We start from the raw sequence: 144,179 nt of genomic DNA, 5'->3' as shown, positions 1-144,179 counted from the left end.
ATGTCGATTCTCCTGCTCCAGGGAAGGATCTATTTCCATGCTGTACATCTCTATGACTCTAAAGGTTTTCACATATTCAAAAGATATTTAAATAGGTTAACACAACACAATCACTGATTCTTTCTCCTGTCTGAAATACATGTTATTTAGATTAGATTAGATTACTTACAGTGTGGAAACAGGCCCTTTGGCTCAACAAGTCCACACCGACCCGCTGAAGCGCAACCCACCCATGCATTTACCCCTTCACTTAACACTATGGGCAACTTAGCTTGGCCAATTCACCTGACCTGCACATCTTTGGACTGTGGGAGGAAACCGGAGCACCCGGAGGAAACCCACGCAGTCATGTGGAGAATGTGCAAACTCCACACAGTCAGTCGCCTGAGGTGGGAATTGAACCCGGGTCTCTGGCGCTGTGAGGCAGCAGTGCTAACCACTGTGCCACCGTTAACATCATCGAGAGTAAGTTTGATTTGATAATGTCCAATCAACCTTGCTTTTAATGGTTCCCCAGGAACAGGTAACAATACTATAACCTTGGCTCCAGTGACAAAATTGCCATCTTTTAAGGTTTTTAATGTACTCTAGCTGTGAATACCCTTCAAATTTTTATTTGCAAACTCACAAGCTTTGATCAGTTTCCAAGTGAAACTCAAAATTTAGGTTGGACGCATAGTCGTTGAGCTTTAGTTTATCAATTTTTTTTAATTGAAGTGGTCCCCTCTCCTATGTCAATATATTAATTCAAGAGAATTAAATCCTGTGGACTCTTTAGGAGCGTCCCTATTGACAAATAGGTAGCAAAGGTATTTGTTTAGCTCATTCATTAGGATATTCTTGACAATAAACACAAATTATGGCCTCCAAAGGTTGATGCCATCTTAATCACCTGACATGTTTGGCAAAACTTGACTGTACCAATAAAAATATTTTTATTTTCAATATGGGTTTTCCTAATATCTAAGTAACCTGCCTTTGGAATTTCATGAGTCACTTATAAAGTTTTGTTGTGATACATAAGTAAGAATACCTCCTGATGGACCACTGACAATTCCTCGTTGGTTGGTATTTGAGCTGGTCCCCATTTTCTCATCAATACTTTGTTTCTCTTTCCAAGTAATTTCAGTAAGTATAACTCATTCAATTCAGAGTCTATTATTGCTTTACTTCAGGCTCAGTGGCTAGCACTGCTGCCTGACAACACCAAGGACTAGGGTTTCATCCCAACCTTAGGTGACTGCCTGTGTGGACTTTGAAAGTCCTACCCATGAGTTTCCTGCAGGTGCTCTGGTTTCCTCCCACAGTCCAAAGATGTGCAGATTAGGTAATTTGGCCATGCCAAATTGTCCTTAGTGTCCAAGGTTGTGCACGCTAGATGGGTTAGCCATGATAAATTCAGGATTATGGGGATACGGTATGGATCTGGGTGGGATGCTCTTCAGCGAGTTGGTGCAGACTCAATGGGCCGAATGGCCTGTTTCCGCACTATCAGGATTCTATGAAGGTATTGTTTCTGATTCAATTTCTAAGTAGTCTGTTAGATATAACTCTTCCAATTCAGAATCCATCATTGCATTTCTCTTAATGAAGAGGAGCTAAACTTATCATCATCATTTTCTTCATCTTCTATATTATCTTACATTTTTCAAATTTGTACCCAAAAATGAATTTCAAGTTATCTCCCTCTTTAATAGATTTCTTTTTTTTCCTGTTTAATTCCATGAGCCTAAGATGGATACATAATACAGTCAGGAAACAATTCAGGATATTCCTCCTGTAAAATTTAAGTCTCATTTACTTCCACTAGCAGTTCCACCACTTTTGATGAAGACAATATTCCTGAACATAATGGGTAATTTTCCAAAAGAAGGAAATTCCTTCTCCAGGGATTTGTTTCACTGCACCCAACTTGTCAATTTACAAAGTCACTATTTAATCATTCTGTATGATGGGACTTTTCATGTGTATCTCGAATTGTTTTCTTCTTCATTAACTCCTCTGGAAGACAAACATTATCATCAAACTAGCATCAGTGACTGACTTGCTCTAGTATCTCCCAATATTTTTATTAGTTTACCCCCTTGATTTATAGCATAAGAAAATACCTCAAGACCTCCAGTGCTCTGATTCAGTATTCAGAAAATAACTTTAATGACTGTCCTGAACTATCTCTTTCTTCTTGGTACATTCTAAGGAAACATGCTCTTTTGTACTACCTATACCGTTATGATATTTTTTCCTTTTCTGATGTCTCCTTTTCTGAAAATTTCTTATATATTTCTATTATTGCAATTGCTTTCCCATTTGACATCTGGAAGTTGGCTTTGGTATGTCCAGTCTTATCAGAGTGAAAGCATATTAGTCACTTTGTATCACTTTTTTATTCTAGGTTTTCTGCTGTATTATTTTGGTGTCTTTCTATCTTACTGTTTCTTAGAAAATTCCACCAGTAACACTGCAATTTCAGATTTCCTTCATTATAGTTCTAAACATTGGATAACCTCTTGAAGCATCTCATCTTTCCAAAATCTTGCTTCTACCTCTGCCTTTAATTTATGACTAAGTCTCAGTTTAGCTTTCGTCAAAAATTTCAAATAACCACTTTTAATAGCTTCTGGTTTCAGAAACCCTTTAGCAACATTCAAAACACATCTCTAAATTCCATGCAATAAACTTTACCGTTACATAATCATTTATGTGCAGAACTATCACATACCCACTACTTTAAGAAGACCGAAACAGATCCTCCTTAAAATCTAGTTAATTCAAAATCCACAAGAGCTCCACTTGTTATTATCTCATTTACTGGACAAGTCAAATCCCAGACTGAAACTTGGCTTGATAGATATTACTTTGCTTTGTTATTTAATTAACAGATGATGTTACACAGACACAGTATCATACAATGCTGAAACTTTGGTAGATTAGACAGAACTATTTGTTTACAACCAATCAATTCATCAATCAATCCATCAAGGGAGGACTGCTGTTGGCCAACCAATCACCAAGAATGTTGAAAAAGCAAGAAAAAAATTAAAAATGGCCTGACTCTGACTGTTCTTTTCTGGCAGGATGGTTTTGCTTTCAAAGCTGATGACCTGGGAAGCTGTATTTTGGTTTTGCTCTCTCTAGTTATTCTCCAGTCAATGTTTTGTTGAAAGTTCTGAGAAAATAACCACAGACTGTAATAAATAAGGAAAAGTCTTTACCTGTTTGCACTGACTACTGACTTTGGAATTCAAGCCTGATACACTGACCTGTGAGTTTATAATACAACCCATCATCCAAGGATTCCACAAAAGCCAAGTATTCATTGTTAAAATAGTGGTCAAACGGGCAAATTACGATTCTTATATTTTCTTTTAAATTTATCATTTAACTTTGTGTCTGTGAGTGCAGTTTATATTTAAAGAACATTGGCTTAGAGCATAGATATTAATTAGATTGCCTTGTTGTTCATCTGTGTTCTGTTGAAGTAACATGCTTGTTTTTTTTAGTTTAAGTTATGAGCTTGGTGTCCAAGATCTGTTATTTGTAAAGTCTGTTCAGGAGCAATTTTGAGGGTTATTGAATGTTTTGTGAATCCAGTGAACGTGAGGCTAATTTAATTGGGCTTGCTACCCTTGTATTGTTTCACTTTGGTATTTTAATTTCATTCCCTACAACTTTCACCACCGTAACACACTCTTCTTACTGCACATGGTGCACTAGCATGACATATAACTGATTTTTCGTCCTTTCTAAAATTATCCTACCTATTTTACATTATGGAGCATCTTTTGATTTGATAATTCTGCTTTTAATGGCTTTCAAAGAGCTAGGTAACAATACTAACAAATATCTCAAAGAAAAAAATTTAAACTTTGGTATTTTATCTCCTGTAGTTTTTATTGCTTGTTAGGGTATTTTCAAGATTTAAAATCAGGAGGGCAAAAAAGGGACATGAGATAGCTTTGGCAAATAGAATTAAGGGGAATCCAAAGGGTTTTTACAAATATATTAAGGACAAAAGGGTAACTAGGGAGAGAACAGGGCCCCTCAAAGATCAGCAAGGCAGCCTTTGTGTGGAGCCACAGAAAATGGGGGATACTAAATGAATATTTTGCATCAGTATTTACTGTGGAAAAGGATATGGAAGATATAGACAGTAGGGAAATAGATGGTGACATCTTGCAAAATGTCCAGATTACAGAGGAGGAAGTATTGGATGTCTTGAAATGGTTAAAGGTGGATAAATCCCCAGGACCTGTTCAGGTGTACCCAAGAACTCTGTGGGAAGCTAGAGAAGTGATTGCTGGGCCTCTTGCTGAGATATTTGTATTGTCGATAGTCATAGGTGAGGTGCCGGAAGACTGGAGGTTGGCAAACGTGGTGCCACTGTTTAAGAAGGGTGGTAAAGACAAGCCAGAGAACTATAGACAGGTGAGCCTGACCTCAGTGGTGGGCAAGTTGTTGGAGAGAATCCTGAGGGACATGATGTACCTGTATTTGGAAAGGCAAGGCCTGATTAGGGATACTCAACATGGCTTTGTGCGTGGGAAATCATGTCTCACAAAGTTGATTGAGTTTTTTGAAAAAGTAACAAAGACGATTGATGAGGGCAGAGCGGTAGATGTGATCCATGTGGACTTCAGTAAGACATTCGACAAGGTTGCCCATGGGAGACTGATTAGCAAGGTTAGATCTCATGGAATACCAGGAGAACTAGCCATTTGGATACAGAACTGGCTCAAAGGTAGAAGGCAGAGGGTGGTGATGGAGGGTTGTTTTTTAGACTGGAGGCCTGTGACCAGTGGAGTGCTACAAGGATCGGTGCTGGGTCCACTACTTTTTGTCATTTATATAAATGATTTGGATGTGAGTATAAGAGGTATAGTTAGTAAGTTTGTAGATGACACCAAAATTGGAGGTGCAGTGGACAGCAAAGAAGTTATCTCAGATTACAACGGGATCTTGATCAGATGGGCCAATGGGCTGAGAAGTGGCAGATGGAGTTTAATTTAGATAAATGTGAGATATTGCATTTTGGGAAAGCAAATCAGAGCAGGACCTGTACACTTAATGGCAAGGTCCAGGGAGTGTTGCTGAACAAAGAGACCTTGGAGCGCAGGTTCATATCTCCTTCAAAGTAGAGTTGCAGGTAGATAGGATAGTGAAGAAGGTGTTTGATATGCTTTCCTTTATTGGTCAGAGCATTGAGTACAGGAGTTAGGAGGTCATGTTGCAGTTGTACAGGACATTGGTTAGGCCAGTTTTGGAATATTGCATGCAATTCTGGTCTCCTTCTTATTGGAAGGATGTTGTGAGACTTGAAAGGGTTCAGAAAGGATTTACAAGGATGTTGCCAGGGTTGGAGAATTTGAGCTATAGGGAAAGGTTGAGTAGGCTTGGGCTGTTTTCCCTAAAGCGTCGGAGGCTGAGGGGTGACCTTGCAGAGATTTATAAAATCATGAGGGGCATGGATAGGGTAAATAGACAAGGTCTTTTCCCTGGGCTGGCGGAGTCAAGAACTAGAGGGCTTAGGTTTAGGGTGAGAGGGAAAGGATATAGAAGAGACCTAAGGGGCAACCTTTTCACACAGAGGGTGGTGCATGTATGGAATGAGCTGCCGGGGAAGTGGTGGAGGCTAGGACAGTTGCAACATTTAAAAGGCATCTGGATGAGTATATAAATAGGGGGCGGGTTTGGAGGGATGTGGAGCAGGTGCAGGCAGGTGGGACTAGCCTGGATTGGACCAAAGGGTGTGTTTCTGTGCTGTACACCTCTATGACTCTATTTTAGGCATACAATGTAGACCTTAATCTGATTTTACTTTCTAGGAAACTCAAATCCCATTAAAAGTTTGACTAATTTTCCCAACACCACCATTGCCACCAAGGGCATTGCCTCAGAAAATCTTTTGAAACATTCTTAATTGTTTAAAGATACCAATTCCCTTTGCTGTTTTAGATAGGAGACTTACACAATATATTAAGACCATGTTAAACTGTTCTTCAAAAGCTGATAGCAGAATTGAAGTGGAAAGGTTAACTAATGATTGGGGTTTCTACACTATTCAAACTTTAGCCATGTCTTTAAACAATCCTGTGCAATAAAAATATTTTTGTACTTTACCACTAATGTTTTCTTAATGTCTTAGTGACCTGTCATTTGAATGTAATGTGCCACTCATAAAATTTTGTGACGATACACAGACCACCTGATGGACTACTGCTATTGATTGACTAGTATTTGACCTGATCTCCTCTGTCCTCTAAATATTACTACTGAATGTCATGATGATGGTATCCTGATTCAGGATCCACCTCATTTTGTCCGATGTGTCAATACCAAACCAAAGCCTCCTCAATAGTGTCACTTGATTTGGATACTCACTCTTTCGATCCTATTTTACATAATGTCTCTCACCCTCACATTACTTTAGCTTATGACTCATCCGGGAATGATCTCAAGCTTGAACAATCTTATAATCCCTTACTGGGCACTACTCAGCACACCTGGGTAATTGGTGAAATCAGGTCACCAGCTGGTGGCGCTCTTCTCGTGTCAGTTCCCTTTCATATCTGGAACGCTAACCCTCTCATTTTCCCCCATATCACCACTCATGTGAACCCAGAACACAAAGCCAAACAACTAGGCTTTGATGCTAAGACTCTTTTTGACCATGCTGATCAAACTTCCCATGAAATTCAGCTGCTTGCTCAAGGGTCGATCCTATTTTACGCACAGCCTTACTCGATTCAGGACAGCCTTCATCATCATCACGCCCACCCTCACCTGCAGGACGCATTATGTCCTGGGGTCTGGGCAGCCTCTAAAACAGAAGTGGGCCTTGCTAAGGTCCCACCCATCTCCATTCTGATCAGAACTAATTCTCTCCTCCCCTCTATACCTCAATACCACATGAAACCAGAAGCTGAAGGTGGCATTCAACCTGTCATTGGTTCATTTCTACAGCAAGGCATCCTAGTCCACATTCCATTCTTACATCAATACACCTATCTTCCCAGTCCCTAAACTGGGACATCCTGAATGGTGACTCGTTCAAGACCTTCATGAAGTAATTAAAATCATTGAGCCTCGTCATCCTCTTGTTGCCAATCCTGCTACTATCCTCAGCCAAGTTCCAGTTGATGCCAAGATCTTTACTATTGTTGACCTCCAATGTGCATTCTTTTGTCTTCTGTTGCTTCCAGATGGCCAATACCTTTTTGCATTCACTTTTAAGGGACACTCGTCTACCTCAAGGTTTTATTCACTCGTTCACACTCGTTTCAGAGACTCTTCACATCCAGCTTGAATCATTTGAATTTCCTGGAGGGTCTACCCAAATTCAATACGTTGATGACCTCCTCCTTGCTAGCTCTGACGAAGTGTCCAATCACACTGACTCCACTACCTTACTAAACCATCTACATCAATGTGGTTATGTTGTACCCTCAGTAAGGTTAAGACAAATCAGAAAGAAGTTAAATTCCTAGGTACTCTCATTTCTGAATGCGACCGGCGCTGAACATATTGATCCTATTCTTTCTATTGCCCCTCCAGCCACTCCTAAACAGATGCGGTCATTTCTAGGTCTCATCAATTATTGCCGACAATGGATTCCTAATTGTGCCCTTCTGAACCAAAAATTATCTCCCCTGTCCTTGTCTAACGCGTCTCAATGGTATGAACTCACCCCTGAACAACTACAAGCCTTTACAGAACCCGCGCTAGGCCAACCTTTGTATGACTGCCACTTCCGTCTTTATGTTGCCATCCTTGACACCTGTGCTACAGCTGTTCTTGCCCAGCAACATGACTCCTCTTGGTGCCCTGCTGTGTATTATTCTACTAAGCTTGACCCCATTGCTCAAGGTATGCCTTTCTGCACCCAGATTCTCCCTGCTATCCATACTATGGTATTGGCTGCCTGTAATATAACTTTACATCAAAGTGTAGAAGTCTGTACCTTGCATTCTGTAGTATCCTTGCTTACCTCTAAACATACTCAACACCTCACTATGGCTTGTCTCAGTCACTATGAGATTTCATTACTTCAGAATCCACTTCTCTCCTTTAAATACTGCTCCAACATTAACCCCGCTACATTCTTGCAAGTAGAACCTCTTGAACTACCTGATCCTCCTCATAATTGTCTTCTCATAAATGGCCTTGTTACTAAACCACATCCTGATCTTATGGATCAGGCTCTTGTTAACCCTGAACTTACACTTTCTGTCGATGGTTCTTCTTCTATCTCTCCAGAGAGCAAATGCATGTCAGAATATGCAATTGTCACTTTGTCCCATACAATAGAAGCTTATTCTGTTGACCCACCCTGCTCCACCCAGCAAGCTTAACTCCTTGCTCTCACCCGTGCCTGTATACTTGCTAAAGGAAAGTCAGCTAATATCTATACTGATTCCCGCTATGCTTTTGGATGTGCCCATGATTTTGGTCAACTCTGGCAGCAGCGCAGCTTCCTTGCCTCATCAGGAACCCCCATCCTCAATGCTACCTACGTTGCTAATCTCCTTAGTGCTATTCAACCTCCCTCTCAATTGGCAATTATCAAATATTGTGTTCACTCCTCTAGTGCTTTTGCTGTTACTAAAGGCAGCAACACCACTGATGTGGCTGCTTTGAAAGCAGCTTTTGAGCAAAAAGACATGGTTATTCGAATGACAAATAGGAAACCAAAGGGAGACTCTCCTATTTCCTCTTCTGACATTCCGACCATGCCTGACCTAGAACAAATACGGACCCATCATGGGGACACCTCTGATGAGGAAAAACAAAGATGGATGGACCGTGCTTGTTATGAAAATAGTTACAATGAGCTTTGGGTTATGCCAGTAGGACAGATTTGTCTGCCCGACTCACTTTTGCCTATTCTAGTTCATTATGTTCATACACATCCACATGTAGGTAAGGAGGGAATGGTGAACAGAATTCTCCAAACTTGGTGGAATCCCCACCTGCAAGAAAAAGCAAAACAAGCAGCTTCAAATTGCCTAATTTGTCAAAAGCATAATCATGGGAAAGGAATAAAGTGTCCACTACGTGAAACTCCCTTAACAAGTGCACCTTTTGATACTATCTTGTTCAACTTTATAGAATTCCCTAGATGTCATTGTTATACATATTGCTTGGTGATGACAGATGTATTTAGTCAATGGATTGAAGCTTATCCCTGTACTGACTGTACAGCAACAACTATTTGTAAAATTCTACTAAGAGAAATCATATCCAGATTTGTAATATCAGTAATGGTCTCTTCCGATAACAGCCCCCCACTTCTGTGCGGAGCTAAACAAGGCATGATGTACAAGTTTGAATATGAATCAAAAATTCCATTGTGCCAACCATCCCCAAGCAGCTGGAATTGTAGAAAGAGCCAACTGTACTTTAAAAAGGTTAGCTAAGCAAATTGGTAGAATGTATAGGCCTTAATTGGCTGCAAGTACTCCCAACTGCCCTTTTTAATATGAGAACCATGACACAGAAAAAGAACAGGATTCTTGGCGGCTGAACTGATATATGGAAAGACCCTGAGGACTCCCTAGTCTGCACCATTAACTGCCCGATACACTGTTGTGCATGTCATGGCAGAAGTGTTGCACAGGTACCTGATTAAGCTAACCAATGCTGGCGACGACATAATATTGGAAGACTTTAATCTTGAAAAATTGGCCCCCAATGTTAAGGTCCTTATCAAGTTCTTTTGACAACTGAAACTGCAGTAAAAGTAGAAGGATGTTCAACATGGGTCTCAAAGGACATTGCAAGCTTGTATCCCCCTCACAGTCCTAGTGTTAGTACTGATACAGGCATCCGATGTAAATCCAACCCAAGTACATGCGCCCAAATGTAACCAACCCATCTGCGATATCTCAGACTAGCTAAGACTCCAATGTGACTGTATAAATGAAATCTGTACTAATACCATTAGAAGTTATGAATGCAGCTGCCTGGCTGAAACTCATTTAAACTACTCACATTGTGTATCTAAACATCACTCTCGACCTTATTGTCATCCTCGCAACACTTCTATGCCAGTCATCATGAGATGGCACAATTCCATAACCTCATCCGCTCCATCAACCGAAAACAGTTACTTTGAAATGTTTGTCTGTCCCCCTCTCAAAATGAACCGTGCAGATTGCAGTATTGAGCACATAATACCGAAATCACCAAACCCTAAGGTACCTATTGCTTTGAGATTGGCCACTTATACTTTCTCAACAGAATTCTCTCCTATCCAACCTACTGCCACTGATAGAAATACTTTTACATGTTTCCTGTATTCAGTAGCTACTATAATCAACAAGACAAGCTGGAAAAATGAAAAAAGACCAAAAATACTATGCACTCCCAATCCTCCATCTGTTACTAATGGTTTCTTTATTCAAGCTAAACACCTGATCCATGTGTTATCTGCTCACTCTTCCATCATTCTGATGTACAGTGTATAAATAGGACTCACTCACTTATGCAATCCTTCATTTGTGATGGAAAAACCCATTCAGTAGAAGTAGCATGTCACTGTGAAGTGCACTAACAATCCTAAAGGATTCAACATTAATGTTGTTCCATTGTTAGAATGGTGCATTGAAAGACATTCCGGTACCCCGACATGGGGTAGATGAAACAAAAATTATGTAAAAATATTATCAAAGACACTGGTCGTACTCCTACTCTCCATCCGTTAATATACTTGGACAGCTGAATGCTTGGTAGCACCCACAAGATTCAGCTCTCACTCTGAGTGGACTAGTCATTCACTCACAGGAGTGCACCCTTTGAACTCCTTTTAGCCTTCATTGGCTATGCGAAAACAAAGACGACCCGTATTTACCCAGTGACTGGTACAGATGTTGTGCCCTAGTATGCACCTTACCACTTTTTACCCTCCACCATGAAGTACCTGAAATAGATGATGAATGGAACGTCCACCAACATGTGAATCAGCTCGGAACAAAAAACAGAGGAAAAACAAAACAGGACTTACACATCTTCTTCCATCAACAAACCTGGAGATCCAGGTTGCTGGGATGTCTTATTCCTGGCTGGGGTGTTGAGATGGCCCTAGATCAGATAAGTGACCTTGCGTATGACATTAAACATCTTGCCAACTCAACTGCCATCTGAGGCTGGTGAACAAAGAGTTACAAGAGACCCGGTTGATGACGCTTCAAAATCGGCTAGTGCTAGATTTCTTCCTTCAGAAAGAAGGAGGCATTTGTTCAGTCATTGGCCCCCAATGTTGAAGCTACATCAGTGATTTCTCAAAGGACATTATGGACAACATAGATATTATCAACAAAACGGGTCAAGACACAGGGACACCCCATCGTCGTCCGATCCATTTGGATGGAGTATGACTTGCTGACTATGGTCACTGTACGGATGGATTGTGTGGGACATACTGATAGTCCTTGGTCTCATACTAGGAATACACATTGTTGTCCACTTATGCATGAAACGGACCGTATATTGCTTTTCGCCTAAGCCAAAGAGGAATCTAGTTAATCAACCCTTGTCTACTCCTTACCACCATGTCCAAACTCCCATTCTGAAATGCAGTATCTTTCAGGCTCTGCTCCTCCGGATGATGACTTGTCAGAGGAGAGACTTGACTTACTAAGAATATAAATTGACTAATTTGACTAATTATACTTGTATAAGCTATGTAGTTGTCATGAAATGACAAAAGGAAGGAATGAGAAAGTTTATAGCCTTAAATGCTTTCCTTAAACATTTAGACTAAAATGTAATTTTGAATTATAGAACACATTTGTTGCACACTAGAAAATGGTATGGCAAGGAGGATAAGATAATTAAGAACATTTGCCTTAACATCAGCGAATCTGCATAAACAAGACACCGAGTGAATACATCCACGGCTGTTCCTTTGTGAAATTAATAAACAATGTTTAATTTTGACCTCAGAACGAAACTCAGTATCAATTAACTTCTCTCCCGAATTATTGCCCTTCGCTATTATCTGTCTAGTTCAGAACATGCAGTGCTTTCGTTAACTTTTGTGTTTGTGACAGTAACGCCTTTGTAAACCTGTATATAAAAATAGTCTGTTTTTGATAGTATGACAGAGTAGCTGGTCAGGACTCTTGAAAGAAGAGCAATTCCTACCCACCTTGGTTAACATAATCCAGTTAGCTTGACTTAAGTATCAGTGTTATGTTGTAACAATGATGCTATTAATTAAGGGGGTTACTCCAGACCACCAAAGAGTACAATCTCCAGGACAAACCATGAGAGAGGCTTACAGGTCTGAGTCCACAAGGGATTCCCTGAACCATCTCATATCTGTACTTTAAACACTTTCTTAAGACAAAAATCACACAACACCAGGTTATAGTCCAACAGGTTTAATTGGAAGCACACTAGATTTCGGAGCGACGCTCCTTCATCAGGTGGTAGTGGAGGGCTCAATCCTAACACAGAATTTATAGCAAAAATTTACAGTGTGATGTAACTGAAATTATACATTGAAAAATTGATTGCCTGTTAAGCCTTTCATCTGTTAGAATACAGTGATAATTTCACTTCTTTCATGTGTAAATCACAAAACCCTTTTTTTTAACAAGTTGCATGGTACATTGGGGAAACCGAGCAAAGGCTACGACAACGGATGAATGGGCACTGCACAACAATCAACAGACAGGAGGGTTCCCTCCCAGTTGGGGAACACTTCAGTGGTCCAGGACATTCAGCCTCGGACCTTCGGTGACTATTCTCCAAGGTGGACTTCGGGACAGGCAGTGGAGAAAGGTGGCCGAGCAGAGGCTGATAGCTAAGTTCAGTACCCATAGGGAGGGCCTCAACCGGAACCTTGGGTTCATGTCACATTACAGGTGATCACCATTGCATTATATACACACACACAGATACTCCTACACACACACACACACTCTCTCACACACACAGGCACTCCTATACCCACATACACACGGACACACGTACACACAGACGTGCACACAGACACCCCCACACACCCTTACAGACACGCACACCCCCCCTCACAGACTTAAGACACTCTGCACTCACTACACAAACACACATACACTTTCTCACACTCATAACCCCCAGACAGACACACACAGACAGACAGACAAAGACCCACATACACACATATATTTTGTGGGGTGAATTTGTACTTTCAGGGTTACATTGTACTTTGCTCAAAAACTGCATGCATTCATGTAGAACTCTGAGCTCAAAAACTGCATGAATTTATGTAAAACTCCATTATCTCACTTTTTAGATTAGAATCAATCTAAACATCATGGCATAGACAGAGAACACAGGGGGCCTTCACCTTGATCATATTGTCTAGCTATCACCACTGTTAACAGCTAACCCGAGAATGCAACTTTTTTTAAAAAAGGTTTTGTGATTTACACATGAAAGAAGTGAAATTATCACTGTATTCTAACAGATGAAAGGCTTAACAGACAATCAATTTTTCAATGTATAATTTCAGTTACATTATACTGTAAATTTTTACTATAAATTCTATGTTAGGATTGAGCCCTCCACTACCACCTGATGAAGGAGCGTCGCTCCGAAAGCTAGTGTGCTTCCAATTAAACCTGTTGGACTATAATCTGGTGTTGTGTGACTTTTAACTTTGTACACCCCAGTCCAACACCGGCATCTCCAAATCATTTCTTAAGACACTTTGACTTTATATAAAAACACACAGGATAATGATTCTGATTTAATGTTTGAGTTGGCTGTTTGTTACAACTTGCTCCATTCAGAAGTTGACTGTTGTAGTTCTATTAAATGAGATAAGCTAAACATGTCACGCTCATTCTTTTTACCTTTCTCTTTTTATTTAAGTTTTTTGTAAATAGTGCCATCTTTCTTTTGTAAAAATTTGTTCTCTTCCCATCTAATTTCATAGGCCTGGGTTCTAATCACACCAGAGTCAGAAAACAATTCAAGATATTCCTCCTGTAGCATCTCAATTTCTTTTACTTTCACCAATGTTGCAACAACCTCAGAAAGGCTAATATTTGGAACCAACCAGGTCAAACCTCAAGACAAAACCAATTCCTTCCACAGGGATTCCACCTATAAATACTCTCCTTGACAAGTCACTCTTTAATCCAAGTCCTTTAAATGAGTCCAGTTTATAACCTTCAAACATCCTTTAGAGGACAAATTGTGTCATCATCAAACATCAGTTACTAACTTCCTCAAATATGTTTTTATGGTTTCCCTCCTAGATTGGAAGATTAAGGGAATACCTCTCCTCGCTCAACAAAACCTTTAAGCCTTTTTATTTTGTTTTATTTTGTTGCCAGTGAAGGGATCATTTCTCCTTTGAAATAAAATATCCAAAACCTCAAGTGGTCTGATTCTCTTTAGCAAAAATCAGGGAAGTATTCTCTTGACAATCCTGAGCTAAATCCCTTTCCTAAACATTTCTGGGAGACATGCTTTATCTGGACCACTGTTATGGTTTAAACAGCAATTTCCTCTCCTGAAATAACCTTTTCTAAGGATTCCTTAGGCATTCATTCCTACTACTGCAATAAGTCACCCATAACATTTCCAGCAATCAGCTTTCATATTTCAGGTCTTAATACAATGGAAGCATTTTATTTTCTTTACATCACTTTTAGGTTCTAGCCTTCCTCCTTTACTCTGTTGGGATTGTCTGTTAGCTCCCTAAGTCTAATGCCCTTTACAAAAATGGATTTTCTATTCTTCCAATTTTCTTATTAATTTACACATAGCCACTTTCCATATGTAACTGTCTGTGCGAGATATCAATGTTATTCATCAGAACTATCACTTCTCAGAACTTTTATACTTGACTTTTGTCTAAATAAACCTTAGGTGATCACATTACTGTTTCAGAACTCTTTCATAATAATGATTTTCCTCATGTTATCAAAAGCTTACTGTAACTTCACAGATCAAAAGCACTAGTCCAGCAGCATTTGTCTCTCAAAGATCCTATGAATGTCTACTAGATTTTTTTCCGATAATCCTAAATTCTAATTGATAAGCTTCAGAGACAACTTGATAAGCATCGACTATTGCCCTGGTAACAGCTTCATAGTCTTTAGACTGCTCTTTCACCAGATTGGTTTGCACGTTCATAAATGCACTTATCAATTTACTCTGTAACATGAAGGTCCTAGTATCTTTTGACCACTTCAACTCCACAGCTATCTTTACAAATTGAAATATCTTTCAACTCCATCCTCTGTAAATTCAGACATTAAATGAAGATTTTTAGTTAAGTCGTTCAGTAGAATCAGAATCATTCCTTGAATTACTATCTCATACTTCTTTACTCTCATTTTTTTCTCTAGCTAAGTCATTTTATTTGAATTTTCTCAACTCTCTTCTGAATTCAAACTTTTAATTGCATTTCCCATTCCATTGCACTTTTTTTCTTGCCAATTTAAGCTTTCTTATTCCCAATTCTCTTTCTCATTCTTCTCTCTTTTTATATCACTTTTCTTCCTTCATTTAAGTTTTATTTTCTTCATTTCTCTCTCCTCCAATTTTCTTTTTTTTTCAGTTGTCATTGAATCTTAACTAATTTTAGCTGTTCAACATCACAATCAGTTTTCTTTTCTGTAAATTCTAAACTGATGATGGATTATCACTTTAATGATATCATCCTTACAAATTCCTCATTTAATTACCACCTTCATTTTGTCCACTACCTCACTCACATTAACCTTTGACAAAAATTTCAAATAATCCACTGTTCATGTTGTACTTACAGTAAGATCTTAGAAACCATTAAAAGTATTTTAAAAGTCCAACCTGTGTAATATACTTCATGGCAACCTATGCCCAGTACCTCCATGTTTCTTTAAAGATACACAGAAATCTCGAAAATTCAAGGAATTTCAATGTCAGATGAGTACCCATTTTGTCACAGTCACTGCTGATGTTAATACTGGACAAATCAGAACCCAGAGCAAAACTTGTTGAATGAGATTCTAACTATGTTATTTTTAACAATGGGGGACATTTACTGAACACATTGACATGAGTCTGCCAGTGTACTTTTAAGTTAAGATTACAAGAATTCTCGAGACATAAAACACTCTTCAGATAGTTGTTTCCTCTGCATCCTCAGATCTACACTCAGTACCACATGCATAACCTCAACCTTTCTGTCCATGAGCACTGTCTCACGCTACATCAAAGCTGCTGCAATCCCAAATTCCATTTTATTCTTTCATTCGGGGCTTTAACAAGAAACATTTTTTTTCTTCATTTCAGGTATTAAGGAATAATTCTGAAGAAGTCAATCCAGATATGAAATATTAACTCTTGCTCTTTCCACAGATTCTGCCAGACATGCTGAGTCTCTTCAGCATTCTATCTGTTTGTTTCAGATTTCCAGCATCCACCAATTTTTTTTTTATGTTAGTTGTGATTTGATTGTAGGACTGAATCAAAGGTTGAATGTTCCAAGTGTAATATTAACACAAAAATCAAGATTGACACTCCAGTGCAATAAGGAGAATTGCACAATTAGAGGTGCCAGAGTTTGGTTTGGCATTAAATTGAGGCCTAAATTGCTCTTTCAAATATTTCATGGTATTATTTTGAAGAGACATTATCCATGGTGACCTGGCCAATATTCATTTTTTAATCAATAACGCCAAAACAGAATAACAGGTAATTATCACATTTCTGTTGGTGAAACCTTGCTGAACACTTTTTGTCTGTCATGGTTCCAAATTTAAAACAGTGACTATACAAAGTACTGCACAGTCGAAAAAATACTTTGAGACACTGCTGGTCGTGAAAGGCATCATTGTCATGTCCAAGCATATTGTGAGCTTCAAACTAATTGGTATATCCTTAAAACTGTTCACAAAGGCTGTAAGAAGAGATCATCTGACTTCTTTTGTGCATTAAACGCTTCCGAGTCCCCAGAGAAAATTAAAGGAACCATCCAGTTTGATGCTAACTCAATGTCTTTTACTCAAAGGCATTCAAAAGGGTAATTTCAAACTGAAAGGCTCATTCAGATATGCAGATCCTGGTTGTCTCAAACTCCAAAGGTACAAATGCCCAAGCACTGGATGTCTAATCAACCTAACAATCGTCCTTACTTGGAAAAGGACTTTGAACTAGTGGATTACAGATGGTGATATGGTTATGCCCTTTGATAAAACAAAGAACCGAAGTTGATTGAAATTTGAAAGCAGAAATTGTTAGAGAAATTCAGCAGGTTTGGCAGCATCTGTAAGAGAAAGCAAAGTTAACATTTCAAGTCCAGAGAATGGTCTGGCTCTTTTTTTGCTTTTAAAAATAATAGCAGGAAGCTGCTTAGAGACAGAGTTCCATCAGAAAGTCATCAAATCAGCAGTAAGTCACAAAGCTAGTTCAAGTGTACTGCAACTATATAAACTGCTGGTGAGACCACATCTGGTGTACTGACAGCAGTTTTGTTTCCCTTATTTAAGCAAAGCTATTTCTTTGCAGGCAGTTCAGAGAAGGTCACGAGGATGATCCATGGTATGGAGGGATTGTTTTATTTGTAAAGGTCAAAAAGATTGGGATTTTACTCACTGAGAAATTCACCTATACTTCCACAAATGTTATCTACTGTATCCGTTGCACCCGATGTGGTCTCTTCTACATCGGGAAGACAAGACACCAACTTGTGGTTCATTTCAGAGAATATCTCTGGGACACCCGCACCAACGAACCTCACTGCCCTGTGGCTGAACATCTCAATTCCCCCTTCCACTCAACCAAGGACATGCAGGTCCTGGGCCTTCTCCATCGCCAAACCCTAATCACCTGACGCCTGGAGGAAGAACGCCTCATCTTCTGCCTTGGGACCCTGCAACCAGACAGGATCAATGTGGATTTCACCAGTTTCCTTGTTTTCCCCACCCCCCACTTTATCCCAGTCCCAAACCTCCAACTCAGCAACACTCTCTTGACCTGTCCATTGTCTTTCCCATCTATCCACTCCACCCTCCTCCCCGGCCTATCACCTTCTCCCCCATCTTCATCTACCTATTCCATTCTCAGCTACCTTGCCCCAGCTTCCCCACCTCTCATTAATCTCTCAACTCCCCCCACTCCTCCCCCCCCCCCCCCCCCCCCACCCGATGCACAAGCCTCATTCCTGAAGAAGTGTTTATACCCGAAATGTCAATTCTCCTGCTCCTCGGATACTGCCTGACCTGCTATGCTTTTCCAGCATCACACTCTCATCTCTGATCTCCAGCACCTGCAATCCTCACTTTCGCTCCCTGTCTATATGTGATGCAAATTTCAAAGAATCATGTACCTGCACCTCTAGAACAGAGGCACCTACAACACTACCCAAGGTCCTACCATTAATTATATAAGCCCTACCCTTGTTTGTTGCACCAAAATGCAATATCTCACGTTTATCCAGATTGAATACTACCTGCCATTTTTCAGCCTATTGACCCATTTGATCAAGATTCCTTTATAATCTTAGAAAACCTTCTTCACTGCCTACAATGCCACCAAATTTAGAGTCATCCACAAACTTACTAACTATGCCTTTTATAGTCTGAAAAGCAATGATCCTACTGAATAGCAGAGCAGGCTCAATGCACTAAATGGTCTACTCCTATTTCTTATGTCTTTAAAGTAGACAATGTAATAAACATCAATTATGAATGGAAGGACCCTCCCCAAACTGTCCCAATGTTGAATTTATGAGTTTCTAGGAAATTTGGCTGCAAGTAACATTTCAGATTAATGAGAATACAGTACTTTTCCAGATTGTAAATTCATCTGAAACATTGATTCATTTAAGGAATTACAGGTCTGTCACAAAAAAGCATGGACAATTATAAAAATATATTTTATTTTGTCTGTATTGAATCTTTGCTTGTATGAATCAAATGATTTAGATGTTGCATTTTCTAAACATCTGAGGGTACCCACTTTTGACTTAAAACATACAAGAAAGCTTGCTGTTGCAGTTACTTATATTGCGGCAACCACACTGAGGGTAAAAAAACACATACCTCACATATAAACACACTGACCATAGCAGTAAGAAAGTCTAAAATCTGACCCTGACATTAGAGAAGTGACCTTCTTTCCTTTATGACTGTAAATTCTGACATAATCATTAGTTTTGCTTTACATTTTATTTTGTCCTCATGATAGATTTAGACAGTGAAACACTCCAAAGATACAGGAATTGGTGTAGGCCATTTCACCCTTCAAGCCTATTCTACTACTCATTTAGATCAATGTTGATGAACCTCATCTCTATTGTTCCAAAGCTCATAAGGTTACCTAACAAAAAACTATCAATTCTGGATCAGTGGTGCTGGAAGAGCACAGCAATTCAGGCAGCATCCGAGGAGCTTCGAAATCGACGTTTCGGGCAAAAGCCCTTCATCAGGAATAAAGGCAGAGAGCCTGAAGCGTGGAGAGATAAGCTAGAGGAGGGTGGGGGTGGGGATAGAGTAGCATAGAGTACAATAGGTCAGTGGGGGAGGAGATGAAGGTGATAGGTCAGGGAGGAGAGGGTGGAATGGATAGGTGGAAAAGGAGCTGGGCAGGTCGGACAAGTCCGGACAAGTCAAGGGGACAGTTTTGCTGGAGGTTAGAAACTAGGATGAGATGGGGGAAGGGGAAATGAGGAAGCTGTTGAAATCCACATTGATGCCCTAGGGTTGAAGTGTTCAGAGGCGGAAGATGAGGCGTTCTTCTTCCATGCGTCTGGTGGTGAGGGAGCGGCGGTGGAGGAGGCCCAGCACCTCCATATCCTCGGTAGAGTGGGAGGGGGAGTTGAAATGTTGGGCCACGGGGCGGTTTGGTTGATTGGTGCAGGAGTCTCGGAGATGTTCCCTAAAGCACTCTGCTAGGAGGCGCCCAGTCTCCCCAATGTAGAGGAGACCGCATCGGGAGCAACGGATACAATAAATGATATTAGTGGATGTGCAGGTAAAACTTTGATGGATGTGGAAGGCTCCTTTAGGGCCTTGGATGGAGGTGAGGGAGGAGGTGTGGGCACAGGTTTTACAGTTCCTGCGGTGGCAGGGGAAAGTGCCAGGATGGGAGGGTGGGTCGTAGGGGGGGCGTGGACCTGACCAGGTAGTCACGGAGGGAACGGTGTTTGCGGAAGGCGGAGAGGGGTGGGGAGGGAAATATATCCCTGGTGGTGGGGTCTGTTTGGAGGTGGCAGAAATGTCGGCGGATGATTTGGTTTATGCGAAGGTTGGTAGGGTGGAAGGTGAGCGCCAGGGGCGTTCTGTCCTTGTTGCGGTTGGAGGGGTTGGGTCTGAGGGCGGAGGTGCGGGATGTGGACGAGATGCGTTGGAGGGCACCTTTAACCACGTGGGAAGGGAAATTGCGGTCTCTAAAGAAGGAGGCCATCTGGTGTGTTCTATGGTGGAACTGGTCCTCCTGGGAGCAGATACGGCGGAGGCGGAAGAATTGGGAATACGGGATGGCATTTTTGCAAGAGGTAGGGTGGGAAGAGGTGTAATCCATGTAGCTGTGGGAGTCGGTGGGTTTGTAAAAAATATCAGTGTCAAGTCGGTCGTCACTGATGGAGATGGAGAGGTCCAGGAAGGGGAGGGAGGTGTCAGAGATGGTCCAGGTAAATTTAAGGTCAGGGTGGAATGTGTTGGTGAAGTTGATGAATTGCTCAACCTCCTCACGGGAGCACGAGGTGGCGCCAATGCAGTCATCAATATAGCGGAGGAAGAGGTGGGGAGTGGTGCCGGTGTAATTACGGAAGATCAACTGCTCTACGTAGCCAACAAAGAGACAGGCATAGCTGGGGCCCATACGTGTGCCCATGGCTACCCCTTTGGTCTGGAGGAAGTGGGAGGATTCAAAGGAGAAATTGTTGAGGGTGAGGACCAGTTCAGCCAAACGAATGAGAGTGTCGGTGGAGGGGTACTGTTGGGAACGTCTGGAGAGGAAAAAACGGAGGGCTTGGAGGCCCTGGTCATGGCGGATGGAGGTGTAGAGGGATTGGATATCCATGGTGAAGATGAGGCGTTGGGGGCCAGGGAAACGGAAGTCTTGGAGGAGGTGGAGGGAGTGGGTGGTGTCTCGAACGTATGTGGGGAGTTCCTGGACTAGGGGGGATAGGACAGTGTCGAGGTAGGTAGAGATGAGTTCAGTGGGGCAGGAGCATGCTGAGACAATGGATCGGCCAGGGTGGTCAGGCTTGTGGATCTTGGGAAGGAGGTAGAACCAGGCAGTGCGGGGTTCCCGGACTATGAGGTTGGAAGCTGTGGGTGGGAGATCTCCTGAGGTGATGAGGTTCTGTATGGTCTGGGAGATGATGGTTTGGTGATGGGGGGTGGGGTCATGGTCAAGGGGGCGGTAGGAAGAGGTCTAAAAAACTATCAATCTCCATTTAAATTTCAAATAACCTCACCTTAACAGCCTTTTAGAAAAAAAACGTTCCAAATATCCACAATCTTTTGAGTAAAGAAACATTTCCTGACTTCAATCTTTGATGGCCCAGTTTGAATTATAAAATATGCCCCTTCTTGCTAACTTTCCCCAGTCTCTCTATTCCACCCTATCCGTGTCCTTTAAATTTATAACAAAACACCCCAATCAAATTTTTCCTTAATCTTCAATACTCAAGAAAATTCAAGCTTCATTTACATAACTTGTACTCATAATTTAATACCTTCAGCCCCAGTATTAAACTGGTAAACTGAGCTGGACAATACAATGTCAGTCAGTAATCCAAGTGCATCCTAATCAGAACTTTTAAGAAATGTAACATAACTTCCATCCCTTTGAACTCTGATACCCTTGAAATAAAAGTTAACATTCCGCTGATCCGTTTAAGCATATTTTTGTATTTGTCCACTCCTTTTTAGTATTATCAGTACACTAATACTAAAATTCCACTACTTGTGCACAATGTCTTGCTTCTCAGCATTTAGAAACTATTTTGATAATACTTCAGTCCATGAACTTCTCAAAACTGATCTCCATTTCTCAAATTTACCCACTCAGTTCATCTATCAATGTGCCTCTGCAATTTTCTGCTGCAACCTGTAGTGCAACTTTAATGACAACCTTTTGTTTTCATTAAGACAAAATTTATCAGTAGGAATGACAGCACTTGTCTTTCTCCAGCTGCTTACTGAATGCAGTGCTAGTTTCAATAACTGATTACAATATTTCATATTTCATTTGCAGAGAGACAACTTATCTTCAGCAGCTAGAAATCACATGGTCCAAGTCAAGTTGCTAGTTTCAGCATTAAGCATTTGAAAATCTCAAATAGCATTAACAACTTTACCCCAACAATTGACTAATAATACCTATCAATTTTAATATTGTGAATCCTCTTGCAAGGATGCCTGCCTTAAGTTTTCCTCCTCTCTCTCTCCAAGAACCTACCTGCCTATCTTCCTTTCCTCCTATCCACTCCACCCCCCTCTCTGACCTATCACCTCCATCCCCATCCCCATTCACCTATTGTACTCTATGCTACTTTCTCCCCACCCCCACCCCCCCTCTCATTTATCTCTCCACTGCAGGCACACTGCCTCTAATCCTGATGAAGGGCTTTTGCCCGAAACGTCGATTTTCCTGCTCCTCGGATGCTGCCACTCTAATCTACACTCTGGTATCCAGCATCTTCAGTCCTTGTTTTTACCTAATAATACCTATCCACAGCCGGAGAACAGCACCCACTAGTGCTCCAGTTTGTTTTTTTCCATTTCTTACACTTCCCAGCTTGATTACAGTGATCTAATTGAAGTGTTTAGACAATCAGAATGATAACACAGATGGGGTAATCGAAAATAAATGGACAAAAACTTAAAAATAAGGCTAATCGTGAGTCAAATCAAGAGGTATTTCTCTGTCAATGACCTCAGGACGTCCTATTTCATCTTGATAGGGAGAGGCTGAATAGACTGGAGCTGGTTTCTTTGGAATGTCAGAAGCTTATAAAGTCATTAAGGACGTGGATAGGGCAAATAAACAACATCTTTTCCCTGGGGTGGGGAGTCCAGAGCTAGAAGACATAGGTTGAGGGTGAGGGGGGAAAAATTTAAAAGGGATCTAAGGAGCAACATTTTCATGCAGAGGGTGGTGCACATATGCAATGGACTGCCAGAGGAAGTGGTGGAGGCTGGTACAATTACTACAGTTAAAAGGCATCTGGATGGGTATGTGAATAGGAAGGATTTAGAGGGATGTGGGCCAAGTACTGGCAAAGATTAGTTTTGAATACCTGGTCAGCATGGACAAGTTGGACCAAAGGGTCTGTTTCCATGCTGTACATCTCTAAGACTCTTAAGTGCTTTGCAAGTGTTGAAATACATGAAAGATGCCTATCAGCCTGTAACAAAAATCCTATCAACAACAAAGATAATGACAAATCATCAGCAATGTTTAGGGATACATAATAGTCAGGGCACCAGCAGAATACATGCTTTCTGGGAATGCATGGAATCTTTCACAGATACCCAGGGAAGTGAGTTTAATGCTTGATCTCAAAGATGAATTTTTATCACATCTTCAAGTTCATAAGATTTTTAAAAAATAAACAAGTGAGGATATCAAAGAAAAAAGGATCAACCACAACAAATGAAACTCAGGTACAGATCAGCCATTTTCTAACTGAATGGTCGGCTGATGAACTAATATTCCTATATCTTGATTCGCATTATCAATTGGAGACAATGTTATGTTGCAGTTAATAAAATGTGGAGCTGGAAAAGCACAGCAAGTCAGACTGATGCTGTCTGACCAGTTGTGCATTTCTAGCTCCACGTTTTATCGTCTGACTTCCAGCATTTGCAGTCCTTACTGTTTCCAATGTAATATTGCATGCTTGTGTCTATTAGATACTAGATTAGGAGTGCTCAAATTGGTTCTACAAATAACTTTTTAAAATGAGAATAAGAGCACCTCATCCTACCAATGATGGATTAAGAGGCCAGTGTACCATCCAATTCTCAAACGTGATTTTTTTTGTCACTTTTTGGTTGATTTTAAAACACCTCCTTTTGTAGCCCAGCTTATGAATAACTTTAATGCATTTGGTCAATGTCCATTTTATATCATGCAACATGATAATTTCAGCTACATGTTCTCTTATAAACATTCAACACTAAGGTGCAATAGATATGAGACAAAACTCAAAATATGTATACAGATAGATGAGTATGATTAATACTCTCTTTTTTTTTAGATTACTTACAGTGTGGAAACAGGCCCTTCGGCCCAACAAGTCCACACCGACCCGCCGAAGCGCAACCGACCCATACCCCTACATTTACCCCTTTAACCTAACACTACAGGCAATTTAGCATGGCCAATTCACCTGACCCGCACATTTTTTGGATTGTGGGAGGAAACCGGAGCACCCGGAGGAAACCCACGCAGACACGGGGAGAACGTGCAAACTCCACACAGTCAGTCGCCTGAGTCGGGAATTGAACCCGGGTCTCTGGCGCTGTGAGGCAGCAGTGCTAACCACTGTGCCACCGTGCCGCCCACTAATCTTTTGCTGATCTTTCCTGTTAAATAAATACAAATCATTTTAAAATAAGTTTACTTTTCACTGCATTAAGTAAACGACAACAAGCAGTTCCTGGAACTTGCCACCTTGGTGCTCAAATTGAGAGAACTTTTTCTCTTGTACGCAATACTCTTTATTGTTCTTTCAAACCCAACTGTACACATCTGTAATTAAAATGATTGTATAAACAATGCAATTCACTCTTTAACAAAGAAATAGTCAGGGGAGCATGATTACAGCATTTTTTATTCAATGAAACACTTCATAACACTCATTCATTAGGCAAAACACACATTTTAAGAAGTGTATACAAGTAGAATATACATATTCCAGATAAATTTGAAAGGACAGCACACAACCTTCAGCAGCTTTTCACTTGACATTTTTTCACCTGTGACATACTAGAAAATCCAGAAGATATAGAAATTTTGTGATTTTACAGAACTATGTTCTGATGCATTGCAAAACTTTACTCTGTAACATATTTTCTTATTTAAAACGAATATCCACAAAATTTACTTCAGGCTATTTTAGTTATTTAGATTAGATTCCCTACAGTGTGGAAACAGGCCCTTTGGCCCAACAAGTCCACACCGACCCTCCGAAGAGTAACCCACCCAGATCCATTCCCCATATTCACTCCTGACTATGGGCAATTTAGCATCACCTAACCTGAACATCTTTGGATTGTGGGAGGAAACCGCAGCACCCGGAGGAAACCCATGCAGACACAGGGAGAATGTACAAACTCCACACAGGCAGTTACCCGAGGCTGGAATCAAACCTGGGATCCTGGTGCTGTGAGGCAGCAGTGCTAAACACTGTACCACCATGCTGCCCAACAGGTTTTTAAAGCAAGTCTATATAATTATGAAACTTTATGGATTGCTGTTTCTCCAAGTTTTTGAGATGAGAATTTGACAACTGATTGACACATTTTTGGTGACTTTCATTGGAATATCTGAAGCTACAGGTTGAACATTTTATTAATTCTTACAGCTTCGTTATGTTAAAGTTATAGTGTTATTTGGGATATGAGCTGACAACGTTGTTTTCCTTGTAGATTTAAAATTTTGCTTTATAAACATGTTGACCATATAGCTTGAATTTCAATAGAATCACAAAATTGCAGTTTGAGAAAAATATCCATTTTAATTGTGGCAACATTATACCGGAAAATGTTGACAATTTGGGAATTTAAATGCAAAAACGTATTTCAAACAGTGTAAATGTTATCGTTAATAAATTAAATGAAGTGACGAACCAGAGCGTATTAGAATTCTTTCTCCACATCACGGTGACATAATTGAATAAAATAGTCAATCTCTGAAGGGTTCTTCCTTAAAACGGGTCAATCATGAGGTTACTTCCTATTGAAGGGATCAGACCAGACTTTCATTCCTTAAAATAAAATATTCATAATGTCAATATCTCTGTATTTTGAATTTTTTGTGATGAGATTATACATTCAATGTATTCACATTCAAGAAGGCAGGCACAATTAAAAAAAATAAATTAGTTGAAAAAATTAGAATTAAACATTTGCTGTCAAGTGAAATTTTAACTGAACAGGGCCAAGTTATATATTGTCATGAATGAGCCATGGATATGGTAGTATTCTGGTAATGTTACTGAACTAGTATCCCAGAGACAAACTAATATTCTACAGAACATACGTTCAAACCCCAACTCAGCTCAGAAATTCAAGGTGAGCTTATGAAATAAATCTAAAACAAAAGAAACTGTCAATATAAAACTACTGGATTGATGTGAAAACTCAACTAGTTCACTAATGTTTCAAAGAAAAGGAAACCTGACATCTTTATCTGATCTAGCCTATATATCTTGCCAAAGTTACAGCAATGTGCTTGACACCTAGCTTTACTCAAGATTTGGAGATGCCAGTGGTGGACTGGGGTATACAAAGTTAAAAATCGTACAACACCAGGTTATAGTCCAACGGGTTTATTTGGAAGCACTAGCTTTTGGAGTGTTGCTCCTTCATCAGGTGGTTGTGGAGTATAAGATCATAAGACACAATTTATAGCAAAAGTTTACATGTGATGTAACTAAAATCACATGTTGAAAAAGACCTAGATTGTGTGTTAAGTCTCTCATCTTTTAGAATGACCATGTTGGTTTCAGTTCTTTCATATGTAAATCGCAGAACTTTTTTAAAGTTACATTCTCAAGTGAACTTTAACAATTGGTGTCATGCCAGCCCAGATAATGCATTGCCCTGTGTGACACTATCTGTGCTACAATGCTCAGACTGATTCTAATCTAAAGAAGGGATTTACAGAATCTTACATGGATTCATGCAGTTTTTGAGCAAAGTAAAATGTAATTCTGCAAGTACAAATTCACCCTACAAACTTATAGGTGTTTGGGTGTGTGCACATGGGTGTGGGTTATGAGTGTCTGTGAAAGAGTGTGTATGTGTGAGAGTGTAAAGGGAAATAAAAAACAGGCGACTGACTGTGTGGAGTTTGCACATTCTTCCCGTGTCTGCATGGGTTTCCTCCAGGTGCTCCGGTTTCCTCCCACAGTCCAAAGATGTGCAGGTCAGGTGAATTGGCCATGCTAAATTGCCCATAGTGTTAGGTGAAGGAGTAAATGTAGGGGTTTGGGTGGGTTGCGCTTCGGCGGGTCGGTGTGGACTTGTTGGGCCGAAGGGCCTGTTTCCACACTAAGTTCTATTATGGTAGAAAGATCGTATGAGGAAAGGCTGAGGCACTTGGGGTTGTTTTCATTGGAGAAAAGAAGGTTTAGGGGTGACTTGATAGAGGTGTATAAGATGATTAGGGGTTTAGATAGGGTCGACAGTGAGAATCTTATTAATCTAATCTAATCTAAATCTGTGAGAGGGTGCATGTGTGAGAGTGTGGGAGTGTACGTGTGAGCATATGAGAGAGTCTGCATGAATGTGCGCATGCAGGAAGTGAGTGCACTCATAGACAGACAGTCAGACATACACACTCCTACAGAAACACACACTCCTCCAGACCCTTTCTCATACACAAGCTCTCTCTCATACAGGTCAGGCAGCATCCAGGGAGCAGGAGAATCGACGTTTCGGGCATGAGCCCTTCTTCAGCTCATGCTTAAAACGTCAATTCTCCTGCTCCTTGGATGCTGCCTGACCTGCTGCGCTTTTCCAGCAACACATTTTCAGCTCTGATCGCTAGCATCTGCAGTCCTCACTTTCTCTCTCTCATACACTCACATATGCACTCCTGCACTCACACGCACCCTCTCACAGACTTATACCCCTTTACACTCTCATACATACAAGAGGATTGGAATATAAAAGCAGTGATGTGCTTCTGAGACTTTATAAAGCTCAAGTTAGGCCCCATTTGGAATACTGTTTCCAATTTTGGGCAAACACCTCAGGAAGTACATACTGGCACTGGAGCGTATCCAGCGAAGACTCACACGGACGATCCCTGGAATGGTAGGCCTAACATATGATGATTGGCTGAGGATCCTGGGATTGCATTCATTAGAGTTCAGAAGGCCGAGGGGAGATCAAATAGAAACTTACAAGATAATGCATGGCTTAAAAAGGGTGGACGCTGGTAAGTTATTTCCATTGAGGTGGGGAGACTAGGACACGTGGACATAGCCTTAAAATTAGAGGGGGTCCATAAGACATAGGAGTGGAAGTAAGGCCATTCGGCCCATCAAGTCCACTCCGCCAATCAATCATGGCTGATGGGCATTTCAACTCCACTTACCCGCATTCTCCCTGTAGCCCTTAATTCCTTATGACATCAAGAATTTATCAATCTCTGCCTTGAAGACATTTAGCGTCCCGGCCTCCACTGCACTCTGCAGCAATGAATTCCACAGGCCCACCACTCTCTAGCTGAAGAAGTGTCTCCACATTTCTGTTCTGAATTTACCCCGTCTAATTCTAAGACTGTGTCCACGGGTCCTAGTCTCCTCACCTAACTGAAACAATTTCCTAGCGTCCACCCTTTCCAAGCCATGTGTAATCCTGTAAGTTTCTATTAGATCTCCCCTTAATCTTCTAAACTCCAATGAATACAATCCCAGTATCCTCAGCCGTTCCTCGTATGTTAGACCTACCATTCCAGGGATCATCCATGTGAATCTCCGCTGGACACACTCCCATGCCAGTATGTCCTTCCTGAGGTGTGGGGACCAAAACTGGACACAGTACTCCAAATGGGGCCCAACCAGAGCTTTATAAAGTCTCAGTAGCACAACGGTGCTTTTATATTCCAACCCTCTTGAGATAAATGACAACATTGCATTCGCTTTCTTAATCACGGACTCAACCTGCATGTTTACCTTTAGAGAATCCTCGACTAGCACTCCCAGATCCCTTTGTACTTTGGCTTTATGAATTTTCTCACCGTTTAGAAAGTAGTCCATGCTTGTATTGTTTTTTCCAAAGTGCAAGACCTCGCATTTGCTCACATTGAATTCCATCAGCCATTTCCTGGACCACTCTCCCAAACTGTCTAGATCCATCTGCAGCCTCCCCACTTCCTCAGTACTACCTGCCTGTCCATCTAACTTCATATCATTGGCAAACTTCGCTGGAATGCCCCCAGTCCCTTCATCCAGATCATTAATATATAACGTGAACAGCTGCAGCCCCAACACTGAACCCTGCGGGACACCGCTTGTCACCGGCTGCCATTCCGAAAAAGAACCTTTTATCCCAACTCTCTGCCTTCTGTCAGACAGCCAATCCTCAATCCATACCATTAGTTCACCTCGAACATTATGGGCCCTCACCTTTCTCAGCAGCTCCTGTGTGGCACCTTATCAAAGGCCTTTTGGAAGTCTAGATAGACCACATCCACTGGGTTTCCCTGGTCTAACCTACTTGTCACCTCTTCAAAGAATTCCAACAGGTTTGTCAGGCACGAACTCCCCTTACTAAATCCATGTTGACTTGTTCTAATCCGACCCTGCACTTCCAAAAATTTAGAAACCTCATCCTTAATGATGGATTCTAGAATTTTGCCAACAACCAAGGTTAGGCTAATTGGCCTATAATTTTCCATCTTTTATCTTGATCCTTTCTTGAACAAGGGGGTTAACAATAGCGATCTTCCAATCATCCGGGACTTTCCCTGACTCCAGTGACTTTTGAAAGATCCTCAACCAATGCCTCCACTATTTCCTCAGCCACCCCCCTCAGAACTCTAGGATGTAGCCATCGGGGCCAGGAGATTTATCAATTTTAAGACCTTTTAGCTTTTCTATCACTTTCTCTTTTGTAATGGCAACCATATTCAACTCAGCCCCCTGACTCCCTTTAATTGTTGGGATAGTACTCATGTCTTCCACTGTGAAGACTGACGCAAAGTACTTATTAAGTTCTCCAGCTATTTCCTTATCTCCCATCACTAGGCTTCCAGCATCAGTTTGAAGTGGCCCAATGTCTACTTTTGCCTATCGTTTGTTTCTTATGTATTGAAAGAAATTTTTACTATAATTTCTAATATTACTGGCTAGCCTACCTTCATATTTGATCCTCTCCTTCCTTATTTCTCTCTTTGTTATCTGTTTATTTTTGTAGCCTTCCCAATCTTCTGATTTCCCAGTGCTCTTGGCCACTTTATAGGATTTCTCTTTTTCTTTTATACATTTCCTGACTTCCTTTGTCAGCCATGGCTGTCTAATCCCTCCCCGGATAATCTTTCTTTTCTTGGGGATGAACCTCTGTACAGTGTCCTCAATTATACCCACAAACTCCTGCCATTTTTGTTCTACTGTCTTCCCCGCTAGGCTCTGCTTCCAGTCTATGTTTGTCAGTTCCTCTCTCATGCCCTCATAACTACCTTTATTTAACTGTAACACCATTACATTCGATTTTGCCTTCTCTCTTTCAAACTGCAGACTGACCTCTACCATATTATGATCGCTGCTTCCTAAGTGTTCCCTAAATTTAAGATTTTTTTATAAAGTCTGGTTCATTACAAAGCACTAGGTCCAGAATAGCCTGCTCCCTTGTCGGCTCCATGACAAGCTGTTCCAAAAAGCCATCCTGTAAGCATTCCATGAATTCCCTTTCTTTGGATCCACTGGCAACATTATTTACCCAGTCCACCTGCATATTGAAATCTCCCATGATCACCGTGACCTTGCCTTTCTGACATGCCTTCTCTATTTCCCGGTACATGTTACACCCCTGGTCCTGACCACTGTTAGGAGGTCTGGACATAACTCCCATTATGGTTTTTTTGCCTTTGTGGTTCCTCAATTCCACCCACACAGACTCCACATCATCCGACGCTATGTCATTCAGTGCTATAGATTTAATTTTATTCTTAACTAACAAGGCAACCCCGGCCCCTCTGCCCGCCTCCCTGCCTTTTCGATAAGTTGAAAATCCTTGGATGTTTAACTGCCAGTCCTGACCCCCCTGCAACCACGTCTCTGTGATGCCTACCACATCATAATCATTCACGATGATCTGTGCCATTAGTTCATCTGCTTTGTTACGAATGCTACGAGCACTCAGGTAAAGTGCCTTAATGCTAACTTTCTTATCGTTAGAGATATTGGAAGTCATAAGATGTCCTAAGTTATCCTTCCTTTTTGCTGCATTCCCAGTCTGCCTCAAGTTTAAATCCGCCTGCACACATGCTATCCTGCTGCTTATCTTTCCATTTAACTCCATACTCCCTGTTGCTTTCACTTTCCCTTCAATTTAGAACAGAAATGAGAAGACATTTCTTTAGCCAGAGAGTGGTGGGCCTGTGGAATTCATTGCCACAGAGTGCAGTGGAGGTCGGGATGTTGGGTGTCTTCAAGGCAGAGATTGACAAATTCTTGATCTCGCAAGGAATTAAGGAAGGAATGAGAGGTGGTCTCATTGAAACATATAAGATTAAGGGGCTTGACAAGGTAAATGCGGAGAGGATGTCCCCCCTCATGGGAGAGTCTAGGACCAGAAGGCACAATCTCAGAATAAAGGGGCACAAATTTGAGACTGAATGAGAAGGCATTTCTTCTCTCAGAGGGTTGAGTGTCTTTGGAACAACTTGCCACAGATTTGTGAGGGCAGTGTCCTTATGTATATGTTAGGCTGATCTGATATTCTCCATATCTACTTTCCTACACTTTTACAGTAACCCATGATTCCCCTAAGGATCCTATTGAATGGTGGAATCGGCTTGAGACATCAAATGTCCTACTCCTGTTCCTACTTCTTATGATCCTATTGAACAACTCTGGCAGCTCGGAAATGACATCTATAAGGCAATACAGGATATCTGCTGTAGAAGTGCAGACTGTGATCCAGCAGGCAGGTAACCAAGTCTAGTTTAATGAGAGATGAACAAAAGCATCCAGGAAGAGCATCAGGAGTAACTTAAAATGGCATGTTACCCTGGTGATCAATGACAGGTCCACATGCCTGCTAAGCAGCACAAAAAGTATGTTTTTGATAAAGCTAAGCAATTCTACAATCAGTGAATCAGGCCAAAGCTCTGGTGTCCTGCCACATCCTGTAATGATTAGTAATAGCAATTAAGCAAATAAAATGAGGAGCCTCGATTTATATCTGTTACAATAATACCCACTTGCTACGAATTACAGAAATAAAGCTAAATTGTGATTCTACTAACTGCATCAAAATAAAGCAATGCTATCTGGTTAAATTTGCAGAATATATATCTGCGTAACAGCCATTTCATCAATCAAATCTTAAGACACAAATCTACTTTAAATAAGGTGGCTGCATTTTATTCTTCTATGATAAATATATAGTAGCATATATAAATATAAATATAGAGTAGGCCATTTGATCCTTTGAGCCTGCTTCACCATTCAATATGATTTTGGCTGATCCGCCAACTCCGTACCCAATCCTGTTTTCTCAACATGCATAATGATACCTTTAGTCCTTCTCAACACCATTCAATGCTTTGGCCTCAAATACTTTCTCTGGCAGAGAATAGACTGACTCTATATTCTCACCTCCAGGTTGAATGTCCTCCTGCTTTATTCCAGTTCGGTTCACCTTTTGTTCTTGCCCTGTTTAAAAAGCAGTCAAGTGATTATTCTGCATTCTTTCCAAAATACTATTCGTCCTAGGGAGGCGATGGTAACGTCACTGAATTCATAATGCAGAGGGCCAGGTAATGTTGTGGTGACATAGAGTTTAATCCCACCAGTGCAAATGCTACAATTTGAATTCAGTCAATAGAAGTAAAATTAAAAGCTAATTTCAAGATGATCATTATCACAAAAAGCCCATCCAGTTCACTAATGTTCCTTCAGGAAGGAAACCTGGCCTGCATGTGATTGTGATTCCTGGCCCACAACACTGTGGGTGACTCTTGCTCTGAAATGATTGAGCAAGCCACTCAGTTGTATCAAAATACTACGAAGTTGAAGAAAATTGAATGGACAACTGATCATTGACCTAGGCACTGGAAGCAACAATGACAAACCTGTTCACCCTGCAAAGTCCTATGTATGAAACTCTAGGGAACTGTGTCAAAATGGGACAGCTGTCCCAAAGATTAATCAAGCAGCAGCCTGACACAGTCAAACTCATGAAATTATTCCTCACAGAGGAAGTCCTAGGTACCATCATCACCATTCCCAAGTATGCCCTGTCAACCAGCATGACAGACACACCAAATGTGGAGACAAAGTGGTATCAGGTTGGGAAAGATTGAACTTGAGTCCTTAACATTGATGTGTCAAGGCATCAAGATATGAATCATTTTCAGAAATGCTGATTCATCACAGGCTCATCTTAAGGTGTCCAGCATCATAGATGCCAAATCAATTCACTCTACATGAAGTCAAGAGATAGCTGAAGGAATTTGCTACTGCAAAGCCTATGGGCCCCAACAATATGCAAACAACAGTACCGAATAGCTAACCTGTGTAAGCATTATGGCTGTACTGTCATTTACACAAAAATGTAAAAAAATTAGCAAGTTGCTTTGTCCACAAAAAAACTGGGCGAAACAATCCAGCAAGAGTGATTGTCCTTGACACCTACGTTCGTGACACCACCCACGCCCTCCACCTCCTCCAGGATTTCCGCTTCCCCGGTCCCCAACGCCTCATCTTCACCATGGACATCCAGTCCCTGTACACCTCCATCTCCCATCACGAAGGACTCAAAGCACTCCGCTTCTTCCTTTCCCGCCGTACCACCCAGTACCTTTCCACCGACACCCTCCTTCGACTGACTGAATTGGTCCTCACCCTGAACAACTTTTCTTTCCAATCCTCCCACTTTCTCCAAACAAAAGGAGTAGCCATGGGCACCCGCATGGGCCCCAGCTATGCCTGCCTCTTCGTAGGGTATGTGGAACAATCCATCTTCCGCAACTACACTGGCCCCACCCCCCATCTTTTCCTTCGCTACATTGATGACTGTATCGGCGCTACCTCGTGCTCCCACGAGGAGGTTGAACAGTTCATCCACTACACTAACACCTTCCACCCCGACCTCAAATTCACCTGGACAGTCTCGGACTCCTCCCTCCCCTTCCTAGACCTTTCTGTTTCTATCTCAGGCGACCGAATCAACACGGACATCTACTACAAACCAACCGACTCCCACAGCTACCTGGACTACACCTCCTCCCATCCTGCCCCCTGTAAAAACGCCATCCCATTCTCCCAATTCCTTCGTCTCCGCCGCATCTGCTCCCAGGAGGACCAGTTCAAAATACGTACAACACAGATGGCCTCCTTCTTCAAGGACCGCAAGTTCCCCCCCGACGTGGTCGACGGTGCCTTCCACCGCATCTCCTCCACTTCCCGCTCCTCCGCCCTTGAACCCCGCCCCTCCAACCGCCACCAGGACAGAACCCCACTGGTCCTCACCTACCACCCCACCAATCTCCATGTACAGCGCATCATCCGCCGTCACTTCCGCCACCTCCAAACAGACCCCAGCACCAAGGATGTATTTCCCTCCCCTCCCCTATCAGCTTTCCGTAGAGACCACTCCTTCTGCGACTCCCTTGTCAGATCCACACCCCCCACCGACCCAACCTCCACTCCCGGCACCTTCCCTTGCAACCGCAGGAGGTGCAACACTTGCGCCCACACCTCCCCCCTCACTTCTCTCCAAGGCCCCAAAGGAAACTTCCATATCCGCCACAGATTCACCTGCACCTCCACCCACATCATCTACTGCATCCGCTGCAGCCGGTGTGGCCTCCTCTATATTGGGGAAACAGGCCGCCTACTTGCGGAGCGATTTAGAGAGCACCTCTGGGCCACCCGGACGAACCAACCCAACCAACCTGTAGCACAGCATTTCAACTCCCCCTCCCACTCCACCGAGGATATGCAGGTCATTGGACTCATCCACCGCCAAACCACAACAACCCGACGGTCGGAGGAGGAGCGTCTTATCTTCCGACTGGGAACCCTCCAACCGCAGGGGATGAACTTGGACTTCACCAGTTTCTTCATCCCCCCTCCCCCCACCTTGTCTCAGCCGGATCCCTCCAGCCCGGCACCGCCTTCCTGACCTGCAGTCTTCTTCTTGACCTCTCCGCCTCCATCCTACTCCGACCTATCACCCTCACCTTGACCTCTTTCCACCTATCACATTTCCAACGCCCCTCCTCCAAGTCCCTCCTCCCTACCTTTTATCTTCTCCTGCTGAACACTCTCTGCTGGGCCTGTGCCCGAAACGTCGAATCTCCTGTTCCCTGGATGCTGCCTGACCTGCTGTGCTGTTCCAGCAATAAAGTTTCAACCTCAATCAAGATATGTTTGATTGAATGTGGCATTATGGAGCTGTAGCAAAATTAGTGTCAATGGAAAGTTAAGGGAAAAATCTACACCAGCTTGTGTACATTATTACAAAGGAAGATGGCTGTAGTTAGATGTCAATCATCTCACTCCAAGGACAGATGTTGTGAAACTTGAAAGGGTTCAGAAATGATTTACAATAATGCTGCTAGGTTTAGAGAGTATGAGCTTTAGGGAGAGGCTGAATGGACTGGGGCTATTTTCCTTGGCGCGTTGGAGGCTGAGGGGTGATCTTATAGAGGTTAATAAATTCATCAAGGGCATGGATAGGGTAAATAGACAAGGTCTTTTCCCTCACGTCGGAGAGTCCAAAACTAAAGGTGTAAGGCAAGAGGGGAAAGATTTTAAAAAGGGAATTAAGGGGCAACTTTTTCCGCACAGGGTGGTGCGTGTATGGAATGAGCTGCCAGAAGAGGTGGAGGAGGTTAATACAATGACAACATTTAAATGGCATCTGGATGGGTATACAAATAGGAAGGGTTTAAGTGGGATGTGGGCCAAATGCTTGCAAATGGGACTATATTTATTTAGGAAATCTAGTCAGATAGATGAGTTGGACTGAACGGTTTGTTTCAGTACAGTATATCTCTATGATATCAATGCAGGTGTTCCTCAGTGTAGTGTTCTAGGTCCAGCTGCCTTTAACTGCTTCACCAATGACCTTCCATCCACCCCTCGTTTACAGTGGGATAGGAAGTGAGATTTACACAATGTTTAACATCATTTGTGCCGTACCCCAATTACTGAAATAAACCATGGCTGAAAACAGCAAGACCTGGACAACATTCAGTCTTGAGCAGACATGGTCGTAAGTAATATTTGTATGACTTGGATGTCAGGCAACAATCATCGCCAACAAGAGAAAAATTAACCATCTCTCCATAATGGGATTATCATGAACGAATCCTCCATTAATAACATCTTGGGGGTTAGTATTGACCTTAAATTTAACTGCAGCAGCTATAACTACTACCACGACTACAACAGCAGTCAGTATTAGTCTCTATGATGGAACTGGTCAAAGCATTCGGCTGTTACCTGAAAGGTTGGTGCTTCAAGACCATCTAGGATGAAACACTTACTATAACAGGGTCTTGTGCACTGTGGTAGCTTGCCTACTTCTGAACCAAGAAGCCCAGATTTACATACTACTTGTTCAGAAGGGTGTCACAACTTAAGAGTCATAGAGATGCACAGCACGGAAACAGACCCTTCAGTCCAACTCGTCCATGCCGACCAGATATCCCAACCCAATCTAGTCTCACCTGCCAGCACCCAGCCCATGTTCCTCCAAATGCTTCCTATTCATATACCCATCCTATGCCTTTTAAATGCTGCAATTGTACCAACTTCTACCACTTCCTCTGGCAGCTCATTCCATACATGTACCATGCTCTGCATGAAAAAGTTGCCCCTGAGGTCTCTTTTATATCTTTCCCCTCTCACCCTAAACCTATGCCCTCTAGTTTTGGACTTCACCACCCCAGGGAAGAGACTTTGTCTATTTATCCTATACATGCCCTCATGATTTTATAAATCTTATTCTATAAGATCACCCCTCAACCTCCAATACTCCAGAAAAACAGTCCCAGCTGAACACTGCTAAGAAAATATCCACAACAGCAAGCCAGAGGCAGGAAATTCTGCATCAAATTCTTCCCATTTCTGCAAAGATGCAATCTACAAGCCACAAATCAGAAGTGTGATGAAATACTCTTCATTTGCCTGGATGGATGCAACTCCACCAACATGCAGAACAGAACACTTTACTAGCACCCCATCTGGTACAGTCACTCCTTTCACTAACATTACACAATACCAGCAGTGTGTACCATTGATAAGATGCACTGCAGCAAATCACACAGATGCCTTTAACAGCACCTTCCCAACTTATGGTCTTTACTCAATGAACAAGGATTGCAGATGAATGGGATCACGCCTTCTGCCAGTTCCCCTTAAGGAAAGCAATTCTGACTTGGGACTGTATCACAGTGCTTCCATTGTCACTGGATTAAAACCTAGAAAAGCCCTTCTTAATAGCTCAGTGAGTGCATCCCTAACCCAAAGGCTGCAGCAGTTCAAGAAGGCAGCTCACCATCACCTTATCAAGAATTTTGGCAATACGAAATGAATACTGGTACGCAAATGATAGAAACAAAAAAAAAACTCATGCTTCTGCATGCCTAACAGTGGAGCTTACTATGAAGTTAAAATATTCAGGAACAAGTTGTTTGACATTACGAATAACAAATTTCATCTGAACTGAATAAAATTGTGACATATCTCTTCAGTAACATTACGAAAACACATCTATAATCTGATTTCATGCGAGATTATTTAGAGGTGTCAGCCACAATCTTCGAATTCTTCTTAGGTTAAATTATGATGCCTGAGCACTAGGGGTCTGTACAATGAGCCACTCATTCAAAAAAAGGTGAACATTGAATCTGGCAATCATATCCTAGTGAGTCAGTTTAACATCAATGACAGTGAACAATTTAAATATGGCATAAGCAAAAATGACAAATTACTTGGATAATCATGAACTGATAAAAGGTGGCAAGCATGGAATTGTTAAAGTCAAATTACATATGGTTAATTTGACTGCATTTTCAGTGCTGTTAAAGTTCACACTTGCTTTTTAACGACTTGTTTTCAGAATGAGAGTAACATTGGCAAGGTCACCATTTATTGCCCATCTCTAATTGGCATGGAGAGGATAGGGGTGAGCCATTTTCTTAAATTGCTGGAGTCCATATGTAGGCAGACCCACAGTGTTGTGATGGAGGGAGATCCAGGATTTTGACCGAGCAACAGTGCAAGAACACTAGCGTATAATATGGGGGGGGCTTGCAAAAGTAACATGGAAAATAGAAGCAACAGTAGGCATTTGTCCCATGGAGCGCAATCTACCACTCAACATAATCATGGCTGATCCCCCTTTTCAAGGCGTGATTTACAAAGATGTTGCCAGGGTTGAAAGATTTCAGGTACACGGAGAGGCTGAACAGGCTGGGGCTGTTTTCCTTGGAGGGTTGGAGGCTGAGGGGTGACCTTATAGAGGTTTACAAAATTATGAGGGGCATGGATAGGATAAATAGACAAAGTCTTTTCGCTGGGTGACGGAGTCAAGAACTAGAGGGCATTCGTTTAGGAAGAGAGGGGAAAGATATAAAAGAGACCTAAGGGACAACTTTTTCACACAGAGGAGTACGTGCATGGAATGAGCTGGCAGAGGAAATGGTGGAGGCTAGTACAAATGCAACATTTAAAAGGCATTTGGATGGATGGATGTATGAATGAATAAGAAGGGTTTGGAGGGATATGGGCCAGGTGCTGGCAGGTGGGACTTGGTTTCGGTTGGGATATCTAGTCGACATGGACCAGTTGGACAGAAGGGTCTGTTTCCGTGCTGTACATCTCTATGACTTTATGTGGAGGTGCCAGTGTTGGACTGGGGTGGACAAAGTGAAGACTCACAGAATACCAGGTTACAGTCACAACAGGTTTATTTGGAAGTACGAGCTTTCGGAGCACTGCTGCTTCATCAGTTAGCCGACTACCTGATGAAGAAGTGATGCTCCGAAAGCTAGTACAGGTCGACCGCCGTATCTGCGGGTCTGGTTTCCGCGGTTTCAGTTACCCTCAGGCTACCGTATCCCAAACATATCACAGGGAACATTCCTGAACCAGGGAGCTGCCAGGAAGGTAAATTTCCCATTTAAACGAATGAGTTCATGACTATCCATGGTTTTGGGCTTCCACAGTAGGTCTTGGAACATATCCCCCGCAGGCACGGGGGAACACTGTCCTTCCAAATAAACCTGTTGGACTAAAACCTGGTGTTGTGTGTTTTTTTTTAAATCTTCCTCCATTTCAACACCTTGGCACTGCTAACCTTGAGAAAAGTACTTATTTTTAAAACACATTCAGCGAACTGGCCCCCAGGGCCTTCTGTGGTAGAGAATTCCACAGATTCATCACCTTGAGAGAAAGTTGCTCCCTTTCAACCCAGAATGGCCAGTCACACACCCTCAGGCCATGACCCTTATTGTGGAGGCTACACCCGGGGAGAACATCACCACCGCATCCGGGAGGAGGTGGGGGGGGGGGGGGGGAGCCGGTCGCCAGCCGTGCCCGCAACCACCGGCCCACCTCCGCCGCAGATTGTTGCCCTTCCAAAACCCCTCCCTTTCTCTCTCACTCACTGTATTGCTCAGTGTAAATCAGCGGCCGAAAGTAGATGGGGTAAAAGGCAGCTCCCAGTAGAGCTGCGAAGCCACCGAACAAGAAGACCACCCGCGCATGCCCGGCCATGACGCACGCGGACAAAGCTAACGAACGGGTTACCCTCTTCGACACACACTTCCGCTGTCGGTCTCGGAATGCATGCGCGGAATGTCACGTGATCGGGCATTCGTCCGCCATCTTTGAGACGGGCGATTCCCACAGAATGGAATCGTCGAACGCACTAGTCTGCTGCGCACGCGCTGGGAGTTCCATCTATCTCCCTTTTTGATTGTTGTCTCTCTTCCAATAGTTTGCGAACCCCTACATATTTTACTCAGTGGCTTCATGTCATAAAACATGCTTTGTCGTAGATATTCCATAAGTTCACTTCTCAACCACTGAAAACGGTGACTTTGTGCATTTTCACTCTACACTTCACGCTTGGCTCCTTCGCCTGAGGAATTAAAATGAGGTTTTATTGTCAAGTGTACTGGAGTCCAGGGATACATGAGCATAGTGAAAAATAGACAAAGTCACCAGTCCCTGCACCATCTTATGTACAAAGGTACGTAGGTACAAAATCTTAGGTACAGTCAGTTCTTCCATGACGCAATGGTTGTGTTATAGAGTCATAGAGATGTACAGCCCTTCGGTACAAATAGTCCATGCCGACCAGATATCCCAACCTAAACTAGTCCCATTTGCTAGCACTTCGCCCATATCCCTCTAAACCTTCCTATTCATATACCCTTTTAAATGTTGCAATTGAACCAGCCTCCACCACTTCCTCTGGCAGCTCATTCCATACACGCACCACCCTCTGTGTGAAAAAGTTGCCCCTTAGGTCCCTTTTATGTCCTTCCCCTCTCACCCTAAACTTATCTCCTCTAGCTCTGGATTCTCCCACCCCAGGGAAAAGACTTTGTCTATTTATCCTATCCATACCCCTCATGATTTTATAAACCTCTATGAGGTCACCCCTCAGGCTTTGACGCTCCTGGGAAAACTGAGCCAGCCTATTCAGCCTCTCCCTATAGCTCAAATCCTCCAACTATGGCAACACCCTTGCAATCTGCTTTTTAGAAAAATCATGCTTTAGAAACAACACTGAAAGTGTTGGCAATGTAATCATGTTACAGCCAACACACATTTTAAAAGTTCACAGTTCAGAAACAGCATCCTCAATTCATCAATCGTGTTATAGCGAATTCACATTGATGAAATACGTGTTATAGCAGAACGACCTGTACACAAAAGGTGGAGCCCCAGTAAAAAGGGGATTTCTTTCAGCATTTTAACTTGCCCACTGGCAGCACTCATGGAATTGCTAGTGATAATATCCATCTGTTAAAACAAATTCTTTCTTCAAAAATAATTAGTGAGACTCTAGCTGATTTCTGTCTTCGTAAAAATGATAAGTAGAATCAGAAAAATGAGGAGAGATGTAGCAGTAAGGTTGAGTCTTACAGTAACTGCCGCCGCGATATTAACCGCTACCTGAACTCCCCCACCCCTCCCACCCACTCCAACCTCTCACCCTCGGAACGCGCAGCCCTCCACTCCCTCCGTTCCAACCCCAACCTCACCATCAAACCAGCTGACAAGGGAGGCGCAGTAGTAGTTTGGCGCACTGACCTTTACACCGCTGAGGCCAGACGCCAGCTCGCAGATACCTCCTCCTACCGTCCCCTTGACCATGATCCCACCCCCCACCACCAAACCATCATCTCCCAGACCATCCATAACCTCATCACCTCAGGGGACCTCCCATCCACCGCCTCCAACCTCATAGTCCCACAACCCCGCACCGCCCGTTTCTACCTCCTGCCCAAAATCCACAAACCTGACTGCCCCGGACGACCCATCGTCTCAGCCTGCTCCTGCCCAACCGAACTCATCTCGGCATACCTCGACACGGTCCTGTCCCCATTAGTCCAAGAACTCCCCACCTACGTTCGTGACACCACCCACGCCCTCCACCTCCTCCAGGATTTCCGCTTCCCCGGTCCCCAACGCCTCATCTTCACCATGGACATCCAGTCCCTGTACACCTCCATCCCCCATCACGAAGGACTCAAAGCACTCCGCTTCTTCCTTTCCCGCCGTACCACCCAGTACCCTTCCACCGACACCCTCCTTCGACTGACCGAACTGGTCCTCACCCTGAACAACTTTTCTTTCCAATCCTCCCACTTTCTCCAAACAAAAGGAGTAGCCATGGGCACCCGCATGGGCCCCAGCTATGCCTGCCTCTTCGTAGGGTATGTGGAACAATCCATCTTCCGCAACTACACTGGCCCCACCCCCCATCTTTTCCTTCGCTACATTGATGACTGTATCGGCGCTACCTCGTGCTCCCACGAGGAGGTTGAACAGTTCATCCACTACACTAACACCTTCCACCCCGACCTCAAATTCACCTGGACAGTCTCGGACTCCTCCCTCCCCTTCCTAGACCTTTCTGTTTCTATCTCAGGCGACCGAATCAACACGGACATCTACTACAAACCAACCGACTCCCACAGCTACCTGGACTACACCTCCTCCCATCCTGCCCCCTGTAAAAACGCCATCCCATTCTCCCAATTCCTTCGTCTCCGCCGCATCTGCTCCCAGGAGGACCAGTTCAAAATACGTACAACACAGATGGCCTCCTTCTTCAAGGACCGCAATTTCCCCCCCGACGTGGTCGACGGTGCCCTCCACCGCATCTCCTCCACTTCCCGCTCCTCCGCCCTTGAGCCCCGCCCCTCCAACCGCCACCAGGACAGAACCCCACTGGTCCTCACCTACCACCCCACCAATCTCCATGTACAGCGCATCATCCGCCGTCACTTCCGCCACCTCCAAACAGACCCCAGCACCAAGGATATATTTCCCTCCCCTCCCCTATCAGCTTTCCGTAGAGACCACTCCCTCCGCGACTCCCTTGTCAGATCCACACCCCCCACCGACCCAACCTCCACTCTCGGCACCTTCCCTTGCAACCGCAGGAGGTGCAACACTTGCGCCCACACCTCCCCCCTCACTTCTCTCCAAGGCCCCAAAGGAAACTTCCATATCCGCCACAGATTCACCTGCACCTCCACCCACATCATCTACTGCATCCGCTGCAGCCGGTGTGGCCTCCTCTATATTGGGGAAACAGGCCGCCTACTTGCGGAGCGATTCAGAGAGCACCTCTGGGCCACCCGGACGAACCAACCCAACCAACCTGTAGCACAGCATTTCAACTCCCCCTCCCACTCCACCGAGGATATGCAGGTCATTGGACTCATCCACCGCCAAACCACAACAACCCGACGGTCAGAGGAGGAGCGTCTTATCTTCCGACTGGGAACCCTCCAACCGCAGGGGATGAACTTGGACTTCACCAGTTTCTTCATCCCCCCTCCCCCCACCTTGTCTCAGCCGGATCCCTCCAGCCCGGCACCGCCTTCCTGACCTGCAGTCTTCTTCTTGACCTCTCCGCCTCCATCCTACTCCGACCTATCACCCTCACCTTGACCTCTTTCCACCTATCACATTTCCAACGCCCCTCCTCCAAGTCCCTCCTCCCTACCTTTTATCTTCTCCTGCTGAACACTCTCTGCTCATTCCTGAAGAAGGGCCTGTGCCCGAAACGTCGAATCTCCTGTTCCCTGGATGCTGCCTGACCTGCTGTGCTGTTCCAGCAATAAAGTTTCAACTTTGATCTCCAGCATCTGCAGACCTCACTTTCTCCTCTTACAGTGACAAGCTAATGAGACAGTATAATATACAAAGGAACCTCAATTATCCGGTTTTTGATTATCCGAATATCAGATTAACTGACAAGATCGCAAGGTCCCGATTGTCGGCTAAACTATGTTATCCGGCATTCGATTATCCGGAATTTGATTAACTGAACAAAATACTCCGCTTATGGAATATCCATGGCAAAACATGTTTTATGACATAAAGCCACTAAGTAAAATATGTAGGGGTTCGCAAACTATTGGAAGAGAGACAACAACAATCAAAAAGGGAGACAGATGGAACTCACAGCGCGTGCGCAGCGGATTAGCATGTTTGACGATTCCATTCTGTGGGAATCGCCCATCTCAAAGATGGTGGACGGATGCCTGATCACGTGACATTCCGCGCATGCCAGTGTCCTTCGGATAATCGAGGTTCCTCTGTGTATAGGAGAAAGTGAGGACTGCAGATGCTGGAGATCAGAGTTGAGAGTGTGGTGCTGAAAAAGCACAGCAGGTCAGGCAGCATCCAAGGAGCAGGAGAATCGATGTATCAGGCACAAGTCCTTCATCAGGAATGAGGCTTATGGGCCAGTGGGGCTGAGAGATAAATGAGAAGGGGGTGGGTGGAAGGTAGCTGGGAATGTGGTAGGTAGATGAAGGTGGGAGTGAAAGTGTTAGGTCAATCCCAGATCATCCACAACCTCATCACTTCTGGGGATCTCCCATCCACGGCCTCCAACCTCATAATCCGAGAATGCTACACCACCCGGTTTTACCTCCTACCCAAGATTCACAAACCTTACTGCCCCGGTTGACCCATTGTCTCAGCCTACTCCTGCCCCTCTGAACTCATCTCTGTATACCTTGACATCGTCCTGTCCCCCTTAGTCTGGGACCTCCCCACCGATGTTTGGAACACCACTCACACCCTTCACCTCCTCCAAGATTTTCATTTCTCCGGCACCCAATGCCTTACCTTCATCATGGACATCCAGTCCCTATACACATCTATCTGCCATGATGAAGGTCTCCAAGCCCTCTGTTTTTTTCCTCTCACGCCGACCCAACCTGTACCCTTCCACTGTAACTCTCATTCACATGGCTGAACTGGTCCTCACCCTCAGCAACTTCTCCTTCTAATCCTCCCACTTCCTCCACACCAAAGGGGTAGCCATGGACACCTGAATGGGCCCCAGCTATGCCCGCCTCTTCATCGGGTATGTGGAACAGTCCATCTTCCACAGCTACATGGCACCGTTCCCCACCTTTTCCTCCGCTATATCGATGACTGTATCGGCACTATCTTGTGCTCCCATGAGGAGGTTGAACAGTTCATCAACCTCACAAGCACCTTCCATCCTGACCTCAAATTCACCTGGACCATCTCGGATACCTTTCTCCCCTTCCTGAACCTCTCTTTCTCCATTTCTGGCACCAAACTAAACTCGGACATTTACTACAAGCCCACCAACTCCTGCAGCTACCTGGATTACACCTCCTCCCACCCTGCCTCCTGTAAAAATGCCATCACTTATTCCCAATTCCTCCGCCTCCACCGCATCTGCACCCAGGAGGACTAATTCCACCGGAGAATATCCCACCTGGCCTCCTTCTTCAAAGACCACAATTTCCCCTCCCACATGATCGATGATGCCCTCCAGTGCATTTCCTCCACTTTCTGCACCACTGCCATGAACCCCACCCCTCCAATCCCAACATGGCGAGAACAACAACCTCCCCCCTCCCCCGATCTCACCTTCCACCTCAGCAACCTCCGGATACATCGCATTATGCTCCGCCATTTCTGCCACCTGAAAACAGACTCCATCACCAGAGATATCTTGCCCTCCCCAGCCCTATTAACATTTCAGAGAGACCATTCCCTCCGTGACTCCCTTGACAGATCCACTCCCCCGACACACGGCACTTTCCCCTGCCACCGCAAGGTGCAAAACCTGCAATCACACCTCTCCCTTCACATCCGTCTAAGGCCCGGATCCTTCCATATCCCACAGAAATTTACCTGTACCTCCACACACGTCATCTACTGTATCGTTTGCACCCAATGTGGTCTCTTCTACATCGGGGAGACAACACCAATTTGTGGATCATTTCAGAGAATATCTCTGGGACACCGCACCAGCCAACCCCACCGCTAATGGTTGAACACTTTAATTCCCCTTTCCACTCCATCAAGGAACACAGGTCCTGGGCCTCCTCCATTGTCAATCCCTAACCATCTGAGGCTTGGAGGAAGAATGCCTCATCTTCTGCTTTGGGACACCGAAATCACACGGGATTAATGTGGATTTCACCAATTTCCTCGTCTCCCCTCCACCCACTTTATCTCAGTCCCAAGCCTCCAACTCAGCACCGCCCTCTTGACCTGTCCATCTTCCTTCCAACCTCCTCCCCAACCCATCACTTTCAGCCCCACCTTCATCAACCTACCACATTCCCAGCTCCCTTCCCCCAAATCCCAGAGCCCTCCCATTTATCTCTCGGCCCCACTGGTCCACAAGGCTCATTCCTGATGAAGTTGAAAAATGTGGTGCTGGAAAAACACAGCAGGCCAGGCAGCATCCGAGGAGCAGGAGAATCGACCTTTCGGGCATAAGCCCTTCTTCAGGAATGAGGCTGGTGTGCCAAGCGGGCTGATAAAAGGTAGGGGTGAGGGAATTTGGGGGAGGGGCGCTGGGAATACGATAGGTGGAAGGAGGTGAGGGTGAGGGTGATAGGCTGGAGAGGGGGTGGGGGCGGAGAGGTCAGGAAGAAGATTGCAGGTCAAGAGGGCGGTGCTGAATCCGAGGGTTGGGACTGAGATAAGGTGGGGGGAGGGGAAATGAGGAAGCTGGAGAAATCTACATTCATCCCATGTGGTTGGAGGGTTCCTAGGCGGAAGATGAGGTGCTCTTCCTCCAGGCGTCCTCCTGGCAATGGAGGAGGCCAAGGTCCTGCATGTCATTGGCGGAGTGGGAGGGGGAGCTAAAGTGTTCAGCCACGGGGCGGTTGGGTTAGTTGGTGCGGGTGTCCCAGAGGTGTTCCCTGAAACGTTCCGCAAGTAGGCGGCCTGTGGGATAAATGTAGATTTCTCCAGCTTCCTCATTTCCCCTCCCCCCACCTTATCTCAGTCCCAACCCTCGGATTCAGCACCGCCCTCTTGACCTGCAATCTTCTTCCCGACCTCTCCGCCCCCACCCCCTCTCCAGCCTATCACCCTCACCCTCATCTCCTTTCACCTATCATATTCCCAGCGCCCCTCCCCCAAATTCCCTCCCCCCTACCTTTTATCTCAGCCTGCTTGGCACACCAGCATCATTCCTGAAGAAGGGCTTATGCCCGAAACGTCGATTCTCCTGCTCCTCAGATGCGGCCTGGCCTGCTGTGTTTTTCCAGCACCACATTTTTCAACTCTGGTACTCCAGCATCTGCAGTCCTTACTTACTCATTCCTGATGAAGGGCTTGCACCCAAAACAGCGATTCTCCTGCTCTTTGGATACTGTCTGACCTGCTGTGCTTTTCCAGCACCACACTCTTGAATATAATATATATAGCATAACTGGAAGTGAGGCAAGTCATGCAACCATTCTGAGGAAGGATCACCAGACCCAAAACATTAACTCTGATTTGTCTTCACAGATGCAGCCAGACTTGCTGAGCTTCCTAATGAAGAGTTTATGCTTAAAATGTTGACTCTCCTGCTCCTCAGATGCTGTCTGACTGGCTGTGCTTTTCCAGCAGCATACTTATTCGACTCTGATGTTTAGCATCTGCTCACTTCCTCCTGCTGAGTTTTTTGGGCAACTTCTGTTTTTGTTTGCGTAAGTGATACGACCTTGCTCTGACAAGGTGGACCCATGGCAAGATGTTGTTTAGAGTTAATGTTTTCCTTACTTCAGTAGATGCTATGTGTATGCTGCATACCCAGAGGGAAAAAAAAAGTTTTAAAAATGCACTAATGCTTGGAAATGAATGTACTGGTCAGACTGGAGCACTGTTCTAAGATATACAAAACAGGTCTGACCGATGTGCGTCATTCACAGGTTTTACATTTTTTTACCTTTTTGGGTAACAAGACCAAGAATATTATAATCATCTGAAGGCCAAAACAAAAGCATCTCTACTTTTTTGAAGAGTGCAACAACAAAGTTATGAATTACAGAGCACATAGGAAATTCTTGAACTTGAAAAATAATTTTTGCTCATCATAGAATGTTCTTGAGATAGTTTCTTAGAACAGCATGTTTTGCAGCTGAGATTATGTGACTGGATTAGTTAATTACCCCAGTCAAGCTACCTCTCAGATAAGTAACCACAATATGATTAATGCAAGGTTTGTGAAGGTTTGTAGCTCAGGTTGAGGTTTAGGGTGTAGGTTTGCTCGCTGAGCTGTAGGTTTGTTATCCAGATGTTTCATTACCTGGCTAGGTAACATCATCAGTGGCGACCTCCAAGTGAAGTGAAGCTGTTGTCTCCTGCTTTCTATTTATATGTTTGTCCTGGATGGGGTTCCTGGGGTTTGTGGTGATGTCATTTCCTGTTTGTTTTCTGAGGGGTTGATAGATGGTATCTAGATCTATGTGTTTGCTTATAGCATTGTGGTTGGAGTGCCAGGCCTCTAGGAATTCTCTGGCATGTCTTTGCTTAGCCTGTCCCAGGATAGATGTGTTGTCCCAGTCGAAATGGTGTTTTTTTTCATTCATGTGTAGGGACAGGGACAACACATCTATCCTGGGACAGGCTAAGCAAAGACATGCCAGAGAATTCCTAGAGGCCTGGCACTCCAACCACAATGCCATAAGCAAACACATAGATCTAGATACCATCTATCAACCCCTCAGAAAACAAACAGGAAATGACATCACCACAAATCCCAGGAACCCCATCCAGGACAAACATATAAATAGAAAGCAGGAGACAACAGCTTCGCTTCACTTGGAGGTCGCCACTGATGATGTTACCTCACCAGGTAATGAAACGTCTGGGTATCAAACCCTCAGCTCAGCGAGCAAACCTACACCCTAAACAATATGATTAAATTTGGTATGGTAGTTAAATTCACAGATGACACAAAGGTAGGAAGGAAAGTATGTTGTGAAGAAGACATCAGAATGTTGCAGATAGACATTACTAATTTGAGTGAGTGGTCAACAATCTAGCAGATGGAATCTAATGTGGGAAAATGTGAAGTTGTTCATTTGGTGGGAACAGTAGGAAAAAACAGAGTATATGTTTAATGGCAAGTCACAGGGAGACAATGATGTATTATTATTGCAGGATTAGTATTATATAGACTCAGATAACATTCTGGGAACTGAAATAACTCCACACAGGCTGGTTTTGCATCCCCAAGTCACTCTTTATTTACATGAGGCGAGTCTTTGACATTGATCTAGCTCCCTCAAAGCCAGCTGTCAGAGTGAACAGAATCTCTGACACTTCTGTTCTTATCTGTCACCCAAGGCTCTATGATTGAACTAGGTTAACAGCCCCAGTCAGGATACTCATATTGTATGAGGTCCACCTGGCTAACCTCATTACAATCACTACAGGAATCTGATTTGGAATCACACCATGGCAGATGAAGAATTTTAGCCTCAATAAAACAAAGACGAGATTTCTGAAACATCTGAAAAATAAACTTGTCCACTAATGATCTTCTAATATCAGAAAATAAACCTGCCATCCCTTTCTGGTCGGGCCTACATATGACTCCAGACCAACAACAATCTGGTTAACTCTTTCCTGCCCTCTGAAATAGCTAGCAAACCATTCAGTTCAGGGGCAATTAGGAATGGTCAACAAATTCTGGCTTAGCTGATGAAACCTACATCCCATGAATGAATTAAAGAAAAACTGCAGAATCCTGAAGTGCAGAGGGATTTGGATTTCTGATGAACAAGTCATAAAACATCAGCAAAACAGGTACAGCAAGAAAGCAAATAGGATCAAGAGTCAAGAGTCAAAAGTAGCTTTATTTGTCATTTCTACTGTATACCTGTACAACTGATACAGTAAAAACAAGACTGTGTTCCTCCAGGACCAAGGTGCTACATGGACAGGGCAAACTACATGACTATATGCAGGGCAGCATAAAGGATGCTGTCCTTTATCACAAGAGAAATTGAAGACAAATGTAAGGTAGTTGTGCATCAATTATGCAGGACATTGGTGAGACCACATCTCATATCTGTTTGTAGCTTAATCTTCTTATTCCAATGTGAATGCATTGGAAGCAGTTCAGAGGAGGTTAACTCAACTGATAACTGGAATGAGTGGTTCACCTTTTGAAGGTAGGGTGGACAAACTGGGCTTGTTTCCACTGGAGATTGGAAGAGTCAGGGTGATTGGATTGAGGTGTATAAGATCCTGAATTATCTTGACAAGGTGAATATGGAAAGCATGGTTCCCCAGAAAGGATGTTTGTGGTTCAGTCCAGAAGAGCATGAGGGAGCTGGGTTCAATTCCAGCCTCGGGAGACTGCCTTTGTGGAGTTTGCATGTTCTCTCCATATCTGGGTGGTTTTCCACCTGGTGCTCCAGTTTCCTCCCACAGTCCAAAGATGTGCAAGTCAGGTGGATTGGCTATGCTAAATTATCCATAATGTTCAGGGATGTGTATATTATGTGCATTAGCCATGGAAGTTACAGGGATAGGGTAGAGCAATGGATATGCATTGAAGGGTTGGTGTGGACTCGTTGGGCCAAAGGGTTTGTTCTCACACCATAGGATTCTTTAAAAAACACTAGGGAACAGTGTATTAAAATTTGGAGTCACCTCTCAGGGCAAAGACGAGAAGAACTTTTTGACAGTGAGTTATGCAATTTTGGATCTCTCCACCTCTGAAGGTGATGGAAATGCATCATAGAATATTTTTAAGACAGATTTGGATGGATTCATGTTAGGCAGGAGAGTCAAGAGTTATCAGGAGTAGATGGAAATATGGAATTCAAAACATAAACAGATCAGCCATCACCTTACTGTATAGATGAGCAGGCTCGATGAGTCAAATGGCCTACCTCTGCTCCTATTTCATATGTCTATATTTGGCGATAGTTGTTATGGTCACCATTACGGAGTTGAGTATTTGAATCCAGATTTTATTTATTGAATTTAGGTTCCTCCAGCTGTTGTAGTGGTATCTGATCCTGTGTTCCCAGATCATTAACCTAGATCACTGGATTACTAATCCAGTGACATTACTACAGCACCACCATCACCTGCCTATAGGTGGATATTTTGCCAGGAAATCCAGAAAGCCACTGTTTTCAAACAAGGTTTAAAGGAGCAAAAACAGAAATTGCTAGAGAAATCTATACAATCTGTGGAGGATCAACATGAACCTTCTTCAGAACAGATAGCAGCGAGGAAAAGGTGGCAGTGGAAACAGAGCCTAGACAGAGAGACAGACAGACAGAGACAGAAAAGTTAGGGATTGTTGACAGTAAGCCAGGTAAAACTAAAGCTAGAGAAGTGATAATAGGGTCGATGAGTATGGTTGGTAAGTTGAAAATAAGTTTCTCCAGCAATTTTCTATTTTTTGTTTATTTCAGATCTCCAGCATCCGCAGTTCTATTTTAGGGTTTAAAGGAGGCTATGCTTGCTGCCAACGCAACTGCAGGGGACACACTCACCAATTATGCAAGCCTTGTACTATAAGGTAAATACCTAATTATGATATCAGTGACACCCAGTTTTTCTGTTCCAGTGCATTGGCAGGAGACACACCATTTAAAGGAAGAAAAGGAACTGTAGAGGTGAAGAGTTTAAAGGAGAGTAAACCAAGCATTGACTGCTGAAGTTGAGAGTATGTTGCTGGAAAAGCACAGCAGGTCAGGCAGCATCCGAGGAGCAGGATGCTGCCTGACCTGCTGTGCTCTTCCAGCAACACACTCTCAACTCTGATCTCCAGCATCAGCAGACCTCACTGTCTCCATTGACTGCTGAAGGCCTAACTGCCAATGGCAGCTGAGCAAAGGAAGTGGGAAGCATACAAAGGATCACACTTGGAAGAGAGTAGGGTTGATGGCTGGACATGAAAAGAAAGCATGATGCAGGATAGTATATAGACAGTTAGTAGTGGATGAACTCAAGTTTATAGGACTTGTAGGCTGGAAGGCTGCAAGCGGAGCTAGGAATCGAAAAGAACGTCATGATTGCAAGTAATCTGAGTCACTCTGAGACAGTGACTAGTTAGTGACAAGACTTTGAGTTTGTAGTGCAGATTGGAAGTAACAGCTTCACTCTTTCACATAATTACATGTCCACATGGAGGAATCTATCAGGATTCTACACAAGCAATTTGACAATAGACAGCCCTGAATGGGTCAAGGAGGTGATACAGAGATAGAGCTGTCTGAACATGTGGAAGCTGACATCATGTCTTCAGAATGATATCGCCATAAAGGCAGCATGTAGACATGGAAGAGTATGAGGTTGAGGATAGATCCTTGGAAGACTCCAAAAGTAACACCATGATGGGAGGAAGAGAAGTAATTCTTGGAGATGACTGGTTACATTTGGATAAGTGAGAATGAAACCAATCAAGAATAGACAATGGAGGTAAATAGAGAAAGAGAGATATTGGAAGAGTATGCAGTAATTAACTGTGTTAAAGCCTGGTGGGATGAGCAGCAACAAGAGGAATTTAAATTCCACTAGTCTTAGAGGATGCCACTTGTGCTATATCAAAGGTGAAAATCTGACAGACAAGATTCAAACGAGGGATGAAAAGAAGGTGACATCAGACTGAAACATCAATTAGTTAATGACAATCCAAAGATACTTGAAGGCTCTAAGGTTACATTTGAAAGTGGAAGAGAGAAGCCTGTGCTGATCTGCAATCTAAGAGTAAAAAGAGTTTCAGCAGAAGCCCAAAAGTGCTACATTGATCCAGCACAATGTGGTGAGGGATATACTCTATGTTGTGGTTCTGTTCGCCGAGCTGGGAATTTGTGTTGCAGACGTTTCGTCCCCTGTCTAGGTGACATCCTCAGTGCTTGGGAGCCTCCTGTGAAGCATTTATAGTGCCAGAGGAAAGATCACAGAAGCGCTTCACAGGAGGCTCGCAAGCACTGAGGATGTCACCTAGACAGGGGACGAAACATCTGCAACACAAATTCCCAGCTTGGCAAACAGAACCACAATAACGAGCACCCAAGCTACAAATCTTCTCACAAACTTTGGATATACTCTATGTTAGATATTTGCAAGTCTTTTGATACTCACTTCCACAGAGTGAGGATGGGTCTGCACTGAGCGATCTATTAGGTTTGACTATTTCTTAAAACTCTTGAATGTTCTCCCATTTTCTACCACATCTATCTTTCATGACATCCAAAACTCTATTTTCCATATTCTAATTCACATTGAGTCCATTTCAGCTATCACCCCTTTGCTTGTTGACTCATACCAGCTCCCAATAAACAACATCGTGATATTAAAATTCTTATCCCTTCTTGAAAATCTTTCCATGGCTTGACCTCCCTATCACTGTAATCTCCTCCAGTTCCACAGCCCTCCAATATATCAGTTCTCCTAAATTTTAGCCTCGTAGGCATTCATTCCACTACTGATGTCCATACGGTTAGCTGCAAAAACCCTCCCTAATACGAAGGGCAGAATATGAACATATATATGATGGGAGCATGTGCATGGAAGCATAGGTAGTCTGGGAGATGGAAAGAGCTGATTGTGAATAAACAATGATTTATCTGGAGGTTGGCAGTAGTCTTAGTGGCATACTGGCAGATTCCATATGCAGGAGCAGTAGAGGTGTGACCCACAACAACTGAGAGCATTTCTGAGAGATTGACAGTAGTAGCTCATCACAGATACTTTGCCAGCACCTTCCAAACCTGTGATGTCTACCACCTTAAAGATAAAAGGTAGTAGGCTCCTGGGAATGTCACTAACTGGAAATTGTCTTCAAGCCACACTACATCCTAACTTGGAACTATACTGCCATGTCTTTACTGTCCCTGGGTCAAAGTCCTGACATTCTAACCAACAGCAATGTGGGTGTTTCAATCCCACATGGTCTGCAGCTGTTCAAGAAGGCCACTTTTTCAAGGCAAATGAGGATGTGCAATAAATTCTGACCTTGTTAGTGGTGCCAACATTCTGTGTGTGAATACATATAAAAATCAACAACAAATTGATAAATTAATTTGACATTAAGGCTATGAATGTGGATCAGAGTCCATGATTTGGAGGGGCCAGTGTTGGACTAGGGTATACAAAGTTAAAAATCACACCACACCAGGTTATAGTCCAACAGGTTTATTTGGAAGCACTAGCTTTCGGAGAGCTCCTCCTTCATCAGGTGGTTGCCAAGCACCTGACGATGGAGCAAGGCTCTGAAAGATAGTGCTTCCAAATAAAACTGTTGGACTATAAGCTGGTGTTGTGTGATTTTCAACTTTGATCAGAGTTCAGTTAGCTGAATGTGATACAAGAAGCATTGTGAAAAACATCAAGAAAGGGTATATTACATGAAGCGTCCCTCTAATGTCTTGCCAATCAAGTTGTCTCAGTTCCCCTGAATGATGTCAAGCTTTTGAGTGTTGTCGGAGCTGCACTATCAAATTAAGTGAGGTGTCACACTCCCATCTTGTGCCTTACAGATGGTGAACAGTCCTTAGAAAATCAGGAGGTGAATTAGTCCATGCATGATTCCTAGCTTCTGATCTGCTTAGCATTTATTTGGCAGATCCAATTACATTTCTGGCCAAGAGCGATGTGGTGGTGATGGTTTTGATTATGCTAATACTATTAGACATCAAATGAAGATGGCAAGATTCAATCTTGTTGATGATTGTCATAGACTAGCACTTAGGTGGCACAACTAACAGCCCAAGATTGAATGTGATCTTGGTTTTGCATGCAGATATGGTTTGCTTCAACTCCAAAGCAGTGGGAATGGAACTGAACACTGTGTAATCATCTGAGAACATTCCCTCTTTAGACATTATGGAGGGAATGCTATTGGTACACAACTTACTTGAAGCAAAGGCTGACAGATCCGCTGAGTACTTCCAGTACCTTATGTTTTATTTCAAATTTCCAGCCTCTGAAAAATTTTACTGATGGAATATTTAATACCTGACCTGGTTATTTTTGATTAAGGATTCGTGTGAACAAAAGTTTTGAATTCTTGGCCGGTAAACCCTCGATCAGGGAATCTGAAATTAACTCCCGGGTTCGCTGTGAACATTTAGTGAGCAGTAGTTGTTTTGGTCATATTGAAATATACACTGAACATTTATTTCTTATAACTCCTTTTAAAAACTAAAAATCAAAGACAAGCCTTACAGGTCAAAATTGGATCAAAAATTTCGTTACATTTTTCAATTATTGCTCCCATAAATCTATCGCAGGAAGAATTAATTGAAACAAAACATAGTTATTTTAACAACTGTGGTTTCTGGAGTCGTTTATTAAATAAAATAGAAACACCAATACTGTAATGCCACTTTGCTAAATATAATTGTGGAGCACACAGCGTTCTTGTCAGCTCGCTATTTTGAATCCATGCTTGCTCACCAGAGGAGGCTTGAGTTTCTAATGAGGAATTGCAACGAGTTCCCAGAGCGATCAGCGTCACGGGTGATGACAGAGTGAAAACAAAATCTCTCGATCCTGTTTGTAATTGTTATTCACAGCGACGTGGCAGGAGATGAATGAAAAGTTATGTGGGGCAGAACTAATTGTATACACAGGAAATGGCACCGCAGTTTACCAGTTCCTTAATCCTGGAGACACCCACTTACACCTCGGGCAGGGCATTTTATTTCTTCAAAATAAGTCGATCCCGGCCTTGGTCCATTAGTGGTCGGAGAAGGGGCATGATATGAAATCAAACAGGCTGGCGGGAGCAGTGGACCGCACACACCTCGACATTTCAGCGGCGGCCGCAGGCCACTTGCTGCCCCCGGGCCGCGGCTCGATCTTCCTGGGTTGCTCCCTGGACGCCTCTCCCATGAGCGGTGCCGTTCCCGGAAGTATTTGCGGAGGCTCCACGTCTGCCAGATTTCCCCAGCCCGTCCTGCAGCTTCGGGGCAGCCTGCTGCACTCAACCCAGATCAGGATTTACCGACCGACTCTTTGTCTGTGAATTGCTTTTGTGTTCATTTCAAAGTCTTAAACTGCGAGTTACATAACTCTAGTTTATCCAATATGAACATAATCGCGATTAACTCAATGTGAAATTTAAATGGAAACTACATATTGATGGAAGTGGGGATGATGTCCAGTTTGTTTCTGATATCCCCTCGCAAGAAGATGAGGCAATCCCACTGGCAACTCTGTTTGGGGTGGTTACTGATCCTGGTAAGTGATGCTCAACAGGGATGTAGTAGGTATGGAGACATACTGTCCAAAGCGTAGTCTTTCCACGGTTCTGAGGTATATTCAATTAATTGGTCTGGAATTTTCGGTAAGCACAAGAGTGAAACATTCCTGTTCATTATCCCTCGCAAAATTACAGCACCTTCTGCATCCGCACATGTAACTGGGCAAATTCAGAAGTCACTTCTCCCTGTTCCAACTCTCTTCACTTGCTGCAGACACCTGTTGAGTATTTTCCAGTTTGCACAATCATCTCACTGCGAAAAAATAGTTGAAGACGGGTTTTGCTTTTGACCAAAGCGGCAGCTCATTCTGGGAACCCCCGACGCGTAGCGGCCGATGGACCATTCCAGCAGACGCTGCCCGTTCCCCGATCGGATACTTTTATTTCTTTCACACGATGTGGGCGCCCCTGGTTAGGGGGCCAGTCTTGGATGCCCATCCCCGATTGCCCTTGAGAGTGGGGCTGGTGAGTTGCCTTCCATGTGATGCAGGTGCTCCCACAGAGCTGCTGGGGAGAGATTGAAACAGCAGTAAAAACCAGAGTCTCTGAATATTTTTAAAGTAGAGGTAGCTTTTTGACCAACTTCTCTCTAAACTGCAGCCACTGGAAAGTTCCACTCATGTTGAACACATATGGGTGCAGGACTTCAGCGTATTGACCTTGGAGAGTCTCACAGCAGCAGGAAAGATTACAGAGAACTTTGTTTGTGACTAACAAGGGGTGAAAGTTATCCAAGGTTAGACAGGAATGTGGAGTCATCAAGTCAACCATGATTGTAATGAATAATGTAGTAGGTTTGAGGGGTGACTGGCCTATTCCTGCTCAGAATTTATATATTCCAATGTATGCAAGTGAATTCCATTTTGACTCAGGATTAGTGAAGGAACAAGGATATAGTTCCACATCAGGATAATCTGTGGTTTGGAGGGGAACTTGAATTGTTCTTGGGCATCTGTTGCCATGCAGGCAGTAGTGGTCATGGGTTTGGACAGTACTGTGAAAAGTAGCTTAAAGAGTTATTGCAGTACATCTTAAATACAGTACACACTGCTGCCACTGTGCCTGGTGGTGGTGGAGGGGGTGATGGTTTATGTGATTGATGGGATGACCGGCAAACTAGCTACTTCATGCTGGTCTTGAGTTTGAGTGTTATTGGAGCTGCACTCATCTAAGCAAGTGGAAAGTGTGCTATCACACTCCTGATTTATGCCTAATGAATGGTAGACAATCTTTGGAAAACCAGGAGCTGAGTTACTTGCCTAAGAATTCCAAATCTCTGATCTTCTCTTGTAGCTGTAGTTATGTGGCTGCTTCAGTTCAGTGTTTGCTTAGTGATAATTCTCTAGGATGTGAATAGTACAGGGATGGCATTGAATGTCAAAGGTATGATGGTTGGATTCTGTCTTGTTGGAGATGACCGCCACTTAGTATTTGTGTGGAGTGAATGTTACTTGCCACATCAGCCCACACCTGGATGTTGTCTCTGTTATATTCCTTTTAATATTAAATTCTTTAAGTTTAGCAAACATCTTTTAAAATAATCCTTTACATTGGAATTATTTTCACTCTTATTTTCTTTATTAACATACCAAATTTGTCAGTGTCAAATTTGACACTTTATAATGAATCTTCAACTATTCTTTAATAACCATAATGTAGCTGCTCCAGTTTCATTTGTGAGTGATGTCATGTTTATCTCTGTGTCTGTTGTCGAACAGAGCGGCCAGAGTAACAACCTGTTTATTTTCTGGCATGTTTTGAATGTCCAAGCTCTTGAACACATGATTCCGCTGTCAATACAGTACTAAGGAAGTTATGAACTTTCAGAAATGCTACCCGTCTGATGAAATGTTAAACATCCTGTTCAGGTGTTCATTAACAAGATCCTGTGGGATTATTCAATTAAGATGAGTTCACTTCCCTGATCATTTCCATTTGCCAAGGCACAAGTGTAACTTCCTGGCTAGGAATGCAGGGCAGAGGAAAGTTTTAAGACTGAGTCCTAACATCAAAGCACTTAGTTATGAGGACAAATTGGAGAAATGTGGATGTTTCAGTCTTGAAGAGCACATAAAATGTTAAGTTTCAGAGCTATATAATAAAATGGTATTCAAAATGGTACATCCAGAAAAAAAATGAAATGACCACATGGAGAAATAAGCAATTGAACTCCAGTTCCCAAAAAGACTGACCCATTACTTAAAAAAACAAAGAATTGCAGATGCTGGAAGTCAGAAACAAAAACAAAAATTGCTTGAACACTTCTGCAGGTCTAGCAGCACTTGTGGAGAGAAAGCAGTGATAAGGTTTTGGTTATCGAGGGTTTAACAGACTGATTCCTGGGATGGCGGGATTGATGTACTGGGAGAGACTGGATTAGTTAGGACTGTATTCAATAGAGTTTAGAAGAATGAGGGGTGGATAAAATTCTAACTGGGTTAGACTGGATAGATGTTAGATCAGATTCCCTACAGTGTGGAAACAGGCCCTTCGGCCCAACCAGTCCACACTGTCCCTCCAAAGAATAACCCATTTCCCTCTGACTAATACACCTAACACTAATGGGCAATTTAGCATGGCCAATTCACCCGACCTGCACATCTTTGGACTGTGAGAGGAAACCGGAGTACCCGGAGGAAACCCACGCAGAGATGGGGAGAATGTGCAAACTCCACACAGACGGTTGTCCCAGGCTGGAATCAAACCTGGGTCCCTGGTGCTGTGAGGAAGCAGTGCTAACCACTGAGCCACTGTGCCACCCTTCTCAGTGACTGTGACTCTGGAACCAGGGAAAGGTAAAGGCCTTTTAGGACAGAATAAGGAGAAATTTCATCACTGCAAATGGTGAGCTTGTGGAAACTGTTGAAGTCAAAATATTGAAGACTTTCAAAAAAGATGTCGGGATAGTTCTTAGGACATAAGGGATCCAAAGGATATGTGGAGAAAGCAGGAATTGGGCACCAAACTGGATGATCAGCCAAGATCATATTTGAATGCTGGAGCAGGCTAAAAGGGTTGAATAGGAGACAGTGAGGTCTGCAGATGCTGGAGATCAGAGTTGAGAGTGTGTTGCTGGAAAAGCACAGCAGGTGAGGCCGCATCCGAGGAGCAGGAAAATTGACGTTTCAGGCCAGAGCCCTTCATCAGGAATCATTAAAAAGGTTGAATAGTCTACTCCCGCTCCTATAGTCTATGTTTCTACGTCCCTCCCTATTATTCTTTTAGGAATGCTCTGTCGTTCTTTACATTCTGACCTATCACCTGACCTTCCATTCATATTTGTTCAGTTATAAGCATTTTCCTTAAGTTTAACTCTTTCTTTAACTTCCTTAATTAACCACATACAGGGACCCACCCTTTAGAATATTTCTTTACAGTAGGCATATTTAGTACTTATAAATACTTATTTTGAAATATACTCCGAAATATCACTTCTGCCATGATGTGTCTAATAATCTATAATCTAGCCTACTTTGTTAGTTCACTTCAGCGAGCTCAGTTTTCATGCCTACATAGTTTCTGTTATTTAAGTTTAAATCCTAGTCTTAGACCAAATTTTCTCCTTTTCAAACTGAACATAATGTTCAATCATATCGTGGTTACTACTACATATAAAGTGCCTTAACTTCAAAGTTATTATTCAATCCTATAATACTTCACATCATAGAGATTAATATAAACTGCTGTCTCATTGCTGCTGAGCACAGCAGGTGAATATTTATTTGCTTACTGGAAACGCTTCAGTAATGTCAGTTAGACTGTGGTGACGTTCAGTGCTCATCACAATCCAGAGAACCTAAGTGGAGGCTATGAAGTTCACACATGCAACCTAAATTTATCTGAGTAAAATGTATAAGTCCCTGCTTCAGATTTTGTTCATTACAGTGCAGCAGTGATGATATTAACACTTATTTGCTTATAAATTTTATTTATTTGTATTTTTTTTTTATTGTCCCGATTCATCTAGTTCATTAGAAAATAGTGAAGGGCCATTTCAGTTGATATGTGTGTTTTAAGGAATCCAAAAATGCTAAGATTTGATAAAAATGTTAAACAATGTTAGTGTTGTGCAAGTGCTGAACCTAATAAAAATTTGTCCTTTTTGCTTATTTTTTCCAGATGCCAGGATCTTTACACAGTGCAATTACAACACGAACTACATCAATTTTGAAATCTTCAACAGACAGACATCGCAATGATTTCATTAGATTTATTAATGCATCTGACATGGTAGCAGCTAACTACAAACTTTCCATTGATTATTTGTGCTCTGAGCCAAGTACTATTAGAGTTGAGGTGATAGTTTCAACCAGTATTAAAACTGGAGTTGTCATTTACAAGAAAAAATGGAAATGTGAAAAACGTCTTAATATCTTGAGAAATCGGACTCTGTGGGTGAAATTTCCAAACATTATGTTATACAGACCTGATTATGTGCTTCGACGTTCTATTGTCATAAACAATGTAATGTTAAGAGCATGGATTATAAATAATGGATTTGAAGCTCGTGAGAATCACAATCTGTTTGTTTATGAACAAGCTACAACTAGAACCTACAAGTTACTGAAGACATTAAGTTCTTTTGAAAGGCCTTTTAAAGATCATAAAGAATGCCTTCAGTGGGACACAGAGAAGATACGGGCAATAAAAGAAAGGAAAGTACTCCAGTGTTTGCTTGATAATGGTATGGCCATTTTTTCTCACTTACTTTATTTAAGTATATATATAATTTTTTTTCCTATTGTGCTTGTGATACATAAAAGTGATCAGCTCTAATCTCATCTCTTTGGGTCATATTTCTTCCACACACAAAAAAAAAATTCCTCGTGTTTCATTTGAGTTCTCTCTAATAAAGGGATGTATTTAGCTTCAATAAACTTTTCTAGAAATATAGTTATATAAGCAGTTGTAAAAACCTGAATATTTCCCAAGATGTCCAATGTAATCAAAGCAAGTTTAGAAATTCCAAAATCATTTGAAATGCCTTAGATGTGCTCAGCTTTCCATTTCTATGAGTCTATGAGTCTATCTAACATTTAGCTCATATCTTTGCTGATTGTTTAATAAAGTTCTCCACAGTAGGCTCATTCAGAAAGTAAGTAGGCATGTGATACGGGGAAATCTGGCTGTCTGGATACAGAATTGGCTGCCCATAGAAAACAGAGGGTGGTGATAGATGGAAAGTATCAGCCTGGAGCCTGGTGACCAGTGATGTTCCACAGGGACCTCTGCTCTTTGTGATTTTTGTAAATGACTTGGATGAGGAAGTGGAAGGATAGGTTAGTAAGTTTGCCGCTGACACAAAGGTTGGTGGAGTGGGGTAGATAGTGTGGAGGGTTGTTGTAGGTTGCTATGGGACAGTGACAGGATGCAGAACTGGGCTGATAAGTGGCAGATGGAATTCAACCTGGAAAAATGTGAAGTGATTTACTTTGGAAGATCGAATTTGAATGCAGAAGGCAGGGTTAAAGGCAGGATTCTTGGCAGGGTGGAGGAAAGGAGTGATCATGGGGTCCATGTCCATAGATCCCTCAAAGTTGCCACCCAACTTGATAGATAGGGTTGTCAAGTAGGTGTATGGTGCATTGGCTTTCATTAGCAGGAGGATTGAGTTTAAGAGCTATCAGGTCATGCTGTAGCTGTATAAAGCTCTGATTAGACCACAATTGGAGTATTGTGTTCAGTTCTGGTCATCTCATGAAAGAAAGGATGTGGAAGCTTGAGAGAGAGTGCAGAGGAGATTTACAAGAATGATGCCTGGACTGGAGGGCATGTCTTATGAAGAAATATTGAGGGAGCTAGGGCTTTTTGCCTGGGAGCGAAGAAGGATGAGAGGTGACTTGATAGAGGTGTACATGATGATGAGAGGCATAGATAGAGTGGATAGATAGAGACCTTTTCCCAGGATGGAAATGGCTATCATCAGGGGCATAATTTTAAGGTGATTGGAGGGAGGTTTTGGGGAGATGTCAGAGGTAGGTTCTTTACACAGAGAGTGGTGGATGCGTGGAATGCACTGCCAGCGGTGGTAGTAGAGTCAGATACATTCGGGACATTTAAAGCAACTCTTGGATAGGCACATGGAAGATAGCTCAATGTATGGTTTGTAAGTTAGCCTGATCTTAGAGCAGGATAAAAGGTCGGCACAACATCAAGGGCCGAAGGGCCTGTACTGTGTGGTACTGTTCTATGTTCTATGTTCTTCCTACATTAATTCTCAGCTTTGCATTACCCAGATAATAAAAAAATCATGTATGAAAGATTAGATTAGATTCCCTACGGTGTGGAAACAGGCCAATCAGCCCAACAAGTCTTCACTGACCCTCCAAAGAGGAACCCACCCAGACCCATTTCCCTCTGACTAATACACCTAACACTATGGGCAATTTAGCATGGCCAATTCACCTGACCTGCACATCTTTGGACTGTGGGAGGAAACCAGAGCAAACGCATGCAGACACAGGGAAAACGTGCAGCACCACACAGGAAGTTGCCCGAGGCTGGAATTGAACCCGAGCCCCTAATACAGTGAGGCAGCAGTGCTAACCACTGAGCCACCATGCCACCTGGAGTATTGACACATGTTTTATTTTTATTGTATGCATCAGGTGGGATTTATGTCTTCTCTTCATAGAGGGTAACCTAATGAATTGATCATCTGTCTGTTATAGAATCCATTTGATTTTCATTCCGCCGGAATATTGCCCAGGTGACAAAGATACACATCGACTCCAACTTTACAATAATAACAAAGTCAGGAAAGATCTAATGAAACAAATCCTATTTTGTAAAACTAACAATCTTGTACCATTTAAAAATTATTTGGACATCCTGTTTCAATTGAAATATTCCAATTTTTCAAATTTAATCTGAAGAACCCAAGAAAACTGCAACTTGTAGAAAGATTCAGATTCTTATTTTTGCTCTTCTGTAATGCTTGTTCGATTGCAAACTTTAACAGTGGACAGTTATTATTTTCTAGATTCAGTGAATGTAAGATACCTCTCCACTCTTCAGCAATTGCTCTATCAGATTTTATCTTGTTTTCTGTTTCAACTTAATGTTTATAAGGGAACCTATGTTCCTGGATTTGCCTGTGAGCATATCACTTGAGTTCAAATATAGTTCACAGTGTGAAGTACTGAGGCCTGTTGTAGCATGACATGATATTCCATCACTGTTAACATGCCTTTCTTTCTCCATTGTGCTTTCAGTAAAATCTTTCTCCAGTTAAATGAGAAACTTTTTTAATCCATTCAAATTTCTATCAAGTGTAGGTTGTGAATTCACTTACTTATATTTTGATGTAGGGATTGTCATTTATTTTAGAAGTTGAACTTTGAACTGATGGTAAATGAATTTTGAATTATGTGCATCAGAAGTTTCATACTTAATTTGTCAGACTTTCTGGATCTATGATTTTTAAGTTAGCATGTCAGAGTAGTAATGGAAATTTGTTTGCAGTGTGAGTGCTTTACTGTTAAAGAATGTAAATAAAAAAAAGGTTATCTCAGAGTAATGTTTTTAATTTGAAAAATTCAGATCAAATTTGTTTGGTTAGAAACCTACAAAGGGTATTTAGATTCCCTACAGTGTGGAAAGAGGTCCTTTGGTCCAACCAATCCATACCGACCCTCCGAAGAGTAACCCACCCAGACCCATTTTCTCTCTGACCAATGGACCGAACACTATGTGCAATTTAGCATGGCTAATTCACCTAACCTGCACATCTTTGGACTGTGGGAGGAAACCAGAGCAGCCGGAGGAAACACACGCTGATACGGAGAATGTGCAAACTCCACACAGACAGTTGCCCAAGGCTGGAATTGAACCTGGGACCCTGGTGCTAACCACTGTGCCACCGTGCTGCCTCAATTGTTTTGAAACTAAAAACATTTCAGCTCAGTTGTGTAACTAATCAGGAAAAGGTTTTCAAGGTCTCAAGACTTTGAAAATAACAGTAAAGTCAAACATATGGACATGGTAGAATAGGGAGCTCTCTCTGGTATTTGAGTACTGTAAAGTAATGGTTTTGGGATGAATTGGGATTTTATTTCACCATATGCTTTGAAATGTTTCAAATTGTGTTCTTATGTAAATAACTTGATTTGCTCTATATTGTCTTCATATAGAGTCATAGATATGTGCAGCATGGAAACAGACCCTTCAGTCCAACCCGTCCATGCCAACCAGATATCCCAATCTAGTCCCACCTGCCAGCACCCGGCCCATATCCCTCCAAACCCTTCCTATTCATATACCCATCCAAATGTCTCTGACTTCCTCTGGCAGCTCATTCCATACAAGTACCATCCTCTGTGTGAAAACGTTGCCCTTTAGGTCTCTTTTATATCTTTCCCCTCTCAGCCTAAACCTATGCCCTCTAGTTCTGGACTCACCCACCCCAGGGAAAAGGCTTTGTCTATTTATCCTATCCATGCCCCTCATGATTTTATAAATCTTTATAAGGTCATCCCTCAGCCTCTGACGCTCCAGGGAAAACAGCCCCAGCTTGATCAGCCTCTCCCTATAGCTCAAACCCTCCAACCCTGGCAACATCCTTGTAAATCTTTTCTGAACCCTTTCAGGGTTCACAACATCTTTCCGATAGGAAGGAGACCAGAATTGCACGCAATATTCCAACAGTGGCCTAACCAATGTCCTGTACAGCCGCAACATGACCTCCCAACTCCTGTACTCAGTACTCTGACCAATAAAAGAAAGCATACCAAACGCCTTCTTCACTATCCTATTTACCTGCGACTCCACTTTCATGGAGCTATGAACCTGCACTCCAAGGTCACTTTGTTCAGCAACACTCCCTAGGACCTTACCATTAAGGGTATAAGTCCTGCTAAGATTTGTTTTCCCAAAATGCTGCACCTCGCATTTATCTGAATTAAACTCCATCTGCCACTTCTCAGCCCATTGGCTCATCTGATCAAGGTCCTGTTGTAATCTGAGGTAACCCTCTTCGCTGTCCACTACGCCTCCAATTTTGGTGTCATCTGCAAACTTACTAACTGTACCTCTTGTGTCCGCATCCAAATCATTCATGTCAATGACAAAAAGTAGAGGGCCCAGCACCGATCCTTGTGGCACTCCACTGGTCACAGGACTCCAGTCTGAAAAACAACCCTCCACCACCACCCTCTGTCTTCTACCTTTGAGCCAGTTCTGTATCCAAATGGCTAGTTCTCACTGTATTCCATGAGATCTAACTTTGCTAACCAGTCTCCCATGGGGCACCTTGTCGAATGCCTTACTGAAGTCCATATAGATCACTTCTACCGCTCTGCTCTCATCAATCCTCTTTGTTACTTCTTCAAAAAACTCAATCTTTTGTGAGACATGATTTCCCACGCACAAAGTCATGCTGACTATCCCTAATTAGTTCTTGCCTTTCCAAATACATGTACATCCCGTCCCTCAGGATTCCCTTCACAAACTTGCCCACCACCGACATCAGGCTCACTGGTCTATAGTTCCCTGGCTTGTCCTTACCACACTTCTTAAACAGTGGCACCACGGTAGCCAACCTCCAGTCTTCCGGCACCTCACCTGTGACTATCGATGATACAAATATCTCAGCAAGAGGCCCAGCAATCACTTCTCTAGCTTCCCACAGAGTTCAAGTACATCTGATCAGGTCCTGGGGATTTATCCAACTTTATGCGTTACAAGACATCCAGCACTTCCTTCTCTGTAATATGGACATTTTGCAAGGTGTCACCATCTATTTCCCTACAGTGTATACCTTCCATATCCTTTTCCACATTAAATACTGCTGCAAAATACTCTTTTAGTGTCTCCTCCATTTTCTGTGGTTCCACACAAAGGCCGCCTTGCTGATCTTTGAGGGGCCCTATTCTCTCCCTAGTTACCCTTTTGTCCTTAATATATTTGTAAAAACTCTTTGGATTCTCCCTAATTCTATTTGCCAAAGCTATCTCATGTCCCCTTTCTCCCCCTCCTGATTTCCCTCGTAAGTATACTCCTACTGCCTTTCTACTCTTGTAAGGATTCACTCGATCTATCCTGTCTATACCTGACATATGCTTCCTTCGTTTTCTTAACCAAACCCTCAATTTCTTTAGTCATCCGGCATTCCCCACACATACCAGCCTTTCCTTTTACCCTGACAGGAATACACTGTCTTTGGATTCTCGTTATCTCATTTCTGAAGGCTTCCCATTTTCCAACTGTCTCTTTACTTGCGAATTTCTGCTGCCAATCAGCTTTCGAAAGTTATTGCCTAATGCCGTCAACATTGGCCTTTCTCCAATTCAGAACTTTAACTTTTAGATCTAGTATATCCTATTCCATCATAATTTTAAATCTAATAGAGTTATGGTCGCTGGCCCCAAAGTGCTCGCCCATTGACACCTCAGTCACCTGTCCTGCCTTATTTCCCAAGAGTAGGCCAAGTTTTGCACCTTCTCTAGCAGATACATCCACATACTCAATCAGAAAATTTTATTGTACACCCTTAACAAATTCTTCTCCATCTAAACCCTTAACACTATGGCAGTCCCAGTCTATGTTTGGAAAGTTAAAATACCCTACCATAACTATCCTATTATTCTTACAGATAGCTGAGATCTCCTTACAAGTTTGTTTCTCAATTTCCCTCTGACAATTGGGGGATCTATAATACAATCCCAATAAGGTGACCATCCCTTTCTTATTTTTCAGTTCCACCCAAATAATTTCCCTGGATGTATTTCCAGGAATATCCTCACTCAGCACAGCTGTATTGCTATCCCTTATCAAAAATGCCACCCCCTCCTCTCTTGCCTCCCTTTCTATCTTTCCTGTAGCATTTGTATCCTGGAATATTAAGCTGCCAGTCCTGTCCATCCCTGAGCCATGTTTCCGTAATTGCTATGATATCCCAGTCCCACCTTCCTAACCATACCCTGAATTCATCTGCCTTCCCTTGCTTTGAAATACATACAGTTTAATTTATTAGTCCTACCTTGTCCCTGCCTGCCCTGACTGTTTGACTCGCTTCTGTTCTCAATTGTACTCATCTCAGATTGACCTCTTTCCTCATTATCTCCCTGGGTCCCACCCCCACCACCCCACCACCTTACTAGTTCAAATCCTCCCGAGCAGTTCTAGCAAATCACCCTGCCGCTATAGTAGTCCCCTTCCAATTTGGGTGCAATCCGTCCTTCTTGTACAGGTCACTTCTACCCCAAAAGAGATTCCAATGATCCAAAAATGTGAATCCTTCTCCCATACACCACCATGGACAATGATCTCTTGCTGGCCCCTCTCCCCCATGAGAACATTCTGCACCCTCTCTGAGACATCCTTGATCGTGGCACCAGGGAAACAACACAGCATTCTGATTTTTCATTGCTGGCCACAGAAATATCTGTCTGTACCTCGGACTAGAGAATCCCCTTACACAATTGATCTCTTGGAACCCAACATACCCCTTGTTGCAGTAGAGCCAGTCTCAATATCAGAAACTTGGCTGTTCGTGCTACGTTCCCCTGAGAATCCATCACCCCCTACATTTTCCAAACAGCATACCTGTTTGAAATGGGTATAGCCACAAAAGACTCCTGCACTAGGTGCCTAACTGTCTTACCTTTCCTGGAGGTAACCCATCTATGTGGCTGTATCTGAGACTTTCCCCCCTTCCAATAACTGCCATCCATCATTTACTATTGCTATTCCAAATTCCTCATTGCTTCTAACTGTGTCTTCAACTGATTCATTCGATCTGATAAGATTCGCAACCAACAGCATTTATTGCAGATATAATCCACAGTAACCCTTAAACTCTCTTTATCTTTTGCATAATAAGCTTCTGTTTTATTGTTAAAACCGCTGCATAGCATTGCATTTTTGTATTTCAATGAAATACCACCATGTTAAATACTAAAAGGAAAGATCTGTCAGGCTGAGATCTGATGTATTCTTTGGTAGAATAGAATGAGATAGAATAGAATGCCTCCAGTGAGGAAATAGGCCATTTGGCCCAACAAGTCCACACTGACCCTCCGAAGAGTCTTCCACCCAGACCCATCCCCTTACCCTTCCCCTATAACTCTACATTTCCCATGGCTAATGCATGAAACCTACACAAGTCTGAAAACTATGGACAATTTAACACGGCCAGTCCACCTAACTTGCACATCTTTGGACGCATGATCAACTGGGTTCATACTGTATCATTTTTCAAAATATGCTACTCGCTCCTTTGCACTAATTTCTCAAATGAGGTGACTTTACAGGCTAAACCAATGACAAGTTTGGTTCATATCTTCCAAGGAGCAGCAATGATCTTTGGATTGAGCTTTATATTTCTGTCCAAATCTTCTGATCATAGCTTCTTTGGAAAAGGGTCTTCCGTTGGACTACTTCCTTTTCATGCTGAAGTTCCAGCTAGGGGATTGTCGGGGAAGACCTCATCGAGTGATAGAGCTGTACAGCACAGAACAGAGTCGAGGTGAGAATGGTACTGGAAAAGCACAGCAGGTCAGGCAGCATGCGAGGCGCAGGAAAATTGACTTTTCGGACAAAAGCCCTTCACCAGGAAGTATCTTCATTCCTTCCTGCTGTCAAGGAGACAGCCGCCAGCATTCTTAAAGATCCATTCCACCCTGGCAATGCTTTTCTACAACCTCAACCATCAGGGAGAAGGTACAGAAGCCTGAACACATGCACCAGCCGGTTTCAAAACAGTTTCTACCCTACTGTTGTTAGAATACTGAATGGACTCACAAACTCTTAGCATTCGCCTGTACCTGTGTTTTTGTTTTTGCCACTGTTTATCTTTTATTTACTTTTGTATGCTATTTAACCATGTGATCTGAAAAGACAAAACTTTTCACTGTGCCTCGGTACACGTGACAATAAATTCAATTCAATTCAATTCAATTCCTTCCTCTCACTAAACCTTGTGTTCCCTGACATTTTTGGGATATCATTTGTATCCTCCTTTGTGCCGGAAGAACTCATGTATGTCTTTAATTGGTTTCCTTTTATACCTTTTAGCTGTTTCTGACTGAAATTGGCCGACATTTGTCTTCACTGTCATAGTTCTCTTTGCAAATTGATTTACTGGTGCTCCTAACTGTCAAACGTTTACAGTGTTTTGGACGTATTCACATCTCCAAATTAATTTTATTTCTTCTAGATGTTGTTGAACTACTTCGTTTTCCTTTTGCATCATCTGGTTCAAATTTTGGCATAGTAAGGAAACTAAAAACATTTAATAACTTTGAAATGGAAATGACAAGTAAAGACCTTCTTAATAATCCAAGGTATGTCCTACAACTCAGAAAATCCAAAATTATATGCTTGACATTCATTCTTACTATTTATAATTCTAATATCCTATTTGCTTGCATCAGAGAATAGCATAAATTGTCTTTGTAGTTTAAAATAGTTCAGTAACTAATTATTTATTTTACTAACTTAAACAGAGCAGAAGGTGTATCCAGTAATATGTTTTGAATTAAAACTTATAATAAGGCTTCAAAAACAGCAAATACAGCAAGATGCACCATGACCAAGGATATGGCCAAAACCTCTCATATTTTCTTATGCAACTGAATGTCTAATTTTGTCTTGTAATGTTCCTGTGAGGCGCTTTGGGATGTTCTATTATTTTAAATTTGTTATATAAATATTAGTTGTTGTTGCCATCAGAAAGGGTGGCGCTGGAAAAGCACAGCAGGTCTGGCAGTGTCCGAGGATCAGGAAAGTCGATGTTTCGGGCATAAACCCTTCATCGGGAATGTGGAGGGGGAAGAGAGGTGAGAGATAAATAGGGGGGTAGGGGTGGAGCTGGAGGGAAGGTAGGTGGGATGGCAATAGGTGGATGTAAGGGCAGGATAATTATGATAGATTGGTGGAGAGGGTGGTGAGGATAGGTGGGAAGGAAGCTGGACAGGTAGGACAGGTCAAAAGGGTGGTGCTGTGTTGGAGGGTTGGATTGGGATGAGATGGATGGAGGGGAGATTTGGAAACTAGGGAAGTTTATGCCATGTGGTTGAATGGTCCCAATGCAGAAGATGAGGCATTCTTCCTCCAGTTGGCGGGTGGCTTTGATTTGATGGTGGAGGAGGCCTAGGACTTGCATGTCCTTGGGCGAGTGCGAGGGGGAGTTGAAGTCGTTGGCCACAGGGTGGTGGGGTTGTTTAGTGCGTGTTAATTGTAAAGCAAGCAGATACTGTATGTACATGTTATGCTTTTCTTTGAGATATCTTTTTTCTCAGATTAGGCTATATTTTGCTTAACATTATTTATAGAATTTTCTGATTGTTTAACATAATCAGTTTTTTTTCCTCTAATTTTGTTGGATAGGTTCACTGTGTCCATTTGGCTTTTTCTGCTTCATGATTGTAAATGGCCCCTCTGTGGGATCTTCCATCACATCAATGACAAACAGATCTATGCCACCCCATTGCTGTTTCTTACTCAAGATGGTAAGCCATGCTTCAGTGCCATTCTAAATTGCCAGATATACTTTAACTAAAGCAATCACAGTGCTGTAATGGAATTAAATTGCTACTTTCAGTTTTTCCTTTGATCAGTAGGTAATTGTGAGATAATGGGAGGGGTAGTTATTGGAAACACCATTGTATCTGTTTTGGGACAGATAGGAGTGGAACAAGCGGAGGTTGCTGCAGATAAAGAGTACAAAGGAAAGATGGTATGGCATGTGGAGGAAGGAATAGTTACTTGTGGAGAAGATTAGAAAGAATTGCCCACCAGGGATGCTGTGATTTAACAGTTTATGGTAAATTTAACCAGCACAGGTTTTGTGCTGTTGAAACTTAGGTTGGAGCAACTAAACAGGGCATGAGTGATGTGACTTGGACTGTATGACATTATTTCATTTTAGGTTGGGGCTAAATGTTTGTCAAGGAGATGTGAGTTATAAATTGTCCAGATTCTGTAATCCCATCTTTGATCTGGAGAAGCCCACCCTTCCTATTTTGGTACCAGGAAGGTAGGCATGGGTTGAAAACAGATGTCTGGTCAGTTGTTCAAACAACAAAAGCCCTAGCACTGATCCTTGCGGAACACCACTGGTAACAAACCTCCAGTCAGTAAGACACCTTCCATAACAACCATCTGTCTTCTATGATCAATCTAATTTTGTATTCAATTTAGTAACTCACCACAGATCCCATGTGACTTAGTCTTCTGGACCAGACTACCATGAAGGACCTTATCAAATGCTTAATAAAGCCAATATAGACAACATCCAATGCCCAACTCTCATCAATCATCTTTGTGACTTCTTCAAAAAATTCAGTCAAGTTTATGAGACAAGATGTCCCCCACATAAAGCCACACTGACTATTGCTAATAAGTCTTTTCTTTTCCAAACGCAAATGAACATCGTCCCTCAGTTAGAATATTAAATACTTAACTCATGAATCAGCAGTTTCCATTTCAGCAACAGGAGTCGAGAGAGCGCAAGCCAGGAAGCAGCCCGGAAGGTAAGTTAGAATATTAATACTTACCTCGTGAATCAATGGAGTGAAGGCTGGACGGAGTGCAAGCAGACACAGGGACTGCTGAGTAAGTGAACTAATATATTTGGGCAGTGGCTAAACTCAAAACACTACATATGTAGGGTCTCCCACCCTTTCTCCTCCTCTAACCAAAATAATTGTGTGGAGGGTGGAAGATAAGGTTTTTTTTCGATTTCTTTTGGCAATTTAGAGTACAGGGAGGGAAGCTATGGCAATTGCATGCTCCTCTTGCAGGATGTGGGAGGTTAGGGTCATCATTAGTGACCCTGCTGACTTCACCTGCGAGAAGTGCACCCAACTCCAGCTCCTCACAGATCGCATAGGGAATGAAATTCGGATCATTCGGGGAGGCTGAGGGATGATAGAGAAGAATTATAGGGCGGTAATCACACCTGAATTATAGGATAAAGGTAGCTGGGTGACTGTCAGGAGAGGGAAAGGGAATAGGCAGACTGTGCAGGGATCCCTTGTGGCTGTTCTCCTCAATAATAAGTATACTGCTTTGGATACTGTTGGAGGGACGACCATGGCACTGATTCAATAGTTAAAGGGACAATGGTTGGAGAATCTGTGGTCGCGAATGAGACTCCTGGATGGTATGTTGCCTCCCAGGTACCAGGGTCAGGGATACCTTGGATTGAGTCTACAGGATTCTTAAGAGGGAGGGCGAACAGCTAGAAATCATGGTAAACATTGGTGCCAATGATATAGGTAGGGAAAGGGATGAGAACCCGGAAAATGAATATAGAGAGTTAGGTTGGAAGCTGAAAGGCAGGATGAGCAGAATAGTAATCTCAAGATTGCTACCGGTGCCACGAGCTAGGAACAGAGCAAGTGCAGATGAACACGTAGCTGCAGGGCTGGTGTAGGAGGGAGGGCTCCAGGGCACTTGTTCACCCACATGATATTTAAGCTGCAATATGTTGCTAATTCTATGATGTTGTGATTTTCCTTAGGTCATATTCACTTTCAGATGATGCTGTCCTCAGGAACATATGTTGCAGGAAAGTCAAATTTCAAATTGTCATTGAGACGATGGTGTCGATTGGATTTCACCTTACAAGACAGAAGAGTACGTGATGTGTCTTTACTAATATGAGAATCATTGATTCCAGTGAGAACATTTCTGACCTCTAAATGGATATGTATCTTGTTTCCATTCCTCCTATAAGAATAAGTGTCTACTTAACAAAGCAACTAGCAAAGATGGTCTACTCAAATATCAATATAATAATTCAGTGAAAAAGTGATTGAATAATAATTTTCAAACACTATTTTGATTATTTGATAGATGACTTTGTCAGTCAGCTATGGCGAAAATCTGCAAGGCAGAGAAGATGCAGTTTATAAGTAAGTTAAAATACATAATTACAAAATATTTTAAGTCTTAATTTATTGTGCATCATTCTGAATAATACAGATCAATAACAGTTCACTATTTTGAGCATTTCTACAAAAAAAAGAGAAATGCAATGATGTGCATCAGCTATGCAGGTTCTTTTCAATTAGAGAGCTATCTGACAGAATTAAATTGTTTCTTAGAGAAATATATTGGGAAACCAACCAGGAAGCAAGCTATTCCAGATTTAATATTGTGTAATAAGGTGGGATTAATGAATGATCTCATCATAAAGGATCCTCTAGGGAAGGATGATCACAGTATGCTTGAATTTCAAATTTAGTTTGAGGATAAGAAGCCGAAGTCCCACACTAATGTTTTGATGTTAAACAAAGGTAATTGCGGCATGAGGACAGATTTGACCTTTGTGGACTGACAGAAAGGCAAGAAGGTCGCACTGCTGATGAACAATGATAAACCTTTAAGGAGATATTTAATTCCACTCAACTAAAATATATTCCAGAGAGGAAGGAAGATTGTAAGGGGGGGTGGGGGGAATCCATGACTAAACAAAGCAGTTAAAGACAACATAATCATAGAATCTCTACAGTGTTGAAGCCAGGGCATTTGGCCCTCTGAGTCCACACTGACCCTCCAAAGAGGATCCCACCCAATCCCTGTAATCCTGTATTTCCCATGGCTAATCCACCTAGCCTGCACATCCTGGAAACTATGGGCAATTTCACATGGTCAATCCACCTAATCTGCACATCTTTGGACTGTGGGAGTAAATCGGAGCACCCAGAGGAAACCCTCACAGACATGAGGAGAACGTGCAAACTGCACACAGACAGCCGCATGAGGCTGGAATTGAATCCAGGTCCCAGGCGCTGTGAGGCAGCAATTCTAAACATTGAGCTACTGAGCCACAAAAAGTAAGGCATACCATATTGTAAAGCTCAATGCAGGCTGGAGGATTGGTAAACTTTTTAAGACCAACAAAGGGTTACTGAAAAAGTAATAAAAAGAGCAAATGTAAATTATGAAAGAAAATGAGTGCAAAATATGTTAAAAATGCATAGCAAAAGCTTCTATAAATATATAAAAAGAGGGAGTAGCTAAAGTGAATTAGAGGGCAAAACTCGGGAGTTAATAGTGGGGAAAACAGAAATGGCACTAAATTAATATTTTGCCATAATTTTCATGATGGAGGACACTGAAGCCATCACAATAGTAATAGATAATGAAGAGGTTATGAGGTAAGAGCTGCTCCTTTTTTTGAGGTATTTTAGATGTTGGAGGTGATTTCCTCGAATTCCAGGAGCAGCAATTACTGTTTTATATGCTGTTGCATTGTTTTGGAACTTGGGGAAAAAAAAATCAAAACAACAGCAGTTTTAAAAGGGAGAAGAACAGACAAAGGAAGCACATGGTGAGGACAGTGCAGGAGAGAGAGAAAACCTGTATAGTTACCACCTTTGGCTGTTGAATTCATGTATCGCTGGACATCAGAGTGCATCTGGGGAAATTAACACACAGTGAAATTCACAGCTAATCTTGGAGGAACTGTTGGGCGAAGTTCACAGCACAGAATCAGATAAATTAATTGTTGTTTTAAGTCTGTCCAAGAGAGAGACTGTATTAGTGAGTACAGTGGATTCTTTCTTGCTTATATGTTTTTGGAGATAAGTCTCTTGATTAAACTTAAAATATAAGCCATAGCTATTAATTTAACCTGGGGCAGTGTTTGTAGAGGAATAAGACGGTGTTATTTTCTAGGTCTGCAGATTGTGAAGGAGCAAAAATGGCCTTTGCAGTGATAGGTACTTCTTGTCAGATGTGGGAGTTTAAAGAGAGTTTAAGGGTTACTGCAGATTACATCTGCCATAAATGCTGTTGGATGCGAATCTTATCAGATCGAGTGGATCAGTTGGAGAGACAGATAGAAGCGATGAGGAATTTGCAACAGCAACAGTATGTGATGGATGACAGTTATAGGAAGGGGGGAAACTCTCAGATACAGTCACATAGATGGGTTAACTCCAGGAAAGGTAAGAGAGGTAGGCACCTATGGCAAGAGTCTTTTGTGGATATACCCATTTTAAACAGGTATGCTGTTTTGGAAAATGTAGGGGGTGATGGATTCTCAGGGGAACGTAGCATCGAACAGCCAAGTTTCTGGTATTGAGACTGGCTCTCATGCAACGAGGGGTACATCGGGTTCCAAGAGATCAATTGTGTTAGGGGATTCTGTAGTCAGAGGTACAGACAAACGTTTCTGTGACCAGCAGAGAAAAATCAGAATGGTGTATTGTTTCCCTAGTGGTGCCAGGATCAAGGATGTATCAGAGAGGGTGCAGAATGTTCTCATGGGGGAGAGGGGCCAGCAGGACGTCATTGTCCACATTGGAACCAACGACATTGGAAGGGAAAAGGTTGAGACTCTGAAGGGAGATTACAGAGAGTTAGTCAGGAATTTAAAAAGGAGGTCCTCAAGAGTAGTAATATCTGGATTACTCCCAGTGCAACGAGCTAGTGAGGGCAGGAATAGGAGGATAGAGCAGATGAATGCATGGCTGAAGAGCTGGCGTATGGGAGAAGGATTCACATTTTTGGATCATTGGAATCTCTTTTGGGGTATAAGTGACCTGTACAAGAAGGATGGATTGCACCTAAATTGGAAGGAGACTAATATACTGGCAGGGAAATTTGCTAGAACTGCTTGGGAGGATTTAAACTAGTAAGGTGGGGGAGGGGTGGGACTCAGGGAAATAGTGAGGAAAGAGATTGATCTAAGATGGGTACAGCTGAGAACAGAAGTGAGTCAAACAGTCAGGGCAGGCAGGGACAAGGTAGGACTAATAAACTAAACTGCATTTATTTCAATGCAAGGGGCCTAACAGGGAAGGCAGATGAACTCAGGGCATGGTTAGGAACATGGGACTGGGATATCATAGCAATTACGGAAATATGGCTCAGGGATGGGCAGGACTGGCAGCTGAATGTTCCAGGATACAAATGCTACAGGAAGGATAGAAAGGGAGGCAAGAGAGGAGAGGAGTGGCATTTTTGATTAGGGATAGCATTACAGCAGTGCTGAGGGAGGATATTCCCGGAAATACATTCAGGGAAGTTATTTGGGTGGAATTGAGAAATAAGAAAGGGTTGATCACCTTATTGTATTATAGACCCCTCAAAAGTCAGAGGGAAATTGAGAAACAAACTTATAAGGAGATCTCAGCTTTCTGTAAGAATAATAGGATAGTTATGGTAGGGGATTTTAACTTTCCAAACATCGACTGGGACTGCCATAGTGTTAAAGGTTTAGAAGGAGAGGAATTTGTTAATGTGTACAAGAAAATTTTCTGATTCAGTATGTGGATGTACCTACTAGAGAAGGTGCAAAACCTGACCTACTCTTGGGAAATAAGGCAGGGCAGGTGACTGTGGTGTCAGTGGGGGAGCACTTGGGGCCAGCGACCATAATTCTATCCGTTTTAAAATAGTAATGGACAGGGATAGACCAGATCTAAAAGTTGAAGTTCTAATTTGGAGAAAGGCCAATTTTGACAGTATTAGGCATGAATTTCGAAAGCTGATTGGAGGCAAATGTTCACAGGTAAAGGGACGGCTGGAAAATGGGAAACCTTCAGAAATGAGATAACAAGAATCCAGAGAAAGTATGTTCCTGTCAGGGTGAAAGGGAAGGCTGGTAGGTATAGATCGAGTGAATCCTTAGAAGAGTATAAAGGAAGTAGGAGCACACTTAAGAGGGAAACCAAAAGGGCAAAACGGGGACATGAGATAGCTTTGGCAAATAGAATTAAGGAGAATCCAAAGGGTTTTTACAAATATATTAAGGACAAAAGGGTAGCTAGGGAGACAATAGGGCCTCTCAAAGATCAGCAAGGCGGCTTTTGTGTGGAGCCACAGAAAATGGAGGAGATACTAAATGAATATTTTGCATCAGTATTTACTGTAGAAAAGGATATGGAAGATATAGACTGTAGGGAAATAGATGGTGACATCTTGCAAAATGTCCAGATTAAAGAGGAGGAAGTGCTGGATGTCTTGGAATGGTTAAAATTGGATAAATGTCCAGGACCTGATCAGGTGTACCCAAGAACTCTGTGGATAGGTAGAGAATTGATTGCTGGGCCTCTTGCTGAGATATTTGTATCATCGCTAGTCACAGGTGAGGTGCTGGAAGACTGGAGGTTGGCAAACGTGGTGCCACTGTTTAAGAAGGGCAGTAAAGACAAGCCAGGGAACTATAGACCAGTGAGCCTGACCTCAGTGGTGGGCAAATTGTTGGAGGGAATCCTGAGGGACAGGATGTACATGTATTTGGAAAGGCAAGGACTGATTAGGAATAGTCAACATGGCTTTGTGCCTGGGAAATCATGTCTCACAAACTTGATTGAAGTTTTTGAAGAAGTAACAAAGAAGATTGATGAGGGCAGAGCAGTAGATGTGATCTATATGGACTTCAGTAAGGCGTTCGACAAGGTTCCCCATGGGAGACTGATTAGCAAGGTTAGATCTCATGGAATACAGGGAGAACTAGTCATTTGGATACAGAACTGGCTCAAAGGTAGAAGACAGAGGGTGGTGGTGGAGGATTGTGTTTTAAACGGGAGGCCTGTGACCAGTGGAGTGCCACAAGGATCGGGGCTGGGCCCTCTACTTTTTGTCATTTACATAAATGATTTGGATGCGAGCATAAGAGGTACAGTTAGTGAGTTTGCAGATGACACCAAAATTGGAGGTGTCGTGGACAGCGAAGAGGGTTACCTCAGATTACAACAGGATCTGGACCAGCTGGGCCAATGGGCTGAGAAGTGGCAGATGGAGTTTAATTCAGATAAATGCGAGGTGCTGCATTTTGGGAAAACAAATCTTAGCAGGACTTATCCACTTAATGGTAAGGTCCTAGGGAGTGTCGCTGAACAAAGAGACCTTGGAGTGCAGGTTCATAGCTCCTTGAAAGTGGAGTCACAGGTAGGTAGGATAGTGAAGAAGGCGTTTGGTATGCTTTCCTTTATTGGTTAGAGTATTGAGTACAGGAGTTGGGAGGTCATGTTGCAGCTGTACAGGACATTGGTTAGGCCACTGTTGGAATATTGTGTGCAATTCTGGTCTCCTTCCTATCGGAAAGATGTTGTGCAACTTGAAAGGGTTCAGAAAAGATTTACAAGGATGTTGCCAGGGTTGGAGGATTTGAGCTACAGGGAGAGGCTGAACAGGCTGGGGCTGTTTTCCCTGGAACGTCGGAGGCTGAGGGGTGACCTTATAGAGGTTTAAAAAATTATGAGGGGCATAGATAGGTTAAATAGACAAAGTCTTTTCCCTGGGGTCAGGGAGTCCAGAACTAGAGGGCATAGGTTTAGGGTGAGAGGGGAAAGATATAAAAGAGACCTAAGGGGCAGCGTTTTCACGCAGAGGGTGGTACGTGTATGGAATGAGCTGCCAGAGGATGTGGTGGATGCTGGTACAATTGCAACATTTAAGAGGCATTTGGATGGGTATATGAATAGGAAGGGGTTTGGAGGGATATGGGCCAGGTGGTGGTAGGTGGGACTAGATTGGGTTGGGATATCTGGTCAGCATGGATGGGTTGGACCAAAGGGTCTGTTTCCAGGCTGTACATTTCTATGACTCTATGACTGTAAAAGGAGGAACTTAAAAAAACAATTATTATTACAAGGGAAAAGATATTGTGAATAATGGTCAATGTACATTTTTTGGGTTGGAGAAAGATTTGTGGTGGGGTCAGTATAGGGACCCTTGCTTTTCCTGATTTGTATTAATGGTCTAGATCTTGGTGCACAGAAGGCAATTTCCAAGCTTGCAGGTGACACAAAAGATGGGACAATTATAAACTGTGAGAAAGATAGTGTAGAACTGCAAAAGGACTTTGACAAGTTGATGGAGTGGGTAGATTGGTGACAGATGTAGTTTGATGCAGACAAGTGTGAGATGATGCACTTTGATCAGACGAACACTGAAAAACATGATAAAATGGATGGTACAGTTCTATTAGCGGTGCCAAAGCACAGGAACCTGGGTGTATATGTGCATAGATCATTGAAGATGGCAGGACAGGTAGAGAGAGCAGGGTTTATGGAGAATACAGTGTTTTTGGCTTCATTAATAAAGGCGAAAAGTACAAAAGCAAGAAGATGATGTTAAACATGTACAAGACACTTGTTAGACCACAGCTGCAGTGTTGTGTACAATTATAGTTGCCACAAAGTAGGAAAGATGTGAATGCATTGGAGAATGTGCAGAAGCACTTTTTACATGGGCCATAGCAGACATGCTATGAATTTCACTTGAATTTGAAAGGGTTCTGAAAAGATTAACAAAGATGTTGCCAGGGTTGGAGGGTTTGAGCTATAGGGAGAGGCTGAATAGGCTGGGACTGTTTTCCTTGGACTGTTGGAGGCTGAGGGGTGACCTTATGGTGGTTTATAAAATCATGAGAGGCATGGATAGCATAAATAGACAAGGTCTTTTCCCTGGGATGGGAGAGTCCAGAACTAGAGGATACAGAGAGCAACTGTTTCACGCAGAGGGTGATGCATGTATGCAATGAGCTGCCAAGGAAGTGGTGGAGGCTGGAATAATTGCAACAATTAAAAGGCATCTGGATGGGTATATGAATAGGAAAGGTTAGAGGGATATGGGCTAAGTCTGGCAAATGGGGCTAGATTAGTTTCAGATATCTGGTCAGCATGGACAGGTTGGACCGACAGGTCTGTTTCCAAGTTGTGCATCTCTATGACTGTATAATACTTTGGAGTCCAATATATAAGTAACATTAGATACAAGTGTAAAGTGGAACATGCTAGGGTCAAACAAGGTGATCTCAAACCAATGATTTCCAATCCTGTCAGCCACTGACATTTTTCACAGGTTATGCCTGGATCTATTTCAGACTGATCAATAGTGATTGATTACTCTAATTATGCAGCCCAGGCTGGAGTTTGTTTTTTTTATCATAAATCAGTTCCTGTGACAACACACATTTGCTAAATGGGACAGACTTCAAACAGATGTAGCAACTTAAGACTGGGCATCCATCAGGTGCTGTGGGCCATCAGCAGCAGCAGTATTATACACCAGCATAATCTGTAACCTCATGACCCAACGTATCCCTCACTCAGTCATTACCATCAAGCCAGGGGATCAACCCTAGTTCAATGGAAAATACAGAGAGCATGCCAGGAGCAGTACAGACATACCAAAAAAATGAGGTGTCAACCTGGTGAAGCTACCAAACAAAACTACTTGCATGCCAAACAGTATAAGCAGCAAGTGATAACGGAGCTAAGTGTTCCCACAACAAACGGATCATATTGAAGCTCTGCAGTCCTGTCACATCCAGTCATAAATGGCAGTGGACAATTAAACAACTCAGCGGAGGAAAAGGCTTTACAAATCTCCCATCCTCAGTGATGGAAGAGCCCAGCTCATCAGTGCAAAAGATAAGGCTGAAGTTTTCACAGCAATCTTCAGCCAGAAGTGCTGAACGAATGATCCATGTTGTCCTCCCCCAGTAGTCCCCAGTATTACAGATACCAGTCTTCAGTCAATTCATTCCACTCCATGTGATCTCAAGAAATGGTGGAGGCACTTGGTACTGCAAAGGCTATGGGCCCTGACAACATTCTGGCAACAGCACTGAAAACCTGTGCTCCAGAACTTGCTGCTCCCTTAGCCCAGCACTTCCGATACAGTTACAACACTGCATCTAACTGCATATTTTCTATGCATGAAAAGCAGGACAAATTGCTACATATTTTCTATACATGAAAAGCAGGACAAATTCAACCCAGCCCATTAGTCTACTCTTGATCATTAGTAAAGTGATAGAAGGTATCATCAAAAATACTCTCAAGCAATACCTGCTCAGCAATAACCTAGTCAGCGACGCCCAGTTTGGGATTCAACAGGAGCACTCAGCTCCTGACCTCATTACAGCCTTGGTTCAACTATGGACAAAAGAGCTGAATTCCAGAGGTGAGAGTGACTGCCCTTGACATCAAGGCCAACTTCAACTGAGTGTTGCATCAAGGAACCTTAAAAAAAAACTGGAAGCAGTGGGCATCATGGGGCAAACTCTTCACTGATTTAAGTCATGCCTGGCAATAGAAAATGGTTGTGTTTGTTGGAGGTCAATCACCTCAGCTCCAGCACACGTCTGCAGGAGTTCCTCACTGTCCAGGACCCAACTATCTTCAGCTGCTTCATCAATGACCTTCCTTCCATCATAAGTTCAAAAGTGGGGATATTTGCCGATGATTGCACAATGTACAGCACCATTCACAACTCCTCAGATACTGAAGCAGAACATGTTTAAATGCAACAAGATCTGGACAATATCCAGGTTTGGGCTAAGAAGTGGCAACTAACATTTGTGCCATACAAATGCCAGACAACAACAATCTCCAACAGCTATTTTCTGGGCCTATAGATTGTTAAAGTGCAAAGATGGCCTTTCATAGAGTGCTGTGCTCTTCCTGTCCGATGTGGGAATCATGCAGAGGATGGTGCGTGTATAGAATGAGCTGCCAGAGGAAGTGGTGGAGGCTGGTACAATTACAACATTGAAAAGACATCTGAATGGGTACATGAATATGAAAGGCTTAGAGGGATATGGTCCAAGTGCTGGCAAATGGAACTAGATTACTTTAGGATATATGGTTGGCATGGACGAGCTGGACCGAAGGGTCTGTTTCCATGCTGTACATCTCTATGACTCTAAGCAACACTCTTTAACATTCGATGCAGTTACCATCATTGAATTCCCACTACTACCAACATTCTTAGTATTACCAATGATTAGAAACTCAGCTTGATTCTCCACGTGAACACAGTGGTAACAAGAGCAAGTCAGAGACTCGGAATGCTGTGACGAGTAATTCATCTGTGGACTCCTTAAAGCCAGTCAACTACCTACAAGACACAAGTCAGGAATGTGGTGGAATACTCACTACTTGCATGGAACAACACTCAAGAAGCTTGACACCATCCAAGACAAAGTAGCCTGCTTGATTGACACCACATCAACAAGCATCCACTCCCTCCACCACTGACGCGCAGTAGCAGCAGTATGTACTATCTACAAGAAGCACTTCAGAAATTCACCAAAAATCCTTAGCGTCTTCCAAAGCCACGACCACTTCCATCTTGAAAAATGGCATCAGAGACATGAGCAGAACAAACAACACTCCAAGCCACTCACTCACCACCCTGACGAGAAAATATATCACCATTCCTTCATTGTCACTGTGTCAAAATCCTGTAATTCCCTACCTAAGAGCATTGTGGGTCAACCTACAGCATGTGGACTGCAGAAGTTCAAGAAAGCACCTCACTACCACCTTCTCAAGGGCAACTAGGGACAGGCAATAAATGCTGGCCCACCCAACGATGTCCACGTACATGAGTGAATAATAAAAAAATCAACCATTCGGAGTTTGTCTTCTTTATACTTTGAAGATAGCATATACTTTATACCTTTTACTTTATACTTCAATTTCAAATAAAATTAAATAATGACTTGCTTGAAATTTTGCCTAAGGGATATCTGTATTATGTATCCAGCTTGTACAGTATGAAATACGAGACCATTTTAATCTCTTTTTCTTCAGAATAATGTAAACATCATTCGTCTTTATCTTGCATTGCTTTCCAGCTATCCTGAAGATGTTCATCATAACGATTCAGTTGGGTACTTTGTCCTTGGAGGCAGCAATCATGTCCGAGGTTTTGAAGGATTCATTGGCCCTGTGAAGTTATACCGACTGGTAGGCCTAACAGTCCAAAAGGTAAATTTTGAACTGCAAGCATGTGACACCTAAACAAAAAAATGTTGTGTTTGCTCTTTCCACCAAAATGTTTGAACCTGTTTGTTTACTGGTCACTCACCAATAATGTTATGAACATTATTACAGAACTGCTTCAAAAATAATGTGGAAGAGTTAATACAAAAGCAGTTGCTGAAAATCTAAAATAAAACAGACAATGCTGGGAATATCCAGCTGGGTCAGGCACATGTGCTGACAGCAGATTAGAGTTAATGGTTCAGGTCTGTTCTAATGGAAGGTCACAGATAGGAAGCACTAACTCTGTTTTCCTCTCCGTATTTGCTACCTTTCCTGCATTGTGTCCCTTTATTAGATTGTAGCTTTACTTAGCTTTCCTTTATTCATTTGTAGGATATGGGCATTGGGTTGGGCCAGCATTTATTGGCTGTCTATAGTTGCCTTTGAAGAGGTGGTAGTGAGCTGCCTTCTTGAATCGCTGTAGTCACATTTTTAAAAATTTGGTTGTGGAATGATGGCAAGGCTAGCATTTATTACCTATCCCTAATTGTCCATAGGGTAATTAAGAGTCAACCACATTGCTATGGATCTGGAGTCATATGTAAGCCAGACCAGGTAAAGATGACAGTTTTCTTTCCTTTAGGACCTTAATGGAAAAAATTGGTTTTTCTGACAATCAATAATAGATTGGTGGCCATCATTACACTCTTAATTCCAGATGTTTATTTAATTCAAATTTGCCATTTGCTTGTGGCAGGATTTGAACCCATGTCCCCAGAACATTACCTGGCTCTCTAGATTAAGAGTCTTGTAATAATACCATGAGGCCATCACCTCACCATGCTACATACTGTAGGCTGACCAGTAATGGTCTTAGGGAGGGATTTCCAGAATTTTGACCCAGTGACAGTGAAGGAACAGCAATATGTTTCCAAGTCAACATGCTGAGTGATTTGAAGGGGAACTTGCAGGTAGTGGTGTTCCCTTGTAGCTGTTGCCCTTGTCCTTCTTGATGGAATTGGTTGTGTGTTTGGAAGGTGCAGTTTAACAATCTTTGGTGACACTCTGCAGTGTATCTTGTAGATAGTACACACTGCTGCTACTGAGCATTGGCGGTACAGGGAATGGATGTTTGTAGATTTGGTGCCAATAAACTGGGTTGCTTTTTACCAGATGATGTCAAGATCCTTGAATGTTGTCAGAGATGCACCCAACCAGACAAGTGGGGAACATTCCATCACACATCTGACTTAAAGTCATAGAGTCATACAGCACAGTTACAGACCCCTTGGTCCAACTTGTCCATGCCAACTAGTTTTCCTAATTTGACCTAGTCCATTTGCCAATATAAGGCCCATATCCCTCCAAACTCTTCCTATTCACATACCCATCCAGATGCCTTTTAAATGTTGTAAATGTACCCACCTCCACAAATTGCTCTGGCAGCTCGTTCCATACACATTCTACCTTCTGCGTGAAAATGTTATCCCTTAGGTCACTTTTAAATATTTCCTCTCTCACTTTTAACCTATGACCTCTAGTTTTGGACTCCCCTACCCCAGGGAAAAGACCTTGACTATTCATTCTATCCATGCCCCTTGTGATTTTATAAACAACCATAAGGTCACCCCTCAGCCTCTGATGCTCCAGGGAAAAAGCCCCATCCTTTTCAGGTTTTTGTTCAGCCAGACCCTACCATGAATTGTCTCAGTCTGTTTGCCTTACCAAAATGCAACATCTTTTCTAAATTAAACTCCATCTGCCACTCCACTGCCCATTGGACAATCTGATCAAGATCCTGTTGTACCCTGAGGTAACCTTCTTTGCTGTCCTCTACACCTCCAATTTTGGTGTTTACTAACTGTATCTACATCCAAATAATTTACATAAATGACAAAAAGCAGTGGACCCAGCACCGATCCTTGTGGCACACCACTGGCCACAGGTCTCCAGTCTGAAAAGCAACCCTCTATCCTTACTCTGTACTCTGTCTCGTACCTCCAAGCTAATTCTGGATCCAATTGGCTAGCTCACTCTGGATCCCATGTGATCTAACCTTACTACTCAGTCCACCATGTGAAGCGTGTCGAACACTTTGCTGAAGTCAATACAGACAACGGCTACTGCTCTTCATCAATCTTGTCACCTCTTCACAAAACTCAGTCAAGTTAGTGTGACATGATTTCCTCCACACAAAGACCTGTTGACTATCCCTAATCAGTCCTTGCCTTTCCAAATATATGTAAATCCTGCCCCTCAGAATCCATCCAACAACTTCCCCACCACTGACGTAAGGTTCTGTGCCTTGTAGATGATGGACAGATTTTGAGGAGTCAGGAGGTGAGTTATTCATCACAGTATTTGACCTGCTCTTATAGCCACTTTCTTTATGTGGCAAGTCCAGTTGAGTTTCTAGTCAGTGGTGACATCAAGGATGCTGATTGTGGGGTGTTCAGTGATGGGACATCATTGAATGCTTAGAGGCAGTTTTTAGATTGTCTCTTATTGGTGGTGGTCATTGCCTGGCATTTGTGTCGAGCAAATGTCATTCACCACTTGTCAGCCCAAGACTGGATATTTTCCAGATCATATTGCTGAAACAGCATTGTACCCTAATGCTAGTTGTCGTCCCAAGGATCTCCAGGACCATGGCTTACAGGTCTATGTAATCTTCATCCATAATTTCACATTGTTTGAAGAGTGTTGACCATATTATGCCAGGTTAACTTTGTCTTTAAAAGAACCCAGGTTGCTATTGTTTTTACTGAAATGTAACCTTTTATGGTGTTTATATCTCATATTCATCCCATTTGTTTAAGCATTTATTTCTTCACAGAGCAGATAGGTTGAGCTTAGGCATTCATACTTAATTCAGGCAAAGTCAGGAATATGATGGGTTTCAGGTCCACTACCTTCTGCCTCATTAAACTTCCAACCTCAAGGTCCATCATTTCCATACCTGGAAGATAGTAACTGTGTTTAGTTTAATATTGTTCTTAGGATTGTTTGTGTATCTTTGATATTCATACATTAAGACTTTGCAGAACAGTTTTGGGACTAGATATTAACACGATTGATATTTACCAAGATGAGGCTTGGCCAAAAAAGAGATATTACTGTAAAATGATCCTGCACCAACAAAGGAGCTGGAATTGCCTTTCTCGAAACTTGGACGGCTACATAGTGAGATAGGTCGAACAAAGCTTACAAGGTATTGGTGGGAACAGGTAAGATAGACAGATAAATAATTGTTAGTATTAATCAGAGAGTCCAGGACACCAGATCAATTTTGTTACAGAACAGAAAGAGAGACCAGTTCAACACGAGAAGGGAGGCAGCTGTTTGGAATTGATGCCAGGGGATTTGTTGATCTTTTAAATGATTGACAGATGGCTTTGACAATGCCATTCTTATTGTTACGGGGAGAAAAGCAGGTTTGGGAAGATAGGTCACAAATCAGCCACAATCACACTGAATAGGTTTCAAGATTAGGGACATAATTTTAAGGAGAGAGGAGAAAGATTTAAAAAAAGACATGAGGAGCAACTTCTTTTTACATGGAGAATGGTTCATGAGTGAAGTGGACCTCCAGAGGAAGTAGTGGATGTGAGTCAAGTTACAGCGTTTAAAAGACATTTGGAGAAGTTCATGGATAAGAAAGGGAAATGGGCCAAGCACAGGCATGTGGGACCATTTGAGTTTGGGATTATGGTCAGCATTGATGCATTGGACCGAAGGGTCTGTTTCCATGTTGTATGACTCTGTGACTCTATAAATTCTGGGGGTTTAATCAGAAAAGAACTCTGTCTTATTGATTTTTGTAAAAGATTCCAGGCACTACTTTTGGTAAAAAAAAACTATGATTTTTACTGAACAGCCATATCATTTCTTGCCTCAAGTCTCAAATCCAAGCTCCATTCACTTCTTACTAATTTCATCCCTCTTCCTGTAACTATCTGAATTTGAGCAACTGTGCACAACCTTTTATCATATTTAACTCACAGGATGAGCGTGTCATCATGAATTTCCACTATAATGCTTGCAGATCCTCATTCCCCACTACTGTAACATTGACTAGCATCAGCTGTGCCTCAGAGAATCTGTTGGTGAAATCCTCATTGTATGTGTCACCTTTTCTCTTGACCATTTCAACACTGTCCTTGCTCATCTGCCATGTTCTAACCCCCATAAATCTAAGACTATCCAAAACTCTTCTGCTGCATCTTTACTTACACCAAGAGGTCTTCATCCATCAGCCCTTTGCTTGCCGACCTACACTGACTCCTAGTCAAATAATGAGAAATTAAAATTCTAATCCTTGTTTTCAAGAACCACCATAGCATCGTCCTCATGTTTTTCAGCCCACAATTCTTTGAAAGATCTGTACTCCCTGTAACTCTGGTCTAGTATGCCTCCCTGACTTCATTGCTTCATTACTGGTGACCATGCCTCCAGCTGCCTCAGCCTTACACTCTGTAATTCCTGTCTAAAGCACTCTGTCTCTCTATTTCATTTTTCTTTCCTCAAGATCTTTCTGTAAGACATAACATTTTGCTTACGACCCTCAAATGGATTTCTCAAGTTTTATTTTGTTTATTTTGTTTAACAACCCTCCTGTGAAGTACTTTGGGATGTTGTATTACATTTAATGTGCCATGTTGTTGATATTTCTGAACAATTAGATTTATTCATTGTTATGCTGTGTTTGAAGATCTCACCTCATTACTGTCAGAGGGTACTGTGCTTAGTGACAAGTAAGCAGGAGGTCTCTGTATCATCATTGCAGTTTTTTTTAGTGTAAGTTCAACTGCTACCTAACCCAACTTCTTTTGTATGTCTACAGATTTCAAATCCTCTTGTAACTAATCACGAAATCCATAAACATATTGAACAGTACTATCAGAAATGCAACTATCTCACTACACTTATCATGAAATATTTCCACAGCCTTGGATTGCACAAAAAGTTACAACATTTGAGTAAGTAAACTTAAGTTTGTGAACCTTTTGTTGCTTATTCTCTCTTTTGGTTGTATGCAAAAGAATTATCAATCATTGTAGAATATATAAATCATTGCATAAAATCTGGATGTAGAGGAACTCATGAGCTAACTAGATGTTGTAATGAGAAGCTATGGTTTACTGATCTGTACATTTTAGATTCTAATGAAATGCTACTCATCATCAGGAGGGCTGCACAGAAGACATATATATATATATAGAATTAGATGTTTAATAAACTTGTTTTGGAGACTGTACTTCTTCAATTGGCCTGCAATAGTTGGAGTCAGTAAGCTGAAGGGACAGTGCTTTCTGGGCTGGATCAAGGCAGGAGATGATTTCGAGTAATTCATTCACTCATATGGGTTTTGCTATGGAAAAGCAAATTACTATGGATCCCGGAAATCTGAAACACAGAAAATGTTGGAGGTCCAGCAGGATCTGTGGTGAGAGAAACAGAGTTAATGTTTTCAAGTCCAATATAATGCTCCTTTGGATCTCAAGACATTGCCACCAGAGTGGGGTTTGAACTCATGTGCTGAGAGCATTAACCTGGGGTTCCTGATTACTAGCCTAGTAATTTTACCATTATATCCCAGCATTTTGATAATAGTCTAGGTTTCAGTGACAAATCCTTTTTGAAATGTATGTTCAATAAGAAGGAGAAAGTTTTCATTTTTAAAGATTGTGCAGGGATCCCTTTTCACTGAATTGACTGGAGTTTGGTTCTTGTGAATCTTATCTAATTTGTGGGTAATTGTAAGTAACTGCATCATGTGGAACTTTCATCATCCTACAAAATTACATTCCAGTACTGAGGAAGAACTAACTTACCTTAGATCATAAGACTGTAAGGTATAGGAACAGAATTAGGCCATTCAGCCCATTGAGTTTGCTTCATTTTTCGATCATGGCTGATATGTTTCTCCTGCCCTCTCCCTGTAACCCTTGATCTTGGTTGAAGTACTTTTCATGCTAGTTTTTTTGCTCTATTCCTAGTGAGTATTTTGCGAGTTCTTCAGCTTCCAGCATAGAACACTGTGTACCAATACATTCCTATCAATATCATGAAGACTACATATAACATAACACTCCTTACACTACAGATGTTAAATTGTTTTTTGAGTGAATTAATTACATAATTATTGTTCCCTTTCATTTCTCCGGTATCAATCCTGAAATTGCTATTGTGATAAAAATGTCCTATTAATTTCCCATGGAATGATTCCTACAAAGAAGGTGTTAAATTACAAGCCTTAAAACAGCAGATCACAATAAGTGCTAGCCAAGATACATTTTATATGTTTTATCTGAAGGCATTTGTCATGGGATATTCTTCACGATTTACCAGTGATTATCCATGATTGTAATTTTATTTATTTACAGATCAGAACAACAATTATTATTTAGATTTGGTCACAAAATATGGACCGAAAAACTATGATGAAGAAAAATGTGCAGCACACACCTGGGGGAAAAGAACTGAGAAGAAATACGAGGCTTTATTTGATCTGCTTCAGACAATGGCATTAGAGCCAATTTTAGGTAAATGCAAAGTGTTTTGTTGTTTAGAAAATAACAACAAAATAGGCATCAGTCTTGGAAATGTAACTTAATTCATTCCAAATTACATAAAAGGCATCCCTTAAGTCATGTTTTAATGCATTCAAAAATCCCACACCACATTTATATATTAAAGCATTCCGAATTTGGCATGATAAGTTAAATTGTGCAATAAAATAGAGCACTTTCCATGTTAGAAAGGAATTTACCCTGACATTTCTGTGGAGGGAGATGGAATGATGACTCATTAAATTTTTATGAAGGTAATGGTTCTGTTAAAATGATGGAGAAAATTATTTGTATCTCACTGACCATTGATCCAGAAGATAATCAGACCACAATTACTGGAATAGCTTAGCAGTTTACAGGGGAAGCTGAATGGATGTAGACATCATTAATTTATTGATTTCCAAAATTCAAATTTCATTTTTTGTATAGTTCTTTTATTTTTACAAATCTTTTGTTGTGATCTTGTGCTTAGACTTCGCTCATTCACCAAACCTACAATCTACACTCATTAAAGTTGGTGAGAAACTTTTTCAGAAGACAGTGGAGAGTCTTGTTCGTCCAGACAGTGCCCAGCATATTGGCCACCTGATCGCTTCACTCATGAAGGCTAGCTGCTGTGGTTACTACAGGGCAGCCTATTTCTTGGCTGTCATTTTTGAGACCGGTCTAACTGTGGAAATACAACCCTTACAGGTAAAATAAATGACTATTGATTGCATTAATTTGTTTAACTGAAAAATCCATTTATGTGTATCTTAAAATATTTTGCTCTCTTGCTTTGTTTCAAATTTACACATTATTGAAAAACAGCCAGGCACTTCTAACAACACTGTTGTGAGTTTGCTTTGAAACTCTACAACAGGACCAAAATCATATTCTTAATGTTTGATGGTGGCTGACAATGAAATGTTGATTTGTTATGAAGTTAACGTGGATTTGACCTATTTCCTAAGAACTTTATTCTCTTTAAAAAAACATGAATTACTGGTCAAGAAAAAATCCAAGTGTTACTATGTACAGGGATTTACTAATCTGACTTGTGAATTCTTGTATTTAGAAATTCACTTCCATGCTGTGGTGTAATTTTAAATAGCTGACGTATGAATGTTTTCTGTACTTACATATGGCTGCTTTATATTGGCCTGCATTGTGTTCCAACTTGCGTACACATGTACTTGTGAACAGACTCAGAAATGGAACCCATTTGCAACCTGGGGGCTGCCTGTAACTATGCTGGCATTGTTGACTAATTATAACAATAAATCTTTGTTAGACATGTGGGGATGAAAATCCTCGTGGTCAAACTCACCTATTTCTCCCAAATATGCTACACTTATCTTGTCATGTCTCAAGATACCTGTTTAATGTATCTCATAATCATATTTTCTTCTGGAAATCTACCTCATTCATTTTTGAATAAGTGAATGCCATGTAATTCGATCATCTTCCTCTGGAGGAACATACCACAGATTGACATTCTCTCAGATTGACACTGATATCCTTCGAGATGAGAAAAGAGCATTGGGCGGTGGGGATGGGTATACAGTGATTGTGATTTTTGGACAAGGCAGCCTAAGTTATGAGTTTACCAGATCCTGCTGTCTTGGAGAATTTAACTGCAGGTTTTCGTTTTCTAAGTTTTCTCAAAGTGTCTCCCTCCTGACAGACGAGTTACTATCAGGCAGGAAGGAAACTGAGGAGCAGAAACCAGGTCAGACTTTATGGGTTGGTGTTTAGATCAGAGTGGTGCTGGAAAAGCACAGTAGGTCAGGCAGCATCTGAGGAGCAGGAAAATCGACGTTTTGGGCAAAAGCCATTCATCAGTAATAGAGGCAGTAAGCCTCCAGGGTGGAGAGATAAATGCCAGCCCCACCCCCTCATTTATCCCTCCACCCTGGAGGCTTACTGCCTCTATTACTGAATGGCTTTTGCCCGAAATGTCGATTTTCCTGCTCCTCGGATGCTGCTTGACCTGCTGTGCTTTTGCAGCACCACTCTGATCTAAACTTTGGTTTCCAGCATCTGCAGTCCTCACTTTCGCTTTTATGGGTTGGTGGTTCATCAGATGTTCTGGGAGGTCAGGGGAGCGGGTGTGATTTTTAGACATAGGAAGTGCTGACCTCTAATACTGCAAGGTTGGTCAAGTCGGAAGTTATCCAGATAGCCTTCATGTCACCTAATCATTAGCATGGTGTCAGCTGAAGGGGGTCCAATGGGAGGGGTAAGCTTGTTGGACTTTGAAGATACACTCCTCATGCACTAAAGGCACAGGCCTCATGTATCCAATTCTTTTCCCACCTCCTAACTGCTGTGATTTCTGATTTCAACGATATCCCGATCTCCATGTGTTAATACTGATAATAGCCTCTGGTAATAAAGAGGGAACTTTTTTTTCAAATGATTTCGGTTACCAGCTCATCCTAAAATCAGCTTCATTTCCAGTGTGAAGCAGCCTTGATTTGCCCTCTTGTGATGCAGTGGTAATGTCTCTACTCTTGGACTAGGAGAACAAGTTAAATAGCAAAATAGATTGAACTCAAAAGGGAGCATGTTGAAAGTTGGTTTGAATTTAAATGTGTGTCTTCTTTCATTTCTACTCCCAAACCATGTTAAAATCAGTGCACTGATGCCTTAACAGCTTCTAATGGATTTTACTGAAGATGCATTTAATTTATTCCAGTGACAAGGTTAAACACAAGGCTCTAATTTGGAAATGTATTTAGAAATAACAAAATATGATGCAGCCCTTTACAGAACTGCTGTATAGTTTAAGCTACTATTACTACATTTCAATATCTGGGTGAGAACATGTACCTTCCATATTCTCTGGTTGCATTGAATAAGATTACTTTGAGAAATATCTGTGGTGCAAGAGATGTCCTTGCTTCTGTCCAGATCACTCAAAACTGTACTTCCAGAGGGGGGTGAACAGACTTCACTTGAATATGTTACATGGAGACATAATTGAAGCTATTGACCAGATAGAACAGGGTTATATGACTGCAGTTGGAGGAGAACACTGTTTGCTTTCTCCCACCACTTCACACCTCATAACAAATCTTAATATTAACCAGCAAGGTGATTAAGCAATTTATGGAAGGTTTGAACTATATCTTGTTTAATGTCAGAAACAATTCTGCCAGGTTTCTTTCATCAACAAAAAATAACTAGTTTATTATAAATAAATGTTAAACAAGCATATTGGTTTAGGTAGGTTTAGATCAATCAGACTTGTGTTCTAACATCACAAAGTTAACATGAGGCAAATATGGGCAACTATGGTCACACATTCCACAGGATAGATCAAATAACAAATGCAATCAAATCAATCCGAATGATTACACAGCAGTTTCCCCAGATGTTAGTGGATCACAAATGGCATTAAATTTCACAAGGGATTATCATTTGTTACATTTGGTGACCTAGCTTAGAAATACTGTCAAAGGCCATGGGCTAGCTCAATGACTCAAAGGCTCAAAGACTGCTCCTGTTCTAGTTGTTTGCCATTTTTTTCCTGGGATTGTTGTCACTTGGATTCTGAAGGAATCCTTACTTAGTAACAACCACAACTCTAGATCTTGACAAACCGCAAGCTTCACCATGTTAGCAGGGACATTGGATTTGTTTCCTGAGCTCTAATCTGGCTCAAGTGCACAAGAAAATTGTACATGTGGTTTTTTTACACTTTTTCTTCTATCTTGAACTATTAATTGTGTGTACACATCTTTGAAGCCTTTTACAGCTGTTAGGATTTTCCTGAGTCCTCACTGCACAGATCTATGAAATGTTCTGGGACTTCTCTTAGCACCAACTTCATAGAACCTGGACTATTCAGTTGTCTTCAGCAATATGGCCAATAGCAACCCTACCTAACATAATGTCTTTTTCACTCTCACACTCTCACTCCGACACACTGAACAATGACTTCCAGTTTCACTGGCTGTCACCTTTAAACTCCCCTTCAGTGATCCTGAACTGAAGATCTATTGAACCCTTTGCAGCAGGCATCATCCCTATTTCTGTGTAGAACTGAATGGAATTACTATTTTAGAACAGTCAAATGTAGCACCCTTAGAATAATCTGTACCACTAAATGTTACACTTTGCCAAGTGTTGTCTCACAAATTGATGCAGCAAAAAATAACTCATTTCACAAGAAAGTATATAAAAACAAAATTAAACATAAAATTGAAAACTATAATTAGGTTTTTCCTTAGTGCATATTAAAGATGGAAGTACAGGTGGCTTGTCAAGGTTGCAGCATGTTGGAGTTTCCAGGTTGGCCCAGACTGGCCCAGAGCAAACACATCTGAAGTGAATACCTGAGGTCTGAATAGCTTTAAATCAAAGTTTATAAGCTGGAGGCTGAACTACATACACTGTAATGCATCAGGGAGGGGGAAAGTTACTTGGGTTCTTTGTACTAGGAGGCATTCACAACCTTTAAGATTGGGTCATCTGATTTGCTCAATATTCAGGGACGAGAAGAGTATGATTGTGACTGAAGCAGGTAAGGAGACCCAGAGGCAGGAGTCTCAACCTTTACATTTCCTCTTCTGGGAGATTCCAGAACTGGGGCCGGCAGGGTCACTGTTTAAAAATCAGAGGTAAAAACAATGACTGCAGATGCTGGAAACCAGATTCTGGATTAGTGGTGCTGGAAGAGCACAGCAGTTCAGGCAGCAGAGATCACCCATTTAAAACAGAGATGAGGCAAGAAAAGATTTCCAAGGGGTGTGAATCTTTGGAACTTGGTGGTGATTGGTGGAAGCAGAGTCCTTGAATATTTTTTAAAATAGATACATTTTTCTTAGTTTTTTTAGGCGAGAGGTTATCTGGGTCTGGCGAGATTTACAATTTGAGGTTAAAATCAGATCAGCCAAGATCTTTTTGAATGGTGGAACAAGCTCAAGGGGTTGAATGGCCTATTCCTGCACATAATTCGTATATCCATGTGACATAGTCTCAGAATAAGGAGATAGGCCATTGAGGACTGAGCTTCGGAAAAATTTTGCTTGAAGGATATTTTGATTTGATTTGATTTGATTTATTGTTGTCACGTACAGAGATACAGTGAAAAGCATTGTTTTGTGTGCTATACAGGCAGATTGCACCATACAAATTGCTTTAGATAGTAGAGCAGAGTGCAAAATAGTGTTACAGCTACAGTGAAGGTACAGGGAGAGTGATCAACATTAGCATTTGAGACATCCATTCAAAAGTCTGATAACAGTAGGGAAAGAACTGTTCTTGAAACTGTTCATATGTGTTTTCAAAGTTTATATCTTCTGCCTGATGGAAGAAGGTAAAAGAGAGTATAACCGGGCTGGGGGGAGGCTCTTTAATTGTGTTGGTTGCTTTCCTTCGGCAGTGGAAAGAATAGATGGAGTCAATGGTTGTTGTATCTGTTGAATATCCTGCCACAACAATCTGTGGAGGCTCAGTCTTTCAGTATGTTCAAGATTGTGATTAATAGATTTTAACATATCAAAACATCAAGGGATACAGGGATTGTGCACGAAAATGATGTTGAATGATTTCATTGTCATAAGTCACACAACACCATATTATAGGCCAACAGGTTTATTTGAAATCACAAGCTTTCGTACTGCTGAAGAATTGAAATGAAGAAAAGCACACAGACACAGAATTTATAGGCGGAGACTTCAAGGGCAGAGAGATCAAAAGATCATACAAATGGTGTGGGTGAAGTACTAATTAACAAACTTATTAAGGTAGAGAGATCATAGCGAGTTATCTAGGTGATGGTGTCAAAACAGGACAGTAAGAACAATTTTACAGATACAGAACAATGTGGTGGGGTTACACGTAACACGACATGAACCCAAGATCACAGTTGAGGCCATCTTCATGGGTAAAGAACTTGGCTATCAGCTTCTGCTCAGTGATTCTGTGCTGTTGTGTATCTCAAAGGCCTTAATTAGTTAGGCCCTTAATTAGTTTGTACATTTTTGGAATTATTTATTACTTTAGTTAGACCCTTAGCATGTGACTGTTATACCTGTCATGTTATTCCAGCTGTTTGGTTTATGTCCAGCACCATCTTATTTTTAATTTTTGTCATTATCTCTCTGCCTCCATTAATCAGATTATAGGTCATCCCCTTCTCTTGCTATTCAGCTGTTGAAAGTTTACTCACACTATCTGACACTATTGATCACCTAACTTATTATTCAGCCAATCGACACTCCACCCACATCATTCAAACTATCATTTGATCTCTCTGCCTATAAGTTCTGTTCCTGTGTGCTTCTCTTCACATCACCTGATGAAAGGACAGCGCTCTGAAAGCTTGTGATTTCAAATAAACTTGTTGGACTATAACCTGGTGTTGTGTGACTTCTGAACTTGTCCACCCCACCTCATGATCTCATTGAACGGTGGAGTAAGCTCAAACGGCTGAATGGCCTACTTCTGTTCCTATTTCTTATGTTTGACATATGAACATTTGAACTTTTAAACAGCCATGTTGTTGAATGCTTCCTTGGATTCACACCAACCAGAATATGCCTGCAAATTATACACAACCTGTAAAATTCAGCCCCTTGCCTTATCATATGTATCATTATTTCACAAGGTTTTAATTCACGAACATATCTTTTTCATGTATATGTTTCTGTTTGCAATAGAGTTAGATAATTTGTTAGTCATCAAAACCCTACCTACAAAGCCTAGGGATCAATCTCACAATTACTTGCCTCCTTAGCTTAGTCCATTGTAAGAGAAAGGTAATATTCAACTTCTTGAATATATTCTTATAATCATTCTCATTAAAAATGGAATTTCATTGATATTTCATCAGGGCATGCTGTACAGTCTGGTTGCTGCACAAGGAAATGAAAGACTTGCCTTAATGCATCTTGGATATAAGCATGATCAAGGTATTGATGGTTACCCCTTGGACTACGATATGTCATATGGTTACTACTCAAACATTGCACAACAGACTGTTCGTGATCGGGATATATTTGATGGAGAACAGGTAGGTGTTATGAACTTAAGTAAGACCCATAATAAAAAATAGAGTTGAAAATTCAAGAACTGCAGAATACTATTTAATTTGGGAAATCTCACTGTCAGAATCAACTTTTAAAAAATCAGTAATGAAGAATTCTAAATATTTACAATTTCTTTCAATTTGTAAAGATGTTTCTCAGAGTACAACTTCGTAGGGGGTTGATAACTCCCTTTGTGAGGTTGCTGAATTTAGATGCAGCTCAGATATTAGTTACATTTGAATTGGTGCAGTTCCCTGTTGATTGATTCCCCACTGATGTCAAAGATTGCTCTTTAAGACATGTTATTAAACAAAATCAAAATTAATTATAGTACTTTAGAGATTTTTCAGAAAGGATCTGATATTGAAGTTGTAAATCTTGCTGGTTATGAATCCATGCTTTAAGGGATGATAACACTAATTGAAGGTGAACCAAATTCAACCGTTTGTGCATATTTTGTAATACTTATATATTGAGTGATATTGAGAATCAGTGCCTAACTGAATTTATAACAATCTTTCATTTGTTATGAAGAATTAATATTCTTAAACGGCAGTCTGAGTGGTCTGCTGTGCTGAGCTCTGTGCCATATCCCCTGGCAAGGAGGACCTATACCCCCCCTCATCAACCACCCCAGGAGAAAAAAACTGCTAATATAAACGTGCTGAACATCTGGAGCTGCTAGAATTGTGGTGTGACAGCTTTAAGGCCAGAATGAAAGCAAATAAAGGAAAGGGACCGAAAGGCGTACAGCAGGCAGGGCACCTCCCTACTCCATTGGGGGTGCCTGCAGCCATTGCTCAAACTCCTGGGGCAGCCCCTTTGGATTTAATGGGGCAGCAGCAGCAGTTACTCTTGGAGTTTGGCAAATACCAAGAAAAGATTGAATCAGCAGTGGAATCACTATCTGGCATGCTGAAAAAGCATGAGCAGGAAATGTAATTGTTGGACCGAAGAGTAGAGGCAGTTGGAGGAGAGGGCCATGGTGTCAGAAACCATGGCGGAGATCTTGGGAGGAAGGATCCGAATACTGAAAGACCAGGTTCAGGTCCTTCAGGAGCAAGTGGATAACCTGGAAAATAGAAGAAAAGACTTACGGCTCATGACTCTTCCGGAACACGAGGAAGGCGAAGACCTCGTTGGCTTTCTGGAAAAGTAGCTCCCGAAGTTTCTGGGGCTGAAGTTGGAGTCAGGCCTGGTGAGTATGGAGCAGGCCCGCCGGATCACAATGTGCATGTCTGGGTCAGACCTTTAACCCCGTGTGGTCCTTGTGCAACTCCTGCATTATAAAGAAAAACGGTTAGTGATTGAAATAGCAAGAAGACTGGGAAGAGATTCACAGGCTTTAATGTACAAAGGCTCAAGAATAATGTTTTCTCAGGAGCTCTAATTTAGAAGAGAAGGGCATTTGATGAAGTTAAGAGAAAATTAAGGGACTTGAACATTTAATATTCCTTGAGGTACCCGACTGTGTTGTGTTTCGCTCATGGAGGCATGGTGTATAACTTTGATTCTGCAGAAAAGGCAATGGATTTTGTGAATTCTCTGAATTGAAGGACTCGAGTTGGGGTGGGGGTGGCGGTTACAGGCAATGGTATGGGTTTTAAAATTTTTTTATTGCCCCTCCTTTTCTCCTCTCTCCCCTTTTTTTGTGGTTATCGGCTTTATACATACTGCCTTAATGTAAAACCGGAATTATTCCATATATCAGTCGGTTGGGTATTATCTAGAGATTTTATTTACTGCTGTCTTTTTGTTTTTGGATTGGGGGTGGCTGTACCTGTGGTTAAGATGTGTGGGGGGAGGGGAGGGGCATCCTTTGTTAACTCTCAGAATGTAAATAACAGGTTTTCTACATTTGTGAATTGCCTGGGACTAGGGCACAGCCTCAGCTAGAGGGGGTTGGGATGGTAGCAAGGATTGGGAGGAGTGCCCCCTGTGGGCAAAGGGAGAGATCTCTAGTAAATTGAGGGTTATTTGGGTGTTTGCTTAAGTTAAATGTAGTGATTAGTGTTTTAGTGGTAGTAGTTTTTATAGGAGTAGTTTTTAGACTTTATAGGGTTAATGTCTTTGTCACTCACCACACCTCAGATAAGCTCCGTCCTCTTGGGGAACCACGGGCCACCCTGGATGACCATGGCTAGTGATTTGTTCAGGTGGTGCACCTGGAATGTAAAAAGGAGCCATTCTCCCATTAAAAGAAAAATGATGCTGTCAAGTCTTAGGAAGGAAAGGGTGGACATCGCCCTGCTGCAGAGATGCATTTAACTGATAAGGAACATCTGAAGCTGCAGAGAGAAGGTTATGAGAGGGTATACTTCTCCTCCTTTAGCTCTAAGAGTAGAGGAGTGGCTATACTGGTAAGAAGGAACCCCCTTTCCAGGTAACTGAGTAAATTAAGGACGAACATGGACAATTCATCATTCATAAAGCTCTAATACATGGAGAAGGGTATGGCGTTTTGAATGTGTGTTGGCCTCCGGCGCACCCTCTTAAATTTCTAATTGATGTAGTCACTAAATTAATGAGTCTTGGGGTGTGCCGCACAATCATATGAGGAGATTTTAATCGCCTGATAGATTCTGAGGTAGACAGGGTGCCAAGGGGCCCGGCAAGTATGCCCGCACAATCTAAGCAGTTGGTGGACTTGTGTGAGGAGTTGGGATTGGTGGATGTGTGGAGACATCTTCACCCTAATGGAAGAGACTTTACTTTCTATTCCAATCCACCCAAGTGCCACACATGACTTGACATGATTTTGTATGCCATTGGATTCTTTGGATGGAACATTGGTATGCAAAATTGGGAATGTAGTTGTGTTGGACCATGTGCCAGTGTATTTAGATGTTAAAATCGAGGGTGGTGGAATGGATGCACGGCACTGGTGCACGGACCCATTCTTGTTAAGGGATAGCAAATTTGTTGAGTACATCAGAAGAGAGTTCAGGGTCTTCTGGGATATCAACTCGGGTACAGCCAGTAATCTGGCAATACTTTGGGCGGCCACTAAGGCATATTTATGAGGCCTGATCATTTCGTATTCAGCGACTAGAAGGAGGCAAAGGGAGAAGCAACAATGGATGCTGGAGACCTGGCTGCAGATAACTGAGGAAGTATATTATAATAGGCCATCATTGGTCAAGCTGCAGTGGGTCACGGCCCTCCGCGTGGCTGTTGACTCATTGCATACACAGGTGGCAAAAAAAAGACTATTTGAATTTGGAGATAAGCCAGGTAGATATCTGGCATATCTGGTTAGGAAGAAAAAAGTTTCCCAATCTATTATGTCTGTTAGAGAGAAGGCTGACACAGTTACCCGTGAGTTGAAGAAGATCTATGTTAGATTTAGGAAATACTTCGCAGAGTTATATCGGTCGGAGGGAGGCGAACACGGTGCAGCGAGAGTACAGTCCTTTTTTGAGAATCTGGACCTCCCCAGTATAAACACGAAACAGGTTTCCCTGTTGAATATGCCTATGATGGGTACAGGAAGTACAGGAAGTAATAAAGCATCTCCAGGGTGGTAAAACTCTGGGACCAGATGGATTCCCAAGTGAATTCGAAAAGGAATTCATAAATGTGTTGGTGGAGCCATTTCTGGGGATGTATAGCTATTCAAATACATGGGATTGTCTTCTGCCTTCTCTTCGGGAGGCGAATATCTCCCTCATTTTAAAGAAGAGGAAAGACCCCAAAGAATGTGCCTCATACAGATCAATTTCACTGTTGAATGTAGATTTTAAATTTCTATCTAAGATGCTGGCTCTGAGGTTGGAAAAGGTCCTGCCCCATATTATAAAAGAAGATCAGATGGGTTTTGTCAAGGACCATAGCTCTTCCAACAATATCAGGAAGGTACTGAACATAGTGCAGGTATGCCAACAAAGATTGATCCCGGGTTTGGTGGTCTCCCTAGACACAGAAAAGGCATTTGACCAGATAGAATGGCCGTACTTCTTTGGGGTTCTAGAGCGTTTTGTTCTGGGGGTGCCTTTGCAGGATGGGTGGCCGTATTGTATAATGATCCTAAGGTAGCAGTCATCACAAACAGTACTACGTCATGATTTGGAGATGCGGTGTTGGAGTGGGGTGTACAAGTTAAAAATCACACAACATCAGGTTATAGTTCAACAGGTTTAATTGGAAGCACACTTGTGTGCTTCCAATTAAACCTGTTGGACTATAACCTGGTGTTGTGTGATTTTTAACTTAGTACTAAGTCAGATAACTTTAATATTGGGAGAGGTAGTTAACAGGGGTGTCCTCTTTCACTGTTGTTATATACCTTGGCAATTGAGCCATTAGCTGAGGCTATTAGGAGGGAACCTGAAATAGTGGTGCCAGGGATGGGAATGGGGGAGCATAAGATCACCCTACATGCTGATGACATCCTTTTGTTCTTGGCCAATCCGGAGGAGTCTATTCCTCGATTGATTCAAACAATTAATTTATTTGGCAGTTTACGGGGTACAAGATCAACTTTACAAAATCGGAAGCCTTGCCGGTGAGGGGATTAGTGGAGATGCCTGATCTGAAGGATGGAATGCAGTTCCCATTTAGATGGTCATCAAAAGGTTTTTTATATTTGGGAATTTTTATTATCCCTGCCTTCCCCCAGCTGTATAAAGCTAACTATGCATAGTTACTGGAGAGGATAAAACAAGATGTGCAATGGTGGGAGGGGTTACCGTTTTCATGGTTAGGCCGAATAGCATCGGTTAAAATTAATGTTCTTCCTCGCATGAGAATGCTCCCGTTCTTGCTACCTAGATGAGTGTTACAGAGGCTCAATGGTTGGCTAGGTTCTTTTATTTGGTGTCGCAAGTGCCCCCTAATTAAATTTACCAAATTGCAGCCTTGGCAGGGTGAAGGAGGAGTGGAACTTCTGGACTTGAAGAAATATCAAATAAGCGCCCTGGTAGCATATTTCGGTGATTGGGTACGGGGGAGTTCGGAGTCGAATTCGGAGACTTTGAAGCCTCACAGTTGAGATGTCCTCTAGTTAATCTATTATTTATGAATAAGATGAAATCCATGATCGAGCAGTGTAAGAGTCCAATCAATTTAAGTACAGTGAAAGTCTGAAGGATAATGAGGCAAGACAAGAGCAATTAACTTAAGACTTCACCGTTTACCCCATTTAGTGGGAGCCCAAAGATTTAAACCTGGGACAATGGACTCCAGCTTTAAGTTATGGGAGAATAAGGGAATCTCTTGTTTGGGAGATCTATTTGAGGGGAAGGTCTTGATGTCATTTAGCCAACTAAGTCAGATTGTCTAATAGGGACTTTTTCCGATACTTTCAGATAAGGGATTATAGACAGAGGAAGACCACGCTCCTGGCTCAGTTTTACAAGTCAGACATGGAGAAAAGAGTGCTCTGGTGTATGGGCGCTGTTTCAGTTAGTACTTTGTATCATTTACAGAAAGGATGTGCCTTAGGGACATGGAGAGACTCTGTAGGATGTGGAATCAAGAGTTAGGAGAGGTTATCTCATTTGAAGTATGGGAAGATATATGGGAAAATGTAAGGAAAATTTCAGTATATAACAGAGTGCAGGCCATGCAATTGAAGATCTTACACAGGGCTCATATGGCACCAGAGAGGCTAGCTAAGTTCAAAAGAGGAGTGTCACCAGGGTGTCCCAAATGTAAAGGCACTCTTACGCACTGCTCCAAGTCATGTTGTAAGATCCGAAGATACTGAAGTGCTGAAGGACATCCTGGGGATTGAAGTTAATGTGGATCCGGTATTTCTGCTTCTTGGGTTGCCAATTTGCCCTTTCTGGGGTAGAGATTGTGTAACCTTCTTACCCACTGTATGAGGAAGAACATATTAATGAATTGGGCATTGGTAAAACCACCAGGTCTTATAGGATGGCGTAGGCTGGTGATGGAACACTACAAAATGGAGCAGTTTTACAAAATGTGGTAGCCCTTTCTAAATTATGTTGACACAGACTTATCAGCAATATTAATTAGATCTGTAGTTTTAGCCATGGGAATCAGTCTGGATGCCCGTGGGGCCATGGGAGGGGGAGGCTAAAGGAAGAGATTATGGGTACAATGACTGGTGCTCCCAGGGATGGGAGCCCCAGTGGAGATGTGATGAGTGAAATAGAATAAAGTAGTGAGCTATAATTTAATTTAAGTTAATTTGATTTCAGTTTAATTTAATTTTTTATTTAATTTGTTTGTAGTTTAGTTTGCGTTAAGTAGATACTTTTGTTCTGGTAGAATAGTAGACAATTCATTATTAATAGTATTGCGATATGATATTGTTGTACTGCCTTTATCTTTCTGTATAGAGGTTTATAAAATTATGAGGGGCATGGATAGGATAAATAGACAAAGTCTTTTCCCTGGGGTGGGGGAGTCCAGAACTAGAGGACATAGGTTTCGGGTGAGAGGGAAAAGATATAAAAGAGACCTAAGAGGCAACTTTTTCACTCAGAGGGTGAAACGCATGTGGAATGAGCTGCCAGAGGAAGTGTTGGAGGCTAGTACAATTGCAACATTTAAAAGGCATCTGGATGGGTATATGAATAGGAAGGATTTGGAGGGATATGGGCCTGGTGCTGGCAGGTGGGACTAGATTGGGTTGGGATAGCTGGTCGGCATGGATGAGTTGGACTGAAGGGTCTGTTCCGTGCGGTACATCTCTATGTAAACTGTATCATGTAATGAAAAAGAACTGATTAACAATCTTGCTGTAAAAGAACCTTTCGGAATGACTGACCACTATCTGATGGATTTAACATTATTTTTGAAAGTAAGGTTATTCAATCTGAAGCAACGGTGTAAAATTTGAATAAAGGAAATTATACAGGCTTCGGTTCGGCAGAAATTTGCTGAGGTGAATTATGAGAACACATGAAAAGGTCTGACTGAATATAAGCAATGATTAATCATTAAAGACTTATTAGATGACTTATAGCAACTGTGCATTCTTTCAAACTGCAAAAACCAAAAAAAGGTCAGTCAACCATGGGCAATAAATTTAATTCACGTTTACACAAGGTTAAAAGTAAAAGCTGACAAAAAAAGCAGTAAATGTGAGGATTGGGACACTTTTAGAATACAGCAAAGGAGGACCAAGAAACTGGTAAGGAAAGAGAGAATAGAATATGAATTCAATCGAGCAACAAACAAACTGAACTGTAAGAACTTCTATCGATATGTAAAAAGTAAAAAAAATTGGTTAAAATATGTCTCAGTCCATTACATGTAGAGTCATAGGAATTTACAATGGGGAGCAGAGAAATGGCACAGAGGGTAAGTGATTACCTCCTGTCTGTTTTCACTGAGGAAAATATGAGAAATCTCCCAGAAATAATGATCCAAGTGGTTGAGGTGAATGAGGAGTAAAATGAAATTAATATTAGTAAGAAAAATGCACGAGAGAAATTAATTGGGCTGAAAATTGATGCATACCAAGACCTGATATTCTGAATGAGGTCCACAAGGTAACTATAGAGATGGTCAATGCATTGATGATCATCTTGAATGATTCCTGTAGATTGGAAGGCACCAAGTGTCACCACTGTTTAAGAGGGAGTGGAAGAGAACATTGAGAACTATTAGTTTTACATCGATTGTAGAGAGAATGCTGGAATCTATTGTGAAAAGTATGATAAATAGACATTTGGAAAGCGATGATATGGTTGGGCATAGTCAGCATGGATCTGTGAATGGAAAATCAGATTTGATGAACTTAATGGAGTTTTTTTTGAAGGTATTACCAACAAAATTGACAGGGAGAGTCGCTGAACATTGTATACCTAGATTTTCAGAAGACCTGTTGATAAAGACCCAGCAGAATGTTGGTTAAATAAATTAAAGCACGTGGGATAGGAGATAATGTACTAGCATGGATTAACAATTGGCTAACAGAAAGAAAGCAAAGTGTGAATAAATATTCATCACCAAGGCCCTTCAGGGAAGGAAATCTGCCATCCTTACCTGGTTTTGCTGACTTGTCACTCTATACAATGTGGTTGACTCACAACTGCCCTCTGGGGAATTAGGGATGGGCAATAAATGCTGGCTTAGCCAGTGATGCCCTTGTCCCATGAGTCAATTTTAAAGATCTCTGCACATCTGCTCTTCCTACCAAAGTAGGTAACCTCACAATTTTCCACATTATATTTCATCTGCCATGTTCTGGCCCATTCAGTAAGTCTGTCCAAATCCTCCTGAAAAAGTTCTCTCAGTGGACTGGTTGGCTAGTTTGTGATGCAGGGGTTCAATTCCTGTGTCGACTGAGATTACCATGATAGGTGTGCCACTTCAACCTTGCCCAGGCCCGTGATATGATGACCCTCAGGTTAAATTCACTACCAGTCACCTCGCTTTAATGAGAGGTTTAACCCTATTGTCCTCTGTCACTATAGTGAACTTTATCTTTTACCTCTTCCTCACAACTCATTTCCTGCTTAGCTTTGCATCATTTTGTTGTCTGTGTCAAAGCCAAATGTTCTGTTTGGTTTCATTTTATTGTTGGGATGTTGATATGATTTACACAACTGTGTGGCTTGCTAGGAAGAGCAGGTATGCAGAGTTTTTAAAAATTAATTAACGGGATGAAGTCATCACTGGCTCGGCCAGCATTTATTGCCCATCCCTTATTACCCAGAGGCTAGTTAGGAATTAGCCACATTGATGTGGGTCCAGAGTCAAGTGTGGGTCAGACCACAGAAGGATGGCAATTTCCTTCCATAAAGGACATTTGTAATACAGGTGGGCAAACTGGCCCTGAATTTTCGCAAGTTCCAAAGAATGAGAAGTGATCTCACTGAAGCTTAAAACATATTTAAAAGGATAGACAGGATAGATGCAGGTGAGATGTTCCCTGGTTGGGGAGTCTCAAACCATGAATACAATTTAAAAAGTCGATAAGTGTGGTGCTGGAAAAGCATTGCAGGTAAGGCAGCATCTGAGGAGCAGGAGAGTTGACATTTCGAGCATAAGGTCTTCATCAGAGGAGGGTGCCACTTAGGTCCAAGGTGAGGATTGTTTTTTGGTGTGAGGTTGAGGGCTGTGAATATTTGGAATTCTCTACCATGTAGGGCTGTGGAAGCTCAGCCTTTGAGTATGTTTAAGGTAGAAATTGCTCCATTTCTGAATACCAGTGACAGGTTATGGGGATAGAAGGTCGATTATCTTGGTTGGCTGGTTTGTGATGTGGAATAATGACGAGCGTGGGTTTAATTCCTGCACCAACTGAGGTCACTATGAAGGTCTCTCCTTCTTAACCTCTCCATTTGTCTGAGGTATAGTGAGCCTCAGATTAAACCACCACTAGTTGTATCGCGCTCTCTATTGAGTCTGGTAAGACTATGGTGACTTTACCTCTACCTGTGAAGATGGGGTGAATAAAAGGCATTGAAGTGCTTGACTTGTCCTGATGGAAGGCTTCCATCAGTTTTTCATATTAACTTCTAGTAAACAACAGGAAAAGTGAAGAAGGAACAACTGAATCACAGTTGGGAATTAACAGGCGTTGCTTGCCTCTCCAGCAGAATCTAATTTATCATCGAAGACCAATGACTTCACCAAGCTCAGTTCTGTTGAAAGCACTTACAGAAGAAGTCCAGCCTGGGTTGTTACAGATGACTGTGCTGTACTGTATGATGATGAAAGGGATATTCCTTGTAATCTTCCCTACTTGGAAGAATGCTGGGCTGCTCACAGCTTCTCCTCATCCATCAGATCCCCTCGGGCTGACTCTAGTTATCCAGAGCACAGTATGTGAGGATTATATGGCACCCTCTGTCTGTACTGTACTGCAATGAGCCCCCTGATTTGACCAAGCATGGGAGCCTCATCTTGAGGAAATATCATCTGTCCTTCAACAGCCAGAGTGAAAGGTGTTGCATTGTATGTGGGCCTCAGGATATGATCTGCTAGTAGTTGCATCACACTCTATTAATGCCCTATATGCATTAGATTCTGGAGACCTCTGCAGGGAGAGTAATGGGATGCCTCTGCATGGACCTTTAACAAAATAGATAGAGTCATAGAGATGTACAGCATGGAAACAGACCCTTTGGTCCAACCCGTCCATGCCGAACAGATATCCCAACCCAATCTAGTCCCACCTGCCAGCACCCGCCCATATCCCTCCAAACCCTTCCTATTCATATACCCATCCAAATGTCTCTTAAATGTTGCAATTGTACCAGCCTCCACCATATCCTCTGGCAGCTTATTCCATACTCGTAACCACCCTCTGCGTGAAAAGGTTACCCCTTAGGTCTCTTTTATATCTTTCCCCTCTCACCCTAAACCTATGTCCTCTAGTTCTGGACTCCTCGAACCCAGGGAAAAGACTTTGTCTATTTATCCTATCCATGCCCCTCATAATTTTGTATACCTCAGCCTTCGACGCTCCAGAGAAAACAGCCCCAGCCTGTTCAGCCTCTCCCTGTAGCTCAGATCCTCCAACCCCGGCAACATCCTTGTAAATCTTTTCTGAACCCTTTCACGTTTCATAACATCTTTCCGATAGGAAGGAGACCAGAATTGCACGCAATATTCCAACAGTGGCCTAACCAATGTCCTGTACAGCCGCAATATAACCTCCCAACTCCTGTACTCAATACTCTGACCGATAAAGGAAAGCATACGAAACGCCTTCTTCACTATCCTATCTACCTGCAACTCCACTTTCAAGGAGCTCTGAACCTGCTCTCCAAAGTCTCTTTGTTCAGCAACACTCCTCTTATTCAGACATTTGCTACACAGGCACAGTAGGAGATTGTAGATGTGGAACAACACGTTTTTCTCCCACCTGCACTCCCCACATTGTCCAAGAAAGACAGAATTGTATATCATATAACATCAAAATTTTACAATCCAATGTGTGAGAAAACAGCTCAGGGATCCTGTGAGATATTGGGAGGTGTTTGTGAATTGTGGAACAGTGTTGAAATTTTATAGCTTCCCTCGGATTGCTTTTGCTTCACAGCCATGACTCAGATTAATTAATAACGATCAATGACATGGTCAGGTTGCTTGTGGTCAGTGTGTTTATTCAACACAGTTGGTCACTGCATGAGGTTCACCTGCAGAGTATTGTGATGAGAGATACCTTTAACCTGGTAGGTGCCTGATTAATGCAATTGCCACTTGAAAGCCTCACAAATAGAGCCCATTCCCTCAAACAGAAAAAAATTACACTTTGTCTGCCCATTCTTGGTGTGGTGGCAGCCATTTTTTATTTCCATTGTGCATTTGAGATTTGAACAAGGTTGATAGATGACATGATAGACTTCACAAAGCAAAGTTACAAGCTCAGCCTATAAATCTCAGTGATCCCACCCTCACTCCTCAAAACCATCATGTTGTTTTTTGCTTTGCACATCCTGTTAACCCCATCAGGGTTGAGCTACCACACATTCCCACATAATTCTTTTATTTAAGTGTTCATCTCCCCACTTTACCCCCTGAAGGCAGGCCTGCAGGTTAGTAATGCCAGATGTCATTATGCATTGTCCTGCAGTCAAAGCCAGGGAGATGATGCTTATCAATGATCCCTCCTCCTGCAGTACCCAGTGCTTCCTACCTGCAGAGGAACTTTCCCCTGTTGAGGATGGCTGTATGTGTCTGCAATGTCTTTTGCGCCAACAGGAGAATTAATATTGAAATTGTGTCTATGGATTTGGTACAAAATAGCTGTCTTGTATAATTTTATTTTATTGAAATTTGAGTTTTTGGTTATATGTTAAAATTTTGCCAATATGGTCTTTTGCCATAAATTGTCTCAATCCATCCTGTAATAATAATAATTTCCAATCTTTTCAGGCTTTTGTTGAAACAATAAGACTAATGGATGATTCAGCTTTACAGAGTCAAACTAAAGAAAATGATGACCTCTTTTTATGGCTCAGGTATCAGGCAAATCGTGGGGATGTATTTGCTCAGGTATATATTGCATATACGGTAATATTTTTGCTTTATTTTATTCATTCACACATTTTGCTGAATCATTAGAAGCTATGACTGTCTGTTGCTGCTACCTTAATAAAAGCACTGGATTCTGTGATTGATTGAATGTTATATTGCCATGGTCTAGCTGAAGAGCGTTGGATGTGCGTTTGTGCTGGTATTTACTCTGTGCAAGTTACTTATCTTGGTGATTTATTAAGAATTAGTACTCATTGGAATTTTGCCAGTGTAGACAAAGAAATTGGTAAATTGCAACTTATCTTTGGATAAAGAATGATATCTGTTGTTTGAGAGAGGGAGGAGTGAAAGATCAAACCATTTGATCAGACACTTAAACCAGGCTTATCCTCTGCAGGATTATTCCTCTTTTTGCCTGGGCATTTGTACTTGGTGTTATATCTCATTTATGTCCATAAAGAGCATCAAGCTACTGAGTTCTCAATTGTAGGTGATCCTGTGGATTACCTATTCTGACTGAATAGGTCTGGTGAAAAGAGGTTTACATTTTTCTGCCATGGCAATTGGCGGTTGAGAAGGAATCATGTACCATCCATAACACCACCTGCTTCCACCCATATCATCCCACCCTCCTGCTGAAATCCTCATCTGTGTTTTTGGCACTTTTAGACTCAACTCTTTTAGTGCCCTCCCAGCTGTCTTTCCATCTTGCACCATAGCTAATCTACAACTCTGCAGTTAATGCAAACACAAAAAACGCTGGAGAAACTCAGCAGGTGAAAGAAACAAAGTTAACATTTTGAGTCTATTACGAGTCTTCATCTTCTGTTTTGAAGAAGAACAAAAAAATATCTGATTCTGCACCAAATTCCTGCTCATACGTGATATATTCTTGCCTCCAAATATTAGAAGTTAAAATTCCAGTCTTAATGTTTGGAATCCTATATTGCAACGCTTTTCCCTAATTCTGTAACATTTTCTCATTCTCCATTCCCTACTGACCTCAATGTTCCTCAGAAGCTAGACTTTGATGCATCATTCTTCTTTTTTGCAGTGTTGACAGTCCAGTTGCCTAGGCCACATGCTCTAGAATTCCCACCCGAAATCTCATCTTTCTCTCCATATTTCTGTGTTTCATTTAAATCCTTCCTCGCAATTTACCTCCTTGATTAACTTCTGGTCCCTTCTTCTAATATTCCCCCACCCTCCATTGGCTTGGTGTTTATATTTTAGATTTTACCTCTCCAAGTCTTGGGATATAAGTTGTTGATGAATGTGAGGAACTATAGGTACTTTCTAGTGGAAGGATTGTGAATAAATTGGGCACAGGAAGCAAATCTCTTCCTCAGTTATAACAAAAATATCATATTTTAATCCATTAAATACTTTGAAAAAATATTATAACAATGCTGTAATAACATGTAAATTAGTGAAAGATTTTAGTTGTCCTATTCTAGCCAAATAAAGTTTATTAACAATTGCAGCAAAAACTTGCGAGAATGCTTTACTGGGGACAACAGGGTGTCACACGTGACGTGAAAGCTGCTTTGGAATGGTATTCTAAAAGTGCAGAAGAGACAAGAGACCCATTGTCAATGTATGAGTATGGACTTTTTCTTTTCAAGGTAGGTATTATATATTTGGACTACTCTACATACCTTCGCACAAAATTTGGATTCCATTTCTTTGATAAATGATCTCAGTTATTATACATTTCTCAGAGTTAAACCACTCTGCAAACTGACAGAAAGTTACAGATCTGAAACATTAATTCTGTTTTTCTCTTCACAAGTCCTATGAGTTAACCCTCATGTAGTATATTAACTCTGCTACAATTTAAATTTCTCTTAGGGCAAAGGAGTGAAAAAGGATGTAAAATTGGGCTTAAAACTAATCAATGAAGCTGCTTCTAAGGTAAGATATTTGTACAAGGTAAACACATGCATTGTTAAACATTTTTGTTATCTATTTTAGAACATAGAACATGGAACACCCCTCAATTTATTGCTGTCCATGTGCTGGTCCAGCAGTCACTTAAATGTTCCTAATGTCTCTAACTCTACTAACACTGCTGGGAGTCCACTCCATGCACCCACCATTCTCTGTGTAAAGAACCTACCTCTGATATCTCCCCTATACCTTCCTCCAATCACCTTAAAATTATGATCCTTCGTGACAGCCATTTCTGCCTTGAGGAAAGGTCTCTGGTTATCTACTCTATCCAAGCCTCTCATTACCTTGTACACCTCTATCAAGTCATCTCTCTTCCTTTTTCTCCCCAGTGTGAAAAGCCCAAGCTCACTCAATCTTTTAAAGTTTTTTTCCTCTCATCTTAAAAATATGCCCCCTATTCTTGATATCCCCTACCCTAGGGAAAAACATCTGCCATTCACCTTATCGATAACTCTCATGATTTTATAAGCTTCTATACAGGTCAACCCTCAATCACCTATGCTCCATTGAAAAACATCCCAGGCAATCAGTCTCTCCTATAATTCAAACCTTACATATCCAGTAACACCCTGGTAAATCTCTTCTCAGCCCTCTCCAACTTAATATCCTTCCTATAGCAGGGTAACAAGAACTGGACATAGTACTCCAGAAGAGGTCTCATCAAGGTGCTATACAACCTTAACATGATATCCCAATTCCTATACTTAATGGTCTGAGCAACAAAGGCAAGCATGCTAAATGACTTAACTACCCTATCTACATATGACACAAACTTCAAAGAATTATGTACCTAAACCCCTAGGTCAAAAGGTTCCAACCTGAAACATCGACTCCTTCTCCTCTGATGCTGCTTGATCTGCTGTGCTTTTCCCAGCTCCACTCTGATTCTCCAGCGTCTGCAGTTCTCACTATCTCCAACTCTCTGTTCCACAACACTACCAAAGGCTCTACTTTTAATTATACAATCCCTGCCCTCGTTTGTTTTACTAAAATGCAATATATCACGTTTATCCAAGTTAAATTATCTGCCACTCTTCAGCTAGATCTTCAAAATAGTAGTAGGATGTTTCCAGGAAAAAAGTTTGATTAAGCTTTATTGTTTACACTAACTCTACCTGCATGATGAAGTAACTCGGTAAGGAGGCCCTTAATATTTTAAGTCAGATGAATTAACAATTGATATAGTTTGTTTAACCTTATATATTGCAACTTTGCATGTTACATGATTTTGCAATCTGGTGAGCAACACCATTTGATCAGCATTGGTTATTGTAGGCAAATCTGAACCTTCAGTTCTCTTGCAACATGGAAGTGTATATACGAAGCATCATACAGACCTGACAAAATATTATGCTAATCATTATTAACATGATAATCAGAGTGCTGTAGTCACTTTGGAAGACACTTAAAGATGTTTTCATGAAAATTTAAGTTTACCAAATGCAAATAAGTATCTGGGAGTGATACGTATAGATTAAAAAGTAACTAGCGCACACAATGTCATAGTGTAAGATTTGAGAATCCTGCTGTAGACAGTCATGATGTGGAGATGCCGGTGTCGGACTGGGGTGTACAAAGTTAAAAATCACACAACATCAGGTTGTAGTCCCACAGGTTGAATTGGAAGCACACTAGCTTTCGGAGCGCCGCTCCTTCGTCAGGTGACTATCACTTGATGAAGGAGCGGCGTTCCGAAAGCTAGTGTACTTCCAATTAAAACTGTTGGACTATAACCTTGTGTTGTGTGATTTTTAACTTTGCAGTAGATAGTATTGCTAGCATTTATCAAATAACCCAAGCATTCAATTCGAACAGTGCAAAGTAATCGTAAATGTTGAACAGCATTGTGTATTGCAGCAAATTATCTTAAATCAATAACACAGAAGCAGGTGAGTCACCCAAACTAGTTTTCCCGGGATTTATAAATCATACCAGCTTCTCACAACTTTCATGATCTCATCCTACCATTTCCCTGTATTCCTCTTCATTAGTCTTTCATTAATTTACTTGATTTGAAACTATTGCACAGGGGAGGACCCTGTAATGTAGTTCAGCTGCCAGCTGATTGGCCAGTCTGTCCTGCCAAAGGTCTTGTGGGTGGGCTAAGTGAGTTCCTTTTGGGACTTCTGCCTCTCACTGGGAGAATGATCTGCCCTGGGAGCTGTTGGCCAATTTGATTGGCTGGCAGTTTCAATGCCCCAGCAATGCCAGAGCTGGGTACTGGGTGCTGCTGGATCTATAGGCAGATCCATGAAGAAGGCCCTGTGGATTTGAAAGGAAAGTATGTCCAGGGCTTTGGGCAAGTGGAATTTCAGTACTTTGAAGGGTGAATGTGGGTTTTGCTCTACAGGTAGGTAGGAAAGCAGAGGAGTTGCCATCTTCTTGGGAGGGTTTAGCACCAAGGGACAAGCGGCCCCCTCCAATGGTAGAAGCCCTCTTCCTTTCTAATAGTTAAAACAGTTTTACAAAAGGATTGACCCACATCATGCCAATTGTTTTATGGCATGGCAACATAATATTGGTGTCAATTGAGCTTTTAATGAGCTTTGCTAATTCTGGTGCCCTCCCACCCTCTGTGCCATAGGGGTAGGCTTGAGTGTAAGTGGGAGCTGGTGTGTTAATCACTCACCCTATAAGACATGCCCTCCTTGTTCAAACCTCATCCTGCATGGGCACATAATATTCAGCCCAATGTTCTGAAGAAGACATGGTTCTATTTCAAGCCCACTGTACAACTATTGAAATATAAGAGAGTGGAAATACATAATTATGTTAATGTGAATTACATTTAAAGTTAATTATTATTGATTCAGGGATCACATGAAGCAATGAATGGTTTGGGATGGTATTATGAAACCTTTAAGAAGGACTATGTGAAAGCTGTGGAGTACTGGGAGCAAGCAATGAAAATGGGAAATCTGGATGCATTACATAATCTTGGAGTGATGTATGAAAGTGGACTATACCCAGGCAAACCTGTAAAAAATGAGGTAAATATCTGCAAATTTCTTCATCTTGTTCATGTCTTCATCACCAAAATCAAACTGTGCTTCTGTTTTTTTTAAGATCTTGCATTCATTATTCATTCGTTTGCAACCTCCCTATGGAATCATAAAACCTCTTTGATAGAGCTACCTAATTATGTCACTCCTGCTACTCTTTCTCTTAGCCGTGCAAGTATATGTCTCATTTACTTATGAAAGTTCATACTGATTCTGTTTCCATCAACCTTTCAGGCAGTGTTTTTCACGTCATTACAATTCACTTTTAAAAAAAAAACTTGTTTTCCCCTGAATTTTTGCCGATTAAATCTATGTCCCATAACCAACTCTTCTGTAACAGAAATAGTTTTGCCATATCCGGTATGTTAAATTCCCATGCTAATTGTCTGTAGAGTCCCGGGATGTGTAGGTTAGGTGTATTAGCCATGGGGAATGTAGGGTGGGGGTAGGCTGGGGGTGTGATTCTGGGTGGGATGCTCTTCAGATAGTTGGCGAAGACCTGTTGGGCCGAATGGCCTGTTTTCACACTGTGGGGATTCTGTGGTCAAGCTGTAGATTCCATTTTAAGAGCAATGTATGTTCGAAGCAGCAGAGACTCTCCAGCCAGAAATGTTGTTGCTATGTACTTGCCAATCTTCCACAATTTCTCAACAACATAAAGTCAAAGCCACACAAGGTGGCTTGTTGCAATTTCTTAATTGTCAGTGAAAACTTGTCAACAGTAAAAGTGTTAGAACAGGCTTAAGAATGTGAAAAAATGAGAACAGGTGCCATATGGCTCTTAGCTGGTGCACCATTTAATAAGATTCTGCCTTAAATTCTGCCAATAGTAAAGTCAAGCCTATCACCTATTTCTGTGCCTTCTTGATCCCTCCTGTATATAACAGTGAATGTTTGATGTCTGGCTTGCCAAAATGGCATATAGTAATGCAAATGTTGCCTCACAATGATCCAGGTCAGGTTCTAACTGGTTTCAATCCATGTAATAACCACTAGTTGTCATAATTAGATTTTGGTAACCTTTCGTATAGTGACTAAATATTTCCAGTGAATAACTAAATCTAATTACCTTTTCTCTATTAATAGATTATAGCCCAAATCTACCAATTTCTGTATTATCAAACTTGAACTTAATTTGGGACGTGTGTGTCAATACCTTATAAAATTGTTGACACACACAGGCGCATCCACATGTTGAATTTGTCAGGGAAATTTAAGCTTTCAGTGGTCTCATGAAGGGTTTTGGTCCAAAACTTTGACTTTCCTGCTCCTTGGATGCTGTCTGACCTACTGTGCTTTTTCAGGTCCACATTTTTTGACTCCTGTTACATGGGACTGTCTGTTTGTGTCTCCTGCACTGAGCTCAGTGTTAGAGACACAGGACTCACTGTGTAATTACCTTGGAATTGATATAGTTATCAATTTCTGGCTTAATTCAAAGATTAGCCAGTATTACACATCTGGACACCACAATCATCTACTCCACTCACGCAGCCTGATCTGTATGATTTGGTTCCCTAATTTACTGGAAGAGATATTAGCTTTGGAGGAAGTCCAGAGAAAGTTCACTAAGTTGATTCTGGGTACAGAGATATTTTCTATGGAGAGATGTTGAGTAGGTCGAGCTTATTCTCTTTGGATTTTGAAGTATGAGTGGTGTCCATATTAAAACAAATGAGATCCTTAATGGCTAGCAGAGTAGATGTGGAAAGGTTGTCTCCACTCCTGTGAAAGTTTAGGACCAAAAGCCATAATCTCCGAGTAAGGGTCACCCATTTAAAACAAAATTTAAAGATGATTTTTTTTCCCTCAGAGATAGCAAATCTGTGGAATCTTTTACTACACAGGGCTGTTCAGAATGAGTTGTTATATATAATCAAGGCCGAAGGAGACAGGGAAGAGTTATTGGGAAAAGGCAGGAAAGTGGAGTTGAGGATGATCAGATTAACCATGATCTCATTGAATGATGAAGCAGATTTGACGGGCCAAAAGGTCTACTTCTACTCAAACATTTTATGGTTTTAGTGGTCTTATGATCATTCTCTCCCATCATGTAATAGCTACCATCTGACACCTGACCCAAATCCCGATGACCTTTCCGACCCAACCCTAACTGACTCTCCTATCACCATCAACCTTCCCCTAACCTAACCAAATTAATCCCAAACTTGACCTGACCTGAATATCTCCCAGCACCAGCTACCCAACCCAACCCCAACTCAACCCAACTCAACCCTCTCACAACTACTCTCCTGGCGTGACCCAACAACTAGTTTATTCATGTACCCCCTCATCCACTCACCTGCCCACCTATCCTCTCTCTCACTCACCCAACACAAGAGCTAAAATCTTTTTTAAAATATGTACACAGCAGCTAATATTTAAAATAGGCATGACCTCTCTTTGCCTGTTGTGTCCAGCACCCGTCAGTCTTCTGCAAGAAGAGCTGCACTAACCTCACCAGGATTGTGAATCTAGGCTAAAAATGTACAAAAACCATCTGATCACAGAAAAGTTTGCAGGCAGTGGCAATTCATAAAGCAGCAAAACTGACTTGAAGATCTGGGCATGGCAGGCATTTGTCTCATGAGTTCATTTGCATTGCGCATTACTTAGTCATCCCTTTATTTTATGCATCCACTCTGAAGAAATGTGAACTTTTTAATGATATGGAATGATTGGGCTGTATGAACGAATTTGTACGTTTTCAACATAAAATCAATGTGGCATCCTTTGGCCCATTTCTTTCATTCACCAAAACCTCTTTGGTCTTCAGGTTTCCATGTAACTTGAAATAGGTTTTCTATTTTAAAAAGTACACTTTTTTGCTTTGTTAATGAATTATGCACAATGCAGGAAACTCTCAGCATGCATCAGTAGATCCACCTTGATATCTAATCATTGCCTGTCAGTCACAGATTTTTCCAGTGTAGGGCATCTTTTCAAATGGATTAGTTATGACAGAGCACCCAGTTAAACTAGATTACAATATAATACTTAAGGAAGTGCTTCACATAACTATCACTTTAATAAGCATTTACTTACAAATATCAGTGAAATGGGTGTGCATCTCACTGTTGAGTACACATATCCTTCATCTGCTGTTTGACCGTAATGCTCATGAATGATTGACAAATACTTTTTCCAGAGTTGAGAGTGTGTCACTGGAAAAGCGCAGCAGCCCAGGCAGCATCCGAGGAGCAGGAAAATTGATGTTTCAAGCATAAGCTCTTCATCAGGAATGAATTATTCCTGATGAAGAGCTTATGCTCAAAATGTTGATTCGCCTGCTCCTCGGATGCTACCTGGTCTGCTGTGCTTTTCCATCGCCACACTCTCGACTCTGGTCTCTAGTATCTGCAGTCCTCACTTTCTCCAAATATTTTATCCAATCATCATTCTTCAACAGATGTTGTCCCACCGATCAGAAAAAGGAACGGAGTCCATTTTATAGATTTTTAAAAACATTTTTGGGATCTCATATGTGTTTGTAGTAAGAGTTTGTATTTTACAGTAATTTGCAGAGTCATAGAATTGTTACAGCACAAAAGGAGGGAATTTGCCTTGCACCGGTTCTGTTACTTCGCGATAATCTCATGCCTTTGTCTCATACCCTTGCATGCAATTTCCAACCAAGCAATTATCCAACACCCTCATGAATACATCATTTGAATCTAACTCCATCACATTTCCAGGCAGTGCATTCCATACCCGAACTGCTCACTGAGTAAAGAAATTTTTGCATCACATGATTTTTGCTTCATTTTAAGTCTGTGCCCTCTCATTCTTTTTTGTTTTATGAATGAGCACAGCTTCTCTTAATCTACCCTGTCCATCCTCCTCATGACTTTGAAAACCTTCATCAAATCTCCTTCTCTCCTCAAAGCACTTTGTTCACTTTTTTTTTCACTGAAGCATAAAAGGTTAAGCGACGACCTTATAGAGGTTTATAAAATAATGAGGGGTATAGATAAAGTTAATGGTAGTTGTTTTTTTTCCATTGGATAGGGAATTTCAAAACTAGGGGCACATTTTTTAAGGTGAGAGGAGAGAGATTTAAAAAAGATGTGAGAGGCAAATCTTTTACACAGAGGGTGGCTCGTGAGTGGAATGAACTTCCTGAGGAAGTGGTAGATGTGGGCACATTACAATGTTTAAAAGACACTGAGATAAGTACATGAATAGGAATGGTTTGGAGAGATATAGGCCAGGAGCAGGCAGGTGTGACTAGTTTACTTAGGGATTATGTTCAGCATGGATACTGTATGACTCTATGAGAACAGAGCCAACTTCTTCAATCTATCCTTATAACTGTTTATAATAATTCTAAATCACTTATAGTTAGAGCTGTTCCAAAGTTGTTTCCATCGGTTAAAACCCAAGTCTAATTGTTAAAAGTATGTTTCTGTTCCATTCCACTATTCAGATTTAACATGTTGTATGATTGGTGCATCAAAGGACTAATAGATGGTGAATCTCTATTCTGTCTGGATTTTCCTAACAAATCAATGTGCATAGAAGTAATGACAATCAAGATTGGTGATAGGAAAGTTAATATTGGAGCTAATAGTAAATAATTTAACTACATTTATAATTATTGAAGAAATTTTCAAATAGGAACTTTCCTATTTTCAATGTATTTCAATGTCAATTGAAAATTGCACAGAAGTAATTTAGTTCTCTGCCTCCTGGAAAATCTCTGAACCTGCAGAACTCCATAGACCACAGCTTGAGAGTTACTGCATTTTGTTACAGGTAAGGTGAAGTCCTTACATTCGCAGAGGACCTTGCGGCTGCGCTCTCATTAGAGAGACACAACTAGTAATGGGTTTAATCTGAGGGTCACCGTACCTCAGGTGAGGGGCAGGGTTGAAAAAGCAAAATCTTCATGGTAACCTCAGCTGGTACAGGAATTAAACTCATGCTGTTGGCATTTCTCTGCATTGCAAACCTAAATGTCCAGCCAGTTGAGCTGACATCTGTGGTGTGTTATGCCTCATTGTCAATTTGTCAGTGTACCTTTAAAAGTCATGCTGCTGACATCATCATTGTATGATAGCATGGGTATGGGGGTATAGAGATTACAAGCTCCAGCTCAATTCAGATCACTTTAAGCATGCCACACAAATGGGAGCATACTGCTCTGTAATATTTAAGTATTTTAGTCTAATAAATATCTGTTTGATTATTCTATACTAGATTATCCACTTCTAGTCTCTTACGTTACATGGATGACTTAAGCATTGGTGATGTATGTATGGAATGAGTGCCAGAGGAATTGGTGGAGGCGGGTAAAATTACAACATTTGAGTCATCTGGATGGGTGTATGAATAGGAAGGGTTTAGAGGGATATGAGCCAAATGCTGGCAAGTGGAACCAAGTCATATTGGGATGTCTGATTGATGTGGTCAAGTTGGACTGAATGATCTGTTTCTATGCTGTTTGACTCTATGACTCACTGCTGTTTCAACGCATCACACTATAGTAAGATAAGAATCTAATTTGGAAATGAGAAAAACCTGTGAATGTTTGTCTGGCATCCAGTCATGGATGAGCAGAAATATAGTCCAACAAAATATGACAGAAATCATGCTCTTTGATCTACTGTACAAGTTCACACAAAAACATTGACCTCTTTCCTCTTCCTGGAAACTGATTGGGGCCCAACTAGACCATTCTCAAACTTCATGTATATTTAAACCTGAAATCAGCTTAGACCATCTAGGTAGTTGATTATCTCCTTACAGTGTAGTACTGGCTGGCCACCCACCTTCCAGCCTGCTACATTTGAGCTTAATTAAATCAATGCTGCATGTATCTGCACTCACCCCAATTCTCATTGATGCAACTGCCCTGGGATCACTGACTTAAATTGATTTGTGGTCAATGGTTCCATTTTGTAGTTCTCATTCTTGTCTCTAAATCAATCCATGGCTTTTCTTGCTCTCTCTCTCTCTCTCATCATCTTTAGCCTTACAACTATCTGAGATGTCTACATCCTCCTATTTTGTCCTCTTGCATGCCCTGATTTTTAAATACTCCACCCTGGTGGGTGTGCCTCAGCTCCTGGAATCCTAAATCTCCCATCTCTCCCACCTTCTCATACCCACTCCTCTCTCTCCCTTGCTAGCCTCCCTTATAAAATGTTCTTTGAAACCTATCTCTGTGACCAAACTTGATATCTCCTTATGTGGTGAGTTTAACTTTGTTTGCTGGCACATTTGGGATTAATGAAATATGAAATTCATTACCTAAGTGGAAGTGTGCATCTTCTACCTAATTTTTTAGGAAGCTGAAATACAATTATTTGGGTTCTCATTACTTTTTTGTGCCCTTGGTTACCCATGAATAATTACATGGGAATATCTTGCTCAGATCGTGTTCAGGAATTACCTCAGAGTTACTGTTCCTTTGCTGTCATAATCAAAAGTACTGTTCAAACTCTCTTCACCCATATCCAAGTTTCCATTACAATTCTGGCAACTTGACATAGCTCCAAGAAATTATCCTGCCTTGGGAATTTGCTCTATCTGAATAACTTTGATGAAAATGATACTTATTTTGTTTTTTTTTACTAGACAGAAGCATTTCAGTATTACTATAAAGCTGGATCTGGTGGACACTTTGAAAGTGTAGTTCGCTGCTCCTTTTATTGGAGTACAGGAAACTTTGAATCTATTCCACATAACCCCAGAATGGCAGTCCTGTAAGATACATATTATAAATTCTTTCTTTGCAATATTTGATTGTAAATAACTGTATTAAAGTCATAGTTTCTTTGTGTTTTTCCCATGACAGTTGGACCAGATTTGTTGCTGAAAACAATGGATTTTTGGGTTATTTCATGAGAAAAGCTATGGATGCCTATCTTCAGAAATCCTGGTAAGATGAAGCTGTGTCCTTCGATCCTTGTGATTGTAAATATTGCACTTTTTCAAGATTGTAGTTCAATTTTGTTTCTTTGTTTCTTATCTAAAGCATGAGGAATTAAATTTAATTATGATTGACAGATTTTCCATTCCATTGTTCACAGTCAGAAAATATTGTGTTTACTGACAATTGGGTAGTTTCGACAGTGTCACATGAGTAAAGTGATACTTTAAGGGCTTGTCAACATTCTTTATATACTTTAGAGATTGACAGTGCCTGAATAAACTTTGAAATTTAAACAATGTTAATATCCCACTTCTAATATTTGACAACACACTCAGGAAGCTAAGAATTAAGCATTCTTTTGATGTCCCATGGTATCCATACAATTTTACCTGTTGTATATAACCATTTACTATAAAACTGTAAAATTTGATAAATTCACCTAATCATTTCCATTTTGATCTATTCTAATAGAAGTAAGTGACAAATTCAATCATCTGTATTTTTATACCTATACATTTTTGTTATTATTGATATTGTCAGAAGTATTGGCACTGCTGCTGAATCAGAATTTCTCCCAATACTTTCTGAAACTTTTATGACATATTTCTCAAGTCCAATTTACACTGTTCATTGTTGCTAATGCAGAATAATTGGTGAATTTGCTTATTGCATAATGTTATGATTAGAAGTCTTAACATTTCTATATTTAGAAACTGAACAGTTCAAATAGGTCAAATTATTTCTACTAATGCATTTTAAAAAAAAACTATAATCTCAACTGCCCTAGGAATGAAGCCTTGCTGTATTTCCTTGTGACAGCAGAAACAGGAATTGAAACGTCACAGACAAATGTTGCTTATTTCTGTGAACAACACCCTGTAAGTAACTGCTCATTGATATTTTAATAGCATTTGTTGAAAATTCAGGGGTATGTTTTTCATTTGTATAAACAAAAATTAAAAATCTATCTTCAAATGTATTTTGATTAGGATCTCACAAATAGCAGTGATGAATATATATGGAGATATTATAATTTATCTGCATTTCAACTGACCACACATCCTTTTGGTATGTAATCTGTGGAGATTTGACCTGACTTGAAAGCATACTTCAAGTAAATAGCAATATATTAATCCACTTCTTAAATGTGTGTAATTTTCAGTTTTAATAAAAATGGGAGATTACTACTATTATGGTCACAACAACCATAAAAAAGACATCACACAAGCAATTGAGATGTACACCTCTGCTGCTTTATTGAAATGTTCCCAAGTAAGTATTAATATTCCAGTTGTTGGACCACTTCATCACAGTCAGCAAGTTCCATGTGTCCTAATGTCTTATATATCCATAATTTTTTATTGCTTTCCAACAGGCATTTTATAATTTGGGTTCACTGGTAGAGGAGGGAATTAATATACCAGAAAAAAGTTTAGACCTTCTAAACATTCGAGCAGCAAATCATTCCAAAAACTCCTCAATCCTGCTGGAATTATATGGAAGGTAAACCAAACTGCCCTTTACAAACATAATCTATTCTGATTTTTATTTCTAATTGTGAATCAAACTACTCAGTACAATAGGTCGCCTAAGGCCCCTTGTGGTTCAGATTTCTGAAGATTTTCCCCATTTAAAAAGTAGTCTACACCCTTATTCTTCTTCCCAAAGTGAATAACCTCACACCTTCCCATAATGTATTGCATCTACCACTTCTTTGTCCACTCTCCTAGCCTGTTCAAGTCCTTCTGCAGCGTCCCTGCCTCCTCTACACTATCAGCCCCTCCACCTATCTTTGTGTCATCTGGAATAGGACATCATGCAATAAACAAACATGTCCAGCACTAGCCTTTTTGATGGAGGAAAGGCTATTGATTGAGCAACTAAAGAGGGTTCAACCTTGGATAGTGAGTGAAGGACTCCTGTAATGATACTTTGAGACTGACATGACTCCCCTTCAACAATAAAGCAAAAGTCGTGTCAATCAGACTTTGGCTGCAAAAAGATATGAAGACAAGAGTTGGACACAATAGTCAGAAATAAAGAAAATGAAATGTAACCCAGTTAAGAGCAGAGGTAGAAACTGTTCACAGTAATCTAGTATCTTGTATAGCTTTAGCGAGACTTGCCTATTTTGATACTCCATTCCCTCTGAAATAAAGGCCAATGTTTTGTTTACCTTCCCAATAGCTTCTGAATTTATATGCTAACTTCTTGTGATTCACTGATGTGGATGCTCCTTTACAGTTTCCTACATTATATTCCATATATCAGATTTTTGTCCACTCTGTTCATCCTCACCACTTGCCTTCCCATTTATTTTTGTGTCATTGTGAACTTGATTATAGTACTTTCATTTTCCTCATCCAAGTCATAGTATATATTGTAAATAGTTATGGCACAGCATTGATCCCAGAGGAACACAAATAGTTACAAATTGCCATCCTGCCATCCCACCCTTGTTGAAACTCTCTATCATTTGTTGGTTATCTAATCCTGTAATCCATGATAATACACCATTCCCAAGTCTATGAGTGCTTATCTTGTTAAGTTTTATGAGCAGTAACTTATCAAAATCCAAATATATTACATCTCTCATTCCTCTTTACCTATCCTACTTATTACATTCTCAGAGCATTCTAATAAATTTGACAGGCATGTGCTCCCCTTCCTGAAGCCACTCTGCTTGATTATAGTATGAATTTCTAAATGCTTCGCTAATGCAACCTTTATTATAGCCACTAATATTTTCCCAATGACAGATATTAAGCTGACTGGCCTATAGTCAGCTGTTTTTTTATCACCCATTAGTTTTGAATAAGGGTCTTATTTGGAAGTTTGCAATAGTCTGGAATTTTTGCAGAATCTAAGTATTTTTGGATGATTATTAAAAGTGTATCCATAAAGCTACCTTTGTGGCTACTTCCTTCCTAGGATGCAAACCATCAGGTCAGGAGACTTATTGGCTTTTAGTCCATTAGTTTCCCCAGTACATTTTCTCTGGTGATAGTCTTTGCATTTATTTCCTCACCACCTTTTTCCTCTCAATTCAGTATTTTTAAATGCTATTAATGGCCTCTTATGTGAAGAGGCAATTCAGCCCCTCTGCCATTTCTTGGTTCCTTGTGATTAATTCTCCAGCCTTGTTATCTACAGGACCTATGTTCACCTTGGCCTTCTCTTCCTTTTTTATATATTTAAAGAAGTTTTTGCCATACATCTTAATATTGCTTGCTAATCTGCCCAAATAAATTATTTTCTCCCTCTTTATTTGTTTTTGTCTTTTTTTTGGCTTTTAAAACTTTCCCAATCCTCTGATTAATCATTAATCTTTGCCACAGTGTGTGTGTTGTTGTTTGTGTTTCAATTAAATATTCTCTTTAACTTCCTTGGTTAACAATAGTTGGTCTATAGCCTTCCTTAAATCCTTTTTCCTCACTGGGATATATCTTTGGTGGGTATCATTAACAATGCTACGTCTACAATTGTTCATCAGCAGTCTTATCCTCTAAAATCCTTTCCCACTCCATTGTAGCCAATTCTGCGTTCATTCCTTTGCAAATGCCTCTATTTAAATTTAGCACCATTATTTCCAACCGAGCTCGAGAATGAGTTGAGGGTTCCATCGATGTCATGGATCGTCTGAATTCTGATTGTTATATATGAGACCCTCTATTCCACAGTGAATGAAGTGTATATTATGGAGGTCACTGTGAGCTGCCTGTACCAACACTTTCATTGAAGATACAACAAGAGTATTAAAACACTCCCTGCCAATGGAAGATAGACATCTTCAGGAGGTTTTAATGCCACTATTGACAAATCTTTGCTTTCCTTCACAATTTTCTTTTCTTGACTCTCTATTAATAAAATTAAAACTATTTCTATAATTTGTTTATGAAAACTATTATGCGTGTATTCTCAAAACAAATTAAACGTGCATTTTATGAAGACATTTTTAATACACTTTAGTGTACTTACCATCTTCATATCTCTAACCCAAGAGTGCTATCAGTTGATTACCTACCGCACAGGGACTGCAGCGGTTCAATAAGGCAGTTCCCAATCATCTTCTGAAGGCAGATAAATGCTGACCAACCAGCAAAGCCCACATCCCATAAATTAATTTAAAAGAATAAGTCCTGAGATGAATGATGAGAATCCATGGTTTGTTCTCTATTATAAAATGGGGAATAGTCGTATAATAACAGCATGGTAATTCAAATTTAGTTTGAGTTGCTCACTCTGCAATGTATAAATGCATTCCATTTTCTCTGTTTTTCCAGGTGTATGACCGTAGATATGGAAGAGGGTTTTGTCCCATGTTCTATAGCTTTGCTTTGTATTCACCTGAAAACTATATGGAGGAATAGCTGCTCTGCTGCTCTTGTATGTATTCCATAAACACGCGCTCGTACTTTATGTTGCTTTCCTTAGGCATTTCCTTAGGCAGTTGGTTCAGCGCTTGATATAGGTAAAAACAAGGACTGCAGATGCTGGAAACCAGAGTCTAGGTTAGAGTGGTGCTGGAAAAGCACAGCAGGTCAGGCAGCATCCGAGGAGCAGGAAAATCGACGTCCAGATGAAGGGCTTTTGCCCGAAACGTCGATTTTCCTGCTCCTCGGATGCTGCCTGACCTGCTGTGCTTTTCCAGCACCACTCTAATCTAGACTCAGCACTTGATATACCTATGATTCAGAATTTTATTGACCACCATTTTCAAAGAACAATATGGCACAGGAACAAGCCCTTCGACTCTCCAAGCCTGCGCCAACATAGTTTGTCATTTTTCATGAAGCATTTGGGACATGGTGTTAGTTCATGAGAAAAAAATCAAAATTTTATGAAGCTCATGATGTACATCATTGCTGTTTACATCATGTGCTGGCAAACAAAAATGCTTGACAAATAAATTTTCACAAGCATTGAAACATAGAAATTAGGAGCAGGAGTAGCCCATTCGGCCCATCACACCCACTCCTGCATTCAATGTTATGGCTGATCTTCTATCTCAACTGTACTGATGCTGTGTCCCCATAGTCTGGAATCTCTGTGTTTCACATAAAATGTTTATGTCCAGTAAAATTATGAATATGCATTCTTATTTCTCAGTTTCTGAGAGCTTGGGTCCAAATTTTATCACTATGGTCAAGCCCTAATCAAGCTAACATCAGCCATTCTTAAATAAGTTAAAGATTTATAAATTTACAGTCAAAGGTGTACATCTTCCACGTAAGAAAAAAATGCAAATGTCAATGAACCTTGAGTATCATAGAATCATCATAGAATCCCTACAGTGTGGAAACAGGCCTTTGGCCCAACAAGTCCACACTGACCCTCCAAAGAGTAACCCACCCTCACCCATTAACCTACCTATTACCCTACATTTACTCCTGCCTAATGCCCCTAATCTACACATCCCTGAATGCTGTGGGCAATTCAACATGGCCAATTCACCTAACCTTCACATCTCTGGATTCTGCATATCTGCATATTTTTTCCATTCAGGATATACATTCTTCAGTCAATATCTTCAGAAACTGTTTTACCTATTGAATTGGAAATTGAATCATTTGTGTGTTTGTTTTCAGTTATATACTGCAGGCTCAGTACTCCTATCAACTTTGATTGTTTTTGCTGTTAAGTGTTACTGGGACACAAAAGGTAGGTTACAGAGATATATTGAAGAAATTCTACAGCCTTTTAATTGAATGCATGACTTTTTTAAGAAAGGAGAGACATATAATTGAAGTGATTATGAAGTTGAAAATAATGTTTTTAAAATGTGATAGAAACACGCCCATTGTTCAATGATGAAATGCTGATGTAGAATAAGGTAAACAATTGAACAATTGAAACCTTAAAAGACTGTTAAATTTGAAAGAATGTTAAATTTGTTCTTCACTTGCAATTTGTTTGCTTTCAGTATAAATATGGCCTATACCTTTATAAATGCTATTTTTCCTTCAAACTGATGCAAAATACCTTTTATTCAGATATAAATGAAGATATTATGATTGATAGACATGTGGGTACATGTAAGGATTTTATTCAATTATATTTATATTATATGGAAGCTTAAGTTTCTTTGGAATTTAGTATATTTTCACTGACCTTGACATGATAACCCATATTCTATATCATGCTCTATACAGGAACATAAGAAATAGGAGTAGCAGTATGCCATGCTGGCCCTTGAATGCCAACCCCACTAATCAATTAGTTTGTGGCTGATCTGTTACATCATTTCTATCTTCCCCACGCTTCCCCATATCCTTTCCAATGTTTAACTTCAGGAAATCAATCAATCTCAGTTATGAATACATTCCGTGATTAGGCCTCTATATCATTGTGGTGGAGAATTCCAAGGAGTCATCAGCCCTTAAGCAAAAAGATTATTCCCATATTCCAGTCTCTAAAATTGCCTTTTATTCTGATACACTGTCCTATGGTTCTGGACTCATCAGCTATGGAAAATAGTATATCCACTGGTTCCTCATTATCTATTCTGCCAGATACATGTTAGATAGAAGACAAAGAGATTGCTGAAATCATGAATGTACAATTCTGTTGAAATTACCAGCAGATGTAATGATTTATAAGTTTGGAAACCCTGCTATGGTAGCTCATGCTATTTAGATAAAGAAATATTTACCCTGCTGAAGTCCATAGATGAAATTTAATACACTACACACACTACCACCTCACTCAACACCGTCCCTGCCACCTCAGTGGGTTCTGAGGTAAATGGGGTCATGTAAATGGTGGGGAGGCTCCACATTGGATTTCCTGCTGCCCTCTGATTAAGTTTGGATCAGGAGAATTGACAGGACACTACTTCTCTAGGCCAGTTGAGTCCATTAAGTGGGCATCAGGGATGCCATTCAGTAAATTGTATTGATTGGTCAGTGGCCTGTGGGCATTTTGTGACTGAACTGGCATCAAAATTGGGCTCCTTTGAGAATGATTGACTTAACTCAGCTGACAGTGGAAATTGAATGCAGAACATATCTGAACATTACAGCTAAGCTATTCACTGCTGCATCAGAAAATGAGCAAGATTTTATTTAATTGAGGTGGTAGAAAAATCACGAAATGATTTAAATAATATGATAAATATTTTTATTTTAGTAATAGTTTTCAAATATGCCTTGACCTTTTTAGATGAGGATAATTACTGATTGTATTAAACATGCCACCCGTCTATAAGCGATTGTGCACGTGTGTAAGTGCCAATTACATAGCACGCATCTTCATTCCGTGTATGTTTGCATGCCAGAGCAGTGTGTTATAAAGCATTAACTGTGATTCAGAAAAGCAATTCTCGTCAGTTGGGCTTTGTGTAATTTGATAAAACGAACAGTAGAAGACACTATTGCTCTTTTACACTCACCTCAGTATTCAGCTGAAATTTAATCATCTATGAACATTTTCCCATATGCAGCTACTTTAAAGGCCAGTGAGCACATTAGCCCAGTAGGATTGTGATAGTCATACCTTTTTGTAATATTAATGTCGACTTTCTAACAACTTATACTAAAATGTTGGTGTGATTGGTTGATTGCAGTGCTAACAATTTATCTTCCCTTTTCCTGAAGGAGCTGATTCATGCCAGGATAAGGTTCCAAGGTAGCAGGCCTCTCCCTTTATTATTCACATTGCCGAAAATGTGTTGCTGGAAAAGCGCAGCAGGTCAGGCAGCATCCAGGGAACAGGAGAATCGACGTTTCGGGCATAAGCCCTTCTTCAGGAATTCCTGAAGAAGGGCTTATGCCCGAAACGTCGATTCTCCTGTTCCCTGGATGCTGCCTGACCTGCTGCGCTTTTCCAGCAACACATTTTCAGCTCTGATCTCCAGCATCTGCAGACCTCACTTTCTCCTCATTATTCACATTGCCCCTCATCAATACTGCCTTTGTTATGCATGAGTCCAAACGGTAACAAAAACAGAAGTTGCTGGAAAAGTTCAGCAGGTCTGGCAGCATCTGTGATAAGAAATCAGAGTAAATGTTTCGGGTCCGGTGACCCTTCCTCAGAACTGTACTTGTTTGTAAGTTATTTGATACGGTTGACATTGCGGACTAAAGTGATGCTGTTCTTGCTAACTTCAGGCGACATCTTTCAGCAGGACTGACAGGAAAGGAAGTGTTCGTGATAGCTCTGCCTAGACTGCTATTATTTCTCTCTACATAAGGTTTGAACTTGGCTCCTAACCATATGAAGAAAGAAGCTGCAGTTTGGGCTGATGAAGCTTTGTTATTATTTATTTTTAAATGGAGTCAAGGAAATGAAAAACTTGTTTTTATGTTGTGCCTTCCATCACAGCTAGTTAAGTACTTTCAAAATGTATAAGATCTCACAAACAATGGCCAATGCCCACACAATCAGTTTTGATGATGTTGGTTGAGAATTGAGGGACAAACAGTGGCTGGGGGACAAACAATGGCTAAGGCACCACAGCAAACTGCCCCAATGTTCCTTAAAGAGAGCCCAGCTGAGAGCACAAATGGTGTCTCGGCTTAACATCTCACCAAAAGTTGGTACTGGTGACAATGTGGCACTTCTTCAGTGATGCTTTAGAGTGCTAATTGAAATGTTATGCTCAGGACCCTGAGGAACTAGATTCATTTACTGATCAAGCAATATAGGAGCATTTATTTGCAATTAACATCTATGTTAGATTTGAAAAGGAGAAATGGAATATGGATTTAAAGTGCCAATTATTGTTCCAAGTATCTTTAAGGGATCAAGCAGATGCAGGCAACAAAAAGCCTGGTCAAAACTAGTCATGGGTAAAACAACAGGTGAAAATGAAAAGTATGCAAACAATTTATTACATTATCTACCCTAATTTCTGATGAGAATGTCAGCTATCGTGTCTTTGGTAAGGGTGTACTGACAGTGCTGTTGTGTTAGGATACTCCAAGATGTCGATGCAGCAATAATGAATATTTCCCAATCAAGAGGTCAAGTGAGTTAGAGGGGAGCTTAAGACCGGTTGTATTCTCCTGTACCTACTGCTTTTTCTTGGTTACAGTTTTGGAAAATGCTGTTAGAGAACTTTTGGCAAAGTGCTGCAGTGCATCTTGTACATGGGACACTTTGCAGCCTCTATGCATTGATGTTAGAGGGAGTGAATGTTTATGGTAATGGATGGGACATTAATCAATTTGTTTTGACCAGTCCCCAGTCTCACTTTATTGCGGTTTTAGAGGTGATATCCCAAGTTGTTAAGGGTCCAGATGAGGACAGATGAACTGGCTCCACTTATTTAGTTACCCATCTCTGGGTTTGTTAACATAAGGTAAATTTTTAAAATTCCCTTTCCATGTGGAAACCTTTCCTCCAGAACAAATTAACTTACTTTTTAAAAGAAGACTTTTTCTGAGTTAATGAAAGAGTGAGTTTATTATGTAAAAGCCTGATTTTAAAAAATAAGCAACACACATACACGCATATTAGAAAAGAGTCCAAAAAAAAGTTAAAAGAAATATGCAGATGAGTCTGAGTTCTGTGAAAAGTAGACAAGTTGAGCAGTTTATTTGGAGATGCTTGGTTTTTCAGGTTAGCTGAAAGGCTTAGTTCTGTTTCCTTTTGACTGCACTTTCATTTGATTTGTGGTTTCCAGCAAAAAGAGTAAGGGATTTCCTAGATTTTTTTACCAGTAGTGCGGGGGTGCCTAGTATTTTATCAGCTATGACTCTTACAGTACACACCTTTGCCCATTGGCACACACACATCAGGATTAAACTGGCCTTTCACTCTAGGAATAAAGCAAAACCATCTTAACAGGCACCATGTATTCACTGTCAATTATCATAAAATCTCATCTGGTTCACTAAGGTTCCTGTAGGAAAGGAAATATGTTTTCCTTACCTGGTCTGACTTATGTGACTCCTGAAGCACAACAATGTGCATGACTCTTAACGATCCTCTGGGCAGTTATGAATGAGCAATAAATGCTGGCCTAGCCAGTGGCATGCTCATCCCATGAATGTATAAACAAGTAAATCATACTGTCCATGAGATTACAGACTTTGGTGGGAACAGTCTTTAAACTTATCTTCCCATGAATTCATATTTCTGGTTTCACTCAGCTGTAACATCTCCTGACCATTGGGTGTCTTCCTCCTCTGTCTCCTGAGAAGTCCCAAATCATTTTCAGCACTAAGACCCAGTCTGCCTCAAGGAGGAAAGATTTTCAGAGTCTCTAGATTGCCATGGATGCATCCCTTCAACCAGAGGTCATACTCCCAACTGCATTACCCAAATTTCTGCTGCCCACTCCAGCCTCAGTCTTGCAAAATCTCTGGAAACACAAATCTTCTTAAAGTCGTTGGGGCTCTTTAGACCATTAAAAATTGTCAGTGAGACTTGGATGCAGTAGTCCAGTCCCTGTTTCTGACAGATCTCATTTTCACTGGGAAAAGGGATAGTCCATGACTCACACATCAGGAAAACCTGAACTCAGCTAAGTCAGTTGATCTCAAAACAGACCTCATTTTCACTGCGGCAAGCATCTTAACCCATAGAGTGAGAGTCACAATTTTCTTAGAATAGGTGTAAATGCTCTTGAAGGGAAATAAGATCTGCAAAACTATCATATCATGATTTTATTTAAATCCCTAACCCTATAAAAAATTCTAAGAATTTGCGAGGTGGCATCTATGTGCACAAGATCAGATTGTTGCAGTTCTATGACACAGTTCTGATACAGCAACTGCTTGTAATAAAGATGGTGTTACCGGTACAGGGTTGGAACTCCAGAATGTCACCCACGATGTCTTACAAAGTCTGGCCAGGTCATAAGGCTGTCAGAAGTCTTGAAATGACACAAACGGTTTTCAGGGCTTTTTTTCAGTTGATTATGTGTTTCCTTAACTGCTTGTAAAGTTTGTCTATTTTGATCAATTTGGGAATTAGTCATTCATTAACCTTTAACAATGCAGACCAGTGTAATATTCTGATCATGATGGTTTCAGTAATTATCTGTCAGAGTGTGAGATTAGAGCCTGCCTGCCCCCATGGAAATGGCTGCTGCCTTGATTACAGTGGTGTAGCGTCGCACTGTGTCAAGAAAGCACAGCAATGACTCTACTTCATTAGAAGGCTAAGGAGATTTGGCATGTGCACAACGACCTAACAATTTTGGAGACATGGCGTAGCAAGCATCCTGTCTGTATGCGTTACAGTTTGGTATTGTACCTGCTTTGCCCCAGACCACAAAAAATTACAGAGAACCGTGAACACAGCCCAGTTCAGCAAGAAAACTGGCCTTCATTCAATTGACTCCATGTACACTTCCTCCTGCCTCATGAAAGCAGCCAATATAATCAAAGACCCCTCCCACTCTAGTCATACTCTCTTCCACCATATTCCATCAGGTAGTAGATACAAAAGTTTGAATATACCAACAGATTTAAGAACAACTTCTTCCCTGCTGTTATCAGACTTATGAATGTACCTCTCATATGTTAGAGTTGATCTTTTTCTTCATCTTCTCAGTGGCTGTAACACTATATTATCATTATTTTATCATTAATACTTGGTTGCATTCTACAAGCAATAATTATGTCAGCAGGGTATCCCTAAATTCATAACTTATCGAATCATAAATCTCGAATTTAAAGGACAGAAAGAGAATATTTGACCCAAAATGTCTGTACCAGCTCCCGAAACAGCTGTCAAGCTGGTCCCATTCTCCAGCCCTATCTCCATCGTCCTCTAAATCCATCACTTTCAAATATATATCCAGCTCTCTTTTGAAACCCCCTATGAAATCCACCTCCACAGCTCTCCCAGGCAGAGCATTCCAAACCCTAATAACTCTCTGAGTAAAGACATTTCTTCTCATCTCATTCCTAGCTGTCTTGTAGACAATCTTGAAATTGTAACCTCTAGTTATTGACATAGCAATGAGTGGAAACACAGTATCCTTCTTTACTCTGTTAAAATTATTCATAATTTTGAACACATCAGTAATATGACCTCTTAATTTTCTCTGTCGAAAGAGAATAAGCCCAATTTCTCCAATCTTTTCCTGTATCTCAAATTCCTCATTCTTGGTATTGTTCTAGTAAATCTCCTTTGCACTCTCTCCAGGGCTTTACCATCCTTCCTTGAATAAGATGCCCAGAACTGAACACACTCATCCAATTGTGGCCTGACCTATGATTTGCAGAGGTGCAGCATCATCTCCTTGTTTTTACACTCTGTGCCTCTATTTATAAATCCTAATATCCTCTTAGCAACTGTTTCAATTTGCTTGGTCATCTTCATAGGATTATGCACTTGAACCCTGATATCACTCTGCTCCTGTGCTCCCCTCAAGGTTGTACCATTAAGCCATATTGACTCTCCATTGGGTTATTGTTGGCATGAGTTGGCATACATTGGCAGGAACTTTAAGTAGCTATTTGGACTTAGAGCATGAGTTGACAATGAGCGATGTTCTCACAAAGAGTCATACAAAATATTAACCCTGTTTTTCTCTACAGATGCTGTCAGAACAGCTGAGTTTCCGTAGCACTTTCTGTTGTTTCATAAGTTGGCATTAAATCAGTATGGGGGTTATACAGAGTCATGGAGACATAGAGACATGAGTTGAAGCTAAGTTGACATGGGGTTACAAGGGCTCATGAGGGATTAGGTCATGGATTGACATGGAGGTTATATGGATAACTTCAGGCTGGATGTGGGATATATTGGCATGAGTTGGCATGGATGGAATATATATACTTTGGATGGAAGGATGAAAGCTAGAGAACCTAATATTTAACAGAACAATTAAGACAAAATGTTTTCAGCAGCATGCCACCATGTCTGACAGCACCTGCAACTACCTCCACTTTGTGCCTGAGGGTGCTGGGTCTGTCTACGTTCTGACCAGCACCCCCACCAAGGATCCTCCATTTGCATGAGTTCCTCCTGATGTGTGTTTGGTGAGTCAGGGATTTCCTGACTCCCATCTCTGCTCCCTGACTTCAGAACAAAGGTCTGAGCCAGAAAGTCTGTCTGGGGCATTTACAAACAAAGTACTGGAGATACTCAGCAAGTTTGGTACCATCTCTGGAGAGAGAAATAGAGTTTTTTTTTTCAAGTCAAATCTGACTCTAGAGCTGAAGGAAGGTAGACCTATGAAAACAGCATTTTGTGCTGTTGAGATGGGGAGTGAGAGGCAAAGGGCAGGAGAAATGAAGTGACAACGATGCAACAGAATAAGAGACAAACAGAGTGGTGATAGTAACAAGGGGGGAGGAGTAAACAAGGTGGAGATAGAACAAGAGAGAGAGAAAAACAGTTGAGCGGATGAAGGAATGGGAGTTTCTGTGGCCCTGGATGGTGAGTAGAAGTTGTTACATCTCCTGCAATTACATGAGAAGCTGCTGAGGGAAAATAAGGATTTGAGGCGAGGGAGTTTAAATGAGGAGGTCACAGGAGGAATGGTCTGTTTGAAATCTTGACAAGGGAAGGGAGGAGACAGGGTTTAGTGGTGAGATTTTGCTGCCATTGGCAGAAATAGTGCAGGTTCATCCTTCAAAGATGGAAGCTGGTTGAAAGTAGGGACAAGATGAATGTTATCATGGTTTTGTCAGTATGGGGAATGAGTGAGAGCAGAAATTAGGGAAATGAGTTGGAAACAGTGGAGAGTGCTGTAACAACAAATAAATTTCACCTGATCTGAAGGAGACTGCATAAGCTATTAATGGGCAGAAAATGTCTTAACAAACCTAATTTAATTAAGTATCGAAGTTGGTAGTTGAGAATGTCTATGGAAGTAATTTTAATGTCCGACCAGATGGCATTTGGTAAGATTCTACAGAAGAGATGATTAACTGAAATTAAAACTTACAGAATTCAAGCCAAATATTTGTCAGAGTTAGGAAGTTGACTAAACCTTAGAAGACAGAATAAAAAGAATGGCTATGTACTCAGAGTACAAAAAGTAATTAATCATTGTTTGTCATGATCCCAATACTGGACAAGTCAGATCCAAGAATAAGATCTGACTTGATAAACTAGAAGTTCTGTTTTTTATATTCACAAAAGATTACCAACATACTTTGAACAATAGAACGTAACAGTACATTCCACACAAAAACACAAACTATGCTACATTATGCAAGAATATTTTGAAATAGTCTTACTATAAATATGAGAAGAAAAATTAAATCCCTTCACCTCACAACAATGTTTTGGATAATCAAATCTCAATGAGAGGTCGCCCCCTGTTGGCAAGCTGTAAGTCCCTGTTCAACTGACATGGATATATTTGGTTGGTTTCCCTTGTAGTATATTCCTTTGTGTTCAATTGATGCTATTTTCTTTCCTTAATGGCTCTTCCAGAGACCATCAAACATCTTTAACTAACCTAAAAAAAACAAAAAAAACTAAGAACAAAGAACATTACACTCAGGAACAGGCCCTTCGGCCCTCCAAGCCTGCGTTGATCCAGATCCTCTATCTAAATCTGCTGTCTATTTTCTAAGGATCTGTATCCCTTTGCTCCCTGCTCATTTATGTATCTGTCTAGATACATCTTAAGTGATGCTATCATTCCCATTCCTACCACTTCCACTGGCAACACATTCCATGCAGCTACCACCCTCTGCGTAAAGAACTTTCCATATATGTTTCCCTTAACCTTTTCCCCTCTCACTTTAAACTTGTGAACCCTAATAATTGAATCCTCCACTCTGGGAAAAAATGTTTCTTGCTATCCACCCTGTCTACATCTCGCATGATTTGTGGGCCTCAATCAGGTGCCCCCTCAACCTCCTTCTTTCTAATGAAAATAATACTAATCTACTCAACCTCTCCTCATAGCTAGCACCCTCCATATCAGGAAACATCCTGGTGAACCTCCCCTGCATCCTCTTCAAAGTATCTACATCCTTTTGGTAATATGGCGACCAGAACTGTACGCAATACTCCAAATGAGGCTGAACCAAATTTTTACACAATTGTAACATGACCTGCCAACTCTTACTCAATACCCCATCGGTGAAGGAAAGCATGCCTTATGCCTTCTTGACTACTCTACTGACCTGCGTTGCCACCTTCAGGATACAATGGACCTGAACACTCAGATCTCTCTATACATCAATTTTCCCCAGTACGTTTCCATTTACTGTACAGTTCACTCTGGAATTACATCTTCCAAAATGCATCACCTCACGTTTGTCCGGATTGAAGTCCATCTGCCATTTCTCTGCCCAACTCTCCAATCTATCTATATTTTGCTGCATTCTCTGACAGTCCCCTTCACTATCTGCCACTCGACCAATCTTAGTGTCATTTGCAAGCTTGCTAATGAGGCAACCTACACCTTCCTCCAAATCATTTATGTATATCACAACAGTGGTCCCAGCATGGATCTCTGTGGGACACCACTGGCCAAACCTCCCTTTGTTTACTACTTTCTGCCTCCTGTTGCCCAACTAGTTCTCTATCCATCTAGCTAGAACACTGTGGACACCATGTAACCTCATCTTCTTCATCAGCCTACCATGGAGAATGTTATCAAACTCCTTACTAAATTCTATGTATATGACATCTACATCCCTTCCCTCATCAATTAACTTTGCCATCTCTGCAAAGCATTCTATTAGGTTTGTAAGACATGACTTCCCTGCACAAAACCATGCTGCATATCACTGATACACCCATTTTCTTCCAAATGGGTATATATCCTATCCCTTAGTATCTTCTCCAGTAGCTTCCATACCACTGACGTCAGGCTCACAGGTTTGTAATTACCTGGATTATTCCTGCTACCATTTTTTAACAAGGGGACAATATTAGCAATTCTTCATTCCTCTGGGACTTCACCTGTTTTCAAGGATGCTGCAAAGATATCTGTTTAAGTCCCAGCTTTTTCCTACAGGGTAGATCAAATGAATCCTTAGAAGAGTATAAAGGCAGGGAGTATACTTAAGAGGGAAATCAGGAGGTCAAAAAGGGGACATGAGATATCTTTGGCAAATAGAGTTAAGGAGAATCCAAAGAGTTTCTCCTTAATATATTAAGGACAAAAGGGTAACTAGGGAGAGAATAGGGCCCCTCAAAGGTCAGCAAGGCGGCCTTTGTGTAGAGCCGCAGGAGATGGGGGGGATATTAAACAAATATTTTGCATCAGGGTTTACTGTGGAAAAGGGCATGGAAGATATAGAATGTAGAAAATAGATGGTGACATCTTGCAAAATGTCCATATTACAGAGAAGGAAGTGCTGGGTGTCTTGAAACGGGTAAAAGTGGATAAATCCCCAGGACCCAAGAACTCTGTGGGAAGCTAGAGAAGTGATTGCTGGGCTTCTTGTTGAGGTATTTGTATCATCAATAGTCACAGGTGAGGTGCCGGAAGATTGGAAGTTGGCTAACGTGGTGCTACTGTTTAAGAAGGGTGGTAAGGACAAGCCAGAGAACTATAGACAGGTGAGCCTGATGTTGGTGGTGGGCAAGTTGTTGGAGGGAATCCTGAGGGACAGGATGTACATGTATTTGGAAAGACAAGGACGATTAGGGATAGTCACCATGGCTTTGTGCATGGGAAATCATGTATCACAAATTTGATTGAGTTTCTTGAAGAAGTAACAAAGAGGATTGATAAGGGCAGAGCGGTAGATGTGATCTATATGGACTTCAGTAAGGCGTTCGACAAGGTTCCCCATGGAAGACTGGTTAGCAAGATTAGATCTCATGGAATACAGGGAGAACTAGTCACTTGGATACAGAACTGGCGCAAAGCTAGAAGACAGAGGGTGGTGGTGGAGGGTTGTTTTTCAGACTGGAGGCCTGTGACTAGTGGAGTGCCACAAGGATCGGTGCTGGGTCCTCTACTTTTTGTCATTTATATAATTTGGATCATTTGAATGTGAGCATAAGAGGTATAGTTAGTAAGTTTGCAGATGACACCAAAATTGGAGGTGTAGTGGACAGCGAAGAAGGTTACCTCAGATTACAACAGAATCATGATCAGATGGGCCAATGGTCTGAGAAGTGGCAGATGGAGTTTAATTTAAAAAAATACGAGGTGCTGCATTTTGGGAGGGCAAATCTTAGCCAGACTTGTACACTTAATGGTAAGGTCCTGGGGAGTGTTGCTGAACAAACAGACCTTGGAGTGCAGGGTCATAGCTCCTTGAAAGTGGAGTCGCAGATGGGATAGTGAAGAAGGCGTTTGGTATGCTTTCCTTTCAATACAGGAATTCAATACAGTTGGGAGGTCATGTTGCAGCTGTACAGGACATTGGTTAGGCCACTGTTGGAATACTGCGTGCAATTCTGGTCTCCTTGCTATCGGAAAGATGTTGTGAAACTTGAAAGGGTTCAGAAGAGATTTACAAGGATGTTGCCAGGGTTGGAGGATTTGAGCTATAGGGAGAGGTTGAATAGGCTAAGGCTGTTTTCCCTGGAGTGTCGGAAGCTGAGGGGAGACCTTATAGAGGTTTATAAAATCATGAGGGGCATGGATAGGATAAATATAGAAAGTATTTTCCCTGTGGTATGGGAGTCCAGAACTAGAGGGCATAGGTTTAGGGTGAGAGGGGAAAGATATAAAAGATATGTAAGGGGCAACTTTTTCATGCAGAGGGTGGTACATGTATGGAATGAGCTGCCAGAGGAAGTGGTGGAGGCTGGTACAATTGCAACATTTAAAAGGCATTTGGATGGGTATATGAATAGGAAGGGTTGGAGGGATATGGGCTGGGTGTTGGCAGCTGGTACTAGATTGGGTTGGGATATCTGGTTGGCATGGGCAAGTTGGAACGAAGGGTCTGTTTCCATGCTGTACATCTCTATTACCTTATGACTCTCACTTCTCTCAGTAAGCTGGGAGAGATCCCATCTGGTCCTGGGGTCTTGTCCATCTTAATGCCTTTTAGAATACACAACACTTCCTCCCTCCTTATGCCAACTTGACCTAGAGTAATCAAAGATCTATCCCTAACCTCAACATCTGCCATGTCCCTCTCCTCAGTGATAACCGATGCAAAGTACTCATTAAGCATCTCACCCATTTTCTCTGACTCCATGCATATCTTTCCTCCTTTGTCCTTAAGTGGGCCAACCCTTTCCCTCGTTACTCTCTTGTTCTTATATATGAATAAAAGGCTTTGGGATTTTCCGTAACCCTTCTTGCTAAGGATATCCCTTGACCTCTTTTAGCCTTCTTAATTCCTCATTTCAGATGGGTCGTACATTCCCGATATTCTTCCAAATCTTCATCTGACTTCAGTGGCTTAGACCTTATGAACGCATCCTTTTTCCTCTTAGCTAGTCTCATAATTTTACCTATCTTCCATGGTTCCCTAATCTTGCCATTTCTATCCCTCATTTTCACAGGAACATATCTCTCCTGAACTCTAATCAACCTCTCTTTAAAAGCCTCCCACATATCGAATGTGGATTTCCCTTCAAACAGCTGCTCCCAATCTAAATTTTCCAGCTCTTGCCAAAGTTTGGTATCATTGGCCTTCCCCCAGTTTAGCACTCTTCCTTTAGGACCACTCTCATCTTTATCTATGAGTATCCTAAAACTTATGAAATTGTGATCACTACTCCCAAAGTAATCCCCCACTGAAACTTGAACCACCTGGCCAGGCTCATTTCCTAAAACTAGGTCCATTATGGCCCCTTCACAAGTTAGACTACTTACATACTGCTGTAGAAAGCCCTCCTGGATGCTCCTGACAAATTCTGCTGTACCCAATCCTCTAACACTATGTGAATCCCAGTCAATGTTGGGAAAATTAAAATCTCCTATCACCACCATACTCTTGCTCCTACATCTTTCTATGATCTCTCTACGTATTTGTACCTCTATCTCATGTTTGTTGTTGGGAGGCCTGTAGTACAGCCCCAACATTGTTACCGCACCCTTCCTATTTCTGAACTCTGCCCATATTGCCTCACCGCTTGAGTCTTCCATAGTGCCCTCCTTCAGAACAGCTGTGATATCTTCTTTGACCAGTAATCCACCTCCTCCACCACTTTTACCTTACTCTATATCGCGCCTGAAGCATCTATATCCTGGGGCATTTAGTTGCTAATCATGGCCTTCCCTCAACCAAGTCTCAGGAAGAGTAATAACATCATACTCCCGGGTACAAATTCAAGCCCGAAGTCCATCTGCCTTAGCTCCTATACTTCTTGCATTAAAACAAATGCACCTTAGACTACCAGTGTCTCAGCGTTCATCCTCCTCTTCCTGCTTACTCTTCCCCTTAGTCATTGACTTCATTATCTAGTTCCTTACAGGCTTTAATTACTACCTCCTTTGTGTCCACTGACCTCCTCATTTGGTTCCCATTCCCCTATCACATTAATTTAAACCTTCCCCAACAACATTAGCAAAAGCACTCCCAAGGACATTGGTTCCAGTCCAGCCCAGGTGTAGGCCATTGAATTTGTAATAATCTCACCTCTCCCAGAACCGGTCCCAATGTCCCAAAAATCTGAACACCTCCCTCCAGCACCATCTCTCATGTCATGCAATCATCCTGAATATTCTATCATTACTACTCTGACTCGCACGTGGCACTGATAGCAATCCTGTGATTATAACCTTTAAGGTCCTACTTTTTAACTTGGTTCCTCACTCCCTAAATTCTTCATGTACGACCTGATCCCATTTTCTACCTATATCATTGGTGCCTACATGCACCATGACAGCTGGCTGTTCACCCTCCCCCTTGAGAATCTTCTGCAATCATTCCGAGACATCCCTGACTTGTGCACCTGGGAGACAATATACCATTCTGGAGTCTTGTTTTCAACTATAGAAATGCCCTACTACTCTCCTTACAATTGAATCCCCTATGACTATAGCCCTTTCACTCTTTTTCCTGCCCTTCTGTAAAGCAGGGCCAGCCACAGTGCCATGATCATGGCTACTGCTGTGTTCCCCTAGTGAGCCATCTCCCCTAGTGAGCCATCTCCCCCAGTGGTATCCAAAATGGTATACCTGTTTTGGAGGGAGATGACCGCAAGGGACACCTTCACTGCCTTCCTGCTTTTTCTCTGCCTTTTGGTCACACACTGTCTTTCTCACTCAGCAAACCTAATCTGTAGTGTGACCAATTTGCTAAACCTACTATCCACAACCCTCTCAGCATTCAGCATCACGTATGCTCCAAAGTGAGTCCATCTGCAGCTCCAGAGCCGTCATCTAACAAGAGTTGCAACTGGACACACTTCTTGCATGTGAAGGAGCCAGAGACACTAGCTGTGTCCCTGAGCTCCCACATTGAGCAAGGTGAGCATAACACGACTCTGAGATTCCCTGCCATTTTTAATCTTAAGCTTTACCTGAGTTGAGACTAAAGTTACAAAAAAGAAAGAGAATTTTTTTTTACCAACTTACCTTAACTTACCAAAATCCACCGCCTGAATATATCCGCTTTTTAAATGGTTTGCTTACCTCCCCAGCAGCTCCCTAGTCATTGTTCTCTCTGCCCTCGATGCAATTATAATGCTGACTTACGAATTAACTTGTATTCCTTGGTCCAACCCATCCATGCCGACCAGATAACCTAAATTTGTCAATATTTGGCCCATATTCCTCTAAACCCTTCCTGTTCATAATCTTATCCAAATACATTTTGGAATGCTTGCCTTTATAGGTCAGTGCATTGAGTCTAGGAGTTGGGCGGTCATGTGTGGCTATATAGGACATTGATTCGACCACTTTTCTTCTACTGCATGCAATACTGCATGCAATTCTGGTCTTCCTGTCACAGGAAGGATGTTGCAAAACTTGAAAAGGTTCAGAAAAGATTTACAATGATGTTGCTAGGTTTGAAAGGTTTGAGTTATAGTGAGAGATTGAATAGAGTGGGGCTATTTTCCCTGGAGTGTTGGAGGTTAAGGGGTGACTTTTTAGAGGTTTATAAAATCATGAGGGGCGTGGACAGGGTAAATAGCGAAGGTCTTTTCCCCAGTGCGGGGGAGTCTAAAACAAGGGAGCATAGATTTGGGCTGAGTGGGAACAGATTTAAAAAGGACCTAAAGTGCAACCTTTTCATGCAGAAGGTGGTATGTCTTTGGAATGAGCTGCCAGAGGAAGTGGTGGAGGCTGATACAATTACAGCATTTAAAAGGCATCTGGATGGGTATATGAACTGGAAGAGTTGAGTGGGAAGTGGGCCAAATGTTGGCAAATGGGACGAGATTAATTTATATATCTATTTGGCATGGACAAGTGAACCAAAGACACTGTATCCATGCTGTACAGCTCTGACTTAATGGGTCTATAAATGTTGCAATTATACCAGCCTCCAGCACTTCCTCTGACAGCTTTTTCCAAAGTATATGATTTGGATTTACCAGAATGTTGGGTTACAAGGAGAAAGGATCTGAACAAATCAGGTGCCCAGGGGAGAAGTTAGAAGAATCTGACTTTGTTTTTTTCCTAAGCTAGAGCATTGAAGATTATGAAGTCAAGGTAAATGAAGTCAAGATACAAATCAGCAATGATTTTATTGAATAGCGCTGCAGCCTGAGTGGCTGGATGCTGTGCTTTAAATCAAAGCTCTGAAATTTCGACTCCAATGCAAGCAGCTGCCAATGGGCCAGAATTGATCAGAGGATGCTATCTTTAACCATATTTTCCCTTTTCTCAAGCGAAGTGCTAGGTTGTTTTCTAAAGCTGTTGGATAATATGTAATGAATGATTGCTACATTTTATCATATTTTGTCTTATATAAATGCATATATTTGTGACAGGGTATAAATTAACTATGTTGTTCCCGATATTTTTAGAAATTGTTCCCACCACGGGTACAAATGAACATATTCCAGCTATGAATTCTTTGAGTCAAAATATTCAGTCAGATGAGACTGTATCAGAAGAAACATCGTTACCTTTAACTGCACCAGAGTATCGCGATCCGAATGAGGCTGATTGACAGAGTAACAGCAACGAAGGCGGATTAATTTGTTCATGTTGAAAAAAAATTCCTTTGTAATTACTTAAATCATTCCTTATTAGGAATATTTCTATATATTGCAGAGTGACATGATATCTGTAGTGAGGAAACAGGCCATTTAGCCCAGTTGGTCGATATCAATATTTATGCTTCACACAATCTACAGTCCATCCTCTTTTATCTGCCTGGAAGCATAGCTTTCTACTCATTTTTCCCCTCATATAATTATGCAGCATCCTCCAAATATATCTTTGCTATTTGCCTCAATTGCTCCATTTGGTAGCATGTTTTAGTTTCTATTCACTCTTTTGGTAAAGAGGTTTTTTAGAATTATTTGTTGGATTTATTGATGATTATCTCATATTTATGACTCTAAGTTTTGGATCCCTGCACAATTGGAAACACAGTCTCTGCATCATCCCCATTAAATCCCTTCCTTAATTCCAAACTCTACCAGGTTACCCCAAGCCTTAAGAGCCCCAATGTACCTCGTCTTTCCCAACAATTACAACTTCTCAGTTCTGGGATATTCTTTATAAATTTTCCATACATCTTTTTTATAATGTCTACCAGAACAATGCCCAGTTTTCTAAGTGTTATCTAACTAATGTTCTGTATAGATTTAACAGAACTTATCTGCTTTTCAGTGCCAACACTCTACAAGCCTACATTTGTGTCTTGTTTGCATTGTTATGGATGTGTTTCTCTGCATTGCTACTTAAACAATTTGTGACTCTGAAATTCTGGTTTCCTTTTCTTCAATTTAGATACTAATGTGAAGATAGATTGTATATGGATTAACCTTTTAAAATTTATTTCCATCCTGTAAAGCTCTATGGCTGAGTTCATTAACAGAAGATGAGATTGTATATAGTATACTGCATCAGCTAGTGTAATTTTTGATTACTTTACTTGTCCACTTGAAATAAATTATGTGGTCAGATCAGTAAATGTAAATGATTAAGTAGTTCTAGGCTGAATAAGGAACATGGTAAATGTGATCTAAATCAAAGAGCAGTTATAATTATTTCTTTTTGAATTAATTACTTTGAGGCAACCTTTGTTAGGAATCTAATGTTACCTGTTTAAAAAGCTAACTGCTCTTAAACTAATTTTTTCTTTGAATTTCACTCATTAAGCATAATGTTTGTGTTGATTATTGTGATCTCTGCTATGAGTTGTAGAAACAATTCTCCACACCTAGCTAAAATGATATTGAATTATAAATGATACTGATTCTCATGTATGCAGGATATGATTGTCAACCAGTTTGTTGTGAACTTTCTGGCTCTACAAGAGTTAATGCAGGTAAGGAAAGTGAGTGGAGTTGACTTGACTGAGCAAAGCATATATAAATAATTTAAGATTTGCAAACATCACATTCTATATTTTAGTATGCGTGATCTTGGGTTTACATTGACACAAATTAACACAAGAAAGTTTGAGTGAAGTCCTTGACCTTCAAGTCTGGGATTGACCAAGAGCCTTTCTCATCAGAATGATAGTCAGCAGTGTGAAGTACTCTTTTTACACTTTCCAACCATTTTAATGTAGCAACGAACCAACCGTTCAGTTATCTTCTTGCTCAGGTGTTTAGAGCTTGTTAAGTGAAGTTTTGCATGTGTGTGTGTGTGCCAAATTCAGCTTTTCCAGGACAAAGATTAATGTAGAAATAGTGTATTATACCACTATCAAGCTTGTATTGCCATCAGGAACATTTTGTATGACAGCATGCAACATTTGGAATTTTAAATGATGTATCTGCAAAGTGTTGGTGCAGGATTGCTGTTTGCCATCAGATGTCACTCACGCATTTAGCAAATAGTGACACTATAATTTGTAAGGTTATTATTTTATTTAGTAAGAGTTAGCAATTTTTGAACACTTTCCTCTTGACTGTTTGGAACTTAAACTCCTGAAAATTAGATGTGGGGCTTTGAATTCTTAGTTGCAGAATCAGGGATATAATGGTTTTGCAATTGAGGATAGTTAGGTAGTATAATTTTATGCGTTAATTTTATACAACAACAAATTGAAGGACAGCTCATTAATTGATGCAATCAAAACAAATCTGAATAAATATTACATGTATGATTTTATTCTATTTGTTGATGATTATTATTTACATGGAGGTACTTTGTTTTTCTGGAACTGTTGGTTTCAAACATTTCTCAAGCTAAAATTGATAGCAATTTCATAAATAAATTTCATATTAAATGCTGTTTTGTCAAGAAATTCCAGTCATTGTTATTAATTTCTCTTGTAGCCCACACCATGGAAATCCAACCAGTAGTAAAGTTTGTGCAATATTTTCTAAATGTATTTTATGCAATTTAATGTTTTATTGCTATCATTCCAAACAGTCTTCAGTGTGCCAGCAAATAAATTAATTTATTCTCAATTTTCACCCCTTTCTATTTGGACGTAACTCAAACTCCTGTATTTCACCCATGTCCTATTTAGCCATTCGTATGTGGCTTGGCTTCCTACATGGTGAGATGACATGCAGCAGGAGGCCGCCATCACTCCTGGCAATTGGGAGGAGGGAGAGAGCCTAAGACCAGGAGGGCAAAGAGATACTATGATCAGGGTAGAAAAAAAGAAGCCCTAACTTTGATGGAGGGAATAGGAC

At 41.4% G+C, this 144,179-nt stretch overlaps 2 protein-coding genes across 2 annotated transcripts; one reads left to right on the top strand and one right to left on the bottom strand.

Moving 5' to 3' along the window:
* Window positions 1-24,751: 24,751 nt before the first annotated feature.
* smim20 (small integral membrane protein 20) lies at window positions 24,752-39,671 on the bottom strand. Its single transcript, XM_043693608.2, has 3 exons — window positions 39,517-39,671; window positions 32,492-32,548; window positions 24,752-25,924 (listed from the first exon to the last, which is right to left on the bottom strand). Exons 1-3 carry the CDS (start codon window positions 39,623-39,625, stop codon window positions 25,887-25,889), a joined length of 204 nt encoding a protein of 67 aa, XP_043549543.1. The 5' UTR covers window positions 39,626-39,671; the 3' UTR covers window positions 24,752-25,886.
* Window positions 39,672-54,946: 15,275 nt separating this feature from the next.
* LOC122551558 (protein sel-1 homolog 3-like) lies at window positions 54,947-143,768 on the top strand. Its single transcript, XM_043693621.2, has 24 exons — window positions 54,947-55,588; window positions 59,730-60,294; window positions 68,767-68,893; window positions 69,939-70,060; window positions 72,076-72,191; window positions 72,411-72,469; window positions 82,162-82,294; window positions 87,135-87,270; window positions 88,678-88,836; window positions 89,336-89,556; window positions 95,687-95,866; window positions 107,688-107,807; window positions 109,274-109,414; window positions 109,641-109,703; window positions 112,556-112,732; window positions 119,324-119,451; window positions 119,544-119,627; window positions 120,409-120,499; window positions 120,611-120,689; window positions 120,784-120,893; window positions 120,997-121,124; window positions 123,905-124,007; window positions 125,210-125,282; window positions 141,381-143,768. Exons 1-24 carry the CDS (start codon window positions 55,490-55,492, stop codon window positions 141,524-141,526), a joined length of 3,360 nt encoding a protein of 1,119 aa, XP_043549556.2. The 5' UTR covers window positions 54,947-55,489; the 3' UTR covers window positions 141,527-143,768.
* The last annotated feature ends 411 nt before the right edge of the window (window positions 143,769-144,179 follow it).

Source organism: Chiloscyllium plagiosum, unplaced genomic scaffold (genome assembly GCF_037043375.1).
Source record: "Chiloscyllium plagiosum isolate Xiang-an unplaced genomic scaffold, Cpla_swu_hap1 HiC_scaffold_1, whole genome shotgun sequence".
NCBI lineage: Eukaryota > Metazoa > Chordata > Chondrichthyes > Orectolobiformes > Hemiscylliidae > Chiloscyllium > Chiloscyllium plagiosum.
The sequence above is the reverse complement of the archived record's forward strand: the minus strand, read 5'-3'. Positions and strand labels throughout refer to the sequence as shown.

Bases quoted from the DNA above. Each gene is read 5' to 3' on its own strand.
- smim20 (XM_043693608.2), bottom strand. From the start codon at position 39,625: ATGGCCGGGCATGCGCGGGTGGTCTTCTTGTTCGGTGGCTTCGCAGCT. The intron at 32,549-39,516 runs GTGAGTGAGAGA...CTTTTTAAACAG, and splicing joins GATTTACACTGAGCAATACA to GGCAAGAACAAAAGGTGAAC. The intron at 25,925-32,491 runs GTGAGAATATAG...TTTTATTTTAAG, and splicing joins GGAGGACATTCAACCTGGAG to GAATGAAAGTCTGGTCTGAT.
- LOC122551558 (XM_043693621.2), top strand. From the start codon at position 55,490: ATGGAAGTGGGGATGATGTCCAGTTTGTTTCTGATATCCCCTCGCAAG. The intron at 88,837-89,335 runs GTAAATGCAAAG...TCTTGTGCTTAG, and splicing joins GGCATTAGAGCCAATTTTAG to ACTTCGCTCATTCACCAAAC. The intron at 120,690-120,783 runs GTATGTAATCTG...TGTAATTTTCAG, and splicing joins ACTGACCACACATCCTTTTG to TTTTAATAAAAATGGGAGAT.